This window comes from Thermobia domestica, chromosome 5, assembly GCF_964235325.1.
Source record: "Thermobia domestica chromosome 5, izTheDome1.hap1.1, whole genome shotgun sequence".
Classification (NCBI taxonomy): Eukaryota; Metazoa; Arthropoda; class Insecta; order Zygentoma; family Lepismatidae; genus Thermobia; species Thermobia domestica.
Genome location: NC_137458.1, coordinates 290776931 through 290921109, shown reverse-complemented (window position 1 = coordinate 290921109; position 144179 = coordinate 290776931). Strand labels below are relative to the sequence as shown.

At 35.2% G+C, this 144179-nt stretch overlaps 1 protein-coding gene across 1 annotated transcript; it reads left to right on the top strand.

Moving 5' to 3' along the window:
- Nucleotides 1-82130: 82130 nt before the first annotated feature.
- LOC145686684 (uncharacterized) lies at nt 82131-143909 on the top strand. The gene is made up of 6 exons (XM_081760218.1): nt 82131-82559; nt 104313-104453; nt 110470-110642; nt 117590-117833; nt 125270-125396; nt 132867-143909. Exons 1-6 carry the CDS (start codon nt 82428-82430, stop codon nt 134051-134053), a joined length of 2004 nt encoding a protein of 667 aa, XP_081616344.1. The 5' UTR covers nt 82131-82427; the 3' UTR covers nt 134054-143909.
- Nucleotides 143910-144179: the final 270 nt, after the last annotated feature.

The following is a 144179-nucleotide window of genomic DNA, read 5'->3' as shown; positions in this document are numbered from 1 at the left end:
TTACCAAACGAAAACTTATACCTTATACTTGTAACGAAATTTATTTTTATATTTTGGAACGGAACCTTTGAAGCTGTTTTCCATATAGTTCAAAAAAAGTTGTTCCCATCGGTAACAACTCCTTCCAAAATGCTTCTAGAGAAATCAATCGTTCAAATTTTTAGGGCCGAATATCTACAAACATCTTGTTCTGCATAGAGGGGCCACGAAACGTGTAACCCATTGAAATCTCGAATTTGATTTAGAAGGAATTTACTAAAATTTAGAAGGGAACTGAGATTTCCTTCACTCCTATTGTCATTTGAATGTAAACGTTATTTGTTCATGATTAAATGAATCGATTTCTGTTAAAAGGGCGTATGCGTAGTAGATACAATTTATGGAAAATGACAAAAAACTGTTTTTGCTCGAGTCGGTTCGGTTGATGAAAAAATTAAAAATATGTGTAAATGTATCCTCGTCGCCAAAAGTGCCTTTACATCGCCGTGACGCGTATGTGACCGCGCAGTACTCTAAGGAAGGGATGGTTGCATAAGAAATTGTGATTAATTTTTAAGAGTTTTTATTTTGACTAGGGAAATAACGTAGGTATAGGGAGTAAAGGCATAGATTAGAAGCATCAGCGCACTGTCCTCTCTGAAAAGATTCGTATTCTCAGTTTTTCAATTTACTGTCTTATATGTTAAGTTAATAACTGCTAACAACTGCTACTAGCGCTTTTCACTCTTCAGGACTTTATTACGACATGTTCCCAGGGCACTTTTCTGAGTCCTAAATGTGTGCGTGAATTATTTCATTCCTCTCACTGTAATTATTTGAGAATGGAAACTGATTACACTGAACGTGAATATGTTTCGCCGTCGTAAAGCAAGGAACGTAATAAATGTAGATGAGGTTCTTATTATTATACAAAACACAGAAGTATTTGTTCCGTATATAGAACAATATAATACAGTACGGTAACTAAGAAACATCATAATCACTTACGCACGCAGGACTTTTTTCCAACGGGAGGGGGAGGGCAAAATACCGATATAGAGTTTTTCATTTTATTGCCCTATATATGTTAAGTTAAAATCCATAACATTATTATTGATAGCGTATATCGTCTTTCGCGGCTGTAGCCCATTAGTCAGAACATTCATCTCCAGACACGATGTCGAGAGAGTAGAGAGAAAGAGATATGAACAGTGGCGTAATTAATTTTACTGCGCCCTGGATCGATCGATTATTGTATTACTCATACTCCCCCGGCCCCCTGTCCCAGGTATTTCAGCTGCTACCTTATATATAGGGTTCCATGACAGAAGGGCAGACAAAAGGGCAAACACAGAAAGGCCCGAGTCAAAACGGCCCGCGACAAAAGGGACCCGCTACAAAAGGGCCAGACCAAAAAGGCCCCGCGGCAAAAGTGCCCGGGTGAAAAGGTCTCCGCAACAAAATGGCCTGAGTCAAAAGGGCCCGAATCAAAACGCCCCTCATAAAAAGGGCCCTGGCCAAATGGATCACACAAAAAAGAACCCGAGTGAAAAAGCTCTGCGTCAAAAGGGCCCAAGTCAGCCATGCATCAAAAGGGACCGAATTAAAAGGTCTCCGCAAAAAAGGGCCCGAATCAAAAGTGGTCGAATCAAAACGACCCATATCAAAAGAGCCGGGTCAAAAGGGTCCCAAAACAAAAGAGTCCTAGTAAAAAGGGAACTGCCTCAAACAAGCCCGGGTCAAAGGGGGCCACACTACAAAAGGGCCCCAGTCAAAACGGCCCCGCGTCTAAAGTGCCCGGGTGAAAAGGTCTCCGCAACAAAATGGCCTGAGTCAAACGGGCCCGAATCAAAACGCCCCTTATAAAAAGGGCTCTGGCCAAAAGAGTTCCATAAGAAAAGGTCCCGAGTCAAAAGATCCTGTGCCAAACGGGCCCGGGTCAAAAATGGGCGTCGCTACAACAGTTCTCAGTCAAACAGCCCCGCATCAAAGGGGCCCGGTTCAAAAAGTCTCCGCAAATGAGGGCCCGAGTCATATCACCTTTCATTAAAAGGACCTGGGTCAAAAGGGTCCCGCGACAAATGGGCCCTGCGTCAAACAGTCCCTGGTCAAAATTGCCCCCTACAAAAGACCTGAGTCAAAACGGCCCCACGTCCAAAGGATCTGGGTCAAAATGTCTCTGCAACAAAGGGTCACAAGTCAAAAGTGGCCCCGTTAAAAATGAGCACGAGTCAAAACGGACCCGCGACAAAAGGACTCGGGTCAAACGTCTCAGCAACAAAAGGCCAAGAGTCAAAAGGGCTCGGGTCAAACATCTCAGCAACAAAAGGGCAGGAATCAAAAGGGTCCGAATCAAAACGACCCTCATCAAAACAGCCCTCTCAAAAGGGTCTCACGACAAAAGAGCCCGAGTCAAAACTGCCCCGCGTCAAAAGGTCCCGGGTCAAGAGATCTCGGCAACGAAATGGCCTGAGTCAAAAGGGCCCGAATAAAAACGCCCTTCATAAAATAGTTCGAGTTAAAGTGGTCCCACGACAAAAGGACCCGAGTCAAAAGGCCCTGCGTCAAACAGGCTCGTGTCAGAAAGGGGCCCCGCTACAAAAGAATAAGAGTCAATCGGACCTGCGTCAAATGGGCCGGGTTAAATGTCTTCGCAACAAAAGGGCCGGACTCAAAAGGCCCAAATCAAAACGCCCCTCACCAAAAGAGCCCGGCTCAAAAGAGTCCCACGACAAAAGTTCTCGAATCGCAAGGGCTCAGCGTAAAACGGGCGCGGGTGAAATTAGGCTCCACTACAAAAAGCTCAAGTCAAACGGCCCCGTGTCAAAAGGGTTTGGACCAAAAGTCTACGCAACAAAAGGATCCGAGTCAAAAGGGGCCAAGTGAAAACGCCCCTCATCAAAAGGGCCTGGGTCAAAAGAGTACCACGACAAAAGGGCCCTTCGTCAAACGGACCCGGGTCAAAAGTGGTCCCGCTACAAAATGTCCGAGTCAAAACAACCCCACGTCGAAAGGGCCCTAGTAAAAGGTCACCGCGAAAGAAGGGCCCGAGTCATAAGGGCGCTGCGTCAAAAGAGCCTGGGCTAAAAGGGTTCTGCGACAAAATGGCCCGAGTCAACAGGGAACTACGTCAAACGGGCCCTTGTCAAAGGGGCACCGCTACAAAATGGCACGGGTTAAAACGTCCAGGCCTCAGCTGGGCCTGAGTCAAAAGGGCTTCGCTTCAAAGTGGCACAAGTCAGAAAGGTCCCGCGTCAAAAGGGCCCGGTAAATACGGTTTCACGGGTAAAAAGCTTTAGATCAAAGCAAGATTAAAGATCGAGCATGCACAAGGGTTTTGTCTCCTGTTAGTAAATTGAAGTGTTTGTGCAAAAGAAGAAAATATATCTGTGGTTATTAGTAACAAATAGGAAATTTGAATGGTGATATTAGTTTTGTTTGCTTGTTGATTGGTTTGCATCAATCGTTTTCGCTTAAGTCGTTCTCTATGAAAGTTTGCTTGCAGTCCCGTCATAGGCGGACTGGGTGTATTAGGGCCTAGGCCGCGGTTACCATGGAGAGCTCTCAGACTATAACACCAATTTCTAAAATATCATAGAATCAGTGGCGCAACCAGCTATGAGCTCGGGGGCTCATGCCTTCCCGAAACAAACCTGGTCTATCTTATACAGCCGCGTTGCAGACAAATTTCGGTGAAATTTCAAAATAGATTAATGCATAAATGAATATTGAATTAAGTCAAAGCACTATCGAAAGAGAAATGCACAGAGAAAACCCCTACATTAATTTCTTAGAGTAATAAATGTTAGTAAAGAGTGCGTCATTTTAAGCAAAAACAAAGATGTACAAAATAATAATTATAATGCAAATTTTAAAACTTGTAACCGTTAATAATAGGGAATTTGAGAATTGGAATTTTCATTTTAAGGTTTTTTAGCAAGTTAATAATAAGGATAACGCAATTCCTTGTAATGAGGAGAATTCAAACTTTCAATTTTGTCCATATCAAGGTGCAGCACGTCGTTTGCGGACTACTGTATTGGATATTCTTGTCCCTTCCCGAAATAAATTCCTGGTTGCGCCAGTGCGTAAAATGAACATATGCGATGAGCCATCGCGTTAAGTAGTGGTAAATTCGTTGTTACATGATAGTTTTTGCAAGCTATGATTTTTATTGGTCATTGGAAATTTGATGTTATAGCAAGCACAGGATTTCCAGAAACAAACTTTCAAGAGAATATTTTATGATTATTATTGTATTGCCACACAGGGTGTCTAAAAAGTTCCCTGACTTAGGATAACTCTGTTATTATCAGTTACAACAAAATGTAAGAGGAGGTACCGTCTTCAAATAAAGTTTTTAATAGACAGTAACTTCGTTCATTTATGTTCTGGGTCCAGGTAAATGGTAACGTTGCATTTTCATGTAACATTATGCGCATATAGAGCGTACAGCCCGAACGGCTTGTCCGATTTGAAAAATTCTTGCACTTTAGATTGAAAACATTATATTTGGAGACGGTTCTCCTCCTACATTTTGTTGTAACTCTGATAATAAGAGAGTTACCGTATGTCATGGGAATTTTGAGACACTCTGTATAGTAGCTGAAACACTAAAAAAAATAATAGCCAATAGCTTTTTACTATGGAAAGAACAGAACAGCTTACTGAAAATTATAACAAACAACTAATAATAACTTTTGACTCTGGAATGAACACGACGTTTTACTGAAAATGAAAAACACTGCTGAACCACTAAACAACTAATAATTTTACAACGTTAAGATTCTTTTCAGTTCAGATTATGAATGGCAGAGTTCCTGATAACTTCGTTCACAGACACTAAATTTAACATATCTCTTCCCATTTTCATTAGTAAAAATGTGTCCAAAATGTCTTAACACAAATTAGCTCTGAGATTTGTTTACTCTCTAACTTTAACTTTGAGAAGCACCTTTCACATGTCACTTGTGTGGATGGTAGAGACAACGCATGTTTGTATGCAATGTATAACTAAATTGACAGAAATTGGTACAAAATTTTCCCTGCACAAGGCAAAAAAGTTTTACACAATGTGTTTGCAGCATCATTATCACTCTTGTCGTGAATCCCGTCCAAATTGTTCCATCTCCCATAGCATGCTCAGATGCATAATCATCACATCTTCTTCTACGGATTCAGGGACATCATTCTCTTCAGGATTATCAAAAACCAGAACGTTATGTGACAGAATACACGGCAAAGAACTGCTGGAGCTCTTTGTATGTTTCCTCCTATTTTATATTTAGTTTTTTTCGCAAGAACTCTGAAAGCTCCTGCAGACACACAATTCTACCCGATTTCCGAAAAATGCTTGGGATCCAGCATTTGGAGTTCATTTGGCTGCTGAAATATGTCACTGACTCATGTAACAGCTGTATTCAGAATTTTCGTTGAAGTTTTTTATTCTGAATAAATCATTTTCACTTATATTTAAGTTCTTTTCCAGTTCAACTGCCGCAAGCTCTTCTGACATTTTCTTCTTCTTTAAGATTCTTCTGGGCGGAAAGTCTTTTTCCATTGCTATCTCCACCAGATTTCGGTTTTTTTCACACAAAATATTTTTGTATTTTCGTAAAGCTTAAACAGACACCTTTTGCCTCTATTTTCTTCTGAAGCTGCTGCAGCAAATTGTCTACAAGTCTCCAGGTTGTACGATAGTCCAATCCGTGAGACTGCAGGTATTTTGAAACATGCTTCGTTTCTGTAAACAAGTCCTGAAACACAGAGCACATCATTAGTGTTAAATTCTGTCAATTTATTCAGCAAAGTTTAGCTTGAAATGTTGATTTCGCATTAAAACTCCTGTCCTGTACATCATCATTGAGGAACAATAAAAATGAAAGAAATCTTGATGATGATAGACAGTCGTCTCGTCTTGGCTTCACGTTTCATAGCGAAACTCGTTAGTGTCGACTACCGCATTCAGTGCCTTCTTTTTGTTCCACAATCTTGTTGCACCAACTTGTTGAAATTTTGGTAGTTTGTCATCCCTCGTGGCTTGCATCAATCATTTTCTTACAAACATTCTTTCTTTTGTAGTATTCAGACAGAACACGGCACTGGTTTCAACCACACCAAATAAATTTGCAACTTCAGGGATCTACTCAGTCAAGTGTGTCATAACCAAATTAAGAGCATGAGCCATGCATTGGGTGTAAATGATTTCAGGATTATCCTTCTCCAGTAATGCTTTAACTCCTTTATAGCATCCGCTCAAGTTAGCAGCTCCATTAAAAGAGCAACTTACAATATCAGACATCAAAACGTTGTTGGCACAAAGTACTCTTTTGTTTTCATTTTAAGTTACTTGTCTTATAGTGTCACTCTTTACGACAACTGCTAACAGCCGCCCAAATACTTGACCGCTTATAACGCAGAGAATTACTATAGTAAGCTGATTCAGCACTGAAACATCTTAAATAGAATCAACCATTATGCTGAAAATGCCCGCTTTCTTGCCGTCTTCCGCTGTTTTCTCCTGCAATTTTGTAAACGTTTTTGATAGAAAATATTTTTTTAAAAAAATATGCTGTTTTTCCATTTTTGAGTTATCAAATATAGACCTACAAGATGCATTAACATCCATAAAGGACCAATCAGTCTGTGGTTAAATATGGACCCAGCTACAATCCAGACCCCAGTCTTCAACGATGAAAGGGCCCCAACTGCCCAACATAATAAAAAAAAGTTCCAGGTCCCAACAGCTCAACATGATGAAGAAAATGCCTAGAAGCCCAACTGCTCAATGAAATGAAAGAAGGTCCCCAACTGCTCAATATAATGAATAAAGGGCCCAGGGCTCCAACTTCTCAATGTAATGAAAGAAGGCCCCAACTGTCCAATATATTGAAAGAAGGGTCCAAGACCCCAGGTACAAACTAAATCACAGTTTCTGATAATAAAAGACCATAGTGAAAGATGGATCTAGCCACAAATCTAGTAACAAAAGGATCTTATTGAAAAAGATAACTTACTGATTGATGAAAGGATGGAAGAGGAGTGTGTGTTGGCAGCATAATAACAGTGATCTACCGAATTATTTAGCTTTCTTCTGTTTTAGCTTTTATCTCTTTCTCTTTCTTTCTTTATTGTTTCATATTTTCTTTTTCTGAGAGGGCCTAGGCCGCGATTGCGTCCTAACGGCTCTGGCCAGTCTGCCCCTGACTCCCGTCTTTCTGAGTTTGAATTCTCGTGACATAGCCCAATCAAACTTTATCTATTGCTGATTTTCCCCTTACTTGTAAAATTCCATTTCTATCCCTGGATCAAAGTATAGTATGAAAAATATTCTGTGGAAAAGATTAGTTTAATTTACTGTGAGAATACATATGTGGATCTGTATACAGGGTTAGTGAAAAGTATTGGGACAGAACAATAATAACGACATGCGCGGACGGAGGAAAAATAAATGTTACAAATGGTATTATTGCAAAACCTGCATTGATTTGGAGTGTGGTCACCATGGAAGGCATCTTGAATTCCTCCATATTGCATATCACACAATATTGTTTTTAATGTAAAAGGTTATGATTTTACACTTAAGCTTGAATATTCCCACAAATGAGAATGTGAACTCATTTATTACACATCATTTGATTGAGACAGAGTGTGCTATGTTTGACATATGTATCTAATAGAAAAAAATGTATCATGATATGGCAGTAACAAAGAGGTGCATAGACGCAGGAAAACCAAATGTTACAATTTGGCATTGGTGTAGAAACTGCGTTAAATGATTTAGTATACATCATAGTAGTCATCTTGAATTCCGCATATTGTATACCACACAATATTTTTAAATAAAAAGAGGCATGTGTTGAGTTTTGATTTTGAGTTTAACGCAGTGGCAAGGCCTGAGGGGAGACAGGGGAGACAGCGTCTACCCTTTAGAATGTTATATGTATTAAGCCATTAAGCCAAAATTACTAACTTAAAATTTTGCAATTTAGATTCTGAACTTAAAATTTCCTATAATTTATTCTGAGCTTTTATTTAGTGCTTCCGTATGAAAGACAGAAAGCAATGGGTCTCAAGAAACCTTGAACATTATTCCTATAGAAGCGTAGGAGAAACAAACAGCCACGTGAGGAGTTAAAGTCCAAAGACTCGTGCTATGTAGTACAGTGAAACCTCTCTAAAGCGGACAGCCATAGGGAATCACAAATTGTCCGCTATAGAGAGGTGTCCGCCTTAGAGAGGTTTCAATATTTTATGACGTAAATTAGTAAACAAGATAATACGCAATTAGAAAACAAATATTTTTGCATGAATCATGTATTTACGAATATTACAAAAATGCCTGAATTTTCCTCCGCCACCCAATACTCTATGTTCGAGGCACAACATGGAAATAAGGTGATATAGTTCTCTGCTCTTTACACTTGCTACTACTTACAACATTTTCGGTATGTTGTTTTAATTTGTGAGTTAATTGCAGTCCAGTAGTGTCTTTTTTCAGACAATATGTGTACCCGCGGGCCAAAAATACCAAACTTGTCTTCTGCTTGCTTACAGATTTAAGCGGAACAGTACCATAACGTGTCATCCCAAATTGTGGGTAACTGTCAAACACTTTTCTGTCCAAAACAGTTTGGGTGGGAGTGGATGCAAGCAAAGGACATGAAAGTGTTGTTAAACAGAGACTTTGTCTGGGTTGCTGAGCAGCCAGTTGAGGAGGCAAAATGTCACAATACTTCCTTGATGACACATGTATGAATTACTAAGTATGTATTTTTACTGCACTTTCCAACTTGTTTCTAGAAAAATGAAATCTTTAAGTTTTACGTCCCACGGTTATGCCGGCTAGGCTAAAGGAGACGGTGATGATGAGAGATGAGTGAAATGGTGGAATGAAGAAAGTGGGAGGAAACGGGAGAACCCCGAGAAAACCCACGAGCACGGTGTTTGTCCACCACAAAGTTCACTTGGCGGGGGCTGGGATCGAACCCGGGACCCCAAGCACCAGAGGTGAACTTGTTTCTAGAGAAAGTGTCCGTAATACAGAGGTAAATAATACCTATAAAAGACAGGAAAGACTGTTCGTGTCCGTACTAGAGAGTGTCCGCTTTAGAGAGGTTTATCAATTTGTTTTTTCCTATTACAGTGTTTGGGAATTACAAAATATCTCCGTTACGGGAGGTGTCCGTTGGTAGAGGTTTCACTGTAGTACTTTCGAAAAGACATTTGCTGTTCTGACTACGTTTACAGGGCTACCTATCTTCATTTTAAGCTGGATTTGTAAGTGACAGAAACAGACTGCTATTTCTTCTTATTTGTTTTTATTTTAAACCATCTTTCGAGCTCCCTCTATAAAATGTTAAATTGTTGTAACGTACTCTTGAAGAACATTAGTATATGTATATTGTCCCTATATGTCTCCAACATCAGAATAAAAAAAAAAGACTCCCTAATGAAAAGTTTAGATGTATTGGCAATTTTATCACTTTTATCTTTTCGAGAGTGACAAGTACTTTTACGTGTCCCGGTAAATGTTCCCCCCGGTTCGAATTTTGAAAAAGAGAAACCTTTTTGTCTTGGTCTGGGGCCTGGATCAAGGTACCCGTGACCAAAATTTTGGTAACTCGGTCCACTCGTCTGGTCCGCTGGCGCACACAGACACAAAGATAGATATATAGACACACAAACAAACTCTACTTTATTTATGTTAGATTCTTCGCTCAATAATTGTTCAGATGAAAGATTTGAAAAATACATAAATCTGGTCATTGTAGAACTAATAAATTATAGAATATTTAGTATGCATCAACAAATTATTCCATACGGCAAACTGAATGACTTGATATCCACCTTTCCTAATACTTTTTGTTCAGATCAGCTTAAGAATGAACTTATCAACATATGTTCCGATAGAACAAACACATTTCTCTTCCCTAATACTTGAAATGTATTCTCAGTAATGAACAACAAAGCATATATCAGGAAACAACGAAGCTGCTAAATATGGTATTGAGCATTCCATCAACTCCAGTTTTTTATAAACATTCAATGAATGCCCTGAAAAGAGTGTAACTTACTTAACGAACAGCATGACAAACTTTCTGAATTACGGACACTTACAATAAAGAACTTGGTATGGAAGCTTTGTAGGATTGAATTCAAAGAAAGAGCTATTAATATTTTCGCTGAAATGAAGAATAAGGTATGGAGCTCATTTACAAGACTGTAAGGTATTAATTAGGTAAGGTATTTGGTATTAGGTATTAAGTTAGGTGTTGTAAGGTGTTTGGTTTTTTACTTCTATCGTTTTTTTGTTTACTTTACAGTTCATTTCTAATGTATTTAGAAATGACTATCCCTAAGAAGGGCATGGGGAAGTAATGCCCCCATTTCTTGCAAATGAGGTACCATTCAGAAATATATGCTTCGAAAAAAAATACTGTTCACCAAATTTCACTAATTATAAAAGTTTATACTTAAAGGAAGATATTAAACATATGCCTTACAAATACTATATATATTAGTATATATTTTCTGTAAAGTATATAGTATTATACTATATATAATACTATATATACTTTACAGAAAATAAGCATGATTCGTGTATTTTTAGAATAGGATTTCTAGTATTACTTGGTTGTTAATAAGCAATGGCACGACAGCTACTTTAAAATAATGTATGTAGATTAATCAGTTAACTACTTGTTGTTAATGAGCTACAAGTGTTTCCCTCGGAGCAAAAGATGTTTTGAGAAATGTTAAGGGAATTCATATTTCAAAACCTCCACTACCTTTGGACAAGAAGTCATGTGCCAATAGTTGAGAATGGAGATGGTTAGCTTTAGCCTTGAGAATTTTCCGGAGTTACTAAAGCTCCCCACTGATGAATAAGAAATACCATGGGGCAAATCGAATGATGATATCGGGGTGCCCCCAGGGCCGCTCTTCAAGTGAGCCCGAGGCCAACTTAAAAATTTTAAATGGAAACATGGGGCGAGTGACACTTCATTCGATAGATCTTTAAAAACTAAAAAGCGATGTGGCAAACGGTTTTTCATATAGGTCACCGTATTCAAAATGGCCGCCCAAATATGTTACCTATATCAGATTATCGTCCAGTAGCACTAATATGAAAACGGTTGAACATAAATGAACCAAACCAAAACTCAAATAGGAAAGTCATGGGGCAAATCGAATAATGTTGTCGCGGTGCGCCCAGGGCCGCCTTCCATGGGGGCCCAGGCCGAACTTAGAATTTTTAAACGAAAATATGGGTCACGTGATACATCGTTCGACAGATCTTCATACACTAAACAGCGTTGTGGCAAAAGTTTGTTCATATGGGTCACCGTTTTCAAAATGGGCGCCAAGACATCTTGCCTGTATCAGATAAAACGTCCAGTATCACTAATATGAAAACGGTTGAAAATAATAGCGGATGAACAGAATATAACGCCTATAGGAAATCACAGAGGGTATTATTCATTCCACGCCTCGAGAATGATCCAATGGAGAATAAGATTATTAAAGTATAAGTGATAATGCTAAAGAGCAAATCTAATTCTTAGAAAATTATCTTTCCGATCTCTTTCCGTAAGGGGTGAAGCGGAAATGAATGGTAAAATTTCAAATGAGAACCCCCACATTTACTTGCAATAGGTATGGTTTGTCTGAAACACTTGGTTGAGTTGATTTTGGGTTTAACGTCTCGTTCAACAGCGAGGCTATATGAGATGTGGACCTACTGATTAACGTGCAATCCGAACTACAGTGCTCCCACCGCGAATCGAACCCGGGTCTCCCACGCCAAAGGCGCGTACGCTAACCGCTTATCCACGGAGGAGCTCCTGAAACACTTGGGGTGTACAAGTGACTGGTACTGTAATGAACCAATATTCTGCAGATGACTTTTGAGAAAACCAACGTTTCTACACGTTGTTTTAAAATTGCATTGTTCGACAAATTGGTTTCGCATTTCAGTTGATTCATTTTGCACAAATTATTTCATGCAATCAAAATGGAAGGTACCGTTTAACAAGAATTTTACCGACTTTTTTCCATTACAGACATATACCTCATAAAAAACATATATCAGATAATTTTGTTGTGTAGATACAATTTGCAAAAACTAAGGTTCTCGTTTGGAATTTCACCGTTCCTTCCCGTCCCCTTCACCCACTTATCGTTGGACCGTTTTCTAGGAATTAGATTTCCTCCTTTGCATTATTGCACCTTTACTCTAATCATCTTCTCCTCCGTTGCAACATTTTCGAGCCGTGGAATGATAAATACCCTCTGTGATTTCCTGTAGGAGTTTTATTCTGTTCATCCGTTATTATCTTCAACCGTTTTCATATTAGTGGTATTGGACGTTTTATCTGATACAGGCAAGATGTCTTGGCGCCCATTTTGAAAACGGTGGCCCATATGAACAATCTTTTGTCACAACGCTGTTTAGTGTATGAAGACCTATCGAACGAGGTGTCACGTGACCCATATTTTCATATAACATTTCTAAGCTGGGCCTGGGCTAAGATGAAAGGCGGCCCTGGGGGCACCGCGATAACATTATTCGATTTGCCCCACGACTTTCCTATTTGAGTTTTGGTTTGGTTCATTTATGTTAAACTGTTTCCATATTAGTGCTACTGGACCTTTATGTGATGCAGGTAACATATTTTGGCGGCCATTTCGAATACGGTGACCGATATGAAAAATCTTTTGCCACATCGCTTTTTAGTTTTTAAAGATCTATCGAATGAAATCTCACTCGCCCCATGTTTCCATTTAATATTTATAATTTAGCCCCGGGCTCCCTTGAAGAGCGGCCCAGGGGGTATCGCGACAGCGCCGTTCGATTTGCCCCATGGTATTTCCTATTTGAGTTTTTGTTCAGTTTATTTATGCTCAAACGTTTTCGAGATATTTCCGTGGAAAGATTAAAATGGGCCACCCTGTATATATAATGTGTGTGTCTACTCCGCCACTGGTTTAACGTTCCGTTCAGCAGCGAGGCTATATGAAAAAAGGCATGTGTGTCACAGAATGATGCTAGAATCTTCCTACAAACTACGTTCATCGTCCGTTTCAAAAGCATTGTAGTCTACATTATTTATTTCCGTAATCTCTCGGGGCGAAAATACGCCACTATCATAAAAACCCCGACCTGTCGCGGTGGTATTCATAGCCAAAAGCTCAACTAAAAAGAAGAAGGAATAGTAAGCAAACTACAAGAAGGATGTGAAACAACTATACACACTTCCACTGGCTAATAGAAAAGGGGAAAACAAAAATAGCTACATGTTTTTGCCTTTTGAGTACTCATATCTTTTTGGGAACATATACTTGACACATGTCATTTAAATCTACGCAATACGCATGAAGGTGAAAAATATTCGTGAAAAGTAAACAAAAGAGACTAGTTGTTGCTGCTGTTGTATTCTAACAGTCAACTCAATGTTCAACTAACGGAACTCAGCTTGATAGGTACTGACTAAACGCCTTGTAACAAGAGGGCACCTAATTACCCATGGGTCCCTTGTAGCTATACAGCGAGCTGTGTGCGTTCTGAGTCACTCCCTCTCCCTCTGTATTTGTGAAAATATTGTTTGCTTTTCTTGCCTTGGAGCAAGGATTAAGAAGGCACCCTTGCATACCTTGGGAGAGTGGGACGGAGTAACATAAAATGATCGAAAGACGACCGATGTTAATAGTTTCGAGCAGTGGCGTATACTGGTTTGAAAGCATGGGCTATCACTGACCTTGTATATTATTATTATTATTATTATAATTATTATTATTATTATTATTATTATTATTATTATTATTATTATTATTATTATTATTATTATTATTATTATTAATGATAATAATAGAAAAGTAATAATAATAATAACAACAACAATAATAATAATAATAATAATAATCATTAAATTTGCATAACAATAAACAAAAAGTGTTGTTTTTTTTTTTTTGAACGTTTGTTTTGAGGCCATTAATGTTTTCCACCTTAAATGAAATTCATTTTGTCGTGGGGCCCGTTTGACCGGGCTCTATTTATGAGGGGCGTTTTAATTCGGCTCCTTTCAATTCGGGCCCTTTTAACCCGGGGCCGTTTGACTCGGTCCCTTTTGCAGCGACCCCTTTTCTACTTGGGCCCGTTTGACTCAGGGCCTTTTGACTTGGGTCATTTAGTCGAGGGACCGATTAACCCGGGCACTTTTTATGAGGGTCATTTTGATTCGGCCACTTTTGACCAGAGCCCGTTTGATGAGAGGCATTTTGATTCGAGAGTTCACTCGCACCCTTTTGTTGCGGAGACCATTTGACCCGGGCTCTTTGACGCGGGGCCGTTTGACTCAGGGGAAGCGGTGACTCAGTGGCAGAGCGTTAACCTATGCTACTTGGGATCCCGGGTTCGATCCCAGCCCACGCCAATTGAACTTTGAGTTAGACAAACACCGTGTTCGTGGGTTTTCTCGGGGTTCTCACGTTTCCTCCCACTTTCTTCATTCCACCATTTCATTCATTACACATCATCACCGTCTCCCTTAGCCTAACCGGCATAACCGTGACGCGTAAAACTCAAAGATATTTCTATATCGGTCTTTTGCCCCCCTCTCCCGTTGGAAAAAATCCTGCGGGCGTTAGTGATTATGATGTTGCTTAGTTACTGTATTATATTGTTCTATACAGGGAATAATATAGAGTTAATAGTTTCGAGCAGTGGTGTATACTGGTTTGAAAGCATAGGCTACCACTGACATTGTATATTATTATTATAATTATTAATGATAATAATAGAAAAAGTAATAATAATAATAATAATAATAATAATAATAATAATAATAATAATAATAATAATAATAATAATAATAATAATAATAATCATTAAATTTGCATAACAATGAACAAAAAGTGGTTGTTTTTTTTCTTTTTTCGAACGTTTGTTTTGAGACTAATGTTTTCCACCGTAAATGAAATTCTACCATACATTTGCGCAGTTCTCGTGGATTACATTCGTAAAATGTAAATTTTTAAAATTTTAACTTCCATCAAAAGTCGCCCCTCTTACTGACGTTGGTTGTCATTCCTTAACAGTCTTCGCAAAAATTCTCAGTATAGTAACGTAATGCAAAAATGCAGACAGTCATTATAATGTTTATTATCGCTACCTAAATCCCAAATTTTTTCATTAACAAACTATTCTCGGGCCCTTTTGTTGTGGAGTTCTTTTGACCGGGGCCCCTTTGATGATGGGCGTTTTGATTCGGGCCTTTTTGTTGTGGAGACATTTTGACCCAGCTCGCTTGACGCAGGGCCGTTTGACTTGGGCCCTTTTATAGCGGGCCCATTTTTGACAAAGGCGCGTTTGACGCAGGTCATTTTGACTTGGCTCATTTTGTCGTGGGACCCGTTTGACCGGGCTCTATTTATGAGGGGCGTTTTGATTCGGCTCCTTTCAATTCAGGCCCTTTTAACTCGGGGCCGTTTGACTAGGTCCCTTTTGCAGCGGGCCCATTTTTCACCTGGGCCCATTTGACGCAGGGTCTTTTGATTTGAGCCAGTTTGCCGTGGGACCCGTTTGACCGGGCTCTATTTATAAGGGGCGTTTTGATTCGGCTCCTTTCGATTCGGGCCCTTTTAACCTGGGGTCGTTTGATGAGGGGTGTTTTGATTCGGGAGTTCACTCGCGCCCTTTTGTTGCGGAGACCATTTGACCCGGGCTCTTTGATGCGAGGCCGTTTGACTCAGGGGCCGCGGTGGCTCAGTGGTAGAGCGTTCACCTCTGGTGCTTGGGGTCCCTGGTTCGATCCCAGCCCCCGCCAAGTGAACTTTGTGATGGACAAACACCGTGTGCGTGGGTATTCTCGGGGTTCTCCCGTTTCCTCCCACTTTCTTCATTCCACCATTTCATTCATTACTCAACATCACTGTCTCCTTTAGCCTAACCGGCATAACCGTGGGACGTAAAACTCAAAGATTTTATTTTTTTAACTTTGTGGTGGACAAATGCCGTTTCGTGGGTTTTCACCCGGGCTCGTTTGACGCAGGGCCTTTAACTTGGGTCATTTTGTCGTGGGAACCTTTGGACCCGGGCTTTATTTATGAGGGGCGTTTTGATTCGGCCCCTTTTCACCCGGCCCTTTTGATGCGTTGCGTTTCGATTCGGGACTTTTGACTCGCATCCTTTTGTTGCAGAGACCTTTTGACCCGGGCCCTTTTCACGCGGGGCCGTTTGGCTCAGGGGAAGCGGTGGTTCAGTGGTACTGCGTTCACCTCTGCTACTTGGGGTCCCTGGTTCGATTCCAGCCCACGCCACTTGAACTTTGTGTTAGACAAACACCGTGTGCGTGGGTTTTCTCGGGGTTCTCACGTTTCCTCCCACTTTCTTCATTCCACCATTTCATTCATTACACATCATCACCGTCTCCCTTAGCCTAACCGGCATAACCGTGACGCGTAAAACTCAAAGATATTTCTATATCGGTCTTTTGCCCCCCCCCTCCCCCGTTGGAAAAAATCCTGCGGGCGTTAGTGATTATGATGTTGCTTAGTTACTGTATTATATTGTTCTATACAGGGAATAATATAGAGTTAATAGTTTCGAGCAGTGGTGTATACTGGTTTGAAAGCATAGGCTACCACTGACATTGTATATTATTATTATAATTATTAATGATAATAATAGAAAAGGTAATAATAATAATAATAATAATAATAATAATAATAATAATCATTAAATTTGCATAACAATGAACAAAAAGTGGTTGTTTTTTTCTTTTTTTGAACGTTTGTTTTGAGACTAATGTTTTCCACCGTAAATGAAATTCTACCATACATTTGCGCAGTTCTCGTGGATTACATTCGTAAAATGTAAATATTTAAAATTGTAACTTCCATCAAAAGTAGCCCCTCTTACTGACGTTGGTTGTCATCCCTTAACAGTCTTCGCAAAAATTCTCAGTATAGTAACGTAATGCAAAAATGCAGTCAGTCAATATAATGTTTATTATCGCTACCTAAATCCCAAATTTTTTCGTTAACAAACTATTCTCGGGCCCTTTTGTTGTGGAGTTTTTTTTTGACCGGGGCCCTTTTGATGATGGGCGTTTTGATTCGGGCCTTTTTGTTGTGGAGACATTTTGACCCGGGCCCTCTTGACGCAGGGCTGTTTGACTCGGTCCCTTTTGCAGCGGGCCCCTTTTTCACCTGGGCCCATTTGACGCAGGTCCTTTTGACTTAGGCCATTTTGCCGTGGGACTCGTTTGACCGGGCTCTATTTATGAGGGGCGTTTTGATTCGGCTACTTTCGATTCGGGCCCTTTTGACCCGGGCCCTTTTGATGAGTTGCGTTTCGATTCGGGACTTTTGACTCGCATCCTTTTGTTGCAGAGACCTTTTGACCCGGGCCCTTTTCACGCGGGGCCGTTTGACTCAGGAGAAGCGGTAGTTCAGTGGTACTGTGTTCACCTCTGCTGCTTGGGGTCCCTGGTTCGATTTCAGCCCACGCCACTTGAACTTTGTGTTAGACAAACACAGTGTGCGTGGGTTTTCTCGGGGTTCTCCCGTTTCCTCCCATTTACTTCATTCCACCATTTCATTCATTACTCATCATTACCGTCTACCTTAGTCTAACCGGCATAATCGTGGGACGTAAAACTTAAAGATTTTTCTATATCGGTCTTTTGCCCCCCCCCCCCCCGGTGGAAAAAATCCTGCGTTCGTTAGTGATTATGATGTTGCTTAGTTACTGTATTATATTGTTCTATACACGGAATAAATACTTCTGTGTTTTATATAATAATGAGAACCTTATTTACATTTATTACTGTCCTTGCTTTACGACAGCGAAACATATTCACGTTAAGCGTAATTAGTTTCCATTCCCAAATAATTATAGTGAGGCGAATGATATAATTCATGCATAGATTTAGGACTTAGGAAACACGTCGTAGTAAATTCTGAAGAGTGAAAGGCGCTAGTAGCAGTAATTAGCTCAGTCGGTCCCTATAGTTCCTTAGTGAATTACATAAATCTTACAGATGTTGTGTCTCTTTCTTTCTCTTCTTTCTACATCATGTCTGGAGATTAATGTTTGGACGAATAAGCTAAGTGGCAATTTTAAAAAGTAAGATGATCTACGCTATCAGTGACAGATATTGTGGTGTTTAACTTATCATATAAGGCAATAAATTGAAAAACGGAGATGGCAGTGCACTGATACTTGAAATCTGTGCCTTTACTCTCTATACCTACGTTATTTCCCTAGTCAAAATAAAAACTCTTCAAAATTAATCACAAATTCTTATGCAACCATCCCTTCCTTAGAGTACTGCGCGATCACATACCCGTCACGGCGATGTAAAGGCACTTTTGGCGACGAGGATACATGGTTACTGATTGTTTATTAGCTATATAGGATATCTGTGAATTATGGTTTAATCTACAAAAAATATTAAACTTTGGACACACACGCCCTTTTAACAGAAAACATGTGAAACCAGGGTGAAAATGTGAAACCAGTTTTTTCCTTAAATATATCTAAAATTTTAGCCACTGTTACATTAGTAGTATATTAATGAAAGACAGAGATATTAATAATATTAATTAGTAATAATAATTTGAAAGCAAACATTTTTCCCAAAAAAAAATTACTTTAAAAAAACACAATCTCTGTCAGGATAAGTTTTGAATTAACACTTGTCACTGTTTGGCTTACTCCGACTTGTAAAGTATTTTTTTTTATTTGACCCTCTCCTAAAAGAGTTTGCTTATCACTGATATACAGTACGTCATGTGCTTTCATTGAAGTTTTCCAATGAACCCTACTGACTTTAGTTTAAACGACTCAAATGTGGGAAATGAATTTACCTTCTAATTCAAAAGGATATGTATCTCACGTAGCTTTTATTAAACACTTTCCGATTTTCATGAAGCATTGTTGGAGTTTCGTTTGAGGCTTAAGAATTGTCTCTGTTGCTTAAGGTTGAAAACAATCAGAGGAAAGAAGGTGGATCTTTTGTCAAATGTTTAATCATTAATTTCCCAAACACAATAAAAATTGAGATGTTCCTGGTTTTTATCTCAGGCCATGTAAGTTTGCTTGGATAACATCGTATCCGTGGGGTTTTCTGGAGGTTCTCCCCTTCCCTCCCACAGTTTCATTCCACCAATTTTTCATCACCATTCATTTTCATTTTTCAACAATTTATATATATTTGTACATATGTTTTATGAAAATAGCATATTATATTTGACGTCTCCAAACAGCACCTATGTTTGATGTTTGAATCTGTTAGAAATGAGTTGTTGTTGTTAAGTTGTGTTTAACGTCCCGTTCAGCAGCGAGGCTATATGAGACGTGGACCTACTGATTAACGTGGAATCCGAACCACATGAGCTTCCACCAGGAATCGAATCCGGGCCTCCCACGCCAAAGGCGCGTATGCTAACCGCTTAGCCACGAAGGAGCTCTGTTAGAAATGAGTGGTGTATTCCAGTGTATTAGGAAAACTTGCCAAGGAACTTTCGAGAAAGGAATTCTTTTATGGAATATGGCGCATGTTTCCCTTTAGAACTTGGGATTGTTTATGGGTTCTCAACTTGAAATCTCTCAAGAGAAAGAGAATGGATTAGTCTCAAGATTTTTAAAAAAGTCCCTTTTCCTCGGTTTTATTATAGACGTCATAAGTATTTACTATAATATTAGATTTTCATGTTTAATTTTACATGTACGTTTTATATACATATTTTCACTGTTTCTTAGGGATTCTTCCGCGGGAAGTGTGTTTTCCTCTTCCCAAGATGAGATAAATTAAATTGCGATTAGTTGTCTGTCTCATCTGATACATATTTTTTTTAACATTTAGTATTCCACTGTCAACCCTTGAAATTTTGATTTTGTCCCCCTCCTCCCCCGCCGGACGTAATTTTTTACAAGAAAGTCAGTTTAGTTTGGAAAGCATTTAGGAGCTGTAGCCGATGATAAGAAGGGTTCTTGGAGCCTAGATGTGGCACTATCGGTTGAATGATGAATAATTTTCACAAGTACTGTGTATGTCACTGTTTTAATTATCTTGTATGACTTAACAAATAAAACATTTATTTTACGTCCCACGCTTATGGTCTGTAAGCAGCTCCTAAGAAGGTCGGAGGAAATGGGGAAAACCTCAAGAAAATGGACAAACATGACGTTGGATACCATGAACTCCATGACCTTGAATCGAACCAGAGCCCTCCCGTACCTGAGATGAGCGGTTTACCGTTGAACCACTGTGCCCCTCTCCCATGACTTAAGAGTCTGCCACTTCTGTATTTACGTATCTCCCAAATTCACAAATTTTGGGTTAACGAGACCATTCGGAATCGAACACCGGACCACATCGCTCCGAAGACAAGTGTGTTAATGGTTCTGAACCTTTAACGTTACGGAGAGCTAAGAAAGAGAAGCATTGTTTCAACAGTAGAAAACCAAAAGTTCTCTTAGTTAGTACTAAACATACGTTAATAATAACAGCCACACACAAACAAACACACAAAATAGAAGTTCTGTGCACCGGACTCCAGGATAATGGATTCGATGTATTTTGTTGCACAGAATACAAATTTCGAAACCCTAGGACGATTGACAGTGTCAATTTTGTTTTATGGGCTAAAAACGTGTCCTCCCTATCCAAAATCGCTCAAATTTTTTGCCGCTAAAAAATTGACACGATTTCGAAAGTTGGATCCATGCACTGGGGTACACTGCACAGAATATTTTTGTATGGGTGTGTTATGTTCATTTTCCCTGTCCAAAATTGCTCAAGTTTTTCCGCCCATAACAAAAAAAAAAAAAAAATGACACGGTCAGTCTTCCTGGGGTTTCGGAATTTGAATTCTGTGTAACAAAATACATCAGTGAAATCCATACCGTGGAGTCCGGAGTACAGAACTTTCATTTTGTGTGTGTGTGACTGTGTAATTTTAATGTTTCTAAAGTCTGTTTATGAACTTGGATTTGGATTTTAGTGTCCAGTACTGCATCAAGGCTATATAAGACTGGGGCCTCGTATCGTAGCAGCCTTCACAAATATTGCGAAGCATAAGGTAACGCAAACCTTGTAAAAAAAAAAATATTACAACTGTTATGACAATTATCGCAAACTAAAGGACAAATTTTACGTTAAATTGACGCAAACCATTCCCTTAACGTGAGATTCGAATCAGATTTGCAGCACCTGGAATCGAACTTGGGTTTTCCGCGCCGAAGACACGGACACTAACCATATAGCCACAAAGGAGTTCTCCAGCCATCTTTTGTTGTCCTAATTAACATCAACACTCACTTACTAATCTGTGTTTCAAATGATTACGTAAAAGATTAAAATAGAAGTGACACTTTATTATCTGGAAAACAGGAAATATAATCACATCCTTTTTGCTTTATATAGATTTTAGACTAATATTATGTGCAAAGATAATTTAGAGTTGAGTGAGTTGCGTCCTCTCTCCGTTTTCAATATTCTACGAAGCCGAGAAATACTTCTTAACTTTTATACTCTAATAAGAGAAACAATTTAGAAGAGAATTTCCAGTGTTTACTCTCAAACTTAGAACATATGTTACACATGAAGAGAAGGCTCTTTAATGCAGGTAATTATGTATAATTATGTGATACATCGTTCTAATTAAAACACAGGGGCAAACGAATATTATGATTGAACAAAAGAAAGCGTGCAACTCTAATAATAATAATAATAATAATAATAATAATAATAATAATAATAATAATAATAATAATAATAATAATAATAATAATAATAATAATAATAATAATAATATGCTGATCGTGAAAAATTGAAATTCGAGATTTCAAAACAAAAATATAGGTTTAATGGTCCCTACAAGTCGAAAAGTGATTTTTGAATATCTCCAACCATTCGCTTGGTTCACCTGGAGGCCATACCGTTCAACTTGTCCGCACTGAATTTTAAACTCACGGTTTTTGTAAGATTTTTCAAGGTTTACTTTTCTAATGTTCTTCCTTACTTCAAAATAAGGATAGTTTACTGAAGAATTATTTTGTTTTAAAAAAATGCGGTTTTCTAGAAAATAGTTCTAACGATTTTGTTTAAATTTCATGATATTTTTATTAACCACTCTGCACTGCAGTATAAATTATTTCTATCGGAAAACTCCGAGAGGGATCGTTTACTTGTGGAAAGGTGAGTTGATTTTGGACGATTTCCTCAAATACAATTCATTGATTTTGTTGTTATTTCATAAACAAATAATTTATTAATAATCCTAATATATAAGTCATTTGTCATGAAAGATAAAAAATAGAAAAGGTAGTTCACTTTTTGAGTGAATTTCTTTCGGACAAAATTTTCCGTAAATGTCTTATAAGGTAATTTTGTTCGTATTTCACCAATAAGTGTTTCTCTCATAATCAATCTATAGCATAACATGTTTTAGCTTGAGAAATTGGAGCAAGGAAGTTTAGTACGGTAGCCTGTTCCTTTTATATTAATAATCACGTACCAAATAGTTGCAAATCAAAAATGACTTTTCAAAAATCTTAGTTAATATGAAACCACTCAAAATACATTTTCTGTTTGATTCTTTTAACCTTTCTTGTCAACTCGAAGCAGGGGCGGGTCCAGGGGGGAGCGGGGCAATAGCCTCCCCCCCAGAAGAGGGAACTTTTTATTTTTATATATAAATAAAACCCATCCCAGAGTTTGGAGCTCTTAAAAATAGCTCTAAGTAGCAGTATTACAACCCACCGGTCTTCCCAGAAGTCTGTCCTGGATCCACCCCGACTCCAAGTGAAATGAAATTTTCAGCTTTAGACCTACAGTTATGTCATATAATGTAACTTTCACTAAAAATGAATGATTGTGATGATTTAGTGCTATAAGAATGTCGGAGTAAAGGGGATAGACCTTAGAAAACACACATATACGATGTTTTGACCACCAGAAACTCTCTTAAACTAGGATCGACAGTGGTAGAGCGCTCACCTCTGGTGCATGGGGTTCCGGGTTCAAACCCTCCTCCCGCCAAGTGAACTTTGTGGTAGACAAACGCCGTGTGTGTGGATTTCCTCGGGGTTCTCCCGTTTCCCCCCACTTTCTTCATTCTACTATTTTATTCATTTTTCATCATCACCGTCTCCTTTAGCCTAGCCGGCATAACCGTGGGAAGTAAAACTCAAAAATTTCATTTCATTTGAAGAAAGGAGGAGGAAGAATATTTCGAAAAGATGAGAGATACAATTGAACATATTATGAGACACGGAAGAATCGCGTTAATAACTATGAAGGGATTTGCAGAAGAAAAAAAATACCTAGAGAAAAACAGCGATTGAAATATACGGACCTAATAATACAAGATATAGGGAAGAAAAACTACAAAGGAATGAAAAGTCTGGCCCAGGATAGGAAAAGATAGAAAGCTGTGTCAAACTAGTAAAGAGACTGCTGATCTAAGATGATGATGATGATGATATATTTTCAAGCCTGTCGAAATTTTGTCCATTAAAAATAATTTTCTTCGTGTGCAATTCCTTTAGCCTGTTCCTTTCCGTTTTAATTTCTTGCAATTCTATAAAATTATCACAATTCCATAGAATATGGTCTGGTTTGTGAATTTCTTCACATTCACAAGTGTCGTTATTATCGATATTTTGAAGGTGTGACTTAAAGGGAACATGTCCCAAGAGATATTGCATAGCTTCTGTTTCAATGTGTCGAATTTTAAGTCTTGTATCCAGTGTTGGTATATATGTCTTTAATTTAGAGCCCTTTGGCGTGTTTATCCATTCCTTTTCTCATTTCTTCTGGTAGTTTATGAAGTTCATCATTCTCCGGTATCTTTCCTGAAATTTCAATTATTTTTGTTATTTCTTTCTATTTTATCCCAGGTTTTATTGAATTTTCTAATATTAAAAAGTGTAAAGGCCTTTCTAAATTTAGTATGTTTAGACTTTCGATTGGAATTGCTCTTATTAGTTTTTATTAGGTGGATGTAGCATACATCTGGTTGTTTTGAATAAGGGGTTTCTTTAGCAAGTTTCATACTCCTAACATGTTTCTAATCTTAAGAGTTTTCGAGATATGACCATCTTATTATAACAATAGCTACACTCGCCGTTCTTTCTTCGCTCGTTCTTTCTTCCCTTTTGAGAAAAATATTTTTAAAACGCTGAGACGCATTTTTGGATCAAAAGATACAATATATTTCAGTCAAAAATTTTCTTGTAGGTCTTATATTTGGAGAACTACATATAGTGTAGCCAAACCCAAACTATCACTTAACTCACTATGATGTACTTATTTCGTAAAAAATACGAAAACTCAATTTAGGGGCCATTCAAAGATGCTGTGGCCCCTGATTCAATTTTGGATCAAAATATTCATTATATTTCAATCAAAAAATACAAAAACTCGATTTAGAGGCCGCTCTAAAATTTTGTGGCCCCTGATCCAAACATTAATTATATTGGCCAAGATCGCAATCTTTTGATCCATTTTTTGGACCATTCCTAAAATTCTTATTAATTTATTAATTTAAATTAAATGAAAAGTCCAAATACCGAATTCCATTTCTCTAACCTTGAGGGATTTTGAGATATGGTCAGAATAGAACGAATGAACCCCACAATTTTTTCTTCGTGCTTGTTTTACTTTCCTTCTAGGGGAAATATTAAAAAAAAAGAAAAACGCTGACACACGTGTCTAACTATTTTAAATAGGAAGTTCATATACCAAGTTTCTAGCTAAAGCAGTTTCGCTGGTCATTTATCAATCAATTAGTCAAAGTCACTCGAAACTTCTTTTATATACAGTGTAGATATCATATTTAGCAATTTGGATTTAAAAAAGTTTTAATTTCCCATAATGCAAGTGTTTATTTGAAGATGATTTAAAATAATTCTCGTTTTATTTATTTCAGATTAGGAACGTTTCTCAAGGAAGAAGGAAACAAATAATATCTACTCTTCCAAAGTCTACAAAAACTGAATAAAATAAGCCTCAAATACGTCTTCATTTTAAGTGTCAGTATGAAGACGGAATTGAATATTTTGGTTGGACTTTGCTTATTTTTTGTAATTCCTATTGTGTCACGAAAACCCACTTCGATTGTAAAGGACGGAACTCAAATGTGTCATCTAGTGCATTCTATCGGTTATCAAAGAATTAACTGTGGTCATCATTTTACAGCAACGGTGAATGAAGAAGAAGGTGTGCAGATTATTACAGTTACGTGTTTAACTAACTTTGTTGTTGATTTTCCCACAGACATGTTTCTGCCATTCAAGGACATCTTTAATTCACGTTGGATAAAAGTAATAACAATTAAGAATTGTAATATAAACAATAATTTCATAAGAGAATTTACTAAATCTACTTATTGTCTTCTGGACTCAGAATATACTTTACATATAAGCTTGTATCTGGAAGGTAGTAATAATGAGTCATTAGATTTTGGTAATGAAACCTTATCTAAATTATTTAATTGTAAAAGTAACCCTACATCACAACTGTTTATTAAGATATCATATCCACACATTAGCAACATCCACAATAATATTTTCCCAAAAGGACTCCGGGAACTATATATGATGGATTCGGATATATCAGAAATACCAGAGGATTTGTTTCGTAATCTTACCAGATTAGAAGATTTACATATTACAAATAACCAAGTTACATATTTACCTTCATCTACATTTGAAGGCGTTAGGAAACTTCTATTATTAAATTTACGGCAAAACAAACTGCAAGAGATTAACCCAAATTGGTTCAAGAATATGACTCGACTATTCAAATTGGACCTGTCTCATAACGAAATAAAATTCATTCCAAATAATAGTTTTAGTTCTCTCGTAAATTTATTAGAGTTGTATTTACATAATAATCCAATTAGAAAATTCGCTGGAAATGCACTTAGTAGTCAAGTGTCTCTGAACGTTCTAGATATCAGTTTTACTCAATTGTCTTGAGTGAAGATAATTGGTTAACTGCTTTTCTTAAACGTCGTATTCTTTCTTTTAATATATCAAATAATAATTTAATCATTTCTAATCTGACAGTTGAAGGATGGATTAGTCAACTTGCAATTTCGCAAAATTATGCCCCAAATATTATGAGTAATATAAAGTTCAATGACATAAAATTGCTTTCTAAGATAGAAATGAGAAATTGTGGAATTGAACATATTCCATCTGGATTCGTGAAAGGTGCGATATATTTTCAAGACCTAGATTTAGGGGAAAATTTTATCCACGACCTACCAGACGATCTCTTCTTAAATGTCAGAAATCTTAAAACTCTCTACCTTGATCACAACAAGCTTTCGGAAGGTCATCCAATTGCATTTATCCTTCCAAAACTTCGTATTTTGAACTTAAGCTTCAATAATTATAGAGTTATAGACGAAAGAATATTTGCTAACTTATCTTCTCTTGAACAACTTGAATTACAAAACAATGCAATTTCCTCGTACAAACTGGAAGAGTTTTCATTTGTGTCCTTGAAATATTTAAGATATTTAGACATTAGTTACAATCAATTAGAGAAATTTCTTTTTTTATATGATTTCGATAATCTTCATTACTTAAATTTGAGTCATAACTTCATTGGTAGACAAGATAACACATCGATTTACACACGTCCTATACCACGCGTGCCTCCTGATGCTACACATAAGTATAGCTTAGACGTAATTAATGAGAGCATTCAACACTTCTGGTACATTTCAATAAATATTGAAATAATAGATTTGTCGTTTAATGAAATATGGGATTTTTACCCTGAAAGGTTTTTATCCAAGAAACAAGATGTGCATTTCAAGGTTCTCAATCTCAGAAACAACCTACTTTACGATGATACAAAATTGAACGAACGCATGATTACGGAAACATTTGATATTTCAAACAATAAATTTTATGTGTTAAACCCTATGTTCAAGTATTGGAGAGAGTTCCGTTCGCTTAACGTGTCTTGTAATGAGATAACAAAGCTTACAAGCATTGACTTTGTGTATTCTTCACATGATCTACAAATAGATCTCAGACACAATAATGTACGACACATAATTTTAAATGAAAGAGATTTGAAACCTGTAACTCACGAAGATGATTATAATGTTCAGTTATACTTAAATACTAAATCTATGGATTGTGATTGTCATATAATTAATGTAATGAGATTCCATCAAAGTGATGTTACAATAGCTCATGAGAAGTCAAACGTAGCAAATATTTCACAAAGTACTTTAATGTGTGAATCACCAGATTCTGTGGATGGAAAATTTCTAGAACAACCTGAGGATTGGACTCTAGAGCAATTGTCAATTATCGGTTTATGTTTACTCTAACAAAAATAGTTTGTGTATGTCGTATTTTACTAAGTGTAGGGAGATTTTAATTCATGATGCACAGAACGGTTTTATATCAAAATATACAGTACATGATTAGCTTCACATAACAATTCATAACAAAAGAAATTAGAATAAATCACATGAAGTTTATTCATATATGCAGCAGAAGATTTTTGAGTTCATTTGTTGTTTTATTAATTATTGGTTTGAACATGTGTTTTGAGGAATTATGATTTTGAACTGTAGGATAAGTTTACAAAAAAGTTATTTTCTTTAAAAAAAGATTATTATTAATGAACTTAGTATCTTTTTCTTTCGTAATTTTAACAATATCTGTATCCATAGAGATTTCACATTTTATTTTTTCATAGTTTTACACAATCTTCAAACAGGTTTACTGAACATGTAAGTTGAGAGTCCAAATACAAAATTTTTAGATAGTAAGTTCGGAAGTGTTGTAAAGCGTGGCCAAAGTCCTTGCAATAATATAAGAGTGAGAACATTTACCGTAGTCGCAGACTTTTCTTTATCTGAAAAGTGTGTTAATAATTATAATAGCACTTATGTTACAATTTTAAACAAATGTGAATAGAAAATCTTTTAGTAATGGACTTTCAAAAGCTTTTTTATCTTGTAAATGATAGGCTGAATTCATTTATAAAACATTAACGCTCTCTTCATCTACATGTTCTATGAGTAGATCCTACTCTCTCAGTTGTGAATACTTTAAGGCTGCAAACTACTAAATATTTTTGAAAAGCTAATAATTTTTCTTTTGCCAGTTTCTCGTAAGGGGAAAGAGGTAATAAAATGTAACTTACCACAATAATAGATAATGTTATTCTACACCCGAAAATATGGATCGGAAGAATTTTCAGTGTTGCCATCCATAGAAATTACAGTGTGACCAGAATTTGAATTACTCAAAAATCTAGGTAAAGGCAGCGACTAGAAAAATGAACTGAACGGTAATTGATGACTTATCATGTTGTCTATGTTCCTTGTTTACTACTTTTTAAATAATGTTTCTATTTATTTTGTAATGACTTATTTATTTTGTAATAATTTATGTAAGGTTTATAAAATAAATAGAAATATTATTTAAAAAGTAGTAAACAAGAAACATAGACAGCATAATAAGTCACCAATTACTGTTGAGTTCATTTTTCTAGTTGCATCCTTTACCTAGATTTTTGAGTAATTCAAATTCTGGTCACACTGTAATTTCTATGAATGGCAACACTGAAAATTCTTCCGATCCATATTTTCGGGTGTAGAATAACATTATTTATTGTTGTGGAAAGTTACATTTTATTATCCCATTCCACTCACGAAAAACGAACAAAAGAAAAATTATTAGTTTTTCAAAAATATTTAGTAGTCTGCCCCCTTAATTCTCAAATATGTTCAACATGACCAAAAATGGAGCAGATTCGCTTTGCACTGAACGCGTCATTTATCATAGACAAATCATGTTAATATACAACTACTACTGAAATGAGAATATGCTGTTCTTATAACTTACGCAGCGCTATAAAGAATGGAAGGTACGTTGATAATTAATAAAATATAACGACGTAGTAAGAAATAGTGAAAATAAAACCTACAAATACATATAATAAATAATGAATGGATGGATGAAGAATAAATAAGAAATATCATGACATGATTAATCTCAGTGAATAATAATCGATGAATAATAGAAAAAATATTAATTATTTATATATAAAATTTTGTTATTCATGATTTATTATGTTGCTGGTATATTGTATGTATATTTTTGATTTTCCCGGTAATTTTGCATGACATGATTTTGGTTGTGTTACGGAGTGTTTCTACTGAGATGTTTATATTTAGCTATCAATTATCTGTGAAAATGTATTTCATTATTATTATTACCATTGTTTTCCTTATTTTATACTGGTAAATTTCCGCCAATGAAATAAAGTTTTTCTACAAGCGGAACAAACTTATCCATTATTACTTACGAAACTCTTTATGTACAAACTTTGCTTCTTTCCTTTTTCTCTCTACACTTCGTGTTCTCAATATTTCAACTTCGAATCTGGATTTCGCATTTAATATTCTTGAGACTTCGGGTTCATTTGAGCACACGGTTCTACCAAATAGAAAATTCATAGGCAAAATACGACGTGCAACATTTTTCGTGAAGGAATGGGAGTGTGAATATAGGTAATTTCTGTCATTGCACGGCATATTGAAATGAATTTTGGGGTTATGTCGGACAGAAGAGGGCCAAGGTAAGTACAGACATAATTTACATTGAAATAACAAAGCAAACCTGATCTAACTTAAACTAATCCTATCTAACCAAAATTAGGCAATATTTAGAAAAGTAACTTTTTTTGTTAAAAAAAATGATGACCTCCCTCAGGCCGACATATGCCTGAATTTTGAATGGTTCTGAAAGTGTTGTAAACTAACCTAACCTAAGAATTATTACCACTATTTTAGAAGCTCTAATCTAACCTAAAAATGTAAGAAATCTGTCAAAATTGGGTAGAACCAACCCGAAAAATCTAACCTAACCTAAAATGTAAGGAATTTATAAAAATTGGGCAGAACAGTCTGCTCGAGTAATGCCGAGACTTCGTTGAACACAGCTTACGACTAGAACAAAACAGATTGTAGTTTCGCAGAAGATATTTCAAGAATTTACTCTAGAAGTCGAAGATTAGGTAAGTTTAGGTAATTGTTCTAGTTCACGATTAGTTACATTACACACTTAATTACAATAACACAAATCTTAGTAAAAAAAAAATCTTGTTTATATTATAACAGTTGAATAAAAGTATATATGGTAGTAAAGTAGATATATGTTGTTGGTGTTGAAAAATAAATAGATTAAGATGTGTTGAGGTGAAATGAGCATTTGTTGTTATGTGTTGGTATCTCGAGGTTACAATAGATTATGTTAAGGTTGAAAAACACTAACCATTCTACTAATATTTGACAAATTGTGAACTATATATGTTTGTTTAGTATAGTTCCCTCAGAGGTCAAACTGAAGAGAATTAATTTGAAAGATAAAGGGAATATCAACAACACCTACAAGAGATTCTCCCTTGAGTTATTTGGAGAAATTATTAAGAAGTGGTGCGTATTGAATCAGAATTTGAAACTACACAAATAATTGTTTAGGGACCTCAGTTAACGACGATTGTCGTGGTTTACTAACAGGATATTTGTGACATTTATATTCCCAAGCAATTTAAGCAATCTAACCAAATTTAGCACGATATTATATTTCATCAAAACAAGTGTTCTTTGTTAGCACATGAAAGATTGTCTTTATCGGTGATTAAATTTAAAGAGAAACTACATAATTTACTTAATTTTGTAAATTAAGTAATATTTGAATTCTCGTAGGTGTTGGTGTGGGATAAAATTAAATATTCCATACCATAAATATTCCTAATATACCTGTCATACCTGTTATAACACATATTGTTTATAAAATTATACTGTAATCATCTACAACTTCTTATTTTGTATTTAGTTCTGGATAACATAATCAGTGTTTAAAAGAGACAGTTCACCCATACAGACGAAGCTAAAATTTCTATATTATCATAATTGAACATAATATAGCGGAATACTCCATTTCTTGTTGTCATAAAATGATAGTTCTTTTTGCAAACCCATAAACTTAATAATATTATTACCTTCATATGTAAACCTAAGAAGGACCTGACATATATATCTCTTCTATTTCTATCAATAGCTAGCTATGTGACTTTTTCTTTCCTTCTTTTGTCGTTCTGAAAATAATAATAATAATAATAATAATAATAATAATAATAATAATAATAATAATAATAATAATAATAATAATAATAATAATAATAATAATAAAAGAATGTTTTCGTCGAAACTTGAACTTAAATCTTTAAGATCTATAGTGTAGAGCGCTGCCGACCGCAACACACTGGACATTGTTTATAAAGCGGCCGATAAATATTATTCACTAGTTCACTGTCCATGGTTTGGACTGTAAGAAATGACAATATTTTGGGGGCTAATGTACCTACCAAAGTAAAACGTTGTGTTTCTGCATAATTTACTTTTCTCGTATGACTGGATATTTTTTTAAAAAATACTTCTATTGTGGTAAAGAAAAGAAAAAAACATGACTTAAGCAGGAATCGATCTGAGAACACCATAATCTCGAATTCACGTTGTTATCTATTACATCATGGAGACGCTGCTTATAAAGGAAACGATACATTGAGTGATTTGTCGAGAGAAGCAAAGCACTTTACATCGAATATTTTTCCTTCTTTTAACTGTGGTCACCCTTTGTGTTTTTCTTTTCGCCCAATGTTTTTATTTTCTAATTTGCTAAGTACAATGAAACCTCTGAATAACGGACACTAACGAAATGTTATTATTTTTCCGTAAACGAGAGGAGCCTGTTATAAAGATATTCTACAAATTTAGATTCAATGGTTCAGAGACTTGGACATTAAGGAAGTTAGAGAAGAAATATTTAAAAAGCTTCGAAATGTGATGTTGGAGGAAGGTGGAGAAGATAAAATGGACAGAGAGAGTAACAAACGAAGATGTTTTAAAACGGATAGGAGAGAAGAGGACACTTCGAGCCACCATCCTTTGTAGAAAGGCCAATTGGATTGGACACATCTTGCGAAGAAATTGTCTTCTTCACACCGCCATAGAAAGAAAAATGGAAGGGAAACGAGGAATAGGAAGAAGAAGAACATAGCTGATCGATGATTTGAAAAATAAAAGGAAATATTGGGAGTTAAAAGAAGAAGCTGAAAATCTAGAAACACGGAAAGAATATTTCCAAGCGTAAACTAAAAATTAAGAAAAAAAATCCTCATTAGTCCCAGGATCTGCCAAAAGGCAGAATACTTAATAATAATAACGATAATAATAATAATTTGGAGGGTGATTGTATATAGTGCGCAATAAGTACAGTAATTATAAATGTAAAAGTAGACTAATATCGAAATATTGTACTCTAGTATTGTAATTAATTATTGAGGGACGAGGGGACAAATTTCTCTCTGTAAAGAAACGAAAGTATCGCTAGAGAATGGCTAGTTTATATGGTTGAGTAGTGCAAAATATACTGCATATGGGATAATTTTATCAAAAGAAAAAAGAGCGAATTTGTAAGAGAAGAGATGAAGCTTGTTCATAAAATTCTTGTCCATACGACTAGCTATCCCCACTATTACTTTTTACTCATTGGAGATTTTCTAGAAGTTTCACTAGAGAACAATTTATTGTGGATACAGAAAAGAAGAACTACAGGTGCAGCTTGGAACTGTTTTGTTTGCTGGTTTCCAGATCATTGCCTTGTGACATTTTGTGCAGAAGAGATTTTCTATTTACTATCATTACAGAAGTCATGGTGATATGAACGAAGCAGTTGGTGTCAAATATAGAAGTAGGAGGGGACAAAAGAAAGCAGATGACTAGTTTTCGATACCCGGGTGGTATTATTAGTGATGATATGGAGTGCGAACGTGAAATAAAAACAAGGATAGGAATGAGGAAAAAAGCTTTTAGAAGGAAGAAAGGGTTATTTTGTGGGATCCTGAATAAAGAGTTGAGAAAAAGACTCATAAAATGCTTCTTGTGGAATATTGTACTGTATGAGAGAGGAACATGGACATTACACAAAAATTATGAAAACCAAGTGGAAGCTTTCGAAATGTGGATGTGAAGAACAATGGAGAAAATTAGCTGGGTCGAGCGGAAAACGAATGAAAAATAATAGGGGAGAAAAGGATAATTTTATATGTTATTAAGAGGAGGAAGAGAAACTGGTTGGAACATTGACTGAGAAGAAAGGAACTGTTTCATGACGAACGTGCTAGAGAGTATGGTGGAAGGAAAGATAGTTAGGGATGAAGAAGACTATAATTTATAGATGATATCAAAACAGAAAAATCATACGTGAAGACTAAGAGCTTAGCGGAAGACTGGAGAGCATAGAGGCTTCTTAGTTGCAGCAAGCGACTTGCAAACAGTGGCAGAATACCTATGATAATGATGATGATCATTATTTTAATTACGAAAGCAAACTTTGCATACTTACAGAGGTTTTCCACGTCACGATGCCAGGTAAAAGGAATTTAAAATTTTGAGGTCATGCCCTTCTAGAAGTTCTCAGAAATAGTGATATGAGCTTGATATATTTTTAAGCTGTATGCCACGCAAACATTATATATTTCTCAGTTTTTAATCACATGTTTAAACTTCTTCAAGCTCAATTTCTTATTATGTTTTTGTATACTACGGTACTACAAATTCCATATGTTATCTTTCATTTCTGTTGTGAGCTGGTTTCGGAAACGTGGAATGGCGAACTTAAATGAGCTTAAGAATGGTGATTCGTTTATTTTTACAAATGCTTCTAAAACAAAAATTGTTATTGGAACCGGAACCAGTTCTTTGAAAATATGATTAGAACTCGTAATCAGTTACATCTTATGATTCAGTCCAGTTACTGTTTTAGCAACTTCCCATTTCTTGTGTATATATATATACATATATATATATATATATATATATATATATATATATATATATATATATAAGTCTTGTTACATTTTGATGAAGGCAAATCATAGTATCTCACAACTTTCACCTGTACATTATTTTTAAAAATACGGTGGAAATAGAAGTTTTAGAACTCATTCACATTTTAAAAATCTAAAATTGAGTTCTGATCAACGAAAATTCGGATAAAATATTAATACGTTTATTGAATAACTAAAATTTGTTTTCTTTTTCTGTTAATTAAATTGGAGCTTCGGTCCTACAATTGAAAAACACAAGAACAGTGGTTGTAATTCTGAATACTTTAAACTCAACTTTATCTGTCATGGTGGTTTAAACTCAACACTCATCAGATTTTGCTTCTTTTCCTTTTAACATGTTCTTTTAACAATATTAAATCTCTCCACTCCTCGCCTTTAGTTTGTGACCAAGGCTATTGGATGAGCCGAAACATAAAAGTTATGAAAATAAAAATAAAAATCTTACATTGATTTCTTCCAAAATTGAAAATAAATAAATAAATAAATATATACGAATCTAATGCAGCATCTGATGACGCCAAACATAGTCATAGACATGCACGCCGACTATGTGGATGCTCCGGGGCTCCAGCACCCACAAAATGTTTAGTTCGATAGAATCAAAGTGAAATAAATATTTCTCACTTACCATTATCAAAAAATAATAAGCAATTAAAACATTGAGATGGAAGTTAAAATTTCTAAACTCTAAAATATAATTGTTTATTTCAAATGTGTTAGTGCAAAGGCAACCAAGCATCACACTCCTCCGTTCCTTGCCTGTCTCTGACCTAGTCAAAGGCAGTCCGCACAATAAAAAATGGAATTGTATTGTGACTAGATTCAAGCACAGCCCTTTATGACAGTGTTCATAAAAGATTTTAACTAAAAGGAGATCAATCAAAAAATTTCGAGATTCTCCTGAAAACATATAACACGTCCTGCTGTTGATATATGCACCCACATAAATTTTGAGAACTCGGTGTCGTTGGTCGCAGATGAAAAAAGGTAAGGACGTAGCGTTTAGCTAACGTCTCTAATGTGGTTCGATTCCCCTAATAATTTTATATTGGATATGGAATTAGAAAATACTTGTGATAATTTAAAGAAATTAAAACTAAAATCTGGTAGGTAGAGCGTGTACTTTCTGAATGCATGATATGGATTCGATTTTCAATTGAATACCTTCTGTGTTGTAAGTTTTGGTGCTTACAGTAGACATTCACTACTCAAAATAAATCAGTAATGAAGTTTTCGAACTGGGTTATTATGACAGAGTCTCCTGCAAAGAAAATACTGTTTCTCAGACGTAGTCCTCAGACTGTGGGGGCATTAAATCTAGATTTGTTTCCTTTTCTTTATATTTCTTTCCTCCCTCTGCTCCCCGTTAAAATTATTTGGTAACTTATATATGTATGTTTTTCTGTTTTTTTTTTTTAATTCTGGTTTCTTTTGTTCTTTGTTCATTTCTTGCCAATTAGTTTTTTTTTTATTTTTAATTATCTATTTTACTTTAAGATATTATTTTTATTATTTTCACCTTTCTCCTCTTAATTAATATTATAACATGGTTAAGTATAAGTGCATAATAAGTTTTTGTTAGTTTGTTTGTTATTCAAAGCTAATATATTTTTGGTTGAGAAAGAATCCTTCTTGATCATATAGTATTGTTGACAAATTAGATCTGTAATTTGCACATATTGCCTAATACAACAGCTAAATTTACAGAATGAAAAAATGTGAATCAACTCAACGTAAATGCAGCAAAAGCAAAATTAATGAATAGGAATTACAGAAAACAAAATTCTGCTAATATACATCAAATATATTTAGATGTAGAAATCATCAAAATCAATAAACTTTTAGAATTGAGAATGCACAAAAGTTTATCATATACTTAAAACTCAATAAGATCCTTACTTTAGAGGCATTAAGAACAACATACTTTGGCTTGATCGAGTCATTAATATCATACAAAATCATTTTTGGAGATAATACTTACGATGTTACAAAAGTATTTATAATGTAGAAGAAAACACTAAGAATATTTCTATCAATTCCTTTTCATACTTCCACCATACCACTCTTCCATCGACTAAGTACTAGTATATAACAATTACCGTACATAACCGTTACCCTACTGTATATATATCTCTAGTTTTGTTTGTTTTTTTTTTTTTTTTTTTTAACTACATAAGCATTACAAGCATTATCATGAACAAAAACAAACGAAATTTATCTTTCAGTTTTAAGACTACACAAAAATGAATTACTACCATTAAAGCAACAAAATGTATTTCTTTATTTTATCACTGTACAAACATGAATGATCACCATTATACTGACGAAATGTATTATATAGTTTAATTGTTATAGAAACGTGAATTAGCGTGAAGCATGGTTGAATTTACTTTATTTATAAATAAGAATACACGAAAATTTCTACGAAATACTGACCTACATCACAACAACATTAGAACTACTAATTTCTATTCATATAAATAATTTCAAGTTGACAAACCTCAAAACCAGTTACATTATATAGGAATAAAACTATATAATGAGCCTCTAAATTCTAGCCAATAAATGTTGAATTTGCAGTTCAACAAATAGGTTACATTATTGTTACAACGTAGAAGGATACCTTCAAACAGATCTTTCTGTTTAGGACCAAGATTAAAACTTACTTAGTGTATCAAGCAAGTACATTATAAACTGCAATAAATGTTTAAAAGTTACTTGTATTACTGCAAATTACATGAAATGTTCTATTTTGGTATTATTGTTATTTTGTCCTATTATTCGGAGTGTAGAATCTGTAAAGTGTTGTTTTTGAAATTTTGTATATTCTGACAATGCCATGATCTTACAGTTTCTTAAGAGAAAAAAATAAATAAAAATAATATAAGGAATTTATGTTAACGATGTACGTATATACCTATTTTACTAACGTATATTCGTTATACAAATTTGTCTAGTAAAGTAGCTTCAAAGAGTTATCAATGCCTATTAACATTATATGACTTGTATTCATGTCATAGAAATAACTGTTTTATTAAGTTTATGGTTACCATGACATCATTACATGGCTCTCCTGATTCACCTGCAAGACTAGTTTGTGTAACGTCACAGTTCAAAGTATGCTTTTCTAGTCATAGTAATTTTGCTTCAGAAGTCTGTCCTCTTCCTCTTGCGAGAAATAGTAATTATTAGAGGTTGCAGCTATATAAGCCAAGTCGACTTTATCGATTAAAATTATTATAAAGTAAGATTGATTTTTCATGGACGAATGGCCGGTCAAGAGTAGACTTGTTTTTCACTATTTAATGTTTATATGAGTGGGGGATGAGCAGTGCCAAACATAATTAAAATGTCTTTAATTAAAATAACATTAATAAAATTAAACGAATTATAAGTTTAGTGATCATTTAATTAGCATTCATACAATGGGCGGGTCGCTTCTTTAGATACTTCTCATCTTTGTCAACAGACAGTCAAATTTAGTATTGTAGAAGCTTTATCTCCTACTTTCCGCGAAACTTTTTTTTAATTTTTTTTATTTGTGATTTCTTGCTCTGTAGGAAAATATTTCAACGAAACTGCTGCTAATTACTTAGAGTATTCTTATGATATTTTACCATAATAGGGCATTGCTGCTCAGTAGGTAAACGTAAGACCTAATCTACGGCAATATTGCTTTGACATAAACACCCTGTATTTTGTAACCAAAGTACAAAAATACTTTAAAAATTACGAAATTATGATCAGGAACACATGGTTCAACCATAAAAGCAAACTAAATATTTTAATGGTAATGCTATCAATGCTTGCCAATTAAACGGTTAAAACAAAAATAAAAAAGAATTTTAGGAATGATCCACAAAAGAATGGATCAAAAAATTGCGATCTTGGCCAATAATTAGCTTTTGGATCAGGGGCTGCAAAATTTTTGAACGGCTCCTAAGTCGAGTTTTCGTTTTTTTGTTTTGTTTTGTTTTTTTTTTATTATTATTATTATTATTATTATTATTATTATTATTATTATTATTATTATTATTATTATTATTATTATTATTATTATTATTATTATTATTATTATTATTATTATTATTATTATTATTATTATTATTATTATGGAATAAGCACATCATATTGAGTTAACTGATATTTCGAGTTTGGCTACACTATATTTAGTTCTCTAGATGTAAAACGTACAAGAAAATTTTTGATTGAAATATACTGGAGTTTTTTTTTTTTTTTTTTGGGTCAGGGGCCACGAAATTTTTGAACGGTCTCTAAATCGAGTTTCCATACTCTGTACTAAATAAGCACATCATATTGAGTTAAGTGATAGTTTGAGTTCGGCTACACTATATGTAGTTCTCCACATATAAGGCCTACAAGAAAATTTTTGATTGAAATATATTGGATAATTTCATCCAAAAAATGAGAGCAAATCTCTCTTATACTTAGCTTGTTGGTCGCTATCTTGATTCCCTTTCAGAAATCTCTGCCATAAGCAGTAATATTACTTGGAAAAGAATTCAAAACGGGAAAAGAAAAAACATTTTTAAAGTTAACTATAGTTTTTTTTTAATATAATATTTTTTTTTGTCAAGATTTTATTTTAAAATCGACAAAATTAATATACGATGATTGTTACAAAATACTATAATTAAAGTTACATTCAATATTTTTAAAATTTCACATCCGACAGGCAAAAATAAATTGTTTTGTTGTCATATTTGTAACATAAATGTACTCGTACAGATTGGTTAAAATATGCTGAAGATAATTATAAAGAATAAAATCAAAGATTGGCAGATTATTCCTTGTCAAAAAATCAACAATTCTTTAATCTATATGATGAACATTATATTATTAGATAAATTTCTTAAACGCATATTCACTTTAAATCATAAGACCTTCTAAGTTCTTAGTGTTTCACATTTGGTACTTAATGCGACTAATGTTTAGTATTCCGTATACTATATAATTCAGTATTCTCATTCCTAAATTAAACACCGTTCTTCGCACGGAGAGAATAGGTTTCATTTTGTATATAAAGAGGTGAATTTGGATTTAAACGGCATCGGAAGTATCACTGTTCATCTCAACGACCCCGAAAATTATAAATTCGACTCTAATATCTGCCATTTTAGATCAATTTTAAATATCTACCCCTAACTCTTCCCTAAGATGCACCGTCAAAGTGTAATGATAAAAACCATCCCAGGTATGAACCTCATCTATGTTGAAAATTTGATCGAGATTGGTCGGGTGGTTCAAGAGATATTAAGTCACAAGCATACTGACTTTCATTTTTATGTATAAAGATGATGATAATGTTTATTGTCCAAAAATGATTTATCAATATTTTTCCAAATGAAGTTTGGAGCATTCAAGAGCTTAATTAATATTCTTAGTTATGTAAATACGTAATAATCATCTTTCCATTTCATAACAGAGTAATTGTAAGAAAAAATTCTGCATCATTTCAGAAATTCAGAAATCAATTCAGAAATTCTGCACAACCGCTTAAATGTACTGAATTTGCCCGCTTTTCTGGCCCCAGAGGAGGCATCCCTATCCCCCCAAGGGCACATAACTGGCATTTTTATACTTGAATGTCAGTTTTCTAAGCAACTAACATGTATTTAACCAAAAAAAAAAAAATGTTTACTTTAACATAACTAAAATTCACGAAGAACTTGGGTATTTTTTCTAGCTTTCAGTGACATTTTGAAACTTTGAGGCGATAGTTCTCACAGAAGATATTATCCGATTTGAAAAAAAAATCTATACCTGTAATGTCCATGTGGGTTGGCCACTTTTGCCAGGTATTACATTTCGTTCCGAAAAAAAAGTGGTAAAACGCTGCACCCTAGTACGTTACTCCATAATAATTATAACATAACACAAAATTCACCGAGGGGGCGCGATGGCTCAGTGGTAGAGCGTTCATCTCCGGTGCTTGGGCTCCCTAATTCGATCCCAGCTCGCGCCGTGTGAATTTTGTGGTGGACAAACACCGTGCTCATGGGTTTTCTCGGGGTTCTCCTGTTTCCCCTCACTTTCTTCATTCCACCATTTCATTCATTTCTCATCATCACTGTCTCCTTTAGCTTAACTGGCATAACCGTGGGACGTAAAACTAAAGATTTCATTTTCATTTTTACAAGATTCACCGAATAATAATAATAATAATAATAATAATAATAATAATAATAATAATAATAATAATAATAATAATAATAATAATAATAGTAATCACAGGCGCCGACTTGAAGAAAATATTGGGGGGTCCAAACAATCACCATATTCAGCCGTTTGCTTGATAAAGACCCTCCCCCCCAGATCTCAGTCCGCTACTCCGCTGCAAAGTTTACGCTGCATTGATCTTCACTTGTCATATCAGTGCTGCCAGAATGTTGGTTGAAGCTTCACTTCTCTATTAAACACCGTTTTCTACCGAATAAGAAGGCTGTTCCTAATATTGAATTAAAGCCACAACGAAGTTAACGACAGAAATTTCTGTTCCTCTTTGTTATTTCTTCTTCGACTGAATTATATTCGGGGGGAGAGGATCTCATCTTTAAATATTGGGGGCTAAAAGTGTCCTGCCCCCCACCCCAAAGTCGACGCCTACGATAATAATAATATATTAATAAGAAGAGTTGTAGGTTGGTAAGAACGTATGTTACAGAATGTTCCATCAGGAATTAACTTTGACCTACAAATATGTACTTTAATTAATACATTTTTCATATATTTCAGCTTTGTATAATTTATGAAAATTGTTTCGGTCCCCTAAATCTTGTCACCCACTGAAATGTATGTGTTGCGCTTATGGTAAAGTCAGCCCTGCTCATTACATGATCCTGCATTTAATATAGTGCTGACATGTAAGATTCACAGGTACTTCTCTATTCTATATTTTTAATTCTTATTCTTCTACTTTCCCCTTCTTATATTGTGTGTGGTGGTTTTTATTATATTCCGATAATAATTAAGTCCTTAAATATACATATTATAAATATATACAGGTCATTATGCTTTTTTTTCTATTTAAAAGGAAATAATGAAAATAACCGTAGAAACTTTAAGAAGTATATAAGCACTTTCGCTATAAGCACTATAAGAACCGTAGAAACTATAAGCACTTTCGCTAAGACTTCGTCACATGAGGAGTGGAAGTTGTGAAACAATACAAATGAGCGCCATGTTCGAATGCAGTGTCACGTGATAAGGTACTGAACTAAAAGTAAATAGAAGTTATGAAGAAAGATAAAATAAATGAGACGGTGGGTCGGTAAGAGAGGGGAGCAATCATTATTTATGTGAATTACAATTATAATGCATTTAAATTAACAATTAAAACTATGAAAAAAATAATTAATAAAATTTAAAAAAGTAATATGAGAAAAAAGAACAATGCTTTAAGCAATAAAGAAATATAAATAAAAAAGCTAGTACTCACCACAAACCAAAGTATTGTTTAAGTAACGCTTTCGTTAAAAAACGGTTTCCATCTTTAGCTTAAAACAGTTCGAAGTGAATTTAAAACATGGAAAAGAAATGTGGATGGGTAAAAAATACTCGTTAAAAAGAAATAAAAAATGTGAAGCACACAACTTCTAGTCACACAAAAGTCAACACAGGTTGCTGACCACTCATTGATCACTATTCACTGTTGTTCACTGTATGTGTGTGTGTGTGTGGGGGGGGGGGGGTATGTGTGTGTTTTCTTCCAACCGGTGGAAATAAGTGATAAAGAGATCACTCCAAATTGTATTCATGTTTCCTCTGTCTAAATTAAATACAGGTGTCTCTTTATGAATATATTAGGCTTTTTCAATTCTGCGTTCTGACATTGTTTTTGCTCTCTCTATGAAATGTGAATTAGAAATATTGTGATTGTTCTCTTTTAGGTACGTTGCTAATCCGGACAACTGCTGCAAATTACGGGACTTTGATGTGCAAATGTGCTCGGCCATCTTCACATAAATATTCGTCTTCGTTTGATGTATGTATGTTTTGTTACATTAACACTTAGCACGATAAATATTACAGCATTGTTGAGAGCAGTGAAATATGATTTAAAATGTTATGTATTTCTCTATGGATTTAGAAAGAACTTCTGAAGCGTTGATATTATGTTGTTGTAATATCATTTTAATCTTTGCAGAGATATGTGGAACCAAAAGGACACCAATCCATTTGTCAGCTCCAACATCTGTTGCTCTTTGATGGTAGGGACTGGCGATCTCATGTTTTCCCACTTGTACCATTTCAGTAACAAAGATGTTTTCAGGCCTTCCTGTAAATCTTAGTCGGGAAATTCAATATTTAATTAAAACAAGAGGATTGTTTTCAAAATCTTTATTACTGAATGACAGAACGCAGAATTAAAGAAGACTACTATATTCATAAAGAGAGACCTACACTTAATTTAGACCGAGGAAATATATGTGCAATTTGGAGTAATTCTCACGTATTTCTGTCGATTGGAAGAAAACACAAAAAATAATGAACAACAGTGAACAGTGAACAATGAGTGGCCAGTAACATTTGTTGATCTTTTTATGACAAAGTTGTGTGCTTCACATTTTTTATTCCTTTTTCACCAATTTTTTTACCCATTCATGTTTCTTTTATGTATTTTAAATTTACTTCGAAGTGTTTTAAGCTGAAGATGGAAACTTTTTTTTCCGAAAGCGCTACTTAAAGAATTCTTTGGTTTGCGGTGAGTACTAGTTTTTTCTTACATTTCTTTCTAAATATAATCAGCGCTCGCAGTACACAGTGATATGATATTCTTTGCAAAAATTGAAATCCCTTTCCCCCCTTAGAATATGTATTGAAGTCAAAGTGAAATGATAAAAATCGCATGACGGCTCAAGTGCTAATTGTGTTCAAAAATTCATTTCAAATAGTTCACTCGTTTTCCTTTGATAGTTAAAACTGACAACATCGAAATCATTTCCATATATTGAAAAAATAAATAGAATTGCCCCTTCTCATTCTTTCGTTAAAAGCATAATTTCCGAAAATGCTGTTGCACACTTCCACGTGTTTTGAATGAGGGATTTATATACAAAGTTTCATATCCTTAACCTGCCTCTAATCTTACTTGCAACCTCCACTCTTTTGCTTCCCTACTAACAGATATATATATATATATATATATATATATATATATATATATATATATATAACATAAAACGCTAAAACATATCTCTTAATTATTTTAAGTGAAAAGTCTAAATACCAAATTTAATGTATCTAATCTGAAAGGATTTCTAGATACGTCACAATCTTATGCACTGTCAAAATTTAAAGTTTCCAGCTTAAGCAGTTTGACCTGGTCATAGATTAGTCAGTCACACACCCAGGACTTCTTCTTTTATATATAGAGAAGATATCCATATCTCAGGCTCTTGGAAGGAAGGGTAGAGATATAAAATTTGGCATATGGACATTCAATTTAAAATAATTAAACATGTGTTTCACCGTTTATATATATATATATATATATATATATATATATATATGAAAGTACTATTTACATGAACGACATTAACCCTTTCACAGAGGAAGTCGACTTTTGTCGACAGAAACAAAATTTCCTTAACATGCGAATGTCGACTATAGTCGACGTGTTAAAACTTGTTTGTCCGTATCTTGGCTTTGTCGAGAGTAGTCGCCAAAGTTGTACCGTTCATTTTTTTTTTTTTTTTTTTGTGTGTGTTCTATTGTTTTCGATAAACAATAGAAATCACACAGAAAACCTTTGGCGACTACAATCGACAAAACCAAGATACAGACAAATTTTAACACGTCGACTATAATCGACATTCGCAGGTTAGGGAAATTTTTTTCCGTCGCCTTCCACAGTGAAAGGGTTAAGTAAAACAGTGATAATTGCCATAGTCACTCTAGAATTGTTATTCGCATTCTTCGTATAGAAACTCAGTAATAGAATAAAATGTACCATTTAAAAGATTTTTTTCACTTATATATTGAATTTACTAACTTTTTTTCTCAGTTTATCATATTAAGGTAAATGATAGAACAGTTTAATGGGTGTTCAGAAGAAACTTTCATACATGTTTCTAGTCTACATGAAGGAATTAGGAACATATATATTTTCTTTAGCTCTTGTGTTATAAGTATGTATATTTACATTTTTGCATATTTCTTGAATTTGTTTTCCATACATTAAGTATACAGTCTAGTATGTAAACGATGGTAGAGTTACCATATTTAATTCTCTAAATAAAGTTTGCAGTGAATTCTTTGATTATTTCGTGTGATAATTTTGATAATTCTCTTTTGTACTTTGAAAACTTCGTGCGATCTTGCAATATTACCCCGTAACGTAATTCCATATCTTATATAAGATTCCACACCCGTATAACATAGTGTTATAATTGCATTCATTAAAATTTTATCGATTAATGAGTGAATTGGAAACACGTCATGCTCAATTTTTTTTACACAGTTGTTTTATGTGATCATCAAATTTGAGATTGTGGTCTAATATTATCCTAAAAACTTAGTTGTGGTATCTCCATGTAGGAATTTAGTTCCTAAACTTATATTTGTTTCATTTATTTATTTATTGTAGGAACAAGCATAATACGTCAGGTACCTAGAGAGTATTGGCTTGTATGGTTCAGTAACTTGGACACTACGTACGTTACAGAATAAATATTTAGAGAACTTTGAAATGTGGTGTTGGAGGAAGATGGAGAATTTAAAATGGATAGAGGGAGTAACAAACGAAGATGTTTTAAAACGGATAGTAGAGAAGAGGATGCTTTTATCTAGCATCTTTCGTAGGAAGGCCAATTGAATTGGACACACCTTGTGGAGAAATTGTCTTTATCATACTGCTATAGATGGAAACTGGAAGGAAAGGAATAATAAGAAGAAGAATACAATTGATCGATGATTTGAACAAATAAAGAAAGTACTGGGAGTTAAAAGAGAAAGCTGAAGACCGAGAAAACGTGAAAGAAACATTTCCAGGACCAAACCTAAAATAATAATAATAATAATAATAATAATAATAATAATAATAATAATAATAATAATAATAATAATCTCATTAGTCTCAGAATCTGCTAACAGGAAGAATGCTTAATGATAATAATACCTACATAATTTCTTTTAATGGAGAGTCACTTATACACTGGTTGAGACACGTTATAACGATGACATTTATATATAAGTATATCTTGATATGGACAACAGCCCGTAACGTATAATATTATTTTTTTCTATGGCCAGACTTGAACATTTGCCTTGTTAAGTTTTGTGGCCACAAATGTATAAACATGTTTTTCTATTTATAAACAGTTTAAATATAATAGGAAAATAAGCTATTAATAGTGGATGTATTCTCAAGTATGAAGAATTAATTTTGTAAAAATAAAAAGATAAATGCAGAAAATCTTCGAAAAATACATCAGTTTAAACATATTTTATCTTGAGTGTTATCATTAGCGACTAAACTACCGATTTAATTAGTTCCAGAAATTATAATATAACGAACTTAGGGGTAATATATAGATGATATAACGTTTACAAATTCCCCTCGCACATCATCCGATTAGAACGAAATTCTCACCACACAATGTTTGTCTATGAAGGGTATGATAATTCTAGTTTGAAAACTTCAGATCCCAGCCACTATAGGGTGAATGTTGAGCACAGTAATTAGTATGTATTAAATATTATATTGTCAGTGTTATACCAAAGCGGTAAACATAATTATTTTCAGTAATGGTGATTTCATTGTTAGAAAGGACATGAGATAAGATCTCGTGATGATCTTTACAATACGTCCAATGATGTCATATCTAATCTTAGATATTTTGGGAGGAGAAAAGGTAAAATATCAAGCAGAAAATTAATGAACGTTGGTTTTATTTTCGTGTTTGAACTGTGGTTATTCTGCTCTACCTACTTATACTTCAGCTTTACATATTTCTTCTGTGAAAAATACACTTTATGTTCTACAAAGTGAATATTTTAAAAGTAGTTCATTATGCGGGAATAGGTACGTAAATTCTTACAAACGGATTTCAGTCACTAATGTAAAATCTACAGGTTATTCACTATTTTTCTTTTTCTTTCTTCTTTTTTACATTTTCTATTTTAATGAAAGATGTTTCAATAAGAATTAATATTTTTAAATGACTATGCAACTTACTTTCCCATTTCTATTTAACGTATCCAATCCTAAAGAGCTTTTTTTTTTAAAAAAAAATCAAAGGGCTCATTATATTTTAATCAGAAATTTTCTTGTAGGATAGGATAGGTTATGTCTGTAGAACTACATATAGTGTAGCCAAAACCAAACTATCACTTAACTTAGTATGATGTGCTTATTCCATAAAAAATACGAAAACTCAATTTAGGGGCCGCTCAAAAATTTTTGTACCAAAATATCCAATATGTTTCGGGCAAAAATTATCTTGTAGGCCTTATATCTGGAGAACTATACATAGTATAGCCAACCCAAACTATCACTTAATTTAGTATGGTGTGCTTATTCCGTAGAAAATCGTACGAAATCTCAATTTAGAGAGCGTCCAAAAATGTTGTGGACCCTGATCCAATTGGTCCAAAAGAACCAATATATTTTTAAAAAAATCTTGTAGGCCTTATATCTTGAGGATTCATTGCCGTTCTGCCTAAAGACCCTCCAGCACTTTGTAGAAAATAATTTCAATCATCTTATCTTTAGGCAGAACGGGAATTCCCGTTCTGCCTAATCTTTGGAGACAGGGAATTTTATGCGGGGAGGAATCTTTTAGGAAAATGCAGCACCAAAATTCTTGACTCCTAATGTATTTTTATGCAGGTTGGAACTCATGTATATAAAGGCTGTAATAACGAGGGGGTGGGGCACAAAATCCAAGGAAAATTCTGACGAGACAGACAAAACCCAAGAGGCAGAATCATAGGAGTATCATAGGTATAATCATATACCAGTACACACCCTATATGATTATTTTTTTCCTTCATTTGTCATATATTCTAAAATCACGGGTCCAGTGAGAGAAGGTATTTACCTCGACAAGCAATGTAAATATTTTGAGTTTTCTAAAATATTGTGTTTGGTCATAATTTGAATAATAAAGGGTCAACTCTTTACTTCTTAAGTTATTGTTAGGTAAATTATGCAAAAGAAAAATATGAATTTCACTGTAAATATAATTTATTATGAAATGCATGGTATAACGTTTGTAGTATATCCATATGGAAAAATTAGCATAGTGCATCAAAGTGTTTTAACATGATTTAAATACTTTTGCCTGAATGTAAATCATGTTCACAGGTTTACATATGAACTACAGAAAGCATCTTCAGGAATATCCATTGTTTCTGTGGATGTAAGTTTTTGGTAAACATTATGAAAAACTAGACGAGTATAAGGCATTATTAGCATGAGATCTTTTAACTTCAAGGCCGATATTGGTCGTCCATGTGAATAGAGTAGTGGTATTTCTTCAAGAAGTGTAGTTACATGAGGATAACCAATCACGAGACCTCTTCTAGTTTTGAAGAGACGAAATGGTACCTTCTTGAAGAGTTCTATGTCAAAATAGGTGTACTATTTGAAGAAGAGTATGCCTAATAGTGTTGTATCAAATTTCACAGCAGTTATTTTCGTGATATGAAAGCTAACACCTGGTATTGCAACACCACTCTGTACTATGTTACTGTCCAACTGTTGGTACCTCCTCTATTGCCATACCAGACAATATCGGTAAGTGGCATAGCTCCTTCTCTCACTCAAAATGCTGCTGAGGACGTATTCATGAACTCAAAATATCTGCTGCAGAAAACGTGAGAGCTGTGTCACATGATTCTAGTTCACATGAAAGATGACATATAGCAATAGAAGACTAGAAATGGCTAAAACTAAAATTTTTAAGATTGTGGCACAGCTCCCTCTCTGACTAGACACCTCAAGTGTTATCTGTAATTTTTCAATTTACTGAAATAACTTTTTTTTTTAAATAAAAACTGAAAATCCAATAAAACGTAAAAATGTTATAATAAAAGATCAGATTGACTAAAAAAATCATCTTCCTTTTATTAGGTTTCGCCTATGATTTGGTCCCTTAGATTTTGTCCGCTTTTTTCAGAATTTTCTTTGAGTCTGTTCTCTTGGATTTTGTCCTGCATTCGTAATAATCTGTTTAGTATTTCTAATAAATTCTGTAAGAATAATGACAATATCTTCAAGTTTCATCATAAGTTTTATATAGATGTTATTCTACTTGTTCTTCTCTGGAAAATGACTAGGATACAGTTCTGTTATTAGCAGTGTTATTCGCATCTACCTTAGTAAAGATGAACATTATTTTTTTTAATACTTGCGGAGAAATGGAAAATTGATTGACTCAGTTGAAAAAAAAAAAAAAAAAAAAAAGCGTTTGACATTGTAACTGAAACGAACACAAAATAAACTTACTTCAGTCTAATGTCATGTTATTTCATAATAAAAAGTCATTCAAATTTCCAATAATTTATTTCCAGCATGCTGAGGTAAAATTTAAGTTAGCAGTGATTAACATTTCATTCTGTACTCATTCAGTCTTTTTTAGTCATTTATTTATTATTAGATACGTTTCTCCATTACTTTCGTTTGGCATTATTGTATTGTTTAACGTGAGCTACAATTGAGAGAAAATTATTCTGGATAGAAAATGGTAGATAGTGTCTTTAATGGAGTACAGTAAAGTGTAACTATTATTTTCATTCCTTAACCATTCAGTTTAGAGATTAGCATGTCAATACGAAATTTTAATCACACCATAGATCTGAAATTAACCCCATACTAATGAGTAATGATTATAAAACTGAATAGTCATAAATTTAACGTGTTACTAACAACCAACCATTGACACTATGCTTAATGGAATCTCCAATCGTTGCTAAATGCCCTTTGTCACACTTTGTTTTGTTTATTGTACTTAATGTTTCTCTCTTCTCCAGAGATATATGGAACCATTATGACAACGTTGAGAGAAGAACAATTAATGTTGTCGAGCGGTAGCACTCTAAATAAAACAGACAGCTGACAACATCCAAATATTTTTACAATTGTGCAACTTTTACAATAAGAACAAAAGTGAAAATGAAGCTTCTATATTAATGTTGTAGGTAAGGAAGAAGCCGAAGAAACCAAAGCTTAAATGTAGACGAGTTGAACAGAAAATCAAATAGTTGAGATTAGAATCACGTGTAATAGACTTGGTGGCTTACGTAGATATGGCCTATACCCTTTACATTTAGAACAGCGATGATGAAATCTTGTTTTAAATTTTATTGGTTTCTGTATATTGACGATATATGGTGTTTAGTATTACTAGTATTTATATTGACAATGACATTGCATGTAGTATAGAATCGTGTATAGAAGACAATCACCTAATCAGGTGATGTCAAAAAAGGAGTTATGATGTAGAAGACAAAGAATTTTTTTATTTTTATTTTTATTTTATTTATTTATTTTTTATTTTTATTTATTTATTTATTTTTTATTTTTATTTTTTATTTATTTATTTATTTATTTATTTTTTGTAGAAGACAAAGGTCGCAATATGCATCCGTTTGCATTGTTTGTTTAATATATGGTCAAACATGTCTTGAGGATGTGAACTGTGGCACATTTTACGTACTGCGAGCCTTAGCATGTTGGAGATGAACTAGTGAAAAACTTAACAAAATTTTATTATGAATTGACTTGATATTTCCTAGAAAAAAAATCCCTCCATGCACAGAATTCCCCACCTTGAAAGACTAGGCAGATCGAGAATTAGACAGAACAAGAATTCCCGTTCTGCCCAAAGATAAGATCTTATGAAATATTTTCTACAAAGTGCTGAAGGGCCTTTAGGCAGAACGGGAAAACACCATCTGGAGAACTACATATACTGTAGCCAAGCCCAAACTATCAGTTAACTCAGTATGATGTGCTTATTCCGTAGAAAATACGAAAACTCGATTTAGGGGACGTTCAAAAATTTTGTGGCCTCTGATCCAATTGGCCGAAAAGATCCTATATATTTCAACAAAAAAAAAAAAATCTTGTAGACTTTATATCTGGAGAACTACATATAGTGTAGCCAAACCCAAACTCAGTTAACTCACGTCATTATGATGTCCTTATTCCGTAGAAAATATGAGAACTCGCGTTAGGGGCCGTTCAAAAATTTTGTGATCCCTGATCCAATTGGCTCAAAAGGTCCAATATATTTTTTTAAAAAAAATGGGACCCCTGATAAGATCGCAATCTTTCGATCTAATTCTAGTTTTCCTAAAATTCTTGTGTAATTAAGTGTTTAATTTCAATAATAACACGTATGATCTACATACTTCCATAATTAAACTGGGCCGAAGAAATATGCGTTTTATTTATTGAATTCGTTTACCAAAAAAATCCGTGTAAACAAGAGGAATTGCTTCATCAAAAGAAATTAGTACTTCTAAGTTAAAATTTTCACCAAGAAGAAGTCTACATAGATATTCTTTTACATCTCATTTTCTATGTCAAACAATCCTATGGTACTCCCTACTAATTAATACGAGGCTGAAGGTCTAAGAAATTAAAAATTTGTCCATTTCTGAAATTTACGGGATTTTTTAAACTGAAAATTTCCAGGAAATTCATTATTATAGAGAGGTTTCACTTTACACAATTCAAAGAATTTTAAGCTTTCTTTACTAATAAACATCACATTAGTACAAAATTTAAAAGGAGGAAGGAAGGAAAATAAATTTTAAAAAATGAGTTTCGATTCATTGTTTGAAACTACGGTAGAATTCCAAACTTTGGGAATTGAATACTCAAAATTGAAATAATACATCTAAAGCTACTGGTTGTGATAGACTAATAAGATCAAAGGTAGAATATGTTTCTTGAACGCTGAATCAAAGTCATTACTCGCTATGGCTAACTGTTTTTGTTCTATGGCGATAGATATTGAAACCGGAAATGGTTAATTTGAACTACTACCAGTTTGGATAGAGGGTTAAGGAAGAAAGTAGAACCTATTCTTGGGAAGTTGAATCAAATTCAAAAAGTTCATCTCAATACCACTTGCAGTTGTTGGTCTATGGAAATCACTATTGAAAACGCAAATAGTTAATTTGAACCTTTTTCTGGTTTGAAAAGAGGGTTAATGAAGGAAATTGAACCTATTTTGGAACAATGAATCGATTGCAGAAAATTGTATCTCGAAATCGGTTACCATTCTTGCTCTGTGGACATCAGTATTGAAACGGAAGTAATATTAAGTTTGAACCACTTCCGCGTTTGGTAGAGTGTTTGAGGATAGTCATGGTACATTGCGTTGAGAGATTGAATCGTTTGCTCTCGTTCTCTGTTACTGTTTTTGTTCTATTCCGATAAATCTTGAAACCGGAAATAGCTAATTCTAACCACTTCCTGTTTTAATAGAGAGTTAACGGAGTTCATAAAATATATTCAAGGAATGCAGAATCGGTTGCAAAGAACTGCATCTTGATAGCATTTAGCAATTTTGCTCTTCAGAAATCAGTATTGAAACCGGAAGTAATAGTAAATTTGAACCATTTCCGATTTCGGTAGAGTGTTGTGGATAGTCATGATATATTGTGTTGAGGCGTTGAATCGTTTGCAAGAAACTGCTTCTCACTGTCTGTTACCGTTTCCGTTCAATGGCGATAAACGTTGAAAGTGGTATTGTAACCAGAAGTAATAGTAAATTTGAATCACTTCTGGTTGAGATAGAGTTTTGTTGAGACGTTACCTAAAGACGATAAATTATTTCCAAAAAACGCTTCTAGCTATCTATTACTACTATGACGATAAACGTTGAAACCGGAAACTACTAATTTGAACCACTTCCGGTTTCAATAGAGAGTTAATGGAGGAGATGGAACCTACCCTCGGACGCTGAATCAATTGCAAAGTAGAAACAAGGACGGGGCATTTCAATAATGCGTTCGTCAGGCCAATTCCATTTTGTTTATTAGAAATTAGGAAACAGATCTACAAAACTATTAGACGAGATTTTTTGAAATGGGACCTCTAACGAGGGGAAGGGTGGCCTGAATGATTTTTTGTCGTTCTTCAGATCTTTAAAACAACTAGGCCTAGAACCCTGAAATTTTGCTTAAATTCCTATTTTTCTTGCATCTTAAATTACAGATAAGAATGTATATTTCCAAAATACGACCCCTAACAAGAGATAGGGGAACTTGAATGATCTTCTGCCATCGAGAGATATCCGAAACTTTGAAATTTTGTATAAATGTTTTCTTTGAGTCCTAGGTTTTAGATTAGATGGGATTTTTTGAAATGCGACCTTTAAAAGGAAATAAGAGGTCACTGTGTTTTAGTTCACCAGATCTCGGAAGCCACTGAGCGCAGAACCATGAAATTGTATGTTATTCAGTTGTACTTATTCAATATTGAACACGAAGAAGAATGGAACGTACGGAGATGAAATGCAGAATATTATCCGTGGTAACACTCGGAGTCATATGCTAGCGTCGGTATATAAGATACTGAAGTCTGTGACAAACATCTTGGCATTTCAGCTAAACGAATTAAACGCAAGCTCTGGCGCGACGGTGCCAAGTGGTAAAGGGGTGTAGCTATGGTTAAGCAAACTACAGAGCGATCAGGTGACAGGGGATAGAGTGGATGTGTACAAAATAAACGTGGCAATACTGCTGGCCTCTCATTTGCTAGCAGCATTTAAAGGGAACTTGGAGCGCCGCCTTCAAATGCCAAGATGTTTGTCACGCCGTTTAGGATATATGGCGTTTAAGTAGATGTGATTTTCATTTAGTGGCCTTTTCAGCAGAGAGACTATAAGGAACGTGGACCTACAGCTTAACGTGGGAACTGAACCACATGAGCTCCTCCCGGAATCGATCCCAGGTCCCCTACGCCAAAAGAGTGTACGCTAACCGCTTAGCTACAAGGGCATATATACCGTAACTGCTACAAAATATTCTTCTTTGACACAATAATATGGAAATGAAAGTTAACGAAAACTAGAAACTGTTGGTTGTGTACACTGTACATTCTTAAAAACCAGGAAAAGTAATATTGCTCACTAGGCAAGAAGCACATGTTTAAATTCGAGACGAGATGAGAAATTTCATGAATCTTATGGGCAACACTAGTCCATCCAAATCTTACAATGAGGCCCAACGAGAGAGTGGGGAAGCCAAGACTTTTCTCCCGGGCCCGGACTGCTGAGGGGCCCGGCGAATGCAGAAAGTGTTATAACATTTGTGCTAAAGAGAAAATTGCTTCAAATATTTTCCGTATTTTTAGTTTGGCAGCCATCAACTACAGGAAAGTTGTTTTGCAAGCAAGAGAAATTACTTTGAATGTCGAAGTTGACAATATCACAAGTTTGATAGAAGATCTAATACTACTACGTAGAAAATGGGAAAACATTTTGCAAGAATGTAATCTTATGAGCAGAAATGGAGGAACGACTTCAGAGTTTTCAGAAAAGCGCATGAATAAGAAATATTTATTAGCCTGAACTATTGAAGAAGAAGAAAGAAAGAACCTCGAAGAAATTTTTAAACAGATTTTTTTTTCTTTTTTTGTTCTGCATTGCGTTACAGTCAAGCTTAAATGCCGTTATACAGCAATACATGATCTAAACACGAAATTCGATTTCTTGTGCAAGCATCCAACGATGAACTTATGGGAAAAGTAAGAACGTGGTTATAATTATACAGCAATGATGTACGTATCGAATGATATAATTAATGAAATGGTTCATCTATAAAATCTATCTTCAACATGGGGGACGGGTAACAACGTTCCCATATATATATATATATATATATATATATATATATATATATATATATATATATATATATATATATATATATATATATATATATATATATATATATATATATATAGCGATGTTCAAAATATTTATGAAGTTCAAAAACAGTGCTCAGTGGAAGATGAAGGGAGCACAGTTGTCGTCAACATTGGGAGGCGGACAGATTTAAGGCTTATTCTTGGGGGGAGGGGGAATGAGACTCATATTACAGTAGATGAATATGATTTCTTAGTTGAACCTGTTGTATTATATATCAGGTGATTTAGATGAAGTAGTGGTACATATCAGTGCCGTGAACATATTCTGAACTATGAATATATATATATATAATTGATATTTCTACTGAGGCATCTACAATGATCCACATTAAAATTTTAGGACACTTGTTTTATAATAATATAAATAATGAGTTGCCCAAAGAAAGTAAATCAATTATGTATGACGCGAGCACAATGATGATGATCTCAATAGCATTGTAGAAACCGTTACAGAAGTTAAACAAATAGTTGGAAATAGACGAACAATAATTAATGACAAATTTAATGCAATGAAGTTTCAAATCTTTACATCATTACGGTGAAATGGAAAACCCAAGAGGAATCAATTTCATCTCACTTTCTTTTGTGACAGTCGGACACAAATCATCACATTTATCCTCAGAAAGCACTTTTCAAATCGGATTATCGGGGGGGCGATAGTTCTCCCAGTTCCAAGATTGAGGGAACGCGTCCTCCTCATCCCCCTAGAATTTGCGCCAGTGCTTCAATCTGCCAACTTCAGTGCTGCACTGACACCATTTAGTTGCTCAATACAAATCATGACCAAAAACTAGTCAACATTTTTTCCAAATGTTACTATTGCTCTTCGTACTTTTTGTACGGTATTCTACCAATGCCTGTGGCGAAAGCTGAAAGATCGTTTAGTGCACTTGTAAGAATAAAGAATGTCCTTCGGTCAACAAAGATTATCCGACTTTACAACTTTTATAATGGAGTCTACTGCAGCCCGTCAGCTAAACTGTAGTGATATCATAGATACATTTGCTAGCACGAAAGCAAGAAAGGCTGTTTTGTAAATTACGAAGTGTAACTCTAGTAATGTAATTAGTATATGTATTTAATGTAATTAGTATAATGTAAATAGTAAATATATGAGATGTAGTTTGCCAGTTTTTATACCGAGCCCGATGATAACTCAACCCCGGGACCTGAGTTGGCTCTGGATGGGCCTGCTTACAATAGATCTCAAACATTATTTTTTAATGTTACATGACTCGTAGTGCAAAAACTATAAATTGATAAAGAAATCGTATTAACATAATGTAGAGTACTTATCAACGTCTCAAGGCACACAAGTCATAATACAATATACTCTAATAAAAAAAATGGTTTAAATGTTGTTATATCACATCCTTTGTCAACCTCTCATGAAGCGGAAGAATTGTAACTTAATAACTTCTAGAAAAAAAAATTACGACATAAATTTTGTACCTACATAGATTTACGAAACAAGACGAGAAAAATTTTGAGATGAACCGAGAAAATGTTTTCAAGACGAAACAAGAAAAAATTGTTTAAGAATCGAAACGAGATGAGACCATAGGCGGAGCCACAGTGGGTACAGTGGATGCAGCTGCACCACATTAACTTCGATTTTCAGATTTTTTACAATAATCCTTTCTATATTGTATATTTCTTGTTTCCTATGTTTGGATATATTTGAAATCTGTAAGTTTTACGTCCCACGGTTATGCCGGTTAGGCTAAAGGAGACGGTGATAATGAGAGATGAGTGAAATGGTGGAATGAAGAAAGTGGGAGGAAACGGGAGAACCCCGAGAAAACCCACGAGCACGGTGTTTGTCCACGAGCACTTGGCGGGGGCTGGGATCGAACCCGGGACCCCAAGCACCAGAGGTGAACGCTCTACCACTGAGCCACCGCGCCCTGGATATATTTGAATTACTTAAGTCTCTCATAAGTTATTTCCTATCATACCATGTTTTTCTAGTTCTTTTATTTTGAGTAAAACTTAGGGATTATTTTTGAGATCTTAAGGCTCAATAGGGCAGAGCGTTGTGGCAACAATGTTAGGTTGTGTTGTCCCATACAAGTCTGCATTCACATTACCAAAATCCTGGCGCCACCTATGGACGAGACTTTAAAAAATTTAAGATATGAGAAAGCCTTATGTCTCGTCTTGTGTGCAACACTAGCAGCTACACCTGGCGTCTGACCCAGGAGTTATCACCATATTAGGCAGCTTACATGAGTATCTGTATACATGCTAGGGATAGTCGTGGGGTGTTACTCTCACTTCATATCGATACTATGCTCAATCGACTCGTTTTTACATATGAAACAATTATGCAAACGTAAAAATTTGAGCATTAAAAGTTCAAAATTGAACAGATTTTCCAAAGGTTTGAAGTAAATATTTTTTTTGAGGTACACGCTTCATTTTTAGTATCGAGGGGGGGGGGTCTGGGTACCCAGCACAGTGGTGAGGTCAAACCGTACGCATTTTCCATGATAAGGGCACTTATTATGGAGAAAGTGAAGGGTAATGGTATTTTACAACTTGGAAATTACCTTCTGTTTGACACACCGAGTCGATATTCTGATAAAATCATTTGCCACCCCTATTCGGCTGTATTGTCATTCAAATGGCACTTTCCTGTGTGGCTACCTTCAAATTGAACAATGACATTAGTCTTCGAAACGCTTGGCCGCTTAACTAACGTGAACAAGTCTCCGAACCCAATCGGCCTCTGTTTGACGTGCCTGAAGTTGCCCCCCCCACCTCTTCCAAATTACACCAAACATTGCACATCGTTAGTGCATCGTAAGTGCACGTTAGTGCACTCAGAACTAACGTTAGTGCTATCAGCGTTTACGAGATATTGAAGATTTTTGGTGGGGGCCAACTTCATATGAAGTTAGCCCCCCCACCCATCTTTATGCAGACAGATTTTCACAAAACTTCTCGCATCGTTAGTGCATCGTTAGTGCACTTAAACACACTAAGCACTACCGTTAGTGCTACCATATTTTGGGATTTATTCAAGATTTTCGGTGGGGGGGGCAACTTCAGAAATATCAAATTCTATACAAATAGAGGTAGAAACATAGAGTTAACGGCAATCGTTAGTGCATCGTTAGTGCACTTAAACGCACTAAGCACTAACGTTAGTGCTAACATATTTTGGGATTTATTCAAGATTTTCGGTGGGGGGGGCCAACTTCAGAAATATCAAATTCTATACAAATAGAGGTAGAAACATGGAGTTAACGGCAAACGTTAGTGCATCGTTAGTGCACTTAAACGCACTAAGCACTAACATTAGTGCTACCATATTTTGGGATTTATTCAAGGTATTTGGTGGGTGGGGCAACTTCAGAAATATCAAATTCTATACAATTAGAGGTAGAAACATAGAGTTAGCGGCAATCGTTAGTGCATCGTTAGTGCACCTAAACGCACTAAGCACTAACGTTAGTGCTACCATATTTTGGGATTTATTCAAGATTTTTGGTGAGGGCCAACTTCAGAAATATAAAATTCTATACAAATAGAGGTAGAATCATAGAGTTAACGGCAATCGTTAGTGCATCGTTAGTGCACTTAAACGTACTAAGCACTAACGTTAGTGCTACCATATTTTGGGATTTATTCAAGATTTTTGGTGGGGGGCAAGTTCAGAAATATCAAATTCTATACAATTAGAGGTAGAAACATAGAGTTAACGGCAATCGTTAGTGCATCGTTAGTGCACATAAACGCACTAAGCACTAACGTTAGTGCTAACATATTTTGGGATTTATTCAAGATTTTTGGTGGGGGGGCCAACTTCAGAAATATCAAATTCTGTTAACGGCAATCGTTAGTGCATCGTTAGTGCACATAAACGTACTAAGCACTAACGTTAGTGCTACCATATTTTGGGATTTATTCAAGATTTTTGGTGGGGGAGCCAACTTCAGAAATATCAAATTCTATACAATTAGAGGTAGAAACATAGAGTTAACGGCAATCGTTCGTGTATCGTTAGTGCACTTAAACGCACTAAGCACTAACGTTAGTGCTAACATATTTTTGGATATATCCAAAGTTTTTGTTGGGGTTGCCAACTTCAGAAATATAATTCTATACAAATAGAGGTAGAAACATATGGTTAACGGCAACCGTTAGTGCATCGTTAGTGCACTTAAAAGCACTAAGCACTAACGTTAGTGCTACCATATTTTGGGATTTATTCAAAATTTTTGGTGGGAGGCCAACTTCAGAAATATCAAATTCTATACAAATAGAGGTAGAAACATGGGGTTAACGACAATCGTTAGTGCAGTTAAACACATTAATTACTAACGTTAGTGCTACCATATTTTGAAATTTAATGAAGATTTTCGGTGTATGGAGCAACTTCAGAAATATCAAACTCTATACAAATAGACATAGAAACATGGGGTTAACGGCAATCGTTAGAACGTGATTAGTGCACTTAAATGTACTACGCACAAAAGTTAGTGCTACCACATTTTGTGATTTATTCAAAATTTTTGGTGGGGGCCAACTTCAGAAATATCAAATTCCATAAAAAGTGTCAGTATTTTCAGGAAGCACTAACGAATCCACTAATTACTTTGTTAGTGCTTGAAGTGGGCGTAAATTAATGGTGACCACCAAAGATATTTTACTTGTAGCACCTACACTAATTAAGCACTAACGTTAGGGGTTGGCACTAACGATGCACTAATTATTGTACTAGAAGTAATCATTAGTGCTTTTTAATTTGGCAGAAATTTGACACAGTGAAAAACTCCCCTTAAATTTCTTATGTGAGTTTCCTGAGATGTAACTGGCCATAACTACACTAATAGCGAAGCAGTAAGAAAACTAAAAGTATTTTCTAGAAGCACGAACGATGCACTAACGAACGGCTCTAATTTTTTCGTTATTGGTTGAAGTGGGGGCGCCAAGTACATGAAGGCTTCCAAAGGTTTTTTTCACTTGTAGGACCTACATTAATGAAGAACTAACGTTAGGTGTTAGTGCACTATGAAGCACTAACGATTTCAGTAGAACAGGTCATTAGTGGTTTTGATTTTGGCGGAAATTTGACGCAATGAAAAATTCCCCATGAATTTCTTATGAGACTTTGTGGCATATAATTGGCCATATCTACATCAATAGTTAAGCATTAACGGAACTATGGGTGTTTTGCAAAAGCGCTAACGAACGATACATTAACGAATGGACTTATTTTTCGTTAGTGCTTGAAGTGGGAACCAAGTTCACGCTGGCCCGCAAAGTTTTTTTTTTTTACTTGTAACACCTACACTAATGAAGCACTCAACTTAGTAGTAGGTACACTAGGAAGCACTAATGTTACAAGTAAAGAAAACTTTCGAAATTAGCGTGAACTTAACCCCCACTACAAGCACTAACGAAAGAATTAGTTTTATTCGTTATTGCATTGTTAGTACCTTTAGAAGATACAAGTAGTTTCGTTAGTGTTTCACCATTAGTGTGGATATGGCCAATTATAATTCACAAAACTCCCATAAGAAACACATGGGGAATTATTCATTGTATCAAATTCCCAACGCATTCAAAAGCACTAATTACCTCTGTTAGTGCAATTGTTAGTGCATCTTAAGTGCTTCTTAGAGCACAAACACCTAACGTTAGTGTTTCATTAGTGTAGGTGTTACAAGTAAAAAAAAATACCTTTGGGGAAGACAGCGTGAATTTCGCACCCATAATTTAAGCACTAACGGAAAAAATAGTGCCATTCGTTAGTGCTTCTATAAAGCACTAATGTTAGCACTAACGTTAGTGCTTAGTGCGTTTAAGTGCACAAACGATGCACTAACGGTTGCCGTTAACTCTATGTTTCTACCTCTAATTGTATAGAATTTTATATTTCTGAAGTTGGCCCCCCACCAAAAATCTTGAATAAATCCCAAAATATGGTAGCACTAACGTTAGTGCTTAGTGCGTTTATGTGCACTAACGATGCACTAATGATTGCCGTTAACTCTATGTTTCTACCTCTAATTGTATAGAATTTTATATTTCTGAAGTTGGCCCCCCACCAAAAATCTTGGATAAATCCCAAAATATGGTAGCACTAACGTTAGTGCTTAGTGCGTTTATGTGCACTAACGATGCACTAACGATTGCCGCTAACTCTATGTTTCTACCTCTAATTGTATAGAATTTGATATTTCTGAAGTTGCCCCCCCACCAAATATCTTGAATAAATCCCAAAATATGGTAGCACTAAGGTTAGTGCTTAGTGCGTTTAAGTGCACTAACGATGCACTAACGTTTGCCGTTAACTCCATGTTTCTACCTCTATTTGTATAGAATTTGATATTTCTGAATTTGGCCCCCCCACCAAAAATCTTGGATAAATCCCAAAATATGGTAGCACTAACGTTAGTGCTTAGTGCGTTTATGTGCACTAACGATGCACTAATGATTGCCGTTAACTCTATGTTTCTACCTCTAATTGTATAGAATTTTATATTTCTGAAGTTGGCCCCCCACCGAAAATCTTGAATAAATCCCAAAATATGGTAGCACTAACGGTAGTGCTTAGTGTGTTTAAGTGCACTAACGATGCACTAACGATGCGAGAAGTTTTGTGAAAATCTGTCTGCATAAAGATGGGTGGGGGGCTAACTTCATATGAAGTTGGCCCCCCCACCAAAAATCTTCAATATCTCGTAAACGCTGATAGCACTAACGTCAGTTCTGAGTGCACTAACGTGCACTAACGATGCACTAACGATGTGCAATGTTTGGTGTAATTTGGAAGAGGTGGTGGGGCCAACTTCAGGCACGTCTCTGTGCATTGTGAAAAACAGTGTTTCAATATCTCATCTCTTAAAAAAAAAATGTGTCAACGGATTTTAATGGCGATGGTTGGAAAATAGTGACTAAACTTCAGGGGATATTTTATAATATTCGGCGACAAAAGTGGCCAAAAAACAAACAATAGGCTAGCGACGATGTATGCAAACATCGGTTTCCTCCAGAATAAAAGCCACTTTGTTCACAGCTTTGAGCGCATATTCCCGCTAAACTTTTTTTTTCGGCCTATTTTATCGCTGAATATGTTTAAATACTCCTTGGAGTTTCCCCAGTATTTTACCATAATCGGCATTTCAATTCGCTGAAAACGATATATATAACCCGGTACAGGGTTCGGAGTACCGCTCACGATAGTTTGCCGACCGCTCCGGCGCTGCTCGATCTGTTTGAAACTCCAATTCAGCGCGATTGACTACAAATGAAATGCCTGTGGTGTAAACTGATATTCGTATTCACTGCTAGTGCCAGCCTGTGATGGATAATTTATTTGGATTAACTTCATTTTAACAATAAACTGATTTTTGTTTACCATATGATACTATGTTATGCGCCCCAGTACAAAATTGTTGGACAGCTGATCTAGGCAAAACAACATATTGGTGCAGAGTCTTTTAAGAAAATATTGGTCTCACTCCTACCTACTGAAGGGAAAGAATCACAATATAGATTATCACAAGATTAATTATGAATATCACGACATTCTTAATTGAATTTCGCGTGCTTGGCAAAGCGTTTCGGAGACAAATGTCATTATTCGGTTGGAAGGTGGCTACACAGGAAAGTGACATTTCAATGACAATACAGTCGAATAGGGGTAGCTAGTACATTTTATTAGTTTATTGACCCCATGTGCAAAACACGTGACAATTTGCGAGTTGGGGCCGCGGTGGCTCAGTGGTAGAGCGTTCACCTCTGGTGCTTGGAGTTCCTGATTCGATCCCAGCTCCCGCCGTGTGGACTTTGTGGTGGACAAACACCGTGCTCGTGGTTTTTCTCGGGGTTCTCCCATTTCCTCCCACTTTCTTCATTCCACCATTTCGTTCATTTCTCATTATCACCGTCTCCTTTAGCCTGCCCGGCATAAGCGTGGAACGTAAAACTTAAAGATTTTTTCAATTTGCGAGTTGTAAGCAGGGGCGTCATTTAGGGAAGCAGGAGGGGGCAATTGCCCTCCAAGAGTTTGAGGAATACATATACTTTAATAGATTGTCTACTAATATGTATACTAGTAAAAAACGTGAAAGTCTCATGTCGGTGGTGATCTTGCCCCCCTCAAGCGAAGTCTGAAATGACGCCCCTGGTTGTAAGACCCATCACTCTGCAACCCCCTCAATAAGTGCCCTTATCTCGCAAACCGCATATGTTTTGACCTCACCACTGGGTTGGGTACTCAAGAAAACCCACCGATACTAAAAATGAAGCGTCTACATCTAAAAGTGACAACTTCAAACTTTTCGCAAGATCTGTTCAATTTTAAACTTTGAACGCACGTAATTCGAATACCCTTCCGATTGAGGATTTCTCCGTTTGCGTAATTGTTTCATATGTAAAAACGAGTCGATTGAGCATAATATAGATATGAAGTCAGAATAACACCCAACGACCTTCCCTAGTTAGATTCGAGTCGCTGGTCCCCAGTGGTCGTAGTTTGAAAGGAATTTTCCTAATCCTGGGAAATTTCATAGGCAAATTTAGTAAAAAGGAATTTTTGCGAAAAAATGTGAAAATTCAGGGGAATTCTCGCGCTGACTGATTGACTAATATAAATGCTTAAATTTGTCTTTGTTCGTCAGAAATAAACTAATGCAATAATAATAGTTTGTGTGTGTGTGTGTTGAAAGTAGCATAATTTGTACTCACTGTTGATTGGGAGTATTTTTTTTTTTTTTGGTAAAAAAAGTGAAGGAAAAAATAAAAGAAAATAGAAGCAAAAATAAATAAAACAAATATGTTGGCCTTCATTTAATATAGCTAAATTAATCTTACCACATAACTTCTGTTCATAGAAATTGGACACTTAACAAACTAGGGAAAATTTGATAAGAAAAGGGAAAATTTGTGTCAGTCGAGGGAAATTTTCTTGATGAAATCTACGAACACTGCTAGGACTAGCTCAGGAGAGTAATGCTCCCGGAAGTAGGAACGGAAAACACAGTTCTGATTGGTTGGCGTTATCTGTCTTGCCACGTTGCATTCCAATAGCAGAATTTAGACAATTGTTGTTGTCGGTCCTCGTGGCCGAGTGGGCTACCGCTATATGCTAGTAACGAAAATCTCTTTTGGCGTGAGGTCAAACCCGGCCCGAGGAAAGTTTCTTTAAACATTTTTTTACATTTTTATAACACTTTTTAAATTAAAATAATACGAAAATAATACTCAAAAATGTGATTTACTTACTTTTATGCAGATAAGTAGTAGTAGTAGTAGGAACTGGTTAGAAGCCCCGCAGGGCTCGTTTTGTTGCCCTTGTACTCCATGATATAAGGCTCGTTTTGTTCCCCTTGTACTAAATGATATAGATTTTGTGACCAACTGACTAGGATAGCGCGTAAAACAGTTGGCTAGAGTAGCGCGCGAAAAAACGTATTCCGGGAGTATTACTCTCCCGAGCGGGTCGTACACTGCTGGCCCTCTCTTTGACTCGCATTAGTAGGCCTAACTACTAAATCCAATCTTTCTAAGATTGCAACGCTACGAATCCCACAGTGCAAAATATGCATTCAATTTATATAGATATTAATAATTCGAATATTTAATAGATAATTGAATAGAAGTTAATCTGAATAGAATGAGGTACAAACCAAACTTCTAGGATAAATAGTGATGCAACAGCTGCTTGACTGAGAGACTAAAATTTACCTTAAAAATCTTCAAATCCCAAAAGGGTTAATGTTATTATATATTATTGCTCTTTCAGTTCACCAAAGTATTTAAATTTAAATTCGAAATTGAACAATTGTAACAGTTATTAAACCTTATAAATAATTGCTCGGTTTCTATCATTCAGCATTAGCGACACCATGCGAGGGGAACTCTAAACGACCTTGCTCCTGCGCCTGCTTCACAAGTAGTTCTTAGTTAGAAGTGTAGGTGGCGGGAATATGCTACTTGTGAATGTTATCAGTAAAATAACATTAAAAGATAAATCAGCTCCTCGTCCAGTAGCTAATACTTCAGAAGCACTTCGAACCCTCCGGCCAACATGAGCTTCCATTAGTTTCATCACAAAAATGCAGAAAAGATGTTTTTTCGATTAAGTACTAAGACGCTACGTTTCCCATTCTAGCTTTCAAATTGTACAGAATCCTTGAAGTATGGTATTTCCAACTGAATGAAATTCATTCTTGCTTTGAAACTGCGCTGCTTTTAAATAAAAACTAAAATCTAATCAAGCAAATTACTTTCAATAAATAATAGTGTTACAGTTTCAGAAAAAGGTCATTTCCAAGTTACTGGATTCTTGACAAAGAAGAAGGAAGAGAGAGAAGAGAGAGAGTTTGTGATACAATGAGCGAAACTGAGACAAAACTCAGTTCGTTGCTAACTTGCAGTTCATCTCGAAGAATCACTTCTTGTACCGTATCGTTTCGATTCTCGGAAATCTTTTTACTTGTCCCATCTCGAAAATTTTTTCGATTTGTTCTGTAAATCTATGAACAAAATTCATGCCCAGATTTTCATCTAGAAGTTACCAGTATCCTTCCGCGTCACAAGAGGTCAACGAAGAGTGTGATATAATAACATTTACATCATATTTATTCTATTATTGAAGTACATATGCTGTGTAATTGACTTGCGTATCTTTAAATATTCATAAATACTCTTTATTGTGTTCATACAATCGCTTTCTCAATTTAGACCCTATAGTTTATATACTATGAAACAATGTAACACTAGAATAATGTTTGAGATTTAAAACTTGGATGAACTAATGTTGTCCACACGACTCGAAAAATTTCTCGTCTCGTCTCGATTCACGTATCAAAAAACAAGATGGGAATTACCTTATTTTTCAACTTGTCTCGAATTTAAGAACGTATACTTTTCGTCTCGTTGAAAACATTACCTTATTTTAAGAATGTACAGTGTTCACAACCAACAGCTTCTGGTTTTCTTAGACTTTTATTACAGTATTTTGTCTTAAAAAAAAAAAAGACTTTTTGTAGCAGTTACGGCATAGGGTAATTTTGGGTAAAATGGGCAGAAAAAAACAAAATGTAATATTACTTATATTCATCAATAGATAATCTGACAAGAAATGTTACAGAAACATAGAATGATACCTTACTTACCCTTTCATGGATTTTATGTTCACCAATATATAAGGGTCTTGCGAGGAAATATTAAATACTAACCTTACTTCAAATACCCATATTAACCGAAGTATATGTGTAATATGGGCAGGTAGTTTGGATAATATGGGCAGGCGTACTGTTTGGTTATAATAATAATTGTTTTAACCAATTCGTTTTAATTCATTATTCACGAAAAGAAAATGCAAAAAAAATATGAAGAAGTAAGAAAACTAAATTACAAAACATGAAATAATAAGAGATCAAAGCCACGATCTCAAACTACGCTCATATTTGGATACATTAGACACCACGTACAGTTGTTCTCTAATGAGAATTGTTTCACTGCAACGTCTGTATTATATCTTACATTTAACGCAGATAAACTCACTTCGAGACCCGGTACCAACGAACAACTCATGATACCACACAGCACACATCTGACACTCAACCCGCCTTTCCCCATGTATTTTAGAATAAAAATCAACGGCACAAATAGGACATTTCGATTGAACACTACTGCTCGTTGTTACTTTCTTCCCTCGTTTAGATGGCTGAAAACTTGCCTTCTCTTCCCGTTTTTTTCTTTCTTTCTAACATTTCGCGTCGCTAGTCAGTTCTCTGGTGCATCGACATCGAGAGTTCACTCTCCTGGCTGGGAGCTTTATCTTCGGAACAGGAAAAATAGAACGAAGAATGTCTGGTAGATTTAGCTGTTGGTCCTCCACCAAACTTACCGACGAATCTGACGAATGTGATGGAAAAGTGTTGTGGGAGGGAGTTGTTTTTGCTGTTGCCTCTGTAAGCCTTTGCCACATCGTTGTATGCCGGAAGGACCAGGAGTTGCATCACATTGTTGTGAAGCTTTCTTGCGATGAATTTCTGCCGTATTCGCTGCGTTGGCTGTAGCAGATGGTCTTGATAAAGGCAGCGTTGTTCTAAAGAAGGTATTGCTGTTGACTCTGTAAGCCCGTGCGACATCGTTGCATGCCGGAGGGACCAGGAATTTCATCAGGTTGTTATGAACTTTCTGCATTGAAGCTTGTAGATCGTCTTGCCGAAGACTCTGCTTGGATAGCACATTCCATGTCTTCTCCGAGAAAAGCCTTGTCTGGAATTGCATGTGGATTAAACGGTCAAATCACTGTTGCACGGAATCCATTGGTGGCATTTGCTGCATGTGCCGACCTTTGCCATGCTTGTGAAAATATGTCACAAAATTCAAGTTTGGTGAAAGCGCGACCCTGGTGATTACGCACAAACATTTGCGCAAACTCATAAAAGTATTTCTTCAATGGTTTGAAGAGAGACCTGTCTGTTGGTTGCAGCCACTGAGTTGTGTGAGGAGGAAAACACACGAAGCACACCCTATTGTCCTTAAAATATGTCAGCATTGCAGGACTACTACAATGAGTGTCGTGACCATCCAGAAGTAGAAACGCAGGGTTGTCTAAAGTAACACTAAAATACGCTACAAACTGTTGGATGAAAGAGAAGAATACCTCAGAAGTTACGTATCCGCCATCAGTCATAGGAATGTGACTTCCAGGAGGAAGATGGTCTTCGAATTCCTGCTTTTGCCGTTTACCTTTGAACAAGACGAAGGGAGGAAGATAATTTCCCGCAGCATTACAACACGCTAATATGGTCACTGTCTCTCTTTTTCTTTAGGACTGATAGAGTAGTCTTCTTCCCTTTTTCACAAACTGCATGTCTTGGTCTTGTATTCATTTGCAGACCATTTGTTTCCAACAGTGCTTATAAGAGCTGTGGCCATTAGTGATGGCCACGAGAAGAGACAGAACTTTTGAAACTCGAGACGATACCTGTCTCGTCTCGTCACGTTTATCTCGAAAACTTTTATGATTGTGTTTACAAGATGAGAGGAGAGGAGACGAGACACCTATTTTACGAGATAAGACGAGACAGGTTCAAGTCTCGTCTCGTCTTGTCTCGTGATCAACACTAGCGGCAATGAGCTATGTTAATTAGTTCTCACTTGATGTTTTCGTTTTCATCGCTACCTTACAGTTGCAATGTTTGGGAAACACATCCGGCTGAGTTATTGAACAAGTGCCAACAATTCAAACCTGCTTGTTTGCTGTATTAACTGCAATATTGTACTCGATTTTTTTTTTTTAAACCGCATATGGTCACTTTTAATATTATGGATCCTGTGCTCGATTCAAGATTATATATTTTCACATTTAGTACCTAATACAAAATTAATGCTAAAGATTGTATCAAAGGATTAATTCTCCAGTGTTGTGACCACTGAGCGAATGGAATAGAAAGAAGTCAAGTTGTAATGCTACTTAAGTACAATATTGAAGAAAATAAATTAGTAAATTTATTTATAATTTTTCAGAAATATGTATTTTTAAATATGCCTGTATTCTTTCATGATGATGAACTTCTTAACTATGCGAATCCTTTTATTCGATTTTCTCCAAAATGTACTTATCCTATGTTCAATGCATCTGCCCGTTTTATACAAAACGTATATGCTCATTTTCCCCATAGTGATATTATTTAGTAAGTTGCAACACTGCAGCAAGAATACATCGTGCGAGTTCCCTCCAATTTCGGATAACTATGAATCAATGTTCACAGATTACACTCACCAAGGTGATTTTTCTACCCAAACGTTTATTTCGCGTGAATCTCTTATTTGTCATGCCTTATATTTTACAAACAATAAAATATACAATAGAAAATATGCAGATTGTCTCCCTTTTTTCTTCCAAAATACCACTAACTTGAAGCCGAACACCACGACGCTGTCTCTTCGTTGTTCCAATACTCCACTCAGTGTTCCCAACTACCAGGTTTCGTTTCTACCTAGTTTCTCTTCCAGTGGTACTATGAAAAGCTTAGTTCTGCCCATATTATCGGACTGCCCATATTCCACAAAATAACCCTATAGGCCGTATCCTAGTTGTGCTGTAGTGGTTCGAAGAGCACAGTGGTAAACAATGGTGAATCTAGAACGTGAAATCCGGGGAGGCAACTAGAACTCAGACTATGATAGTTATATCATAAGTTTATGCAAAACGTTTTAATTTGAAATCAATTTACGCACTTCATTAACAGGAAGTAGGAATTAAAAAAAAATCATTCCTTTCATCAGTTACAGTTAGACATGAAATATTATTTTAGCAGTTAATCAATTGTAAGCATTTACAGGTTAAGGTAGCTAAACAGATTGGTCATAACTACCGTCGATAGCCTGTGTTTGCAAATTGATTTACATTGCTTCATGGGTCCTGCAGAAGTTTTCAACTTAATTTCCTTCCGATGGATATTATGGCTAGATTGGAGTTGACATTGTGGACCTCAAGTATTGTTTTACTCATTGCATAACAGAAGAATTGCAAATAAAACTATATCTAATGTTTCAAAAATTTTCAAATAAAGAATAAAAAGTAACTTTCAAAAATATATAAATAATAGCTTCAATAACTTGTGTCACTCAAAAGAACTGGGGAGGCCTAGGTTCCCCCTTGGCCCCAAGCTAGATCCGCCACCCTAACAGCACAAGATGTGCTAGGCATGTGCCATTTAGGTGTCCCAGCTACTTTTTAGGTACCCGATATTTGGCACATATGATAGTCATGTGCTAAGTATGTACTTCAGCTACCTACAGTTTTAGGCACTTGTTACACCTAATTGATATTTGCAACTATGTACCACAAATATAGCATTTATATACCTGGCTCAGTCATTTGTTTTTATGTCGTCACTTGGGACATGTATCTGTCATGTTCTAGATACGTCCTTTAGGAACATATTGTTTCAGATACCCTAACAGCACAAGATGTGCTAGGCATCTGCCATTTAGGTGTTCTAAATTCATCTCCCACATTTGATTTGATGCATTTGTTGCTTTTTTTCGTAAGCGATTTTGTACTAGAAGCAATAAACGCATCAACTTTACTAGATGGCAAGTGTCGCCGATGATTTGAAAGTGAATATGGAAGAACTATGAAATAAAGTAAATAGACACTCGTCAATTTGTTATAAAATTACATGGCAAGCAGATTTTATCTGATCCCAAACGTTATAGTCGAATATATGCGGTTAAAGGAGCACTCTGATTAGCCGAATGCAAAAGACCTCAATAATTTATCCCTCTACAAGAGACGTTCTCTTTATCGCCTCTGTGGGAAAGTCGGAAGAGCACGCGGCTAGTAATCCAAAGATTAGTAGTTCGGATCCACCCTAGGGTAGCCCTACATGTATTTTACTTCTTTAAAGTGTTGTTTACACTCACCTTAATGTAAACATATTACGCATATAGGCGATTTAACATTTTGGGGGGAGTAATTTTGTGGTTCATTGACACTTACGGCATGGGAACATACCTAGAACATACTAGGCAGGTTCCCCAGATACATATCAGGCATGTGCCTAGGGTTGGACATAGACTGTGACTATAACTTGCCATCCATGTGATTTCTTTCTCAGAAGTATATAAGGCACATACTGGACACATTCCCATGTACCTGAGGGAACATGATAGGCATATGCCTACTATGTAATTGTGCTGTTAGGGCACTGGCAGTAAATGTCAATTGCTACATTGGCCCACAAACTCAGCCGATCTTAACCAAATTTAACAGCTTTGGGATGTCATTGACCCGAGCTCATAGACCCCTCTGCGGAATTTACATGAATTAAGTAAGCTGTATGTGGAGATGTGGTGCGCCATATCTCCAGCCAGCTACGAAGGTCTCATTGCTTCAGTACCAAACCACATTGCTGCTGTACTGTGATTCACAGATGAACGTCAGGCTGGTCAGTGTAAAGTACGAAAGCTTATATATATGTATATATTGTATATATGTATATACAATACACCGGTGTATATATGTATATATTCTGTTCATTCGGCATCTATGGCATTTTAATGCCATCACATATGAAGGATGACGTATTTTGACGGTCACACTACCTGGGAAAGTGAGGAAGGGAAAAAGAAATGGAGAAGGAAGGAAACGGGCCTAGGACCTTTATATTAGATATCATCCCGGCATTTGCCCAGTGTGAGTGAGGGAGTCCCAGGGAAAACATCACTCAGGATAGTTGGCCATAAATGGCTGTTATATCTTTCCGGCCGAGTGTCCTCATTTATCATCGAATCCGGTACCGCTCGCGCCAAAAGTGAGAGCTTAGCGATGACAAAACACAATGATGTTTAACTGACCTTTAAAGGAGTGAATGAAATTGTCGAAAAGAGAAAGCATTAATGTGCTCCCCTCAGTTTCGGATGAATGAATAAAGAGCAAAAGTAAGTTAATTTCTACCAAACACTAGAGATTCTGCCCGTCGACTGTGCGGCACGTGACGTTTGACGTAGTACGTAATTGTCTACTAGATATTCCAGTATCGTTATGTCCATTCTATGGCACACAATCAGATGTGGAACGAGACTTCTCCCTGGAGGGACCAGAGGAAGATATGAAATATTTTGTTGGCCATAAAACGGCTATTCTTAAACTTCGTGATTTCGAGAACCTGTGTTCAAAGTAAAAAAAAAAAAAAAAGTAAAAAAAAAAGGCGGTATGTTTTATTACCATTCTGATTCGACATAGAATGTTGAAAGACAATGAGGATATGGTGCCCAAAAGATTGCATTTCTATTTACACAATGACTCAAAACTATGAAAGAGTTTCTCCGTAGCTACGGCGGGGGGCATGGAGAGGCTTTGCCCCACTCCCAACTTTCTGAGAAAACTTTTAAAAAATATATCCTTATGTTGTGATCAAAAACCGAGATTTTATATTAACAATTTTTAAACAATTTCCCGCGGGAGAACTCGGGGACCCCTACTCCAGACCCCCGAAAGTTCCGCCCCCGCAGCAGACAACCCTAAATCCACCTATGTTCAAAATACGGCATTTATATGGATTAAGACAAGAAGATACACGCATACAAAGGAAGCAAACAATTATATATGGCACTATAAGATATAAAATGCTTAATATAAAACAAGAAGCAAATAACAGATTTAACATAAAACATTTAAGCAAAAACAAGTTTTTTTCTGATTGCATAAAGTATATTTTTTCTCGTAAATACCGGACTCAGTTATTTATTTCTGTATCATTGTAGATACAAAAGGAATCCCGGCGAACACATAACAATACTTGCCGATTCAACGGCGCCAAATTTTCAAAATTTATGTGGACGCATATCAATTGCGGGTCATGTTATATGTTTTAAGGAGAGTCTCGATATTTTTTTTTATTAACTTCCTTTTAATTGAAATATTTTATGAACACTGTCGTAAAGGACTGTGCTCGATTTTTATTGTGAGGACTCCTTTGACTAGCCACAGACAGGCAAAGAAGGAGGAAGTGCGTTCCCTTTGCACAAACACATTTGAAACAAGTAATTATGTTTTAGAGGTTATAAATTTTAACTTCCATCTCAATGTTTTAATTGTTTATTATTTTTTGATAATGGCAAGTGATAAATACTTTCTTTTTATTTTGTTTCTACCAAAGTAAAAATCTTATGGGTACGCAGCACCCACTGGAGTCCCAGAGCACCCACGTAGTCGGCACACATGTTCCGATTTCATTTTTATACGAGTCACATCTTCAATACAATGCCTTTTGTTTGGTTAGGACCCATGACTCATTTGTTTTTTGTTATGTGGCCCTTATCTGCAACCAACATAACGAATACAAGTTCTTGCATAGGAGCAAGGTGTGAACTTTTTGTACACACCTTATTTTAAAAACAAGAAACAGAAAACTATAACAAAAATGTCGATCTTGCCAACTTAAAATCTTTGATGTAAAAAGCTATTCGTTAATTACTGTGAATAAAAATTGATCTATTAAAGGCATGTTAACACCCACTTTTTAGTGAAGGTGTTTTGATCACCGAAAAACCAGAGGCGGTATGTCTTCATCAATGAAAAACCAGAGGCGGTATGTCTTCATCAATGAAAAACCAGAGGCGGTATGTCTTCATCAATGAAAAACCAGAGGCGGTATGGCATATCACCGCATACCGCCTCACTTCGACCACTGTCGAGGTTTCCTTTGATATGATATAAACTTACTCGGACTTTAAACCACTTCTTTAATAGATTGTACGAAAATATTTTCATGTTTACGATAATGTTTAATTTTCAGTATACAATTGTTATAGTCTCAATAGTTTAGTGATTACTAAGGCCCGGATTTTATGTAGTCCAAAATACCGAAATATGTACATAAATATGTAGCAAAAATCAATGAAATATGTAAGAAATATGTTAAAAATATGAAAATATGTAAAAATATTTTTTCGTGTTTATTTTGTGTCTGTGCTATTTTCTTACCTAATTAATATACTGTAACATATTTATGTAATAAAAGCTTAACAAGTGTAAATAACTTCCTACAGATACGTACAAATTTTCAGAAGAAACAAATGAAAATATGTATAAAGAAGTTAAAATATCACATTATTGAACATATAAACACACAAAAAAAAATATTTATTTAAACAAAAGGCACTTACTTTTGGGACGAACAATGAACCACTAAATAATTTTACGCAATGGAAAAACTTTGTCACTAACTTGTCACTGATACGTTCAAATTTTCACTAAGAACAAATAAAATTGTCTCGTGGAGAAATGAAAATCACATTATTGAATATCAAAAGAGAAAAAAATATTTAAAATAACGAGCGCTTACTTTCGGAGCGCACCATGAACCACTAAGTATTTTATATGATGGCATTCGAAAATATCTCTAACTTGCCACAGATACTTCAAGCTTTTACTAGTAACAAATGAAATTGTCTCAGAAAAAATGAAAACCACATTATTGTATATGATGAAAAAAATCTTAGAAAAAAAAAGCGCTTACTTTGCTGATGCTCAATGAACCACTACATACTTTTCCAATTGTTCAGGAGCTAAAGAGAGTCGTTGGTCAGTCAGGATCCTTTTATAGGCTGAGAAAGACCTTTCCACGTCGCAGGAAGTGACAGGCGCGAACTTCAGCAAATGACATTTTCCAGGACTGATTTCCTCAGGTGCCTCCGTTTCTTCTCCATCCAATATCCTGCATGCAGTCCTCAATGTTAGGTATCCTGGATTCCTCTTCAAAACTGACTGGAACTTTCGGGCAATTTTCGCACCTGTTTCTCCCTGCACAATGTTGAGTTTCTTGTGTTTCCGTAGAGGTTGCACATACAAAAAAAGGTGAGAAAGCCAAACCAAGTGTATGCGTTTTAGTTTGTTTTGTCGGCACACATCCGAGTGGCGTCTGCTTGCAAAGGCGATAAGCACAAAAATCTTTATATTGTTTTCTTTATTTATATATAAGAAAACAGATTTTTTTTTCAGGATTAAAAGCGGTAACTGACGACGTTTTTTTTTTCATATTGTAGAGTGTACGATTTGTTTTAACCCAGCTTTCCCGCAATGCAAATCGGTTGAACAAAGTGAGAGAAAAAAATACAGATATTTAAATAAAGTACTTTTTGTGTTATTATTACTATATAGGCCTATTTTTATTTGCGTATTATTTAAAGAAAATTAGCGAAAAGGAGCCAGAAAACTGAATTTATTTAAAAATATGTACAGTAGATGGAAAATATGTAACAGACTTCAAAATATGTAAAAATATGTAACGTGATTTTGGTTTATATGGCTCCTTACTTCGTAATTTGCGAACATTTCATATTTTCACCAGCGTACATACAAAGGAAAAAATATGTAAAAACATAAAAGTCCGGGCCTTAGTGATTACATTACAAGGATTAAAAGACAGCTTCATTATTGCAAAATGTTGTTATATTGCACATGATCATTGTTTTAGTCTTCTTTCTCACCTCAGTCATAGGTTGGTGGGCAACATGTAAGTTTTAAAACTTTTCTCTTCGTTTTGGAGAGCTGTTTTATATTTTGATAATGTCTCTTCTTCGTAACTTTTTTTTTTTTTTGCTCAAATCGCGCCTTTCAGTTTCGGCACCTGAAAGTTTAACCGAAACAGGGCTATCATCATTGCAATCTTCTTTGTTTTATTATTTTTTCATCATTCATTTGTTTTTCTATTTGGACAAGGGTAGACAGGGACGAGGGATAGGAAAAATGGACGAAACCACAACACTAAGAAACAACAAAAGATAAATTTAGACAAAATCAACAAAGAAAAAAAGAAAAAAAAGTTTTTTTAAAATATAAACTCATTCTATTCTATTCTCGACTCAAGTTTAGCTTACTCTAGTCTTCAATTGTTTCATCCTCGTTCCTTTTATCATACTTAGCCTTTCTCGTATGTTTATCATCATTTTCATAGGTCTAGGTTTCACCTGTATGATAGGCTTTCCACCTAGGTTTTATGATCATCTTCCTCATTGAGTCAGGTTTCTCCTGTATGATTAGCTTTCCACCTATATAATATCCTTTGCATCTATTTTTGTATTATCATAATCTTCATTAGATTTAGATTTCACCTGTGATGGCTTTCCACTTGTATAATAGGCTTTCCACCTATATAATAACCTTCCACCTATTTTTTGTATCATCTTCATTGGATTTAGGTTTCACCTGTATGATAGGCTTTCCACCTATTTTTTTTTTTGGTTCTTTTTATTTTTGACATTTTTTAAATTTAGGTTTCCTCCTGTGTGATTTTTTAAAAATAAATTTTTACTACATTCTTCTAATAGAGGATGATAATATTTGAACCACTGAACTCAGCATCATTATTATACACTTACATTTAAATATTGCACGCTTAAATAAGCACTACACACTCCTGTATGTGAAAACACAACTTTTCCGTAATGAAAAGAACATACCACTATCACCACACTGCACACTACAACACCCATTCACTTTTCTGCGATCGCGTAAACTTTGATTTCCTTATTGATCCTAAGCGGAGTTAGTCATTTCAGTTTTCCACAATTGACTTCTATGGTTCTGATCCTCAGTGCAACGGTTTGAGGTCCAGGACCCACTCGGAGCACTTAGTGCAGGCCTGGTCAGTTGTGTCCTGCCGCCGTGAGCGCTGGGACCGGTGTTGACACCTACACGAACAAGGTTCGAGGTGGACACTGTATGACATTTACCGAGTAACTGGCTTTGTTGTGCATAGGATCTTTAGTGTATGTTATGTATATGCTATTTTTGCTTGTTTTGAAGTTTACGCTATTTCCCACCACCTATTTCCGTGCACACCCGCTCAACACATCCGTAGTTCCAATCCGGCTGGATGCCGGGGATGCGTCGAGCGCACATTCACACTATTCTTCCGGGGCACGCGGAAATCCAACGTTCCTGGAGCAAAAACTCCGGTCCTGGAAGATACTCATTTGCACTCTGACACATTCATTTTCATTCCTTAGTGTTTTCTTTTACATTTTGTTTATTCCTGTGTCACATTTCCAAAAGTCTTTCTCTTATTCTTGTTGCCTTTTATATAATTGTTTTCTTAGATCAGAATATTCCTTTGCTATTCTACTTAATATTTTGTAGTCCTCTTCCTTAGCTAAGACTTCCCCTGTTTCTTTTATTCTGATGTCATCTCTTCCTTGTAATTGATCTTCCAAGAGGGGACACCATAAAATATGGTGTTCCGGCGTGCCTAGTTCTTGGCATTGGCATCTGGGATGTTCTTTCAAACCCATTCTGTACAGGTATTTTTTTTTTTTTTTGTTCATATGGCCCGTGTCCTGAGAGATAATGTATCAGTCCTGGGTTGGGGTCAAAGTGCTGCCATTTGAGACGAATATCAATTTTTGGTATTATATTATACAATCTACGTGAGACATTGGTTTCTTGCCAATTTTTGTTCCAAATTTTTATTAGTTCGTTTTCTTTATCTTCGACCGTTTTACTTTGAGTGCTTAGTAATTCTTGTACTTTCCCCATGTTTGATTTTTTTAACCAATAAATTGCAGCTCTTTTCCTGATAATTAAACTTATTGGTTTGATTCCTAACAAGACATTTAACGTAATAAGCGGTGTCGTACTGAATGCTCCACTTAATCTTATTAATAAATTCCTTTGAGGTCTATCGACATTTTGTTTTAAGGTATTGTTTTCCAACAATCTGTGGGCCCACACGCTTGAAGCATATGCCATTGTTGCACTTAATAAAGTTTCTTGATATAATTTAATTATTTTCCTTGGTAGTTTGTACAACCAAGGATGTTCTTCGTAACTGCATCTAGATATTCTATCCTTGGTCTTAATCTTCCTGGTTTTCCTTCTGCCTTTCCCTCTATCAACACGATGATCCAATCGAAGTGCCGAATAAGGTGGCCAAACATGCTGTTTCTTCTTTTTCCTATTATCTTCATGATCTGTCGTCCTTCATTAGCTTCTTTTAGTACGCCTTCATTCCTTTTCGTTTCGGTCCATGGTATGCACAACATTCTGCACCAACACTACATTTCAAATGCTTTCAGCTGTTTTCAATGTTCACGTCTATGATCCGTAAAGCGCCACGCTCCACACCAGAGTCTTAACCCTAGCAACACTAAGGTATTTTTGGGTTACATTAACAACCAAGAAGTGTGGGCCTCAGTGTCCCCTTACCCCCGCTTCTTGTTCCTAGGGTTAATAAATCGTTTTCGAACGTCCAACGACACATTTCTTGATGTTAGCAGTCCTCTTTTCCTATTGAATGCTGCACTACTCTTGAACTTACATCTTTTTCACTTCTTCCATCCGAGGATATTGCACTTCCTAAATAGGGGAACGATTTAAGGTCTTCGATTTTCTCTCCCTCTAGCCATACGTTTGCCCCTTTCTGTCCTGCTCTTGTGGACTTTGTTACTATGGTTTTCTTTTTATTTATCTTCACTTTGCACTTTTTTTTTCTTTCAGTTCGTCGTTCAAGTTTGAAAGTGCTTCCTTTAAAATTTCGTTTCACTTGCGAGCCCCAAGGATCCGCTGATTATAGTTATCAATCGCTGTCATAAATATTCAATAAACGTTTCTAATATAGTACAAGATCTGTTAATGATTGTGTTATTATGAACATAAAATTATGAAAATTAGTTCATTTCGAATCATTGGGGGCTCGAGAGTGAATTCACATCGGTAAAAATTACAATTTTATCGCACCAAGCTAAGGAGAGAAAAATTGTGTAATGTACTAATTCCTGTATAGAAGAATTAGATATGTTTTCTTTCTTTAGCTCGTTGCGATAAAATAATTTTTACTGAAGTGAATTCACTAACGAGCCATAAGAATGCTGAATTGAGATATTAGTGATTGATTCTATTTCGTAGAGAGGATAAAAGTGAAACTTGGTAAGTTAGATTTCTTCCTTTGCACCCGTACCGAGGGAGGGAGAGTAATTTCCCCCATTCTTACCATGGCGAAGGAAGTAAGAAAGATCCACTATTGCCAACTGCGAAAACACAGTACTACTAGTTTACACATCTAATCTAATATAAAATGAAATAAAGAGTTTGTCTGTCTCTGTATTTGTGGGGACATCTGGTGCTTGGGGTCCCGGGTTCGATCCCAGCCCCCACCAAGTGAATTTTGTGGTGGACAAACACCGTGTGCGTGGGCTTCCTCGGGGTTCTCCTGTTTCCTTCCACTTTTTTCATTTTACCATTTCATTTCATTTCTCATCATCACCGTCTCCTTTAGCCTAGCCGGCATAACTGTGAACGTAAAACTCAAAGATTTCATTTCAATTTTTTCCGTGTATCTGTCTGTCTGCGTGCGGCCTGGGGACCAGACGAGTGGATCAAGAGTTACCAAATTTTGGTCACGGGTACCTTGGTCCAGGCCCCAGACCAAAACGAAGCTTTTTTTTTTTTTTTTTTGAAAATTCGATCCAGGGAGGGGCAAAACATGTAAAAAATAATACAAAGTGACTGATATTAGTGTCAAATCCATCCGTTTCGTGGTCGCTGAGATCAATAGTGACACTTCCATTAGTGATGACTTCCAAATACAGCCTCCATGCGAAGAATGGGTATTTCAGCTAGTTTTATATAAAAGAAAGAAAAGTCGTAGTTTGAGTGTACCTATTCCTGCTCTTAGGATTTGCGGTAAATGAAATGGGATAGTAAAGAAGTAATTAGTGGAATAAGAAACGTGATTGGAGAGGAGACAAAAATTAAGAAAATCTACACATGCAATAGATCTATAGCACTCACAGAATAGGCCATTAGCAAGGGGAAGGGGAGCATATTATTTAGGATTTCTTTTAGTTTATTGTCCCACTATTATGCGCGGAGGCTAAGGGAGACGATAATGGATGATAATGGTAGAATGACATAAGTTCTTAAGATATTCTTTAAAAAAGAAAAACAAAAGAAAAGTCGATTGTTAATTAAATTCTATACATATCAACTTTAAAAAAGGATTAAAAACTAAATATTCTGATTATTTTTAAGTAGAGTCTATCTTTTGAATGCAAATTAAGGCTCTGAAGTGTCATATTTTTTTAAAAAATAAATATGTCTCTTTTCAATTCTTCCCCAGTTTCTTTAAAGAGTCTGCTCTATTGGTTCATTTATATAATTAAATATTTATACCTTGCGACTCCGAAGTGTAGTTTAACAAATGGTGATGATTTCAGAGGGTGTCACGGTAAGAAATCTTCCCCCGCCCGAAGCTACGAAATTCCTCCCGATACTTGTATTTAATCGTGCTTAACGTGGGATAGCAATATTTTCATAATAGTACCTTAACCTCTGTTTGAAATCCTTTCCTCTTTTCAGGAAAATCTGAAAGTAGTGGGTAATATTAATGACTACACATAAATGGTCTGTATCCGTCTTTTGCATAACATTGACTCTTCAAAATTCTTATTTAGCGGGTTCCCGATTTTCTCTTTCTTTTCTTATTGTTAACATTCGGAGATTTGTTTCGTAACTACTATGGAGTGCGAATTCCTGAGAGAGTGAAAGCTAGAGTAGAATGTAGAGGTGATTTTGCCCGAAGGCAGGCGATCTTTGAAGTCTTTCATTCTTTGGAATGTACATATAAAATGTTATAATCTTTACACTATGTGCAAGTACTTCTATTATGAAGGGTTGTATGGTAATAGTCCTATTTTATTATTTTAAAAGTATGGTGCCCAAATAAATAAATACCTTGGGCAATATTATCAATCTTCGAAAAAAAAAAAATTGTGAAGCGTAACGCAGCCCAAAACATCCAAACATCAATTTTGAAATGAGATGAAATCTTTCAGTTTAACGTTGTACGATTATGCCCGTTAGGGTAACGGAAACTGATGATTAAGACAAGTGAATGAAGATGGAAGAATTGCAGGTGTGAGAATATAGAAAGAAACGGGAATATCTTGAAAAAAACTTACGGACACAATGTTGTCCACCACAAACTTACCTGAACGAGGATCGAACCACGGACCTCACGCACGAAAGGTAAGTCCTCTACTTCTGAGCCATCGTGCCTCTCAATAATCGATTTTAATTGCTATGCCTATTATTGCCCCAAAACGCGTATTTTGCTAGTCTGTTTAGACAACTCCCCACTTCTTCCAAATTTCACCAAAATAGTCTCAAACATTTGTGTATTGTTTGTGCAAATTTGTACACAAAGCAAATATAAGGTATTCAATAATTAATTTAGAAGGGCTATCTAAACAGCAGCCCTCCCACCCACCCCACCCCCGATTGGCGCCAAAATGATCTCAATCGTTTGTGCTCGTTTGTGCACGCAATATTTTCTTTTGTGCAGAAGAGGAAGTGTTACATATTGGCACATCTAGTTTAGGCGCTAGCCACCACTCCCCAGTCAAAGCCGATTGGTTCCAATAAAATCATTTGTGGATACAAAATTTTAGTTAGTGCACAAAAAAGAGAGATATTACCAAATTTACCAAACGGAAATTGGTGCCAAATTGGTCTAATCTGTTAGTGCCTCGTTTGTGCACAACAATTCTCGTTCGTGTATAAAAGAGAATGTGAGTTTGGACATCAGCTACCTAAAATCTACCGATTGATGCCAAAATTGTTTCGGTTAGGTTTTCAGTCCTTGAGTCTAGCCTAGAAAGACGGATTATTTTAGCCAAAGTTGCAAGATCCATGGCTCTCTCGCTTGCGCTTAAAAACCAAAAGGTAACTTATCTATTTACATGTACAAAGGGAACAGGGGGCATACTCCACAATATTTGTGAAAATGAAACAAGACTTGCAAAATTTGCTCTCCATGAAGCTCTGGAAAATAACACAATTTTAATTTTTTTTTCCTAGTTGGGGAGAGCAGAAGGTGCATACTCCCTTATGCACTGCTATGTCAGCTCTTGGTTCCAGCATAGGACTGGGACGATTGTATCAAACTTGTAGAATTCATAGCTCTTCAGACTATAATTTAAAACGAACTACTACTACTACTACTACTACTACTACTACTACTACTACTACTACTACTACTACTACTACTACTACTACTACTACTACTACTACTACTACTAATAATAATAATAATAATAATAATAATAAATTTATATTTTTATATATACAAGGGGACAGGGAACACAATTTGCAGAATTTACTCTCCATGATTCTATGAAATATAATTTTTTTTTTAAATTTTCTTTCCCTATTTGGCGGGAGCAGCGAGAGCATATTCCTTCATATAATGCTATGGTTGTCCTCTTCAGACAAGTTTTATGGATTATACCTCCTGTTACTCTTATATATATGTAAATAGATAGGTTATTATTATTATTATTATTATTATTATTATTATTATTATTATTATTATTATTATTATTATTATTATTATTATGTTTTTAATTGTAGGACGAAGAAGTAGAGCCCTGCAAGCAAGGGCGCCGACTTCTCTGTAAATTTGGCGGGGCCTACTTAGACACAGAATGTATATATATGAGGATGTTAAGACAACTTGCATTCAAATTATGCCAAATATTGAATATTCATAAATACACTAGGGGGCCAACATGAGCTCTGGGAGGCGGGGCCGGGCCCCCCAGGATCGGCGCCCTTGCCTGCAAGTTGGTTTCAATCATCACACTCCTTCTATGTTACACCCAAGAAGCGAATCATGGCATTACATGGGGGAATGTGCCCCTATTCCTCTTGGCAAGAAAGAAGAATTTAAAAAAAATATATTTTACTTCTCAGTGGGTTATGGAGAATTTATTCTGCAAGTTTTGTTCCATTATTACATTTTTTCGGAGCATGTATCCCTATTCCTTCTTTATATGTTAAATACATAAGTTCATGTTTTAGTTTTTAACACTAGGCCGAAGAGCTGTGGATTGTGCAAGTTTGGTTCCAATAGCTAAAATCCTTCTAGGCTAGACACAAGAGCTAGAAACCTAACCGAAACAATTTCGGGGTTGGGGCTTGGCATCCAAAAGAGATATGCCAAAATCTCACAGTTCCTTTTGTACAAAAACGAGAATTTAGCGTGCACTAACGATTAAGACCGTTTTGGCGCCATTTGGCGTTGGTGGAAGAGCTAACGCTCCAACTAGGCACGCCAATTTCTCACACTTTTTGTTTTGTACAAACGAAAATTTTACATGCACAAACATCCACAAACAATGTACTATCTATGAGACCATTTTGGCGCCAAGTGGCGTTGGTGAGGGTGAGGGGCTATCACCTAAACTGATACGCCATATCGCACTTCCTGCTGTGCACAAACGAACATTTTGCGGGCAGTAACGACTGAGATCATATTGTCGCCAATCGGGATTGGTGAACGGGCTGGCGCCTAAACTAAATACGCCAATATCTCACCTTCCTCTTATATGCACAAACGCTCACAAACGATTGTTAGACAGCCTCTTCAAATTAATTTTTGAATATCTTAAAATTTCTTTGTACACAAACGCCAGTTTTGTATGTACAAACGTTCGAGACCATATTGGTGGCGTTGACGTAAACCCTTACAGAATGAGGTCCCTTAAATACTTTCTTTGTGAATTAATAGTTTCAATCGTATTCTTAATATATGTCTACTTCTAAAATGCTATAGTGTCATAAGTGATAATACCGAAATCATTTTGATGGTATAAATAAATAGCAAGTAAAAAGAATTATTTGTAATGACGGGATATTTAATGGCTACATCATTCTCTCACATATGACCATCAATATTCCCATTTTGCTGGCTGGTTTCATGACGTCATGTAAAAAGCCGGAAGTACTCAAAACATAACAAATGAAAGGCGAGTATTGGAGTTAGTCTAGTCTGGAAGTCTCCGCAAAATGAAAATTTTGCCAAAAAATCATGGGTTGTGAAGTGTGGAGGCTTCAAATCGTTAACAAGATGGAAGTACATCATGTGTTCTATATTCTCCGTTGATGATATTTATGCAGATCATGTCTGTTTCAGAAGTGATTATGTTTAGGCATAGATAGTTTGTTTATAAGGAATGTAAGTATTGAGTGTTTGCAATGCTTACAGGTCCTTGGACCTTGTATCTACTGGAAATATCACAAAATGACCCAAAATATTTCTGATGAAGTGTGCTGCTTATGCTCTACATCTACAGTTCCAAGGATAAACGTTTTCAGCGATGAAGGAAAACGCTGGAACCTACTAAATAAAATTCAAAACTGCTTGGATACCACGGTAAGTATTGTATATGAATGTAACTATTCTTATCTTTCTAGGTCAAGCATTGTCCATGAGTATTCGATGAATGTCGCTGATATTTGATCATATGGTTTGTTTTTATTGCTTATTAAACTACCATTAAGAGGTGAGTTGATTTCCGGATGTGTTTTGGTTTTCTTCTGCAAGAGTATATGTCTTAGTGTAGTACGTGGGACAATTCCGGTATCAAATTGTAATTGTATTGCTAAATCCAATTGTCACGTAGGTATTATGCGGTATTAGAGTTCATAGCTGCTATATTGTAAATTATATATTTCAATTATAGTGATAAATTAATTACTCAAGTATGTAGGTAGCTGGTACATGTAAATATCAAATGTCAGTTGGGAACGGTTCTTATGTTTGCAGTCCTCACAGCATTTATATGTTGTAAACTATTGTTATTCTTATTATTTTACAGTTATTTTGATGATCATTATGTTAATTAAGTATTCTGCATTCATTTTTAGAACTGGATAGTAAACTTTATAGGATATTGAGCAGAAAATTATTAGTGCAAGGTTACTATAATCCGAGGATATGTGTTGACCAGATACTGATATGCCAACAAGTCTCCATAGGTCATATTCACATTTAGAGCATAATTGCTTGCTTTTTCTGTCGTTCAGTTCGTTCGTGGTCCTGTCTCTTAATTGCATACTAGAAGGTCGTTAGTCTCGTAGAAAGTATTGAGAATTGGAAACTGTAGAATTCATACAGAACTTCACTGGTTATTATTCTGTGAGTTGGATAGAGTTTTAGAATTGTTATAGGTTTTCCTGTTAGTTGCTACGTGTTCTTTTTTCAAATACGAAGATCTTACGTGGGATAAACGGGCCATTTAGAGAAGACAAGCAAAGAAGAAAACTAGGTCCATGTTCCGTTAAGGGGGTCCAAAACTATACTGGATCCCCTTAAGCTGACCTAACCTAACCTAATATAACGTTATATTATGTAATCAAACGAAAATCAATAGAAAGAAGTGGTGTCAAAAACACTGGACCCCCTTAACGGAACATTGACCGAAAACTAGAATATGTGGAAAGTTCCCAATTCTCGGAAAAGTGAATGCACATTTTTAACTACAGATGAAACCAGATCGTACTCTTCAATTCTTTTGAATATAGAATAGCAGTGCGTAAAATGATGATACTTCATCCCGTAAACGTTACGTAAAGTGAGATTATTTCACTACATTTCTTACACTTATTGCTTACGTATTATAAGCTGTACACTTATGCCAACGGAATCAAGGTAGTCTCTGTATCCGTTCTTTGAATTTGATTAAAATCACGGGTTTAACCTCTTCGAAATGTCTGTCGAAAATATACTGTGAGATGGAGTAATGCATATTTATGATGATATTAATTCGATGGCTAAACTACCGCAGTTGGCGGCGCCGGATAAGACCCACAATAAACTATTTTCAACGTTGTATTATTACTTATATGTTCTTTAATATACCCTACCTACAATTAACCCTGTCATTTCAGACCTTCACTATTAATCACAAATGTTTCTTATTTTAATCTTCCTTTGCTCTCTTCTACATCCGTATGCATCTATATAATGCACAAAATTTGTATCTTCGAAATGTTTAGTGTTGCAAGCTACGCACTACTCAGAAATTACTAAAACAAAGAATCCATACCTTGCCACTGCGATGGAGGATACAGCTTCAAAACTGCTACAAAAACATTTGTGAACATCATCCTTCCTTGTCAGGGGCGTTTGGGGTTCAGTCCCCTATCAATGACATGTCCCTAGGACATTAAAAGTTACAAAACGCATACCAAATTACTTCTTTCCTGCGTGCTACCCATTCAATGGGGAAATACTTACATTCATGGAAAGTTAATTTCTTTCAGCATCACATGTACTGCTACTGCCTTAGAAAGTGTTTCTTAAAAGAGCAGCTCCGTTAATAGGTGCAGATTGACTTCACGAAGGCTGAGTATGACTACGGTGTGTGGGCGTATGTCATAAGTACTAGAGTACATTAAGCACGAACCAGCTTGTGCCAGCCCACTAAAAGCACGAATACTATATAACCGAGTCAGGGCAGGCAGGGGTGAGCGGCAGCGAGGGAAATGCGTCCCGTAGGGAGCAGATGCGTCAGCAATCATGGGTATAGTAATAAAGGAGATAAGGCATAAAATATATACATCGTGTGTCGTAGACGTTTGCAACCCGTGCGTTATCACTTTGCACACTACCTTGACATAGCACTTCCTTTCATCATATCTTTGTTATTGTGTTATGTAACATCCCGATATTTGTTTATTAGTTTTACAATCCTATTGCAAAATCACATACAGAATTTCTTCCGTGGATTTTACAAATTTATTCCCCCTAACATGGAATATGACCCACAAATTTGCCCCATTTCACTATGCTTGTTTCAGATGTAACTCTCCTCTTACTAGTTTCCGCTCTATACTTATGTATTTTCGTCCATTACTGCAGCATACACATCCTACGTTAGTTAATAACTGTCATCGAACTCATATAATCCAGAATTTAACATTAGTTTACTCCCTTATTAATCAGCCTACACTGATGATTTTTTTTTTTTTTTTAACTCTTGTGCTGATATTTCGTCTGATTCTGTTCATTTCTCCGTAAATTTTGCATTTGGAGGCCGCCATCTGCCCTCTTAAATCATTGTATGCTATATAGTTCATTGTCTTAATTGAGAAGTGTACACACTGGATTTATATGATCTTAGCAGAATTACCGTGAATTCAAAACTTACAATAATTTTAGTGATATAATGCAGTGGAGTACAGTTTGGTACGTGGTAATTCATGTGCGAAAGTTTATTAGATCACTTTTTAATGTGGAGATATTTGGAACATGCTGATTTTCAGTTTAATATGCAATCTGAACCACATGTACCCCACTTGGGATTAAACCTTGGTTGATTACGCTCCAAAATAATGCATTTTATGTGCTTTCTCCGTTTCCTGGTAGTTGAGGGTTGAGTCAAGTAGTTTTGTTCAAAAATCACATTTTCGGTTGGATACAATACGTCTGCTATAGTTACTTTTAAAGTTACCACACACTCCTCTATGTACCCTGGAAGTACAGACAGCACTACAGTTTACGTACAGTGTACTCACAGAACAGTGAGGTGAGTTTAATAACATCGAAGAACGTCTAGCCTGGTGTGTGTTTCACTTCATTTGATGTAAATACATTTCCTTATCTTTTCTCTCTCCAATTCATTTACTCTTTCACGTTTTTTTCTGACGGAAATTTGTGCAACTATTGCAAATATATAATATTTGCCGGTCAGCGCAAAACATAATCATTTGAAGGTTAATATGTCGATCTCTGAAACTCACTGGAAAGAAATATTGTTGAAAATGCTAAAATCTTTCTTTGATGAAGAATATAGGATGAAAATAAGATTATCTTTTCTAAAGACAAGTAACACTAAACTAAATAAAACAATATCTGGTTTAAATAAACAGAAAAAGTGGAAAATAAAACAAAAGATAGCTTTCGAACACAGCATTCTTACAGATACTGTTTACAGCAAATGCACAAAAACGCTGAGATACAGGCATGTTTGTGGATTCATACCCCGAAATATATTTGTAAGCCGGGGGGCGCGGTGGCTCAGTGGTAGAGCGTTCACCTCTGGTGTGGGGTCCCGGGTTCGATCCCAATCCTCGCCAAGTGAACTTTCTGGTGGACAAACACCGTGCTCGTGGGTTTTCTCGGGGTTCTCCCGTTTCCTCCCACTTTCTTCATTCCACCATTTCACTCATCTCTCATTATCACCGTCTCCTGTAGCCTAACCGGCATAACCGTGGGACGTAAAACTCAAAGATTTCATTTCATTTCATATTTGTAAGCCGACGGAAAAATTGTTCATGATGCTTGTGCGTAAACCGACTTTTTGTGATTTGTGCAATAGAAGAATTGTGTTTTTCGTTCTCGTTTTCATATCTATTCAGTAATTCACCTGTCGTAATTCTATAACTATTGCTTCATAGGGTTATTTTACTATAAAGTTACATACACATAAATGTTCAAGCGCTTACATCATGTATGAACGATCTTATATTATTGAAATTTGTAGTGGACAGCACCAAAATGTATTAGTTTCCTGTTTCTTCGAAGCGTTTTCTTGTTTCTTCCCGTTCTCTATAGTTTACCAGTTTATTCATTCATATTCATTTGTTTGTATTTATTATCCGTTTCCTGCAGGCTATAAATCATCACGTAATTTACCTTTTTTGTTATTGTAAGCATTCTGTAAGTCCTTGACTGAGCAATGATATATATGTCACAAATGTATTATGCATCAATTGACTTTTACTACATATTTAGAGATTATTGATTTGAGTTTATGGCGAAAGTGCATTTTGAGCAGAACACTCATAGGAACCGATTTACGGTAAATAGCAATTACGAGAAATTGCACTCTATTTTCTAACAAAATGAGTCTAAACTTCCCCAATCCTAAGCTAACCCAACCCTACTCTTTTTATCCCTACATGGTGTGAACAATGCAACGTCCTGTGACAAAATCACTTGTTCTGCTCAAAGTGCACTCTTACCGAATTTATCGTCCTATTCAGCACAGAAGCTATATGAGACGCGAACCTATATAGCTTAACGTGAGGTCTCAGCTACCTGTACGTGAGTTCGCATTCGCACTGGGAATCGAATCTGAGTCTCCCGCGCTTAAGACGCGTACGTTAATCGTATAACGCTGATGGTGAAATAATAGTAATAGTGATACAATTTATGGCAACTTAATTGCACTAAATTGTCTCGGCAATTTCTGTTACCTTCATCAGTAGCTCTGGAAAACTCACCTGAAATACTGTTTCTCTTCCCACACTTTCGTTTTTTATCTTTTTCTTCTTTCTTCCTTGTGCTCACTTGAAAAATCATGATGCTTAAATTAAGCCCCTGTTAATTCAAATCCTTAGACTGACAGCTTTTTCTTTGAGCTAATTTCTTTTGTCAAACCTTTTTATAGATTGAAATACCTTAAGATTTATCAGGAAAAAAAAAAAAAAAAAAAAAACTTACCTAATTGTATTCCTAGAAATAACAGAAGTCTGTTCCATATTTCGAATACATACACGGCTATCCTTTCACGAGGAATCTAGAGGCTTGTTGACACATGTTATGCACAAGGTTCTTGAAATTTTTTGTAACATATTTTTCGAGGTAACGCCAGTTTAGTGCATTCCTTTCGGGGGGGGGGGGGGGCATATTATTGCTCCATTAATTATGTGAGTGCACTTGCAATAGAATTACTTATTCTAAATAAATTAATTTCTGTTCCAGATAAATGAGAAAATTCTCTTAAGCGATAATCTTGATGTACCTTTACCCTTTCTTATTTCCTACTTTGAAGCTGCAGTTCTTTAATACTTAATGGTTTCAGTGAGTTTCAGTTAAGAGAATTAAACACATAGAAGTTCACCGTGACAGTAATGCTGCAAATTATAGATAGATTAAAATGTCAAATAATACTTTCGACAAAGTGGATACTTTCAAATATTTAGGATCAATATATAGGCAGACTAAAGCCATATCCACAAAGGAATTAAATGTCGACGGAAAGCAGGGAATTCGTAGTATTATTCAGTTCAAAATCTTTTGTCGTAGCAAATTCTGCTGAAGAAGAATTTGAAGCTGAAAATATTGAAAACGATAATTTTGCCTGTTGTACTGTATGGTTGCGAAACATAATCTGTTATTTTGAGGGAAGAATGCAAGTATTCAAGAATAAAATCCTGAGGCGAATATTCTGACTCAAGAGGAATGGGAATAGGAAATGACGGAAATTTGGTAACGAGGAACTGCATAATTCATACTGTTAATTTGTATCTAATTATTGTTAGCGTCATCGAATCTAGGAGGCTTAGGAAGGCAGGTCATGTAGCTGGAATAGAAGAAAGTAGGAACGTTTTCAAAATTTTATTAAGAAACCCAATCGGAAGAAGACCATTAGGATTATGTGGGAGGCTAATATTAAGATGAATCTTTTAGAAATGGGAATACAGAGTGGAAACTGAATTCAGTTGGCTAAAGGCAGAAGTTAATGGAGAGCTTTTGTTAATGATACAGCATTGAACCTCCGGGATGTATAGGCCGCAGAGTTATTATTATTAAGAAGAGTTCCAGCTGTAAATTAAGAATACGTATTGAGTTTAGTATATATGTTACAGCAAAAATGTTTTCCATGCGCGGCATTGTTATTTTTAAAAAGTGTGAAATACCAAACTTTTTTACAGATATCTGAACATATCTTTTGAATTTGTTCTTCAAGTTAAAATATAGTACAGCGTATATATTTGAGCTCCCTCACAGCTATAACGTTAGCGTAATCGCTGTCGGCACGTGAGACCTAGCTCGATTCCGGGTGGGAGCTTATATGTAATTGCTTTTCCTTCCCCTGTTTTACTTGGAACATCGCGTGTTGAGAACACAGACACACACACACACTCTCGATTTCTCTGCAAGGCGTATTATAATGATCTAAAGGAGTCGCGAAACTTGACCTAGATCTATCGATTTCATCACCCAATAGAACGCGAGGGTTTGTTCCGGTCATTAACCCTTATCCAAGAAATTTTGCCGGTGTCATCACTCGTGCTATATGGAGAGCATGTGACGGTATAGTGTTATTGTATTCTCGCGTTTGACATTTTCTCAAATGAGCGTTCGGAAGGCAACTCCAGGAATAGTAACGAAATCTTAGAATGTATCGGAGGCGAGTTATTTCTATGATTGATGTAGAGCCCGGTTTTCATGAGTTATTGCGGTCACTATAGCACCAAAACTATAGTGCTATAGTGATTGAGAATACTTCATATCTACGAACTGTATTTCAATTAAAACGTAACAAATGTATAGCACAGGACATGCAGCTCTCTCTTCAGATACCTTTCATCCACCTGTCTGATTTCGAGATTGTATAAGGGCGCCAAAATTTTAAGAGGACTATTTTCGGGAAAATTCGTCGCGAATATATGGATTGTGGTAAATGAGTATATCATTTCGAAAGCGTGATTAGTTCTAAAGAAAAGAGATGTGCGGACCATGACGGGTACGAGCAGCATCTTCTAACGTGAAAGTCTACAGTTTATATATATATAATAGCATTGTCACATGTATACTACTCAAGGAGTTCGGTTTATATGGCGTAATATTTTCTGAATTAATATTGATAACGGAAGTGGTACTAAATTTCTATTACTTTCGGTTTTAATAGAGAGATTACAGTTGAGATGGAATGCATTTTTGTAACGCTTAATTGTTTACAGTAAACTTCTCGTTATCTGCTACCGTTTTTTATTCTATAACAACCAATGTTAAAACTGGAAGTGGTTGATTTCTGATACTTCCGGTTTGAAATGGGGGTGAATAGAGAAGACGGTACCTATTCGTAAAACGCTAAATCGATTCGAAGAAACCGCTTAGCTCGTTCTCTTTTATCGTTTTTGCTCTATAGTGATCAACGTAAACACCGGAAATAGTTGATTTCTACCATTTGATGGCTTGAATATTCTTCCGTCAGCGAATTCGTTTCCAAACTTGTTCACCTATATCCACCTATATCCTGACCAAATTTAGTGGTGATTCATTAGGTAGTTTTTGAGGTTTTTTCTCTTGGACAGGCTGACACACGGACAGAGTTAATAAAGGAGGTCTGGTGAACCAAACTCCTTAAATAATAATAAAATAAAAGGATTAACTAAGGGTGAGTCATTTTCAGAGCTACTTTCTTACTTCCCCTGTATTGCGCCCGATTGAGGCTATATTATCTACGTACACAAACACAAGGTTTAGACAGTACAGTGCTTATTGTAATAAATTCACCCAGTGTGACGGAAATGTCTCAATTGTGGTGAAAAACGACAATCCACGTTTAATGATCTCATAAGACCATAAATCAGAAAGCACCGTTTGTTCAGATAATTTGCACGACAACGTATTTTGTGTATGCTAATACTGAAAGAATTATTTTAAGTTTTATTGTTGCTATGTGTGTTTTACGCTTTTTTTTCGGTATGGTATGATTGGCCAACTTTAAATACGGTACCTGTGTGTTTATTTATCTATGGGTAGTTGTCGAATTGGATGGATTTGGCATACCGGTAGTAAATTAAGACGTCAGAAGTCATACCGGGGGGTTAAAAAAAAATGAAATATTGGTAAGCACTGATCCAATCACATCATGAATTACGCAACGCCCAATCATGTGTAGTCTTTATTGTCTTGGGATCCGCGGTGGCTCAATGGTAGAGCCTTCACCTCTGGTGCATTGGCCCTTGGTTCGAACCCAGCTGGTACCAAGTGAGCTTTGTGGTGGACAAACACCATGTACGTGGGTTTCTCGGAGTTCTACTTTCCTCATTCCACTATTTCATTCATTTCTCATCATCACCGTCTCCTTTAGCGTAGCCGCCATAACCGTATGTCGTAAAATTTAAAGATTTAATTTCATTTCAAGATTTTCTTTAATGTTTCTTACTTTGTTACAGTTCATGCACTGGACAAGTAAAGGAAAGAGATGCATTTATTGTGAGAAAAGAGAGAACATGGTAGGATTACCGTTTAAGAGATTATGAAAAATATTTATATACAGTAACTCTATACGAGCATACTGGTAATAACTTATTTCAAATTTGACTACTCTATAGGGTTGGTGGTCGTTTCCCCGAGGCCAATTCTCGCATTCTCAGAATTACAATAAAATGGTGAGAGAAGTATTATATTCTTAATTATCGAATACTAGAATAAAACCGGATCAAGACCTCTACTTAAAAAATCTACATATTTTACGAATCCCGAATTATCAGTAGCCAAAATATATTTTTACAAAATGCGCTTATTATGCGAGCAAATGCGGTACCGGTATGTAACACTTACGTGGTTTATTCCCAACCCTTCTGCTTTTTCCTCATGTCTCTCATCTGATTAATCTGTAATGTTAATTGCGTACTAATATTTGAGATTTTGGTATACTTGTAAGTGTAAAAGTCAGATATCATTTAGTTATATGATGCTCTTAGTGAGATTTAAAAAAAGTGATGAGCGACGCATACATGGCAACGATAATTTATATATACAGTATAATATTCATAATGGTACACGACCATACGTGTTTCTCTGTCTCTCCTCCTCCCCCTCCCTCCGTGTATATGTATTCACCGGGTCAGCCGACATGCTCCTTCTTGCCTAAATTTGGTGTTAAGCGTATATAACGAAGAGCAACGCCGGCGTTGCCCCTTGTCTATTCCAAGCCAGCCAACACAGGAAAGAGTTAATATTTATGCAATTTGAAAATAAAGAAATGATCGTAATGAATAACGAATACGCCCCTGCTGATTCGCAGGCCAGCTGATATTATGCTCTTTCTTGCATGAGTTGGACTTAAATGTCATTGAGACCGTCACGAATCAGCTTAGCGACTCCAAAACGTATGGATTCGATACTAATCCCTCTCATTGTGCACATTTTATTTTTCACACATTCTCACCTCCTCCCCCGCCTTTCCATTGAGGCTGAATTTGAACTTTAACGCTATCAGTGTTCATTGTTCATCTCAGCGACCCAGAAAACGATGGATTAGACACTAATATCGATCGTTTTCGATTATATTTTCACACCACACCCCAATAGGTGCTAGAGATATCTCATCTCCTCGACTAAACTTGAGCTAAATATCATCGGGATTGTGACGAATTCGCGTAACAACTCCGAAAATTATGGACTCGACACTACTATCGCTCATTTTCGATTATTTTTACATGATACCTTTTCCCACCCTCCTAGCGGTGCTAAAGGGGCTGAATTTGAACTGAAACAGAATAGGAAGTATCACGGTTCATCTCAGTGACCGAAAAACTTTGAATTCGACACTAATATGGCCTTTTCTATTATTTGTACATGTTACCTCCCTTCTTCCTTCCGCTCGGGCTGGTAGAGGTGTATCACTCCTACAGATATTTTTTAAAGATCGTAAATTATACGTGTACCAAATTTTGGAATGTTTTAACATACATTTTTGTATATATAGATAGATTAGTGTGTGTTGATTCAAATATATTTATTTATTTTGTTATTTTGGTCAAGCTATAACGACAAAGTGTATTTTGCAAAAAATGAGATTGATAGGGGAAGTAAATTATGGAGATTACGAGTTAATTACAACAAACTCGTGTATTGTGTTTTAACTGGTTTGTGGGCTATTCATACAGGATATTTTAATTATTATTATTATTATTATTATTATTATTATTATTATTATTATTATTATTATTATTATTATTATTATTATAGTATACTTCATTTTTCGACGCATTCGGGATTTGGCCAATGCCAAATTACCAAAAATTCCGGAATATCGGGCAGTGCCTTCGGCGATTACTAACGCTCAGTCGTAGACTGAATACTGCTATAATAAGATGTTTAGCAGGAAATATTATTGACCAGGAACAATTGGATAATCATTTCAACTCAAATAAAGCAAAACGTAATTTTAATTCTACATTTTAAAGAATAGAGACTGTGCTGTCTAGACCTACAATAAATTAGATTTAAAAAAAAATCCACTGTGCCGGTGCCGAACTAAGTTACACCTACTGTATTGTTCCTGTTCAGTGTAGGTGTTTGAAAGATGGAAACAACAAGAAATTTTGAATGCATTTGAACTGAGCACGCAACAATCGAAACACATTGTAGTATGTACACAGTAGTACATAAGCGAACCAGTCTGGGAAAACTTATGAAAGCTAAATCGAACTAACTGCAGTAGTGAAAATTGAAGGTGTCGTACAATTTCCGTCTTAGCCGTAGTTGTGTCCGTATTATCTTTATCCTTAGTATTGGTAGTAGCTGAGAATTCCATTAAGGTAAAGCTGTACAAGTTTGTGTAAACTAAACAATATTGATGAAAGTAACCACATTAACCAATAGGTGGAGTTACTGGGCCATATGCAGAGTCCTTCTGACGTGTGATTAATGCCATACTAAAGCGTTCGACTTACATATGCTTCCTGCAGAAGTCGGGCGTTTAGCATGACGCTAATCATTTGTCAAAACGACTCTGCATAAGGCGGACTAAGGTTAATTATAGCTACGGCTGTGTCATCGTTACTATAAGCAACCAATATGTACGTATAATTGTGCTGCTATCTTCTATTTTTATCCACTAATTAAGTAAAAATATAACATTACATGATCTTGATTGGTAAGCCATCTCACTAAATATAAATAATTATAAATGCCATTAAATAAGATTACATTGGTCTTAATCCACCAATTAAATGAAACCGGAAGAACGATAAACATTCTTACTTACCTCGGTTAACGGCTAGTATCCGGAACACTAGTGCTTCTCACCATTTCATAATATCCATAGATATTGCCACTTTAATACCCAATACTAACTGCGTAATTTCAGTACAGTAATGTATATAATTAGAAACACGTATTATATATTTTTGTGACTTTCTTATCCTAAATTGTTATTAACGCGAGTCAATAAACATTTTCTGTTATTCGTGTTTTGTTTATTAGTATCGTTCTTCCGAGATTAGCACGAATAGTCAGGAACATAAGCAGTATCAGTGCTTATATGACTCCAAGGTATAATTTGGTTATAGTAACTTAAATTAATAAATACGATGTGAAATATAATAAAGAAGTTCGTCCAAATACCGCACTGAAAGTTATATTGCAGATATCATCGATTTAAAAATGTACAGTGAACCCTGTCTTTATGTTCAAGAGACTTATGCTTAATCCCACATCCATAAAAATGATATTAATTTTGATCAAGTAACTGGATACCTTACCTAAGAAAAGGTAGGCAGAGAAATACAGTGATCACTGAAACATTAGCCTTATTTCTTGTGCTGAAAAGATGTTGGAAGAAGATCAGTTAGGATTCAGGAAAGGAAAAGACACCAGAGATGCTAATAGGTTGATGAGAATTATATTAGAACGAGTTCGTGACATAAGGGAAGAATTGTGTTTGTGCTTCATACACTGGCAAAAATCTTTCGACCTGGTGAATTAGATCAAACTTCTGAAAATACTTAAAAGAATCGAAGTCAACTGGAAAAATCATCGATTCATCCGCAACCTGTACGCATTAAAAAAAGAGTAAAGTTGCGCCTGAATCAAGGAAAAAGCAATAGTGTGGTGATAGAGAGAGGAGTCAGACGAGGATGTAGTATGTCACCCCAGTTATTCAATGTTTACAGTGAATGCTTAATGAAGGAGGTATTATTGTAAGTTGGAGGTTTCAAGTTTGGATGGCAGATATACAAATGACATGGTTATTATAGTTAGACCGAAAGAAAGGCAACAGGAGACGATGGACAAAATACTTGACCGTGGGAAGCAATATGGAATGGAAACCAACATCGAAAAGTCAAAAGACATGAAAATGTTCCATGAAATCACACTTTTATGGATCAGAGTAGAACAAAGAGAGTTTGAAGAGGTCGATCGGGTCAAATACCTGTGAAATCTTTTGACGAGAGACGCTTACTGCATCAAAGAGATACGGAGAAGAATTGCCGTAGCTAAAGAGACATTGAGCAGGGAAAGCTCGCTCCCAAGTAGCAGGCTTACATTGGAGTAAGGAAACCTGATCAAACGCGTTGATATTTGAATAAAGTATACTACGCGTATCATCTGTCAGTAATAATTATAACGTATTCGTATTAGTCAATTGAATACGAAGCAATTTCGGAAGTAAAATCTTGCAGTAGGAAAACATTTTGGATTTCCACCTTACGATTTGTATACAGCTCCGTATAAATTAAAGAAAAAAGTTGTTTTATTTATGACTTATTGTACAGTACACTTACAAATTGTTGAAAGGAATATCAGAGGGAATGTGCTCAGTAACGTTTCTTCGTCGGACCGTGCTTTGTAAGTTCTTGAGATACATTATATATATATATATAATGTATATGTATCTTAGAATTAGAGAAATTTTGCGACTAAGATCAATGAAAATTTTTAAGGAGATAAAAGCATTTTTTAAATTTAATTTTCAGGTGTTTTTCTGAAGTTTCAACTATATTCTGTAGACTTTTTCACCAGGCTGGCACTCACATAGAGATCGAATTACTTGATGAAAACATTTGCACTTAGCAGTAACGATTTTAGAATTTAAATAAAACGTCTTGATAAACTGGTTGTTATATAGATTTTTTTTTTCGCTTAGACTCCATGAAAGAACTGCGGATTTGACAAATCCTCTGTAAACACGAAAAATGTTTCAGACTCTCTTATTCACTAGTTATTTGAATTAGGTTAGTAGGGTCAATAGAGTCGTTAATATAATCAATCCGTTAATATCTTCACGGCTAACTATGGCTAATCATGTCCCATTTTCTGACATCTACCGGACGAAATTGAAACGTCTATGTGCGTGGTCCTTTTTATTTAGTCTAGAATTTTTCTACATAGCGGATACTTAATCAAGAGATTTTACTTCAATTTCAAAATCCTTCCACCTAAAGTGCAAAATATGTATGTTGGTGAATTTAGAAAGGAAAAAAGTGAATGACATCCTTTACACTACAATATGGCACATTGCAAGAAAGCATATCCTCGAAATCTTTCTTAACAGGTGTAACATATGATTTTGCCTACTTGTAAACCGTAAGAAAATGGCAGAAACGTACTTATCGACGACTTAATTAAAATAATATACTCTTCCTCCATTCTGTTACTTATTCTAAGCTTTCGGCTTTGTAGTTTTGATCAAAAAGTCTTACACTGTATATAGAAAATACCTTCATAATCCATTATGTCTAACTCATAGCTGCATCCCAAATGCTCTGAATTTTTTTAGCCAATAATATTCTACCGAATAGTACCATAAATATTGTCGCAACGTCGGGACAAACTCTATACTATGTAGATAAGGGTAGCGCCTTGCGGAATGCAGGAAGACATGAGTCATTGCTAGTTCAGGTGCATAAGTGAAGGGTGCTTTGGGTAAAATTATATTAAATCTTTCAGCTTAACGATTATGCCCTTTAGGCTAAGGGAGACTGATGATTAAGGCAAGTGAATGATGAAAGAATTGGCGGAATGATAATATGATAGGAAACGGGAGAACTCCGAGAAAACCCACAGACACGATGTTGTCCACAACCAGGAACCCCATACACCAGAGGTAAGCGCTTGCACTGAGTCCCTGTGACCCCTGGGTTTGTGTAAACAGTCGTTATATAGTAGGGCGCATAAACTGAAAATCTCGAGGAGGTCCGTTTGTCGCACTATCCAGCTGGAACTGTGAACGTCTACGTTAGACAAAGGAGGCCACGAACAATGCGGACTCCAGGGTTCGTGAAACCAATGGCAAGCTCCTGTGCTATGAAATTCAATACCAGAGCAGTCAGTGATGGCTCGTGAACTACTTGCAATATTTCTATGTCGTGTGTATTAAGTACCTAGGACTGCAAGCTTAAAAGCAACGTACAGGGCAAATCCTCTGTAATGAGTTAAAGGGTCAGCAAGTGCTAGCTGAAGGGTTACGCAGCAAATGTGCAATGACGAATCCTCTTGACCAATGAAAGACTTTTCATGTTGAGGGGGTTCTATGCCCAAAACGATAGGGTTTATGCCACAAGTTTACAAGAGACAGCAGAAGTCTCCACGGGTTCAGAGAGTTCATCATTCTGCTTCTGCAGTCATGGTGTGGTTGTGAGGGAAAATCTGTTATAAAGGCACTACTTAGCTCTATTTTTGTGAGAAGGGGTTCAAAACAGCAGCCAGAGAGCACCAACAGATTGTCTTGGAGAGGCTGGTGGAGGATCTTAACATATATGTCTTTCATGGCTAGGTCTGGAGCTTCCAGCAAGTTTCGGCACCAGTTCGTAAGGTTGGCACGCAAGAATGGTGGAGAGGAATACTTCACTTAGACATCTGATTGGCCTTCTGCTAGTCCAGACTTGTCTTCTGGACTATCAATTGTAGGCTGTGTTGTAAGAGATGGTCTGAAGGAAACGACATAACACTGAAGCACTGTCTTAAGCGCTTAATAGGGGATTTTCTTGTAGAAACAATGCGTAATGCAATTAAGCGTGACCACAAAAACGTAACGCTTGTGTGAGTGCAAAAGGTGGTGCTTGGTTTTTCCTGTTCACAGTGTGTTGCTGTACTACCATACACATATTATTTCATCTCCGTTTATTGATTATTTTGTGGCAGTATTTGTGGTAATACCAGGTAATAACTTTAAGTCAAATTCGTTTCGCAAAGCCTTGTTATCATTTTTCCCGGAAAGCACCAGTACGAGTAAAGGTCGCTGAATTCGAACCTGAAAGTCCTGACACGCTTTGATATTTTAATCAGATTTTAATGCTTCGAATGCGATATAACATATGTGTCAATAATTCTTCTTCTTTGTGTTCTACACAACGACAAACTTTGCCAAACGGTTATCTTGATATATATATATATATATATATATATATATATATATATATATATGTATGTATGTATGTATGTATGTTTTTGAATCAAAGTGGGAACGTTTTCAGCAGGCTGGTTTAAACGAGGTACTTAACCCTCTGCTGCATATTGTGTCATTTGGCACACAAACAATAATCTGTTTCTAGCATACACACATTGTACCTACCTTCGAACGCAGGTCCTTCTTCCCATTCACAATGAACCAGATGTTCAGTTTCTGACTGCTAGTACTACGTTGCAGAAAATCCATGAACTAGAGAGCAGAAAACATTTCAGTGCCGGAAGAAATTGAGCTTGGTGCACAACGGCAGAAAACCGCTATCATTTTTCAAGAAGTGGTAATCTGTAGCCAAGAGGAATAACATTCGTATTGTTACTCTTTTGCATCTCTTTTTCATGAGCAACTTACGGTGAGTGGTCCATCCTGCCTCCATTCGTACATCTGTCACAGTACCGGTGCTCTTGATATAATAGCAAACTGCACGTTGTACCGGGGCCGCGGTGGCTCAGTGGTAGAGCGTTCACCTCTGGTGCTTGGGGTCCCGGGTTCGATCCCAGCCCCCGCCAAGTGAACTTTGTGGTGGACAAACACCGTGTGCGTGGGTTTTCTCGGGGTTCTCCCGTTTCCTCCCACTTTCTTCATTCCACCATTTCATTCATTACTCATCATCACCGTCTCCTTTAGCCTAACCGGCATAACCGTGGAACGTAAAACTCAAAGATTTCATTTCATTTCATGCACGTTGTACCATGTGTGGCACATGCTGGAATCCCACATTCAAATAACTTCTGGTGAGTTACACTAACGTAGTTTCAGTTTATATTAAAAATTATTAGTAAAAGTAAAAAGAAATACGTAATTTACTTCAAATTCGTTAATTCATGTCATAGAAGATTAAAATAAAAAATGGTTCGAACCCAAGAATAACAGCAAAAATGTTCCAAATTGTGTGAACTTCATAATGACGTTTTCACATATCTCAAACCATCTAGAAGATCTTTTCTCTTACATTACAAACCCAGGAAACATGAATTAGGTGATCTATTGAAATCAAAAATATTTTCTGCATATGTAATATATGAATGGTTCAGAGCCAGAGTGAAAAATGAGCAATATATTTATTTATTTCTTTTATTGATTAAGTGAAGTTGCTGTACTTGTGACTCAGTGAACAAACTTGAACTCAATTACATGTTCTATGGCTGTAGTCTTTTGAAATTTTCCATTTATTTTAACGTGTAACTCTGTACAGATATTTCACTTGAGGAATTTTATATATATTCCTTTTGAAGTCTCTCAATACATCCACAAGTGTGCAAGATCAGTACAAAGTATTTCTGTCAGCTGTCCTCCATGGATGAGTCGGTAGACTTGTCACCTTTGTAACCAAGGGGTTCCGAGTTCGATTTCAGGTGGACAGTTTTTCTCGGGTGGAAATCGAGTAGTGGTTCGGATCAATTTTAAGCTGTAGGTTTCGTTCTTTATAACTCCTCTGTTGCAGAAGGCGTTGAGGCCAAAGAAACTTATTTCTATCCACATGTAATGTAAAGCAAATCTATTTTTTTTTTTTTTTAAGTAGGTTTAATCCCCTTTCCTCCCAAATTTTTAACAATTTTTGCCAACCCTGGTTTTCAGCAAAAAGATTTTATAGAGAGCATTAGATCGGCTGAGAACATAGGTCGAGCCCATTGAGGAGTTCAGTCTTACCTAGATCTACATATATTAAAATGACTTGCTCATTTCTCATATTTCTATATATTTAAAGTGTCCACGCTAATTCTCTTTGTTGCTGGGTATTGTGCTAGTTTTATGGCCGTATGGAAAACTTTTCACTCCGCCTGTTGCAGGGGACATTCTTATAATATCATATAAAGGACAAATGCAATTTTTCAGTCAATATTTTTCGATTTTCTTTCTAAAAATCCAAATAATGTGTACATGATATTTACAATAGAAAGTACATATAAATTAATTCATTGGATACTGTACTAATTAAGGCACAAGGAAACCTTCCCCAGTACAAATAGGAAGAACTCTCGCATCGTTTTCTAACCCATACATTTTCTTTTGCACTTTGTCATTTTGATTATATCAGCACTAACACCTATTTATACATGACTTATTTTTTTATATAGTTTGAGAACTTTTCTTGACATTGGCTTTGTGAGAAGACTACATGACATGAGCTTATTTTGCTCATTGTTCTTTTAGCGATAATTCATATAAATGGTCTAAGAAAAGTAAAACAACTTCTGTATGTGATTCGTGTCTGCAAACCGGATTTGGATTTTCTTTTCGAACAATAGAATCGCTACTCCTTTGCTATAGTTTTGATCGAATAGCCTTATCATCAATACTAAAGGATCTAGATTACTATTAATCGCTTAAAGGTTTACATGAAATTAACATTCGCTGAAATCCATAGTATAAAGGTAACCAAGAAAGTTCTCTCGCTTTTACACCCACCACCTTCGAACATCGATATGTCACCTAAGACGTACTTGGAAGATCAAAAATAGTCCAGTCAGCATCGACGACCTTCTGCCAACTTTCTGGAAGGCCATGAATTCCGTCGCGGTAGAACTTGGTGGGCCGTGAAACGAAGAAGGTATCAAGTGCATTTTGGATCTCTACTAGGAATTTGAACCGGCGTCCTCTAAAGTGATTGCCCAAGGAATGGAACAGGTGATAATCGGACAGTGCAATGCCCAGGGAGTATGGCGGATGCAATATTGTTTTCCATCCAAATCGCAGAATGGTGTCTCGGGTCATCCTAGCCACATATGGCTTAGCCTTGTCCTGTAACAGGAGGACCCCTTTGCGATTCAGAAGTGCTGGCTCTAGAGTTTTCAGTTTTTCTTGAATACGGCTCAACTGCTGACAGTACACAGTTGCATTGATCCTCTAACCAACTGGTAGCAGTTCCCGATGCACAATGCCGCTAGCAATCCACCAATCACACAGGAGGACGTTCTTCTGGTGCAGTGCTGGTTTCGGCTGTTTTGGAACCGGTTCATGGAATGCTAACCAATGATGACGACGCCGTGGAGCTTCGTACAGGACCCACTTCTCATATGTCAACAGCCTGTCCAGAGATGGATCCTTCTTCAGACGAGATAGCAAAGAAACGTAGGTGTCTGCTCGCGTTGCCTTCTGGCCTGGATTCAGATCATGTGAGATCCATCGACCCAACTTGTAGTGCTTCCCAAGTTCATGGAGATGCTGCCGAATGGTTTCTCCACTCATACTAAATTGCAGTCCCAGTTCCTCACATGTGTGGCCACTGTACGCCTCAATTGCCCAACTAAAGATATTCATTTTGTACATGTGTTGATGTTCCGGCATCTGGTGCGTCGTCGAGTGTTTCGTCACGATCCTTAAACTTGTTAAACCACCACTACACTGTCCGCATAGTCACGACACCCTCACCAAAGGCCTGGCATATCTTCCGCCCCGCTGCAGCGACATTTGACCTTAGTTTGAACTCGTACAGTATACACACCCTTTTGACGCTCTGTGGAGGTCCCATGTTCACACTGTCCTTACGCAAATACAAAGTGTAACTGAACTGTCACAACCAGATAGTATGTTGGATATACCCATACCAACAACTGACCTTCGTCTTATCTCCATTCATATTCTACTGACGGGGCCGCGGTGGTCCAGTGGTAGAGCGTTCACCTCTGGTGTTTGCGGTCCCTGGTTCGATCCCAGCTCGCGCCAAATTAACTTGGTGGTGGACAAACATCGTGTGCGTGAGTTTCCTCGAGGTTCTCCCATTTCCTCCCACTTAGTTCATTCCACCATTTCATTCATTTCTCATCATCACCGTCTCCTTTAGCCTAGCCGGCATAACTGTGGAACGTAAAACTTAAAAGATTTCATTTTTTCATTTCGTATTCAACTCACGGTGTGAGGGCCAATTGAACACAGACCTCCACGAAAAGCGACATAACTTTCTTGGTTACCTTTATATTTTCTTTGGAGCAGGTCCCTACGTAGCGTTTAATAGATCTGCTAGGAATGCTAAGTACTGATATATCACGAAAAGAGTCGTAAGTAAATAGAGGTTTACTTTACCAGACACAATACCCATGTTTTAGAATTCTGCGATAGGTAGAAACTTTTGCGACTATCCTAGTCATAATTAATACTAACAACGGTTTGATTATAACGTAATTTGCAGTAGCCATTGCCAACAAGTTTGTACATTCAACTGTACAGGGCAACTAGTAAGAAACAGATACTATTCCATCAGTACTTGAAAATTATACTTGCTATATATTCGAATCCTAGTAGGCCTTCGAAAAGAAATGACAGGCGAAAAATACTAAAACAAGCCTACTGCTGTTATTAATAATCCAAGTAAGTCAGTAATGACACACAATTCAAAATTTTAACCCACATACATATCAAAGAGATGCAATCGCAAGCAAACATTGACGACTCAAGCACTTCAAACTAGATAAGTCCTTACTTTCAAGCGTGTTAATCGCAGGCTAAATGTAGAGTAAACGTACGTAAGTGCCACAATTAAAGCACTGGAAACAAGAACGTGTAATAATGTATTTTCTGACATTGAAAGCTTTCCATCCACCTGTTTTAATTTGATAGAATGCTTGTAGTTGTTCTTTAAGAAAAATGGCTTCAATACCGCCTTTCTTTATTGGAGATTCTAGTGCTGAAATATTGAAGCTTTCAGTGTCAGAAAGTACATTATACTTTGTTTTCAGTCCTTTAATTATGGCACGTACGCACTTTTACTGGGTGAGAATTTTGAATTGTGTCATTACTGACTTATTTGGATTATTAATAACAGCAGTAGGTTTGTTTTAATATTTTTCGCGTGGCATTTCTTTTCGAAGGCCTTACTAGAATTCGAATATATAGCAGGTATAATTTTCAAGTACTGATGGAATAGTATCTGTTTCTTATTAGTTGCCATGTACAGTCGAACGTACAAACTTGTTGGCAATATCTACCACAAACTACTTTATAATCACACCGTTGTTAGTATTTAATATGATCAGGATATTGTCGCGAAAGTTTCTATCGCAAAATTCTAAAACATGGATATTTGAATAGAACTTGTACTAACGTTGGGTATTAAACATGTAGAATACGTGTATATCACTAACTTAATCTCATGATCCATAATTCAGTTAATATTCACCGACCTTTTATTTGTTTGAGGACCTTCTGCGAGAGGGAAATTATTATGTTTTTAATATAAGATAACAGAATAGGTAGTAGTCTTGTGTTTAGAGTAAAATTGCACATTATCTTCAATTCTTGAGTGTACCTGTCCTCAGTAAAGTGATGTCAGGGATATTGAAAACGTTAGTGTTGTTGGGAACTCGTGTTGATGGTTCTGTTTTTCTGGTAATACTTAATTCGTACTGTTGTTTCTACTGAGTACATTACTTTCGCGGTTACAACTACACTCAAGAATCGAAGATAATTTTAATCTCTACCGTAAGAAAATTCCGCCTATTCTTAATATATAACAGCTTAATCCTTTCCGTTACTCTTAAGACGATACATGCAAAAGGTTGAAAGATAGGTAGGTAATAAATGAAAGTAAGTTGGTGATGAGAACTTATCCTAAATGTGTTTGTAATTTTTCGCAGTTTCGCTGTTTAAAGCACTGGTAGGAACTAGATGCGTTTAATTTTCGAACTAAATTTGTTAGAACTCACTCAAGTGTTTTGATTAGATTTTTTCATCATCAAATATTCGGTGAGGAATTTATGTCCACAGTTTGCATACTTATGAGTGTTCGAAGTAATAATAATAATATTTTATTATTATTGCAGCTTGAACTATTAAGTAAAATATTTCATCAAGATGTTTTAAGAAGTGATTTGGATTGAAAATGTATTCATACTTCACATACTAGGAATAAAAGAGTTCATAGTGCAATGTGTATCATCATTTACAACAAATCTAAAATGCTTCATTACGACTTGTAGGATTCGAGTTTTAAAACCAACTTTTAACGTATAGAAACATTAGTAATCCAAAATAACGCAATGAAGATGCTTGACGTAAAAATGCCAGTACAGAATTTAAAAGGTAACGATGCACCAAACTACTAATTTATTATTATTGCCACGTGCGTGGATTATCTTTATCACATTTCGTTTCAATTTAAAGAAGGGTGTTGTAAATTTAAGGATGAAATATTTCTTACTAAAGATGGTTAAAAAAAATAGTAATGAAGTGATCATTATATTTCATTTCAGCTATCAGAGGACGAATCTCTCTCGTATTTAGTTTGCGTTCACTGCGTGTGCAAGCTGGAATTTTTCCTGGAATTTAAAGAAGCTTGCTTAAAATCCAATTCAGTATTAAAAAGCTCAAAAGAATCCTCTGACACTCAAAAGGTAAGTGAATTTATATATATAAAAGGATATATTGTGAAATGCATGATTTGTTTATTTTATTAGGTCTTTTAGAAGAAAGAAAAAAGTTTTGACCATTAGTCATCAAATTCTATGTGAGAAATTCTTATCAAAAATGAGTTACGAATTAAAAACGTAAAGAGAGTGCTACGTATTCATTACATTCTAATTGTTCCACTCAGGTGAATCATCGAGTTTGTTTATACAGTTTTCGAATAAAATGCTTTGTTCCTTGATCAACTTGCTGCACTAGATACTTAGGTGAATTATTCTATTTCTGTTCTTTCTTTGTTGATTCATCATATATATATATATAAAAAAAATATGTATAATTCCACCAGTGGTTTCGTTTACGTATAATTTCACCAATGGTTTCGTTTGTGTGCGATAATAAAAAATCATTCGTAGTAAGCACAGTCTATTGCATGATTTGTCAATTTTTACATTATTCTTTGAAGTGTTTGTAGATATACAGCAGCGCCAAGATGCCTTGAATGCTGGATAATGTAAACCATCTGTTTTTTAAGGTTTCAACCAAAAAACGAAAAATGTTCGTGAAAGTGTATGTGTTCGTAACATCTTGATGAACACACATTTGCAGGGTTTCACATTTTACTTCTGTATATTATTCATACAATATTAAGACCTAAACTCCCCATTCATTACTCAGATTATACTACAAAAGCAACTTTTATTTTTTTTTTTTTTTATAAGTTTATGAGTTTTTAGTGAGCTTTTGTGAGTTTTTTATAGTTTATTATGTTATGTAATTGCAATCAAAGAAAAATTCTAAATATTGTTTCATTTTAATAATGTTTACTATTGATAAAATACATAGAAGTTCCATACTTTTTTGGCGGGAGGGTCATATAAACCCACGGAGGCATTTATTGAAATCAGAAGTATCTTTGGTATTTATTTATGTATAAATGGGTCAGAGCCAAAGTGAACTCAAATAATTCGTATCTTTATTCACTTTTCTTACTGATATGCAAATTAAGTCTATTTCTTTAACTTGGACTAATAAAAGTCGTAGTGAACTAACTTGGACTAAATTAGTTCTTCTGTACTCTGCAGTATTTTGAAATTGTCCATATGCAATTCTGTATAGTGGTTTCGCTTGTGCAACTGTTTATCTTTTTGTCCTTCTGAAATGACTCCTGACAATTATATTAACAAGTATGTAAAGATCAGTACAACGTATTTTTTATCAGGAGTCCTTCTTGAGTGAGTCGGCAGACATATCGCATTTGTGGCCAATTAGTCCCGGTTTCGAGTTCAAATGGAGAACAATTTCTCTCGGATGTAAGCAGAGAAGCGGTTTGGATTCCGCTTTAAGCTTATGTGACCCCTTCCATCATAACCCGGTTGTTGCATAATAACACCAAGGCGAAACAAACTTATTTCTTCCATATGTGATATAAATACATAGAGCAAATTATTTAAACCAAAAAGACCTGGTTTAAAAAAAAAAAAAAGTTTAAACAAAAAAATAGTGTTTTTGTTTTTCCAATAAAAAACATGGTTTTTGCCAACCCTAATGCAAACACTACTTTATCACTCGCATATGAGTAGCAAGTGGATGAGACCGTGTAGAGCGCAATGCACTGAAACACTTAACAATATTGCAGACGAAGGAGGAATCGAAATGAGTTTTCTATCAGGAATAGATTAATCTTGAAACTTGGATTTAGTTACACAGGATTTATGTTAACTACATTTTGTTTGAGAGATTGCATAATAAAGAAAAGGGAGGAAGTTACTGCATTCGCGTTAGCGTTGCTGCGTCTTCTTTGATACAAATATGAATACTTATACAGTCAAATAAATCTTACGTTAGTGGTAAGCAATAAAGAACATTAAAAAAAAATCAATCGCCATTTGTATCTACCACCATCATCAACAATGAATCTGCTAGACTCGTATTTGGTAAGAAGTTATTTAGAATATTACACCCTTTCTCTAAGTGTTTTTTTTTTTTCTTTTTTTAATGCTGATATCTCAGAAGACAAGAAGTAATTAGCCTTTCGAAAAACTAAAATTAACGTTCATTCATATAAAAGTTTAGTTGTTCTGTTGCGTTGGTAATAGTATTTGTTAATACCTTTTTGTAAAATGCTTAGATTGGATTGCATATGGAACTTATCTGCGTTTTCTAGTTCATCATATTTGTGTAAAGGAATTCGTAGCCCTATAACTGATATTAGTCTGGGTTGTATACGTTGCAATTTGAGCAACACCTTTAACCCCATATAACTCAGCATCGCCATGGACTCTTAACGTCGTTATTTATTGTGTGTACAGTTCGTGTCCTTTTTCTTGTATTCTTATCTTATCGGGATACACATTTCGATTATCTGTTTTTATTTTTATTTTTTTTTTAAGAAAAAAACGATGATGCTCTTAATAAATTGATTAATTCGTGTGGTTAGAATGTTTGTGAGGAATTTGTTATCCTTTTAATTAGCTTTACGTTAACGTAAGATGCAATTGCAGAAACTTGTGATTAAATTTTTGCATATCTGTGGTTCTAACGCATCAAGACATGAAAATCTACTGTCCTTTGTGCTTCGTATGGCATCTGATTGCACTAGTGTTTCATTGTCTTTGTAAATAAATGCCCATTACGCCTAATTACACTAAAATCCAGAGAAAGCTTCAATGTGTCTTCACGAAACATGTGGTCCAGTTAAGGACAAAAGTAGCTTGGACTCTCACGGGTTAATAGAGAAAAAGATAATTAAGAAAAGAACATTATATTTTAAAAAAGAATAGAAAGATGGAAAACTAAAAATAATATTAAAATCTGAATAAGATAGAACTGTGGTGCTGTAAAAAAGGAGAAAGAAAAAATAGTCCTAATTGTGTTAATGATAGAGATCTACTTGTTAATTAATTAGTTTTTCGAAAACAAAACTCCATATTTGCCGTAGGAACAGGCATATATATATATATATATATATATATATATATATATAATATAAAGCTCCAAAATTAATTGTAAATAAGTATATGAGTTTATGTGCAACTTTAGCAAGTACTTTTTTGAATTAATTCCTTTCAATATACCAATGTTAGGTGAAACTTGTACTTAACAATGTAACAAATATATGAGTAATGTCCAAAAGTTCTCAGTTGATTTCTGTCTGAACGCCGATGTGCAATGCTATTTAAATTTTAAAACAGTACCGATTCTTCTTTTCTTGAATGAGTACCACTAGATAATGTATTCAAAATGTCATTTGTTCTGCGAACAAAACAAAACTTTCACATATAATCAGTTAAGTGAATATAGTACTGACCGGGGCTCTGCTTTCAAAATCAATTCTTGAAATATTTCAGAGTCCACAGTTTTCTCCAGTGTGTGCTTTGAGGAGAATTTTTAAATATGTAAAAAAAAAAAAATCATAATTTATATCAAATTTTGTAAGTAGTATAAATTTTTAAAGATTTTTAAAAATCCAGTAACGTGTTTAGAAGTTTTTTGTAGTAATAATTGCTGACCAGTTTGCTGTGAATTACCTTAAACTCAGCATTTTGTGTTAAGAGAAAGACATACGCAGTATGTTGGTACGTTGACGTGAATTTGTCCATACCTACTTCTGTTTTTCGACGTTTTGATGAAGGAGCGGCGGTTTACTGAATGTTTGAAGAGTAGATTTCCAAAGCATAGCATCATCAGCCAGTACTCTATTATTTACTACCCACCTCGCGCCGTGTGGACAAACACCGTGCTCGTGGGTTTTCTCGGGGTTCTCCCGTTTCCTCCCACTGTCATTCCACCATTTCATTCATTTCTCATCATCACCGTGTTTCTTGGCCCAACCGACTTATCCATGGGACGTAAAACTTAAAGATTTCATTTTTTCTGTTATTTACTGGAAGATATGCTGTACGCACGTGTTACGTACACTCATGTCCAAAATTATTGTCGCATATATATAAATATGTTTTTCTACGAATATAATTTGATAACGAATTCACCCGGTATTTCTTATAATGTTAGTATGTGTATAGGCGGTAAAGACATGTATGTGGCAAATTTCATGTCAAAAGAGTAGTAAACAAGAACAATAAAACGAAAACAAAACTTTCTGCTCCATTTAGCAACATTTTGTTTTACTCATTCTAATTTTTGTATTTATAATTCTTTTCCTATGAAATTTACCACAAATATACATTTCCCGATTATACACATAGTATCTGTATTAAAAGTGCCCTGCAACATCATTATCAAATTATATTCTTACAAGAAGACAGTTATAGATATGCGACAAATCATTTTGGACATGAGTGTACATAATCAGTTACATTATTCGCGTATTTTAATTTCAATGCAATACAGTATCTCTCCTTCTCTCTGTAACTTCCACTGAATTCAAGGCTTGCATGTAAAGATTTTGATTTAGTGAAACGCGGAAAGTTTACGTGTAACCGGTGTTACAGATGTTCAATTTTTATATTGCCTTCCCAATAATATATCGTGATGAAACTGATAGCATGTGAAATCTCGTTATTCCTTTTTTTGTCTCGTGCGTTTCGGCTTTTTACATTTGCTGTTCAGTTTCGGATTTTGTGACCAATCGTGAGAATTTCGACAGCTATAATTAGATGTTGAATGATTATACGAGTATAGTTTATAATGATACTAGGAATCTGAGTTTAATACGTTCCAGAATCCCGTTCGACTTCCAAAGTAATTTTTCTCCTTTAATGTAATAGAAACTTGATTAACCCGTTTCTGGATCATAGGAATTTAATTTTTCAAAAATGATTTGAACAGTAAATACACTTGATTTTAAGCTAAAGTATTAACAAATAATAATAATGTTTGAATAAAAAATATTAATTAATAAAATTTAAGATATAAGAATAGGACTTAAAATCACACGAGATGCTTTCACTACAGCTTCCGACAAAAAAATGAACAACAAAGCTTATGGCCGAGCGTGGGGAAAATGAATACATAAACACACTCAAAGAACGTGCTGGGCTTTCGAAAAATTTTGCTTGGATTTTTCGTTAGGATTCCGGAAGCACTAGTTGTTTTATTATTATTATTATTATTATTATTATTATTATTATTATTATTATTATTATTATTATTATTATTATTATTATTATTATTATTATTATTATTAAGATGAAAGTAAGCTATTTAGCTATTCACATAGCTATGAATATTGGAATGATTATTGGGGTTTGGAAAGTCTTACGAATAGAAGAAAAAAATTCGACAGAGTATGCATGCAAAAAATACTAAATAATGTTTATATCAAGGAGTACTGTTTACGAAACATAGGTTTTAAAATACCCAATCATAGCATAAGAAATAGTACGATTTTAGTTCCTCTGAATTAGAAATGTGAAATTTTAAAAAGATTGACAGATTCTTTAAGCACATTTTAGACTTACTGTATTAAGCAAGTGAATGTTTTATGAGATCTGACTGATAGTTTTAAGCAATGACGCTAAGCTAAGCGAAGCTAACATGTAATTTTAAGACTTGTTCTTAGCTGTTCTTTAGTTTAGATAGGTAGATAGCGTGACAATTTTTACAGCGTTAACAAGGAATTATTTCTGCTTAACTGACTTTTATCTATATTGTGTTTTATATTAGTGTTCCTCTTTTTACTGTTTTCTTATTTTTATTACTATTATTATCATTAGTATTATTATTTCATCATAATGTAGTGCTCTGACACCATATGCTGTATATTTGCCAAACAGCTGTTCACGGCACTGAAATAAAGATTATTATTATTATTATTATTATTATTATTATTATTATTATTATTATTATTATTATTATTATTTCCGATAATATACACACAATTTGGGAAAATCCATCGATTGCCACTAGTTTCAAGGTTATTAATTGTCCGCAAAATCTGGAGCTCGTATTGATGGTTGTGACCTGCTGTTTTATTTCTAATTATGTATGTAAAATATACAAGAAGCGTAAAATGTAAATGTTTTCTGTTTCATCTTTTCTTAGCATGTCGTGAAAAAGGGCTTTAAGCAATACAAGCATGTGAAACGGAGAAGAAATCATCATTGGTTTTCGAGGAAGCGATACCGAAACCTAATCAACTCTACGAAGAGAAAATATTTCAGACACCGTACCCCGATTAAACATGTTGTCATACCAAGGATACCTCCGGAAAAATGGTAACAAGAGTTCCTTTTCTTTACTTGTGTTTTTTGTTGAAGCTAACAGCACTATGTTGGTATAAATATGCATCTTGATTTTCGTTCATTGTAACTACTGACGTTTTGAAGACTTTTATTTGATTGCGTCATCGCAGTAAATCTGACTATTGAACGCTACGAAAGGATCCACGATATCGTAAAAGTTGAAAGTATCAAGTATATAAACCTGAGATGCGTATTTATGCTGTACATATCACCGCTAAATTTCAATCTTAACTCGATAGCTTTTTGCTTCCACCATGCATTTTGTACGTATATTAAATGCTAAATGATTTTTTTTTCTTCAGATTTGAATATGCTTAGCTTGTGATCATTGTATTCATTTACATTACATTTGTATTTCGAAATCGAGCGCACGGGACACATTATACAAATCATTTTATTTACTGGAGTGTTTCAAAGAGACGAAAGTTGCAATTCTTCAATCCCGTTATTTCGAAAACGTTCGTTTTCATCATCCGGGTTATTAAGAATTTGAGTCATAGATGGTTTCTTCAAATTCTTCAAGGAAAAAGTGCTGCTTTACCACAATTAGATGATAAATGAATTATATAGAATTAAAAAAAAAAAAAAAAAAAAAGTTTACTTCATATGCTATTTCATCTTTATAGTTTATAAGCGTACTTTACTAGCAGTGACAGCTATTAAACTTTCATGAAAACATTGCCAGTTTTATTCGTATTAACGTTGCTTATGATTCACGGACACTAGCAGTGTATAGTAAACATTTTTGGAAAAATCCATCGATTGCCACTAGTTTCAAGGTTTGGGAGAAATGATATTTACATTATGTATGAAGGAAACTCTTTTAACAATTAAAAATCATCAGTGTGTAAAATTTCTTAATAAATAGTTGACTACCCTGTTTAAGGAAATATTCAGTTTATACGCATGACGTTAAGCTTTATACAATGAACATATTTTCCAACTTTCATTGTTGTTTTCATAAAATGTAAATGTTATTCTTACCATTTACTTTTGTTATATAAATATTAATTGTGCGTTGCTAGTGTTTGTATCATAAGGAACATCAAGACGAAAAACATATTTACCAGTGTTTTCATAAAACTTTAACAAGCTATACGTGCTAGTAAACTATGTTTGTAAACTATCAAAAATAAACTACTTATGAAGTGATCGCCAATTAATGTTTTTTATTTATTTATTTATTTATTTATTCTACAAAATTTATTTATCATTTGATTGTGGTCAGATACTTTTTTTTTCTGTCCAAGAATGTAAAGAAGACGCCAACTGTAAATTTTGTATCCTAAATGGCCCAAATGATAGAAACTAATGTTTTCGAAATATTAGTAGTAAAAAAATAAAACTTTTTGACTGATTGCTTACATCGTTTGAAAATATTTGGATTTATATCTTGATTTTACTATTATCTCGATTCACGATCTGCAGATTGTACTGTGCCATAACGTGGCTATTTATGGCCATTAGTAGCTACAACTTTACGAAAGGTTACACCTTGCTTCTAAATTCACTTCATAAATTTTTAAAGTCCGTTTTAAAGATAGGAATATTCTTTGTATGATCGTTTATATTTATAAGTGTCGAATTTTGATTACAGTGGAAATATTTCAACTATTTTTGTGTGTAAAGTTTTCGTAAAGTGAGTTAAATTTAAATAAACAAATAAATAATAAAGAAACTTTCTGGTTTGAAAGTTGTATATTAACGCCGACTATGATACTATATATAGTCGCTGAAGAGGATAAAGTTCAAGACACTAGACACGGCAGGAGCAACAAACAGAACACACTATATGAATGTTGCTGTACCTTTCAGACTTCGCCGGTTTCAGTAATGGACCAGCCCGAAGTTTGTCATTTTTAAGACATGTTAAAGGAATACTCTCTTTCTCCCGTGGTTCAGGAACACAGCCATAGCGAAAATTGATTGGAAATTGACTTTGTTTCCCCAAAGCTCTGTATCATGTATTCTACTAACAAACCGTAGCGAAGTAACATATTCCTACTCATGGAAGATAATCACTAAGTTGTTTAGTCTTTTTAGTATCTGTGCGTGTTGATTTGGGTTTTGTAAAAGTCAGTACCTTTTACAATACAGTACAGAAGGATATGTTTTGGGGTACTTAGTACAGGGATCAGTAAAAATTAAGGGAATTGATGTTCGGCATACAAGATCAACACTTAGAAAGTATACAGGAATTAGTGATAAGGAAATATTGCATCTCCATAGGAAGAATATACTGTCAGAATTTGGTTTTCATGCTGTAGCAACCCTTTAACTATCGTTCATTCAGAAAAAAAAAAAAAGAAAGAAAGAAAGAATCCGTTTAACAAATGATTTCACCATTAAAAACTCTAGTTCAATCTAATATTCTCTCAGCGTCCAATGCAGAAAAGGCGGGTAGAATGCTCTAATAGTGAAATACACATACAAAAGAAATTAGGGTCTTTTAGAAGGAATGAACGCATACTTTCACCAGATAAGTGCGCATCTATAAGATAATAAAGATGTAATTCTTTCTCTCATGTGAATGCAGCCTTAAAATGAGAATTTTTCGTTAGTAACGCAGCGTATATTATAGTGCTGTGGAAGTCATGTCTATTCCAAAATAGATGATGATGATAGTAGGAAATGCATTTGCACTATGTGAGGAAGTAGATAAATTTATCACAGGAAAATGTCAGAAAAAGACTGAAGAACCACCAGGAGACGAACTTAAGGTCAAGGAACTGGAAATGAAGAAAAAGGAAAATCAATTATCTGAACAGTACCTATTATGATAGTGCACATACGCAAAGTAAACGGCTCTCGTGTCCTTAACTGTATCACATATGAATTACTTTATTTGTTGATGAAGTCTAACCATTGAGATTAGGCTAAATCCTTCTTTAACTTTCATACTTCACAGTAATCTTCTTCTTACGCATTTAACAGATACTTCTGTATCTACTTAAGACCACGTGCAGTGTTGTGTAGAGTCATTTCTTCCAACCTTAATAAATATACACACAAATACCACTTTATACACAGTAACTTCCTTGCATCAGGTCTTAATATATAGCAACTATAGAATACTTATTTAACAAACTTTCTGTGTGCTATATTTCTTAAGCACTCTTATACGTAATCACTTTTGTTCCAACAACTTTCGTCCGTTCACCATTTTTTTCTTCTTTAAAAACTGCAACTTCATCCTCTTTAAATCCTCTTTAACTAGAAGCTAACAAGAAATTGACCGCAATTTGGTGAGAAGAAGGTCAGACACCCTATAATGCTTGGTGTTCTAATGAAGAACAGTATATAGATAGATCGGAATAATATTTGCTATCATTAACTCAGTTTTTAGTATTCTCCGAACTCTTTATGGAATGCACTTTTATTGTTACCGGTACTGGAAATTTCTGCACTTGGTCGATTATTTACTGTCGTTGTATTACTGCACATTAGTTACCTCCATGTCATGCGGACACAGTTCTTAATTCCGTACAGTGTAACATTGGAATATCAATCGCCTAAAGTCGATTCATCTTTAGTATTCATTCCAATATCATTGTCGCATGTATGCTATCACTGGGCGCACAGTTGCTTTGTATTCATTGAGATAGTACGTACGTACATGGGCTGGATAAAAAGTAGTGGCAATTTCTGTCACATAATAGACGTGAGTCATTGCCATAGATATTCAGAAGGTGGTAACGGAAGGTTATAGACGAGCAGGTATTGAAACGGCTGTTTTATTTAGTCAAATAATCTTATTGCAGTGTTGTGAAATAGAAGTGGAAATTTCAATTGGTAACGAGAGGTATACGAAGGTAGAACAACGTGCCTGGGTCAAAATAGTGGATGGCAGAACTCTTTTCAGGGATTGTAGGAAACGTGTGGTGACGAAGCGTTGTGGCATTGAACAATTTCACGATAAGTGAATAGTGTTTCGGGAAGACGGGAATGTCATTTAGGACGCTGCAAACTAACAAATACAATTCAACTACTTTGTGCTGTGCTATTGATGGATTGCGCATGAGTTAATCGCGGACTTAGACGTATGTTTCAAAACCGTGCTCCAGATTCTGCACAACATTCTTGTGTTCTTGCTGCACCACTACGAGAGGGAACGTAATAGCTGTCCTTGACAGATCATCATTTGATGAAACCTGGGCACGCTCCTGTGAAACATGTGAAGCGAAAATTCTTTAATTTTCTTGTCCGAAAATAGTGCGTGCTGCGCAAGGTGGTAGTGTGAAGATGATGTTCATTGTAGTATGCAACATGAAGCATTGTGTACATCACGATAGATGGTCGATACAGCGTATTATTTCAATTTTTTGCAACACTACTTTGGCTGTTGCAAGACTGCTCTTGCTGAAAACAACACCTACCACCTTGCATTGTCGTGTAAGATCTCTTGTGTAATTGGCGATGGAAAATAACTAAACCCACCGTATTTTCTGGGTATGAATCCATGCGATTGATATGAATATTTTCTGGATATGGATCTTGGTCAGTCTCTTCGCCAAGATAAAAGAACTACTTCACTGGAAGCGTTACGTCGCAAGAGAAGCCATTATTGGTGCCATAGGGCGGTCTCTGCGAAACATCAACGATGATGGAAGTGCTTACTGTGCACTACAACTTCCACATACGTCACAAATAAGGCGAACAACTTCATTGAAACAGTATAACTGGTCTTTCTCTGCCAAAAAAGTAGCTAGGTAAAAATTATAGTAATGTTGCCACTGTTGTTTATCAAGACCGTGTATATAACGATGTTCTTATTTGAATTATCGTAATGCACCTTTGTTTCCTTGAAACTTAATGATTTCACAGAGATTCTTTCAACAGGAAGCATATGTATAAGGGATTATGAAAGGTATGTCTGTATGCGATTACTAAGTGTTCCGTTCATTATCGTCCGTATGGAAAGAACATGTTCAAAATAGAGCGTTGTTCCATTTAACGGAAAAAAAAAAAAAATCATTTACTTTATTCGGAATTTTTTATGCTTGTTTTGTATTTTTCATGTAATTGATTCTGCTGTGTCTCAAAAGGTAATAATGAGATAAGTTGAATTCTGAGACCCGTCAAACTACAGAACTAAATTTTAAAGATAATATTCAGTGTAAAGTCTTTATCTTTTGTTTAACAAGATCTGATGTCATTTATATTATGATTTGTACGGTAATAAGGTTGAACATGCGATACTGAATGGAAACTACTATTTATAGGCATGAGCAAAATTTCGAGTTTAAGCATTGTATTTTTGAGAGGGAAATTATAACGTACATATTAGAAAGAAAATTATCATTAAAATATGTTTTAAAATAAGAAATAAGCTAACTAGATCAAACTGAAACTTGCTACGATATTTCGACACTAAATGTGCCGTTTTCAAGTGAGAACAAATAGGTCTGCAAATATTCTAATAGTATACTAGTATAGTAAGATGAATGTGAAAATGTATCTTGATCATGCTCGAAAAGGGTACATTTAAATGTCAAAATTTGGAATAAAGAATAATTGGGTTAGTTTACCGTAAGTAACTTAATTTGAGATACGTATAAGGCAACTTTTGTGTGGTTTGGTATCTGTAAAGTTGAAAGAAATTCTGGAAACGAGCTACTTTGCCACCGCCAGTAGAGCCGCGCGTGAGTATATGCAAATGAAAGGAAGTGGTATTTACATGATAGTCACGAACAAAAACTCATGGAATTAATTAAGCAGCTTTCAAGAGTAAACTTTTCGTCATCAGTGTATAGAAGAGGGTGAATAAATGAAAGTGAAAAAGAAAAAATGAAGAATACTATAGATAAAAACCCGGTTATGTATCACTGTCGACCATACTGAGTGTTTTGCAAGAATATGTGTCGAAATCACGGAGAAAAGAGATTTGACCTGTACATTTTCATTCTGTCGTAAGCCTTAGTCTGAATTCTGTTTTTTGCTTTTTCTTCTATAATTACGATAATAAGAACGGCGATGTGAACGATAACAACTACTAACGTCGTCGTCGTCGTTGTTACTCCTCCTCCTCCCTCCTCCTTCCTCCTCCTCCTCCCTCCTCCTCCTCCTCCTACTACTACTACTACTCCTTCTTCTTCTTTGTTTATTATTATTATCTTGATTAAACTGCAGTAAATGTTCCATCAAAGTTTAGTTTGATTGAGGAGAAATGGGGAGGTCAGCACCGTGGCTATGTGTATCACGGTATTCCGTTACAATATATTAGTACAACAATCAATATGGGGACAGCGATACTTCGTTTACTGTTTTCTTTTCTTCACTGATGACAGAACTTGAAAGCTGAAAAACGCTTTTTCATTTAACACTTGCAATCTCAGTGTACTTTTGTTCGTTGCTCTCATATACTAGGTAAATACTTCATAATTTACTGTACTGCAGAAAATAAATAAATAATAATATGATACAAATGTTATTATTTGCAAAATTTTATAACCGTAACTAGTCACATCTCTCGAAATATTTACTCATGTTAAGCATTACGTCTCCTTTTATCACATCACGTTTGTATTATTACTCAGGAATGAGGAACTTCTTTAGAAGACTAGTTGAAATCTTAATACTTTGTAAGCGTAAAAAAATTGTATTGTAAAATTTTAGTAGTATTCTTCAATTTTTCCATTGTTTTCAAAAATGTACTGTGGACCACCACTGGCATTGCTTTGTTAAGTGTTTTTGCTGCAATATTTTTAAGGTATACTAGAGCAACATAACGAGTATTTCACTTTCTAGTGTCTTATGAACTTGTGAACGCATATAAGTCATTGTAGTTGTGTAGTATAAAAGATTCTAGAATCAAAAATGTGAAGTTTTTTATGTTCTTCAATATTAGCTCTTAGTTCATTTTTTTAAAAGCATAATATAAGACATGGGTGGATTAATCTAGTGTTTTCTTGTTGTTGTAGCATTGCGGAACAACTGAAACTTGACCAGGCGGAAGTTGTAAACCCGGCGGTCAACACTCCATTTCTTAATAAGGCTGATGCTTGTAACCGTCTTCTGCGATACCATGTTTTCTATGAAGAGGTCTGCTCTCAGGAAGATACAGAACAGGAAGAAAAATCATTCGAAGAGACTGCTGATTGTATACTGAAGGAATGTCAATTACTAATGAATAGATATCAAACCATTGTCCTAAAGGATAGTATGGTATGTAATAACAGTGGCTGGGATTATACTAAAAATTTCAGGTTCTCATTCAAAGCAGTATGGTTGGGGGCACTTCTAGAATGCTCCTTTCTATAGTTTTAATTCTGTATTTTATTTTCTTATTGCAGGGAGATGCAACGGGAATTGATTTCATTATTTTCTTAAATTTACGGTGATTTAAGATAGATTTTTCGGGAAATTTAATTTGGTTTAGTAATACAGAATCTATTTTGTAGTTATTCATTATCTGGTACGTTGTACAAAGGTAAGACAAAAATTATCAGCAATTTTTACATAACTCTTCTGACATTGTTCATACGGACTTCTGTGCTCGTTTATTTTATTGTTATACAATGAAAGTTTAGTCCTAATCCCTCCATTTATCTTCCTTTTGTTGCAGATAAATCATAGCCGCTCCATTAGAAGTTTGCACCAAAGAAGAACAATGAGCAGTGATCCGGTTTTTGTGGTCGGAGGGTGTGTCAGGAGCCGCATTCCATCAAAGACACTCGGCACAATACGGGAACAGTGTCTCGCCGCAACGGAGTGTCTACGAATGGATTGAAAATTTAAAAAATGGTCGCACAAGTGTTACGCACGAGAAAGGACTACCATCTACGGCCACAAATGATGGCAACATTAAGCATACAGCTCACAGATGACGAGAAGAACCCTAAAAACAGGGGAAGCGGGAAAAGGTCAACGACACGGTCAAGTCCATTTTCGATTTTTGAGGTGTGGTCTATACTTAGATGTCGTCTGCTACTCCCGGTAGTTATCTATGTGCTATTCTGTGGTGTCATTTAAAACCCCCGTGCGAAAAGTGGGCGAGTCCATACCTACGTCACACTACTTCTGCTACGGTTCTTCTCGTCATCTGTGAGTTGTACACGTGACATGTTCTGTTAGGTAGACGAGTGAGTATTGATGAAGTGGCCATTGTCTGCAAATTAGTCATGGTTCCTGATACACCTTCCGACCATAAAAAACAGATCAGTGCTCGTTGTTCATCTTTAGTGCAAACTTCTAATGAAGCGGCCATGATATATCTGCAACAAAAGGAAGACAAATGGAGGAATTAGGATCAAACTTTCATAGTATGACCACAACAGCATAACAATAAAATGAATGAGGACAGAGGTCTGTATGTACGGTGTAAGAAGAGTTACGTCAAAATTGCGGATAATTTTTGATTTATCCTCGTAGAACAAGTCGTACTAGTAGGTGCCGCAACTTCGTTTCCTATCACAGTATTTCATGTGCTTTCAACTGTACTATGAGATTCTGACATTAATTAACACTTTAAGTCAATTGAATGATTCAAGCATGAAAAAATTAAAAAAAAAAAAAAATGTTACAGTAGACTTATAGTTTCTGAGACATTGAAGGGGTTAACGTTTATTGTTAAATTCAATTGTAAATAAATAGAAACATGAAATTTATTGCTCTTAATTTATTATTATTATTATTATTATTATTATTATTATTATTATTATTATTGGCTAATTCCATGTGTGACTTACACGACATCAGACACCAGACGGTAGTAAATATTATGTATTAGAAAAGTTATAAGATATTTTCATGGGCAAGTTTTAGGTTATAAATAAGGGGCAATAAGTCCTTCATTCATCTTTATTTGCAGCATTTAAATATGTAAACAAAATGGCTGAAACGAGACTAAATATATACGTGACTTACACTACAGTAAGAGACATCGTGTTTTGAATAACGGTTAACTATCTGAAAATTCTGTTCTTTTGCTACAAGGAAACTAAAACTTTTTACATATGTTAAGTAGATACCAAGCTACAAGACCAAAAGAATATTATTATATTTTCTGTATTTATTTTAAAAAATATGCCACAAATATAACGTGACGTACACGACATAAATTTGTGACTTACACGACAAGTCTAACATCATGTCTTCGTTTAATTACACTTTCAAAATCTATTGGAGGATAGAGTGGCACTAATGATTTAGAGATATAAAAGGAAGTTAACAGACAAAACAAGAAGTTAAATACTTCTTTTATTCGAGCAAAACTTGTCAAATTCTAATTTATGTCTGTGATCGACGTCTGTTAATGCAACATATGCCTAATCTTTCTGTTCCGGCCAATAAAATTATTTATCTTGATGGTAATGACGAAGAAATGTTACATACAGTTCTTCTGATTCTTTTCTCCATATCTAACAAATATTTAATAGTTCTTTTTCCGGCGAAGGGTACCAATACCCTGTCTCCAGTAGAGTATTTTCATCACTTCTTCACTGCGTTTATTCCCTTTACATGCGCCAGTGAACTGTTCTGGAATGAAATCAAATTTCCTTCGTGGTGAAGAAATATTTTAGATGAGAGAACATTCAATAGTATACGCTGAAACACAATGAAAGTAGTGCTAGTTTCGTGTTTTTGGAATATTACATATTTCTTTCTTATGATGTTTCCATTGGCGCAACTCAAAAATTTTTGAAGTAATACTCTTTACTACAGTATATTACATTATGTTCGGACATAGCTTGCGTGCGCTCTCAAATTCTGAAGCAGATTGAGGATCAATTTGTCTTTGATAGCCTTTGCCATAGTTCGTAGCCGAAAAATGCCAAGACATTTCAACTTTCTGCAATGCTATTGAACAAAGTGAATAATGTGCACCATCATCCGACTGATAATTCACATTGTTGATCGGAAAACCCGGATAACGCCCTTCAAAATCTTCCATAAGTGTAGAATAGAAACAAGCAACTGCAAACATATCTTGATGCATACAATCAGATATAATTACGCACGAATCATATTCTGTGGTTTCATTTTCTTCAGGAAAATAATATGACAGTTTACATAGTACAACTGTGTGATATCCAGTGACCGGTTTGTATCTTTTCTTGGTACATAAAAAATTAATTCCCACTAAAATCCATTTGATGCAATATCATTCTTTTCAACTTCTCTATCTATTTCCGCTTTCATTTAGCTTCTGAACTAGACATATCTGAAAATGCAACAGAAAAGACGAGTGTTACATATCTGACATGTCCTAATTTCATAATCTGAAAGTAAACGTTGTTGTGACTTACATAGTTCCGTTTGAATAAGCATGTTTTCTACCAAGAAACCGTGATAGAGTTGTAGCGTGCTAGATTTGGCTCGACAGGTTGCGGGTTTAAAACATATAGCTGGCAATCCTGACTGAGGTGTTCCTCATTTACGCCAGACAAATGCCGAGATGATACCCATTCAACGAATCCTTTCCCACATACCCACCTCCGTCCTATACCGGCCTGAGCTTTAGATGCCTAAATGCAATAAATACCAATTTACAAGCATATTTCCAAAACAACGAAAGAGTACGAGAAAACCAATAAACGTATTAAAAGTAGCTGAAGCTAGAAACTTCGGAAACACATGTGCCAACATTGTTCCAAAGACAGTAGATACTTCCTGTCACGTTTTTTAAAACTTCTTTCTAGATCACATCGATTCATATTGTTTAACTTCCATTCATTTGTTACATTTATAGTTCAGTCAAGTACATTTTACATCCATACTTCATAATATTGCTTTTATCATCCTTATCTTTCATTCTCTTACACTAAACATGGCACCCAATACATTAATTGAGTTATCAATTCACTGTTTATACGTTTTACTGCAGTTAGCAACTATTGGCAATGTAGTAACATTGCAACAAAATGTGACTTACACGACAGGGAAAGAAATGTGACTTACACGACATATTATATTTTGTATTTAAAAGAGTTACACGTATTATTTCGGGACTTTCTGCACGGCCTTTGATTACCGTCTGTCCAAATGAAGAAAATTTAGAATAACAGCTTTTTTGTTTAATTATGTATATAAATACATAAACTTATTTATGTTTTCTTGTGACTTACACGACAGCCTACTTGAATAAATCAATTATTGTAATTTTCTTGCTATTATTAAATTATATGCAAAACAATGTCACTGATGTAAACACAAACATTATCTTAATAAATACCATACGCGATATTCAATTACCTACAGAAATTAGCAGAGAAAAACTTTGTGTTAAAATCCAAATGTAAGTACGATATTCTGCGACATGAAAGTGGCCATATTTTACCTCCTGCAGAGCCATCTACAAATCAGCGTTGGTATCATCTTGTTCATGTATGAAAAATGTTCATGTATGAAAAATTCAGCATTCTTAAAAATGAATTTTAATACTTATCTAGGCCAAGGTGAAACTTCAAATTTTCCCTTCGTAGGGTCACTTACCGCGGAATTGACCTATTATTATTATTATTATTATTATTATTATTATTATTATTATTATTAAAAGTACTGCTTACAAAAAGTTTTTCCCTAGCTCATCCATTTAAATATAGGATAATATTTAGATATAGTTTCTATTTCAGTGACAATATGAATGTCAAAGTTGATAAAGGAGTTGTGTGTTTTTTTAATGCATGCAGTGGATGCTGTTATAATTCACAGAATTAATCGACTTTATTATTAATTTTCTCCATTTCTAAAACATTTCAATTCAGTGTTAGAAATATTAACCATTATTATAAGTGTTGTGTCACACGATCAGATCATTTGCCTCAGATTGAGAAGCTGTCACGCGTTTACATTCGTAGCTACTTTTTTACCTTCACGTCTTCTATCACGAACAGTAGAACACAAGTTTCTTCCACTTACCTCAGATTGAGAAGCTGCCATGCACTTAAGTTCTCAGCTAATCTTTTCACCTTGGGTTACAGTCAATAGAACAGAGTTTTTTCTTGAAAGATATCCATAACAAGTTTTTAGAAAGAATTACTTCCTAAAAACTATTCTTTCTCCTCTACTATTTCTAATATAAATAGAATACGGTCGTGTTATTCTAGCAATGATTATTCTGGTGAATATTTGCTTTAGGAAGATTCACACATATATTAGAGCCTGTCTATCCCACTTGTGCCTCGGAAACTATGCGAACTAAACTTCGGCCCCACACCCGCCAGTCTCTGGCGGACGAAACCCTTCCTTTGCTTAGGGAAAAGAAGTGAATGACCTTAACTGTATTGCCAGTTTGTCATTCAGTCGTTTGGTCTTAACGAGTGAAGATCGTAGGCTACTTAAAGTGACTAACATGACGAAGCACAGCGGAGTCCATGAAATAATTCATTGTGGCAACGCTTCCGCATCCAGCAGTTGAAAGATCTCAGCCGCAGCAACCTATCCGTCCTCGTTCGAGGGAGGTACGGAAAATCACATATCGATAGCAGCGCCAGCAAGGGCACAGTTGAACTAGACAGGTTTTACTCATCTGCGTTTAAGACTATACAGTATATTTATCAAGTACAATTTCCTTGACTGAAATGCCATTACTACTATTCAGATTACAAAATTTCCAATATTGCCTAATGAGTACCTCCGAGCAATATTAATCAAGAATGCCTAGTGAGTACCTCCAAGACATCATTTTAGCATTAGGTCGAATTAAAAGCAGTAGTAAGAAATTATATTCAGTCTGTACCCAAACGTTTGCTTTTTTTCTTCATTTATTTTATTTTATTTTTTAATCATCCGAAATGGGTAAGATTCTTATTATATGGTTGTGGAATAATAATGTCATGTGGGACAACACAATAGACCAGTTGTAGAGTACGTACTTCGATGCAAAGTCACCAGAGTTTATAGCGGATAGCATCGTATTTGGGGTATTTGTCTTTCCTTCCCAGTTTAATCATTTCATCTGGTATTTTCTTGTAAGATCTGTTTCCTTTTGCGTTTAAGGCATAACAACAAGAGGGCGTTACAAATAGGTTTTTATATTGTGTGAAGTCACTTTCAAAACTTAATTCTTTTATTTATCTAAGATGGTACTCTTAAAAATATTTTTTTAATGACACCTTATACATAACTAACTAACTCTATGGGCTACGGAACCAGGACGTTCAATGCCGCGTTCATAAAAATTCTCCACTGACTTCCGTCCTTGGTCAACTGCATCCAGTTTCTACTTTGTATTCCTATCTCTGCGAGATCCGTCTTAATATTGTCCTCCCATCTGCGCCTAAGTCTTCCTACTGGTTTTACGATTGGATTTCCAATTAAAACTTTGAAAACGTTTCTGCTTACTTCCATTCTGTCTATATGACGTACCAACCTAGGCCTTTTAGACTTGATGACTCTAACGATGTTCGGTAAACCATATAAATTATGCAATTCCTCGGTATGAAGTTTCCGTCATTCACCATTCCCTTTCCTCTTGGGTCCGAGTATTCGTCTCAAAGTTTTATTCTTAAACACCTTTAGTCTGCGTTCTTCCCTCAGTAAGCAACCATGTTTCGCAACCATACAACACAACAGGCATGATTATAGTTTTACATATTTTAAGCTTCATATTCCTCGGCAGAATTCGCTACGACAAAAGATTTTGGACTGAATAATAATATTAATTCCTTGCTTTCAGGCGATACTCAGAGTCGTTGTGGGTATGGTTTTGGTCTGTTAATATTGATCCTAAATGTTTGAAAGTACCCACTTTATCGAAAGTATTATTTGATATTTTGATGCATCCATAATTTGCAGTATTACTATCCCGGCTAACTTCCATGTCTTCAGTTTTCTCTGCATTTGCTTCTAAACCTATGTACCTGCAAGCATTAAATGGAACCTTTCCATTTGTTTCTATTATTCTTCTATCGTCTCCTATTATATTTACTTCAGGATACGCCATAACGTGGTGAATACCATTCAGCCCTAGACCCTAATTGTTATTTTTATATGTTCCTTATAGCATACTCCATACCAAAGTTGAGTAATAATGGCGACAACGCATCTCTTTGTTTCAGACCATTCTCGACGTGAAAGCTCTGGACAAGAATTTTCCTACTTGGGCTTTACTTTGGGATTCGTTTAAACATAGTTATCTTTACCTTGTACATAGTTATTTTAATATTTATTTGTACAAAACATTTTACATACGTATTGAGTAGTAATAATAACTCATTTGATTAGCCGCATATACTGAGGCTCACCTTCCTTCTTTTAGCCTAGGCCTATATTCTGTAAACTAAAAATTTGTGATTTAATTTTGTGTACATGTCCAGCCATTCTATCCTGTAACTTTTTAAACATAATTGCTTTCTCACTTTCCAATGTGTTATGCTTTTTTTTTTTTTTTTTTTTTTTCGTTCCAGTTCCTTTTACAAAGCAATGTACATTAAAATGATTACGCTAAGTAATTATTAGGACCAACAGGTGTTCTTCGTGTCAGAAGTATAAGACAGTGTTTCCTCTTTTAAAAGAATCAAATTAAATTGAAAAGATAGTCTCATTTACTTTCAGTCTATATAATTTACAAGCTTTTTAGTGTCTGTTCCTATTCTTCTGTATAAATTGGCGTATGTTCTTTGAATTATGTTTATTCATATATGGGTATTTCGTTACAGCGTGAGGTGAAAACATCAGAGTTGATAATGATAGATCAGTTACTTGTGACCCAAGAGAGAGATGAACTACAAAGGCTGAGGAAAGAAGAAGAAGAATTAGAAAGGCTAAGGAGAGAGGCAGAAAGAGGTAATAACTGCGTTATAATGTTTCACGTGAATTTTTCTCACAGGTACACCATCACTTGAAGAGCGGCACTTCAGCAATCTCATATAATGAAGAATTGTTGCATTATTTATGGATGGTGTTACTTTTCAAAATAGTCCCGTGACAAGCCAATACATTTTGTTCATAGATGTTCAAGCGCGTTAATGACACTGGTATTTAAAAAAAAAGAAAAAAAAACGTGTAAAATTTCATCTACGGCTTGCATAACGTAATCATCAGTGTTAAGATGAGTACCTTCCAGTTTCTTTTTAAACTTTGGAAAGAGGTGAAAGTCAAAAGGTGCTAAGTCAGGTGAATAAGGTGGGCCGAGCCGCAATCGTAAATTACTGCTAGAAAACTGTAGCAATCACTTTTCCAGTTGAGGGCACTGACGTGGCCTTCGAAGGGGGAATGAGGGGTGTTTCCATTGCTTGGAACTTTGTTTGGACCCTGTGGAGGATCCAGGTCTCATCTACTGTTATGAATCGAGAGCAAAAGGCATCTGGATTTGTCCGGAAGAGAAGTTTGTCCCTTGAAATGTTGCATCTGGTGAGCTTTTGATCAGGTGTCAGAAGATTTGGCACCCATCTCGCGTAAACCTTGCTTATTTCCAGATGATGGGTGATAATTCGGTCAACGCTTGCAGTAGATAAGTCCACTGTCGCAGTAATCTGCCTGATGGTCGTTTGTCGGATCATTCATGATGATTTCGTGCACTTTGTCAATGTTCTCCTGTGTTAGTGCTTCCACGGGCCTTCCTGTTCGAATGTCATCTTCAATGGAGGTTGTCCCCCTCTTAAATTCAGTTGTCTATTTCTTCACTGTGGCGTATGAAGAGGCACTATAACCTAAAGTAGCGACCATGTCGGCGTGGATCTCTTGAGGCTTTAAACCCTTCTTGTGAGGCATTCAGTAACAGCTCTCGCCTTGAATTTCTCCATTTTGTCATACTTTACTCAGTCTTCTGTCTTTCTAGACCTGTAACAACAGAATAAAAGCTGATATTAGTACCGAATTGTGTATGACATCAAAGGAAAATTCAATAAATATGGCCTGAAAGTATTACGTGTCTAATTCTAATACAGTCTTTCTTGGTTAGGTTTAGAATTTATGTAACAACCTTCGTATAATTTATAGCGTTCTTTATTAAACGCGCACAGATCAAGCTATTTATAACATCCAAACTGCAACTTTGAAAAGTCGTTGGATACACTGTAGCAGTGAGACTCTCCACTCCCCTGTCCCTCCGCGCTTGTCCAGTAACTGGGGTAAAAACAACACCAGCACCCCCAGCCAAAGCCGGCACTGCTATCGTGGTCAGGTCGTGCTATCTCACTGTGAAAATACTGGCCAGGCCGTACCTCGTTTATTTATGTACTTAGTACTTATTATATGTATCAAATCTTGTTGATGTTTGTACTGTATCAGTATCCAGTATATATTTTAATCATTATCTCTCATCTGTTATTTAATTAACTTCTATCAGAAAAGCCCAATACAATGTCACAGATCTAAAACCTGTATGTAGTAAAAATGAATCTCAGATACTATTTTTATTATTTTATTATAATTTATTTATTTACTTAGTTTATTTTCTCAACATCCAAGACAGTGATCTAAAATAAAGAAATAAAAATTAATACTGGCACAATGAAAGTACGTAACAGAAACGTGCAATATGAATTTGCAAAACAGAAAACCCATTGTCTCATAATGAGCCGCATCATCAGTTGACGAGTGTCACTTCAACACCCATAGTACAAAAATATATTTGCATTAGTCTTTCCCGGTGAGTTCATTCCTTCAGTTTTTCTACTGGTCAGGGAAAACTCAGGGAAGTTCAGGGGAAAAATTGAAAATTAGGGAAATTTTATAAAATATATTTTTTCTAACAGTAATTGTACACCAATTTCGGCTTAGCCAACAATTATAATATACGTATTTGCTATTAATTGCTGTTTTTTAACTTTACATGCGATTTTGTTTGTAGAATGTACGTATGAGCAATTGCTTACTATTTGTCTCTATAGAATAAATGTTCTCATATATAAATATTTATCGCTATTTACTCCTTATTTATTTGTCAACGTCATCCGACACGTTATCATGAAAGTCAGGAAATTTCCTGCCAAAGGTCATCAGGGAGAAGTTAGGGAAATAGCTTTCTCCAGATCAGTAGGAACCCTGTTGTTTCACTTCCTCTCTCATACACGTATTTTTTTTAACCATTTTACCTCGGGTTCAAACGAGCCGAAAGCTGGTAGCGGTATAATTGAACAGAAATTGAAATTTAAAGGACATAAAGGAAAGTACTTCAAGTATGACAAGCAAATCACAGTAAATATTTAGTATCTAAATTTAAAGAATGATTGAAATAAAAATATTGTTGGCATTTTAATATTAGACAAATGAAACATGTTCGCCATTATTACTAAAAAGAACTACAGGCATAAGTACCAACAAGATAAGATGATCCAATCACTCTATCATAATTCATAATATGTTTTAATAGATGACAATCAGACGGAAACAGTCATGACGGAGAGCACAACTTCCATTTTCCAGAATGTAGCTGAGTTATGATCTCTTTAATAGAAACTTTTAGATTTATAATTATTATGTCAGTTCACAGCGAAGTTAATAACTCATCATCAAATACAAATGCCGCATTCGGGGCGCGGTGGCTCAGTGGTAGAGCATTCCCCTCCGGTGCTTGGGGTCCCTGGTTCGATCCCAGCTTGCGCCGTGTGGACTTTGTGGACAAACACCGTGCTCGTGGGTTTTCTCGGGGTTCTCCCGTTTCCTCCCACTTTCTTCATTCCACCATTTCACTCATCTTTCATCATCATCGTCTCCTTTAGCCTAACCGGCATAACCGTGGGACGTAAAACTTAAAGATTTCATTTCATTTACAAATGTCGCATTAAAGTTCTCTACCAGGTAGAAATACCGACACAAACATTTGGTTTCAACTCTTTTCATTCCAAATTTATTCATAAAGGGAAAAAAAAATATTTTTTTTTCCTTCCTAGTAAACTAAACGGTCGTCTGAACATGTACACTCATGTCCAAAATTATTGTCGCATGTATAAATATGTTTTTGTAGGAATATAATTTGATAACGAATTCGCCCCGTATTTCTTATAATGTTAGTATGTGTATAATCGGCAAAGACATGTATGTGGCAAATTTCATGTCAAAAGAGCAGTAAATAAGAACAATAAAACGAAAATAAAACTTTCTTGTCCATTTAGCAACATTTTGTTTTACTAATTCTAATATTCGTATTTATAATTCTTTTCCTATGAAATTTACCACAAATATACATTTCCCGATTATACACACAGTATCAGTATTAAAAGTACGCTGCAAAATCATTATCAAATTATATTCTTACAAGAAGACAGTTATAGATATGCGACAATAATTTTGGACATGAGAGTACCTAGGCAGATTCCAGTGTGTTGAATTCAGTGGTAACAGATCTAATCTAAAAGCCTTCAAATAATAATAATTATAGTTAAGATGGCTGCCAAGATCATTATGTGCCTTATCATGGTTACTTCCTTTCCTATTAGCATACCTGTTAACATGCTTCCTACAGCATTGTAAATTTATGTGGGTATGTCCACTTTTGGATTTCCCTATGTACTTAAGGTATTTGAAACAGATACATAACTATATAGAAAAGTTAGCAGATTGTAGGTTAACATTTAGAAACTATGTCGAGAAGAAAAATGTAAATCAGTAAGTTTACTAATAAAAAATAATAAAAGTTTAAGTGTATTAACTAGAGTAGTTATGGATTATAAATTCGAAAATATGTGTGTATGAAAACATAAAAAACTTAAGGGGAACTTAGAAAATATTTGGAAAAAGCAGTACTTGACATGTACAAAAACAGTAAAAATGTTAAACAAGAACAGAAAAAATGTTACATTGGAAAAGTCAGCCGAGTTTGTGGACTGAAACATGCAGTGGAGTTAGTGGATTGCAGTACGGTGAAGTCAATATAATTCTTTCCACTGCACTATATAATTGTCATTATTTTAAGGTGAGAAAATAGGTCGATTTTCTGTTATTTCTGTAATAGATTTGTACTGAGAGAAACACCATTCTGCTTCAACAGATACCACTGATGCGTAATAAAAGCTTCCAGTTTGTTCCATTGACAATATTACATTAATATCCAACAAGTGACTTTTGTTTTTGCTACACAAAATATAAGCAACATTTTGTAATACTGTAGCCAGGATTTTTTTTTTCCAGTACATAGTTAAATTTTTCCACTACTGTCTTCCCGGGTTTACTCGTCGCAGATTAAAGTTCGAGGAGCAGATTTTATATTTGTCGTATATTCGTGACTAGTTTTATGTTTTTTTTTTTTTTTTTTTTTTTTTTTTTCCTGAGCTGTGATGGCTGAAACAATGCAACTGAAATTTGACGTAACATAAATTAACTCGTCTTTTATTCTTTAGCGTGAAAAATACTTCGGGCACAGTCTCATCTAATTAATAATGTTCTCGATAGTCTCAAAGTTTTCACAATAATATATGGCAGTCTGTAACCATATGCCTCATTATCACAAGTTTAGGAAGAAGAAAAATTTTCGCTCCGGTTCTTTAAATAAGCGAATTTTTCTTGGAGATTTCCGAAATTTCTTTTTCACTCCGATATTAAAGAATTAATAGTAATTAAAGCTTACAGTTCACTTAGGCGGTGAAGTGCATTTGCAAAGTGTTTAACAAACCATTCCGTTATAAACTGTTTTCAGCCCTACTCCTGTCTTAATCATGTAGGAGGAGGTGTCACTTACAAATAAAAGGATATATTCATACCTACGATTGAGTAACATTGCATTGTTAAGGACTTTCTCGATTATGTGATTTGATTTTCCCACTTTCTCCATTGTAAGAAGATAAGTCTTTGAAACTTCATTTGGGCTGAAGGAACCAACAATAACATTACATATAGATCATTTGCATGCATCTGAAATTTCATACAAATGAACCCAGAAGAATTCATCTTTCAGGAGATCCCGTATTTCTTGTATTGTTCTTTCATAAATTAACGGAACATACTGTTTACGGAGAGTAGACACGTGTGAAATAGTAGGTCTCGTACATGTCCCCAAGAACTTCCATAGTAGGCTGCTCTAATGTAAATAGCGGAATGGGGCCGCGGTGATTGAGTGGTAAAGCGTTCACCTCTGGTGCATGGGGGCTCTGATTCGATCCCAGCTCGTGCAAAGAACTTTGTGGTGGACAAACACCGTGTGCGCGGGCTTTCTCGGGGTTGTCCCTTTTCCTCCACTTTCTTCATTCCACCATTTCATTCATTTCTCATCATCACCGTCTCCTTTAGCCTCGCCGGCATAAGCGTGAGACGTAAAACTCACAGATTTTTAAATAGCGGAATGTCTACAGAAGTGATAGCTTCCCACGAGTCCTCCTTAAATGGTAAAAACCGGGGCTTGAAGTGAAGTTGCTTCATCATGGGTATTCATCTATAACTTTTTTAAAATTATTATTATTTTACTTAAACGTTTTTCATATGTTTTAGTGTTTTCAAATGTGACTTGAAAACGAGGTTAGGTACTTACTTTCACATAGTACAAAACAGGCTTGCCCATCTGTGGTCAGTACACCTTCATTTTTACGCACGTGTACACAGAGTTGAGCAGATAACGGTAATTTTACTGGTGACATTTCTTCTGCTACTAAAAGCTTCATAGACAAATGCTCGTTACTGCGTCTAACACACAAACACAAACACACACACACACACACAAACTCTCAGTTCATGCTCAAGATTGGACTATGACGCAAACAAACAGTTGATTTCCAAACGATTGTATGGATTAAAAGGTATGAATATCTTAACGGAAGTAGTGCTGGGATCATTTTATATATATATATATAGAGAGAGAGTGTATTTTGTATTTTGTTTGAACATGTGCAGATACTTTGCAATGTAGGCAGATTTCTTTTCAAATTTATATATATATATTTATGAAAACTGCAGAATGGTATAATCGTCATGATATCCTCTTAATATGAAATCACATGAAACCCAAAAACATGCAACATAAAATTGATATTTTCGGAAACATTATTTCGTGCACATATTGCAGTCTGCTCATGTTTCGATCAAACAAGCAAAAAAAAAAAAAAAAAAAAAAAAAAAAAAAAAAAAAAAAAAAAAAAAAAAAGTCATTTAACTATTCTAGCCCTAATAATAAACATAGAAGAAAAAATGGAAAGCATATCTAAAGATTGACTTAGTTTCCACACCATAAATTAATTTCTCTTTCGTTTCAAATGATGAAATCAAAAATTATGTATGTAGTTCTGTATTCTACTTGATCTTGGTTTTTAATAGAACTCGACACAAATGTAGCTGTACTGCCTAATATTTTATAGTGTAACTCAAGCATTTACGAGCAGTTGATTGAGAATAAATACTTTAACAAATACATTTGTGTAAATACGAGGGTCAGTGAAAAAGTTAATTGCACTGCTTAAGAAAATAAGACAGGATAGAAATTTTACAATAACTTTATTTGTATAGTAAAGTTCCATTCACAGTATACTTTTCATCGTAATTACCTCCGTTATGTAAACATTTGTCGAGGCGTGGTACTGGTTTTTCTATGCCTTCTGCAAAGAAATCCCGTCCAATGCCCGATAACTATTCTTGGGCTGCAGCTTTCACTTCGTCATTCGAGTGGTATCATCGCTTTGAAAGTTTGTCTTTCATGGGACCAAACACATGGAAGTCACACGGTGAAAGGTCTGAGCTATAAGAAGAGTGATCCCACACTATCTATCTAAACTTTGTCAGAAGTTCGCACGTTTGTTGTCTATATCTGTACGTCCGTTCTCAAACATGTTGCACCACTTCGCGATAGCTGGACGTGACATTGCATTTTCACCATACATTTCATGCAACTGCCGATAAATGTTAAGTGTACTTTTTCGCCCACAAAAACGAATCATTGCACGCATTTCCAATTTGGACACCACTTGCAGCTAAAGAGACATGTGTACGACTGATTATCAGAACACCTCCATTTGCCTGTACGTGACACGATACAGCTACATGTCTGCAGTGTTGCCACACAATTTCATCAAAATAGCCTTTGACCGAAAATATTTACGAAGGAGTGCAACAGCCTTCTGACTGACCTACATAATTTACAGTCATAATCAATTTTAAAAATGGAGCTGAGCAAATAACGGAAAACTAGGACTAAATGATTGAGATTGTCCATGCTATAAAGAACTAAGGTAAATGAAGGAATATCTCCATAGTACCCAGAACAATAGTAAATGAATTAAGATAGTATATAATGGTAAAAATGTAAATATATTAATTTTTCTACTATTCATAGTGATTTCGCTATTTGTTTGATTTGAACATTATATTAACAAATGTATTGTCTATTTTCAGTGTGCTGTGGATTAAAACCAATTACAGTTAGTACTAGAAGAACCAGTACGAGTGTGAGTAGTACTAAAGTGAAGAGTGAACCTGTTAATAACAATAACAACAATAAGAATACTAGTAACAATAATAATATTGTCAACAACAATGTAACACCGACTGTGAAAACAGAGCCAAGCTCTCCACCACCATCGCTGAAAGAAGCCCGGGTTGTAGTGCAAGATGTGATGGACAACAATGCCATAAAGAAAGATCTTGAAGAGAACAACTTTACCGTAGTGAAAACAGAAGTGAAAACTGAAAAAGTTGTAAATAAAGTGAATGATGAAGAACTTTATAAAGAGTGGGAAGAAATTCAGAAAGAACTGAATAAATATTCATTGGCAAGTGAGACGAGTGAAGGAACGAAGTGCGGTGATATGATTTTAGGTTTAGATCGTTCGATGGATGAAGTCTTAGCTGTGGATTTCGATATTCCCGAAGTGAGTGCTTCCTCCAGTCAACCAAAAGTACCTTCGCTCAGTGAGAGTAGTATTGTACCATCTACAATCCAACAGCCAACGGATGCGGATATTGATCCGTTTGTGTGGTTAAAGAGTGGACCCAATTCACCGGTTGCAGTGACGGAACCAACTCTAACGCCGGAAATACCGACGAATGTTCCGGGTAGTGTTAATGTACCGCTTAATGGTGAGTTACCATTGGGAATGCCAAATTACGGTCTAGAGCTCTCTTCTTGTTCTGCGTATCATTCCAGCCAATATTCAGGTATGTCAGCAACTTCACCATTAGTGAATAATAACTCGTGCAGTTACAATTCATACATACATGATTCCATGCCGAATGGTTACAGCAATTGTGGTAGTGATGTTAACTCAATAGTGCAGAATACACTTGAAAATATTCTCACGTTACAACAGCAGAATACTGATAATCCTATAAACACCAATTTTTCCAGTTTTTGGCCAAATGTCGAGTATCCTCATCTACCTATGAATGGGGACACAAGAAATACATCAGTGTGGCCCGATGCGGGATTTCTCAATATGGGTGTCAACGGCAACACACATCTAAATCCACATCAAGCATTTTATAATGGAAGTCAAAATGGTAGTATGGGTCTGTTTGATGACAAAGAATGGGTGTTGGATAGTGCTCTTGACGAAGCTGTTAAACGCATGCTTACATCTTGACAGTGTAAAATTTTCCTTGGTTTGTATGTCTTCAACATTTTTGTCATTTTACGAGTACAAACTTCCATGGTTTGGTTTATCAGAGTGATATTATCGGCACACTACTAAGTATTACAGGTAGCAAAGTCAGAATTAAGAATAAAACTTTGAAAAAAAAAACATGCGTCTTGGCTTCTAGCATTTAAGTAATGGTATTGTTTCTGCTGTTTTAATTTCGTTTTTAACTATTGTTGCGTGTTAAGCAATACATTTTAAGATAACGTGCCATGTTAGTGAATTGTTTTTTAGTAAATTGAAAAATATATTTAACAAAAAACATTTAAATTCATAAGCTTTCCTAAAACTTTCACGTGGTGGTATAAAAAAGGTTCTTTTATTATTATTTTTTTTTATTTTGTCTTTGAATTGAGAATGAAAGACTGCTTAAGAGTTTTTTGTTGGTTCCTAGTAAGTGCACTAAACTTAAAACAGTTGTCATACGTATTTATCTTCTTTTGATTATATAAATTGTTTACAAAACATATTACACAGATATGTTACCCTTTCTGATATGTTTTTTTATTGTTGATTAAGATTTCAGTGATATACTTTCATGCGTCACACACATACTGACCCTGTAAAACAGGAAATTATTTAACATTTTTCTTTATTGTCATAAGTTTATTAAAAACGTTAAAATTGCAATACTCTCAAATATAATGAAATCATTGATGTACCCAATTAATTTATTATTATTATTATTATTATTATTATTATTATTATTATTATTATTATTATTATTATTATTTTGGCCCATGGTTATGTTGTATAAGGTAATGGATGATGATAAGAAATACCCGTGCTGCATGCGCAACTCGGAATTCTCTATTGACGGGATTTGTGCCTGTTACCGTAGCGCTCAGACTACTGCTAGCCTCCTATCCGTTCCCACATATTTACCAGTGATGAGTGCGTTTTTACTTAACGAATGTAATTTTTGAGAAAGAGTCGATTTGCTGATAATGGGAAATGCTTGTGGTGAACTTTTAAATATGAGTAAACTATTAAGCAATCTATTGTTAAATGAAAAAAATATTGATCTCGTAAAAGGAGATGAAAGTTGTAGGAACTTGACATCAAAAGATGTATGTTTCTACTTCGACCGTGTCCAATATATAAATGGAACATAATCCTAGTCATGTCTGAAGCAAACATAATGAAGTCGAGCAATGATTTAAGAAATAAGTTTGTAGTTTAGCACTTCCCCACTTCCTAGGGAAATTGTAGTAAGTTCAGTGTTTCCCAAGAGATCCCGATATGGAGTCGTAGTATGCCTGGATAGAGTTCGTTCTTTCCCTTTTGTTGTTGATTTCTGAAACATCTCACTTAGTACATATTCCAAGGAAAGATTATTCAACCGTACGTTTCAATTTCCACTTAATCTACGTATAATCTAATAGAGAAAGTGACACTACAGAAAATCGAACACGGAATCTTGCTCACAAAAGGCGAATATGATTACTCCTCGGTCAATTCCAGACTATCTTGTTTTGAACTGTGGAAAACTTAAGTAAATACATATTTTGGTCGGCGTACAGAATTCGAATACACAGAGGGGGGCGCGGTGGCTCAGTGGTAGAGCGTTCACCTCTAGTGCTTGGGGTCCCGGGTTCGATCCCAGCCCCCGCCAAGTGATCTTCATTCCACCATTTCACTCATCTCTCATAATCACCGTCTCCTTTAGCCTAACCGGCATAACCGTGGGACGTAAAACTCAAAGATTTCATTTCATTTTTCGAATACACAGACAAGCCAAGTCAGACCATAAAACGGCTTTTTCCAAAACGTACCTTATTTTTTAAAATTATTTTTTGATCAGTGTTTAAAGTTTAGATAACGATGTTTTTTATCTCACCCTTTCCCCTCCCGATTCTGCTGAACATATATCTAAATTTATTGCTGCTGTAAAAGTACTTGTATAACATGGCGTCATGTAAACATAGTTTCTTCTCGCGTGATTTTATATTATTGCATTCGATTTTAATTCTTTAAAATGTTTAATCTATTCTTATATTTTTAAATTTATGGATGGCTAGCTGAAATATCTGTTCCGCTCACGGGGAGAACATTTCAAGAAAGTTAAGTTTAAAACACCATAGGAAGGAAGTTTGGTACTGTATGGTTGCTAAGAAGGTTTCTTAACAAGATTTACGTTAACCGAATTTTTTATTGTTGCTGCAGTATGCACGCGCACTGCATAAACAATATTCCAACAATGATAAACTCGGTAACGGAAAGTTAAAATACCTTCTTTACGGCATTTTAATTCTACAAATAAAGTTTAAATATGTTCCAAAGCAAAAAGAAAATTGGTGTCTATGCAGTTCGAATAAATAATTAACTCATTGTCGTTAAATTTTTGCTACCATTGGAATGCAGTTAGTAGGGGTGTTTTTCCCCCACTCTAGGGAAGCTTCTCAGAGAAACTAATGAAATTAAATAAAATGTTTCAGTGTAACATCCCTTTAGGCTATGGGAAACGGATGATTAAGGCAAGTGAATGATGTTGAAAGATTTGGTGGAATGAGAATATGGGAGGTAACGGGAGTACCCCGAGAAAACCCCACAGACACGATGTTGTCCATCACAAACGTACTTGGCCGGTGTATCGAGCCAGGGACCCCGCACACCAGAAGTGAGCGCTCGACCACAGAGCCGTCGTGCCCCCTCGGGGAAACTGATGATAAAAACCTAAGTAAGACTATGGTCAATTCATGTACCAAAAATCATCCAAAATCGATACAGCGGTGTAACGGGAGTTAGCCGCCAAATAAATTTCAGTTTTATTTATACAGATTAAAAATAATAAAAATTTCACTGGACACTTGTGCATTTGGGCCTTCCAGTGTGCAAACAAGTTAAAACGTTATTGGGCATCAATGAAGTGTCATGTACGATTAAGACTGTTCTTCTTCTTTGTCGTCTTCTTCTTCTTATTATTATTATTTTGGAGTAGTGTTTTTTTCAAACGTGGATTGTAATCTTGTGAATTTTAGCGCTTTTTCCCCTTCATGGTGGTATGAGCGCCCGTTCCTTTGTAGACATGAAGTTTCTATGATATAAATATTAAAATTTATATTTATCAAGGAGTTTAATTTATCAGAACACATCATTCTGAAATAATATTGGAGAAGAGAAAAACTTGAAATCTAGATTTGTTCCAGAAAGAAGAAAAAACCACCATCTAAATAAATCGGTTTAAAAATGGCGGTGATAGTTTAGAGTTTTAACATATTTAGGAGAGAGTCACTAATTTCACTTTTAGCATTCCATGTCATAAATGAAATAATATGGCCTCTAAAGTAGAGAGATTCGGTATATCTATAGAAACTGTTATTCCTGTGGCTAACGTGCATGCTTTCTGCGTGAGTGATCCCATGTTTGATTTCTAAGTAATAAAGTGCTTCTGGTAAATTCGAGTAGCGCGTCGGATTCTACTGAACAGTAAGTCCTGTCTCATATAAGCTTCAATTCATCCGGGAACGCTAAACTTCAGTCAACCAGCGTACTGTTCCTATGCATTTGACGATCGTGAAGACAAGTTTAGTGAATTACCGATCAAAATATCTTGTATATGAAATCGTAGAACACCGATTATATAACATTCTAATTGGGAGGCATACTGATTAAGTGGTAAAGTGCGCATATCTAATGCGAAGGGTCAGTAGTTTAACTGCATACAATATAAGTTTGTGGTGGAGATCATCGTTGTGTTCGTGATCTTTCTCGAAGTCTTTTTTTTTTTTTTTTTCACTTTTTCATTCCTTAATTCTTCCAACATTCATTTGCGTTGATTATCCGTTATATTTACCCTTAAGACATAACTAAAATAAACTGAACTAAAAGATTTTGTTTATCTTTGGATTAAATTATAAAATATCATGTTGTATATGGTATTCTGACACATAATAAAGTAGAATAGGTTGCATGTTTGTTTTTAGGTGTCTAATCTAGAAATCAAATATGCCCATGAACACAAGACATTTTTGGTGAATAATGGATTAATATAAATGGTCATCAGTTGCGTATTTAAGAGAGAGCTTCTGTGCTTAAGCCCCCCCTCCCCCCACCGAAATTTTATTTACTATTTTAAAGTAAGTGAAATATCTTGCAGAATTTTCACATTTCCAGGAATAAAGTTAGCAAAGCCCCTCCCCCCCCCCCCCCGAAACAAAATCGTAAATATGCCACTGATGATCATTAACAGTTTCCTTAGTAGTGTGGACTGATTTGTTACAAAGCGGACATTGTAATGTAATTTAATATGTAGTTCCTCTAATAAAAAAAAAAAATCTCAGGCTTAGAGAAAGAGTATTTAAATGAACCCTAAAAACCGTTAATCGTCTAATGAAACTATTAATAAGTTACACGACTTTTCATACATTACCATTGTAAACGAACTGCAATGTTAACAAAAATCCTTGCGTATGTAATTCTGTTTTAAGTTTAGTGCATTTGTATGTTTTTTTTCCCCCTCTAAGTTGAGATATTTTTTTTTGTGACGTACTCACTCTTTTAAACCACACAATTACAAAATAAAAATGTTGCGTAGAAGTTGCGAAGTGAAATATATTTGACTGACAGCTTGCACATTTACATACACAGGGACACACACTTACTGGTTTGTACAACACTGAATGAATTTTTTTTTTTATTTCATTCTTCAGCATCCTAGTTGACAGATGTCATTTTCACTAATTTTTTTCCCCCCCCGATTGCTGTAAATACGTAGTAAAATGCTCAAAGGAGTTTGCGGGAGTTCTGTTAAGCACGTGAACAGTTTTCTTTTTCTTTTTTTTTTTTTTTTAACCATTATTTTGAGTCACTGAGCCTGTATAAGTTTCATCTGATCTAAGTTCTTTGATAATATGTATAATGAGATTAAGAAAGAGAGTATTATATGACATAAAGTAAAGTTACAAATGTTTTCTTATGATTATTTTATGTTTTATAACTGTATCAAATGAAGTCAGAATCGATAGGTTTCGTTTATAAAATTAGTGCAATATTGTTTTTTTTTAAGACATCTTCTGACAAATGTATGTAAACTGTTCTAGAGATGTTTCTTTAAATTATATTTCATGTTGTAGTGTCCCGTGGAACTATCAGCAGAATATCATCTATATGCTGGCTTGACTTGTTAAGTCACACAATACCCTATTTTATAAATAGTATATAAAAATATATATATATTTTTTGTCGCAGACTGTACCATATTAAGTTATGATTTTCCTGTAACTTATGCAGTTTTGCCCTTTTTTAATGTATTATTTGTCATTTATTTCCCCGTTTCGTCAGGTGTACGGTAGAATTTCATGTTGACCGGTAAGAAAAACTAATTGTTTATTGTTAATTTTCTGTTTACGTTCTAATCAGTCTGTATCCTGTATTCTATCCGAAAATTGGCGCTTAGATCAATCCTAAATAGTAAGAAGTGTTGATAAATTTGAAGTTCAACTATACAAACCTATGTGAGACGATACTACTGTTTAAATTGAGGTACACACCTTACTCGGTTTTCTATTTCAAGTTCTAGTGTCCCTGCTAGGTTCAAACTCTATTCCATATATCTTCTAAATTACTTTGACCACTAGGAGTCACTTCCCAGAAGCAAGAAATACGTCTTAAAATCAACGAGAAGTAAAACCTATTAAAAGCCAAGTTTTAAAAGTATTCTTCAAAGGCATCAAAAATCCGTATTCAAGTCCCGACATGCCATCATTATGGAAGAGCTGGGATTTAATACAATAGTCATTACTGGAGTATTTCTCCGATATATTATATCATAATTTTGTTACTTTACAGATTTGTATACCTAGTCCTTGAACAATAGTTAAACAGGGTTAGAAAAATATATTCATGTTTGTGTATTCCTACCTGTACGTATGAGCAAGTGTAAGTAATTGTTTCTTGAAATGTTGGAATTTGACAAGGATTTATCGATCTCAGAAACGATTAAGTAAATGTGCAAACCAAAATAACGTAATATTATTGGTGTTGAAAAAAAAATGAGCTTACGAAGATTCAGATTAAGAAAAACTCAGAATATATATATATATATATATATATATATATATATATATAAACCACCTTAGTTATCAATTTTGCAAAGGTCAAACAAACTTGATTCCCCTTCAAACAGAAAGTTCATGAAAAGACATGTCATACCAGCCTCGTGGTGCTTTTTTAATATAGCAATTTATCAACTCTTGATAATCAAATGAAGTTTATATTTCTAATGAAATATTTATATAGAGAAGTAATCCAAAGATGTAAATATCTAAGCAGCAAAAGCGTATTTTCTTAAAGTTTTTCCTTTATTCTGTCCGATATTCATTATTTTGTAATTTACTATTTCCGTTTTACTTAACCAGTGAATATAAAATACTTTATTTTGTTCTATTAATAGATAATAATTATTTATGAATTATTATTTTTTTTCTTTTAAGATATGAATGAAATTTGTTTTTTTATATTTCAGTTCTGCCTATAAACTTCCATATGACATTAGAGAAAGTAAAATGGAACATCTTTTATGTGTAGTTAGATTTCTCAGTATTGAAAGTTACGTCGTCAGATTTAGAATTTACGAACTCTAAGACTTACAAAAACTTAGGTTTATTGTTGCATATATAAAGCCCGCTAATGGATCTTACAAAGTACTAACTTAATCCAATCCACTCACCATTGGTAGTATCCAATTTTATGTTATCGTTTTGTATTTTTTTTTCTTTCTTTCTTTCTTGTATCGAAGGTTTCCCCATCTATAACTTACACTATTTTTCCTATGTGAGCGAGCGATCGGATTGCAGTTTGTGTTTCTTGATTTAATTATTGAATAATATACAGTGTCATGTACAGTCATCAGCAAAAGTGGGTAACTACGTACGAGTACATAATGTTTCTTTAGTCAGTAACTTCAAAATGAAGAAAGACAAATTATTTGAGTACGTACTGTGTAATTTGCAGGGAATATGGTTAGGATTCCCAATTTTCAGACTAAAAAATCTGGGACACTTTATGAAAATTTACAGTAAAATCATAGTTAAGCACTTATTTACTGCCGAGATACTTTGTATCAGAATCAATTAAATAAGAAGTCAACACTCATCAGTATGTGAGTGACCGAGATAGATTACTCCCATTAGTTGAGTACCGATAACTAATAATTTTTAAATATCGCACAAGTTTTAGAGAGAGACCGGAACATTTAGAGTTGTGAATAATTCGAAAGAGGGGAGAACAGATATATGTAAAACCGGGACGTGTGGGAGCCCTACATAAGATGTTCTCTAAACTTCAAAAACAAACTGCTAAAATCGATCCATTTACTTAGATATTGTTCAGAAAACATACTGTATTAGCTTGTATAATACGACTCCATGTTTTTGAAATGATTTTAATGAAAAAAAAAAATTAAAAATACCCAACATAAAATACTGGTATTACATACACTTTTAAAATATATAACATAAAGCTTACAGATTTAAAGTTCTTTTTAAGATTCAGATGTGCAAAACCGTTTGTTTTTTTAAAATAAAAAATTGAAAATCGACATTTCGATTTTCTGCAAAATCAGTATTTTTTTTTTCACCGAAACTGGTTTCGGTTTTCGGAAATAAGTGAAACCATTTTCTCCAAAAGTTTATATAAAATACTGAAAATAATTGATTTTCGCCGAAACCGGTATCTCTTCATCTTTTTATAATACTCAATTCCAGACGAGAGAGCGAAGACACGTGAAGTTTCTGATTAGGTAACCGAACCGCTTTTTTTTTTTTTTTTTGTAAAGATTTTCAAAAACCGGTTTCTTAGGTTTATATATATAAAGAAAAACCCTGTTTTTGTGCCCGCCGCTAATTCAGATCTCAGTCGTGATTGTATTGAATACGGAAAATACATTAATAGCAGACCTTTTGAATACCCTATGGAAAATACATTAATAGCAAATTTTAAGTGTCAGTCAAATCTAGTCATAACATTGACACATTGCCATTACATTTTCCTATATAAACGTCTGGCCTTGGTGTGTCAAGCAGCGGCATGTCACGGTCGTAGGAGAGAGATACAGATGACACAGCTCTGCGTAGTATGAAATACTTATTTTCTTTTAAATGTGTTTTATGTTGCGATTATGTTCGGGTCAATCCTTACTATTATACAAAAGAGTATGTATGTGTCATAAGATTTTTGCATAGAAATAGGTCTCCTAGAGACACCAAATTTTGTAATCCCGTACGAAGCATTTTTTTTTTTTTTTTTTTTTTTTTTTTTTTTTTTTTTTTCGATTTTTGACTAAAGAGGGAATTGAGGGTTACACATTTTGGAGGCTCAAAAAATATAGAGTATCTCAGAAGCTCCTTAAATTAGACAACACACATTATTGTGTTGCAGGTTGCATGCACTGCGTTCGAAGAAGGCCAGTTCTAATATGATGGATGGTTAACTACTTGTGGTGGCGACTGTACGTATGATGAAGTTGCGGGCTTTGTTTTTGTTCGTTCTCTCGCTCGCCTATTTATTTACTGCTGTTCCAAATATATTTACGTCCTAGTATTATCTTACATAATACTGATATAAGTTTTCTAGTGTGTACGTTCAGTAAAAACAGAATGATGTTCAACCTCATATACTCTCTTTCTTATTCTCGCGTATACAGATTACATTCAGACAATGGAATCTTCTGAATTGTTCTTTTCTTAAAAGATATAAAAATGTGTGAAGAAAACGTTTGTAAGTAAACGGTGGTGCAATTCTCTTGTTTCTTATCCTTGTTGGTAGGCAAAATTCTTTTCGTGGTTAACAGTGATAGCAGAAATCGTTATTTTCTGCTGCTTAAGTGTATAAATGGTACTGTAGATTTTGTTAATACTGATCTAATATATTATATATATATAAATATATATAAATAAATGTAAATCCTGCTAAAATAAATCGTATAATTAAAAGAAAAAAGGAAGAAATGTTCGTATTGATCCCAGTTTTTATTTTTATCATCTTGTTTTCTAAATGAAGACAGCTGCTGTTTCTTTTTTTAAAAAAATAGTTTTATAGAATTTGTTTTGACTATAGTTGTAAAGAGAGAGAATTTATTGTAAATTATTTCTTGCACTGTCCTATCTATCTCTTGATTTTATATTTTTTATTCTTCTGACGTTAAAATATCTTTTTTTTTAAGACAATATTAATCATATATTACTGTTTGACAAGCAAGCACCTTGTAATTATTGTGTACATATATATATGTATATTTTAAAGCATTATTTGACATTACATAACATGTAATGTTAATCTCCTCAAGAAACCCAAGCTGTCCTCTGTCCTGTTAAATCAGTCTGTCTTCACAATATATGGAAAGCAATTAACCAGAGAGAAAGTAAATGGTTTTGAACCGTTAATCAAAAATTAATAACATGGGGTACGATCAACAAAGTTGTCAAATAGGAATTATCAATTTAAAAATCTGATATGAAATTTATTTCTTACCTCGGAATTGATAATGAGTTTTTCAAAAAGAAAAAAAAAATATATATATATACATTTATTTTTAGAAAAAAGAAAGGTAAACTATTTTTTGGTACCTGTATTTCAATTATTGTTTCTTCCCTTTATTTGGAAAGTGTATCTTGTAGAAAAGTTGAAAATCGGACAAATTATTATTATTAGATCATTGGTTTTCACGAGTTTTAATTTGCTCAGTGTTTGGCTTATTCTGTGTTTGTGCATATAATGCTTTTGTATAATATTTCAGTTTTAACTTCTTGCGCAGACAAATGTGACATGAAGTTAGAAGAAATAAAATACCTTGAAAAGCTGTCAATGTAGTTGTTCATTCTGTTTTTCTTACCTTGAAAAAAAAAAATGTTTTGTTCCTTTTGAATATTTTAATTTACAGTTAATATACTAGGTGTGTTCAAAAACTATCGAATCTTATTTCTTCCCGCGTAAACCAATGAAGCACGGAAGACTTCTTCAGTGTAAATGTAGAGGGGACACTCATGCGCAGTCGTGAATTTTTTCCTGCCCGCTGAAAGCGTCAGTCATTGGCAGTGGGCCAACGAGTAAAGACATGTACTTAGGTAGTAAG

Coding starts and splice junctions, on each gene's coding strand:
- LOC145686684 (XM_081760218.1), top strand. CDS start 82,428: ATGACCCAAAATATTTCTGATGAAGTGTGCTGCTTATGCTCTACATCT. Junction 110,643..117,589: donor AGGATACCTCCGGAAAAATG/GTAACAAGAGTT, acceptor TTGTTGTTGTAG/CATTGCGGAACAACTGAAAC. Junction 117,834..125,269: donor TTGTCCTAAAGGATAGTATG/GTATGTAATAAC, acceptor ATTTCGTTACAG/CGTGAGGTGAAAACATCAGA.